Genomic DNA, 144,179 nt, shown 5'->3' with positions numbered 1-144,179 from the left:
AGTTACAACTTTATGTAGCAAATGGAACTCCTATTCAGACTTTTGATGAACGCCTAATATCTGTTGATTTAGGATTGCTCCGCAACTTCCAATGGCCATTCATTATTGCTACTGTCCTATTATTGGCGCTGACTTTTTACAAAAATTTTCTTTGCTTGTCGATTTTAAGAATCGCCGTTTGATAGATTCCACAACCAACTTAACTTATCCGGGAGTAATTTGCAATAGTCAAGATTTGAGCATTAAACTGATTTCGGGTAACTTCTCAGAGAACATCAACTTCTCAGAGAATTTCCTACAATCACGCGCTCAGTTATGGGTATTTCCGAACCCAAGCACGATGTACTACATTATATTGAAATTAACGGACCTCCAATTGCCGCTAAACCAAGACGCTTACCTCCGGACAAGCTTAAAGCTGCCAAAGAGGAATTTCAATACATGATGCAAGAGGGAATTTGCCGTCCTTCAAAAAGTTCATGGGCCAGTCCGCTCCATCTAGTTCGGAAAAGAAATGGTAAGTGGCAATTATTGCCGGTTAAATGCAGCTACAATTTCTGATCGTTACCCAGTCCCGCATATTCAAGACTGTATGCAAGTTTTAGAGGGAAAAGCTATTTTTACAACCCTTGATCTTGAGCGGACGTATCACCAAGTGCTCGTTAACCCAGCTGATATTCCCAGCTGTTAACCCAGCTGAAACTGGGGTTATTACGCCTTTTGGACTATTTAAGTTTCCGGTCATGACTTTCGGTTTATGCAATGCTGCTCAAACGTTACAATGCTTCATGAATCAGGTGTTAATCGGCCTCGACTTTCGTGTACCTTATTTTGATGAAGTCTTAATCGCCTCCTCTTCAGAGCAAGAACACCTATCACATTTGAGAACAGTTTTTGAACGTTTTCAAAGATACGGTGTCAGTCTTAATCCTTCCAAATGCGTTTTTGGCCAACCAAGAGTATCCTTTCTTGGTCATGAAATTTCCGCTGATGGCGTTCGACCGCTTCCAGAGTTACCGCTATCCGCAATATGCCCGAAACATCTACAGTGAAGGATTTAAAGATTTCTTGCTATGCTCAATTTTTATCGACGTTTCTGACCTCATGCAGCAAACTATACAAACACTTCTAAATTCTTTTTTGGTTGGAAGCAAGAAAAGCGATAAACGTGTTATAACCTGGACCACAGAATCTCGCGAAGCGTTCCAAAAATGTAAAAATGATTTAATTTCGGCAACAAATTTGCAGTATCCTTCCGCATCTAAACCATTATCACTCTACGTTTATAAGGTATTTCTCCCGCTTTCCTAGCGTGCCTTCGTGGTGTAGTGGTTCTGCACGCTGGGCCGGTACGCCAGAGGTACGCGATTCGATTCCCGGAGAAGGCGGTTGCTAATTTTTCAATCTCTCTTGCTTCCAAAAATCCTAATGTCTCTACAGTGGCGCCCGAACTAAAAGGGCTGTTGGATGAGGATTCTCCACACCCAGGATTTGGCGATTGGGTACCCTAAAAACCCCAGTCGCCCTTTAAAAAGGGGAGTGTATAAGATTTTTCTCCCGCTTTCGTAGCCTCTCTTCGTGGTGTAGTGGTTCTGAACGCTGGGCCGGTACTCCAGAGGTCTGCGGCTCGATTCCCGGCGAAGGCGTTGCATATTTTTCATCTCTTCTACTTCTAAAATATAACCTAATGTCTCTACACGTTGACGCATCAACAACAGGTATAGGAGCAGTTTTACAATAGAAAGATCAAGAATTATGGAGACTTATATTTTTTCTAAAAACCTCTCACCAGCACAAACCAGATGCAGCACTTACGATCGCGAATTATTAGGAATTTATGAAGCTCAGTACATGTTATCTTCGTAGGTCCGGCCTAATGCTATCATAGGTAAATCGCACAGGGCACCAAAACTCCCTCGTTTTTTTTTTTTTTTTTTTTTAATACAACAAATAGAAGTTTGATAACAACAATGAAGATAATAAGCAGTTACACAAACAGATATATAAATTATAATAATAATAAATACTATATATACATAGTTTAAACTAACTTATGTATCAAAAGTAGATATGTGCGTATATGCATCTAATTATTCTAATTGTTGTTTTCTTTTATTTTGTAACTTTGATTACAAATGGAAATTTGATTATAATAACGAAAATTACTAATCACTAATTCTTCCTAGGGTTGCCAACTTTACAAAGCAATTTACAAAAAGAAAAAATACAAAAAGAGAAAGAGAGGGAATAAAAACCGGTTTTGGTAATCTTTTTTCGGGGTTATTTCTTTATGTTACAAAATGTATAAAAAAGGCCCTACAATTTGTTTCGCCTTGGTGAGTCGGAACTCTAGATCTGGGCCTGGACAAAGTAAGTACAAAAAGTAGATGGTTACTAGATAACCACAGAATTATGTAAAATGTTCTTTGGCTGTCGACCATTAAAAACTGACGCCTCAAAACGCTGGCAGTTGGGACGCGTTGCCGCGGCAGTGTGAACGCAGCTTAGCCCATTTAGGCAACTCCTAGAATTTAGCCTAGGCCAACCTGAAGGTTCCTCCCCCGCGCTACAGAGAGCTCTGTTTTACTGTTCACTATTTGTTTGATTTTTATATCCATTCATTTGATTTTTATTATTTCAATTTATTGGCTTTTTGACTATTTTGTATCTATATTTCACTCAAATCGGTAGCAGGAAAAAAGTTATAATAATTTGTCCACCTTTCCAGGAGAAACATAACAAAATGTATTCGCCGAAACAATTTAATGGCAAACTCTTCTTGTCTAATGTTCAATGTCTAAATTATTCCTAAGAATTAATTCCTTTAAGTTCACTAGATGGCAGCAGTTGTTAGTCCGGCTTTTAATTTTGTCATGGTATCTAAATATGCCACAGATTTCGTGTTACTTAATTAATGACAGAGTCTGTACTTTTATACAGAGATACTATATAAGATACTGCATGTATGGAAACATGCAGTATATGTATGTATGGAACGATATTAACGGAGCTTAATTTCTAAAATTGAAACAATTACTTCATAGAACGAAAACTCTGTTCACTATTTAATCACATCATGCCCGCAGAAATAAATTTCTGTCTGGACGTCGCGAAAATTTAATCTTTACTTCACTATGATTTGTGTTATATGCCAAGGAGCCTATTAATCTGTAAAATCTTTCCTTTCTGCTTTTTGCTTTAGTGTCATATTTATGTGTTATAAAATTTAACAAATAGAATAACAATAAATGAGACAACAAATAAGATGTAATTAAATTTAAATAAATTGTAGAGATGAATAAAAATATTAAAAATAAGTTAAATTAATAATAAATAAATACTACAAATTAATTAAAATTTCATAAAAATAAATATAATGACAAAACAAATGAAAAGCAAATAAATTAAAAACGTATCATCAAAACAGAATGCAATAATAAAAACACTAAGTGAACAGAGGTGTCGTCTTAGATCGTGTAATGCATGCATAGTAAGCATATAAATAAAAACCTGTTCTAGAAATTTGAGTAACTCACTGAAATTGAAATAGAAGTGTTTAGAAAGGGCATAATTCAACAGATGTTTCGTCTTTTTCCGAAAAACGAAATTACTTAAAAAAAAAAAAAAAAAAAAAAAATGTTAAACGTTAAAGGGCATGCGGAATAAATATAAAGATATTTCCAGGCTGTGTAATACAAGAAAAATCAGCTAGTTTATAGTTTATGATGTAGAAAAGTTTTCTTTTGAGCTGATCAGTTTCTTGACATCGCAAGAACGAGTGCTTGACTTAAGGATGGACTCAGCAATTTCAATACCTTATTGGTATCTTTTTAAAGCATGATTTTTCCTTTCAGTCAGGGCTCAAATTAGAGCGGAGCCTAATTCCAACGTTTCTTTTCAACCTTTGAGTGAAACGAAACGTAAATCCAGCCAAAACTCATAATCTCTCCGAATAAGAAAAGCTCTGTTACTTTGAATCGCAATATGCTAACGCAACATTTTATTTAGCAGATAGTAAAATGGATATGCGTGCTAGTTATTGAATGATTATTTATTTGAATGTGGAAGAACTTTCAAGGGCTATCTACGTAAGAGAAGAAATGCTTTTGTGGAGAGCTTTCTAAGGGATATTAGCTCATATTCTTGTTACGAATAAACCATGAAAACCAACTATTTCAAATTGCAGACTGCAGACTGCAGTCTGCAGTTTGCCTGGGTGAGAGCCTGGAACGAATTCAAAGTGTTCAAAAATCGTTACCCCTTCACCTATTGGTGGGACTTTTGTGCTAAATGAATGCTTCATTTTCTCGGAGGAGAGTAAAATGGGAAAACAGGAACAGTTGAGAAACCCCAGCAAGATGAGAAATTTTTATGGGCTGTACCCTTCTGTCAAAATGGTTAAAAAATATTAGAAACTGAAATAGAGTGGAAATTTTACATGAATACGAAAAGTACCGATCAAAAACTACTACCTTTCTTTTATCTTCAGTATCATGTATTATTTCCGTTAACTTATCACCTTTCATTTGTTTTATAACTTCATTAATTTTTATGACATTTTAAATTTGTTATTAGTTTCACATTTTTATTTAATATTTATGATGCTTTAATTTACTAGTTACTTATTTATCATTTAACTTTATTCATTAATACTTTTATTACTTTAATTAATTGCAATTATTTATTATTTATTGTTTTATCTATTATTATTTTACTCATTTTGTTCACAGTTCCTGACAGCTAGAGCTCTAGCGCTTTTAATTTCAGAAATCAAGTTATTCCTATAGTATTGGAATAAGATTAGAGCTCTTCATACGTGAGCGATCGAGAAGAGATTTCTAAGTTAGAGAAGAAAATGGAAATAGCTGTAAAATGTTATAAAAATATGATGATAAAAGAAAAAAAAAATTGATTTATAAACTGTGCATATACATTTATTCAAAACACAGCAGCAGCTTTTAAAAGTCTTGATCAATCTGCATAAATATTATACAAAGTTATTTAAAATATAATTTGAAATAAGAGAGAAGAAAGGTAACCACAGTCTAGGGCGAATGTGAGTACCGAATGCAGTCCAAAAGTTCGTATGAACGCCATAAAAAGTAAAATAGCGCTTTCGTAATTTTTGTTAAAGAAGTCGAAAAGCACAGTCAACAAAAATACATTAAAAAAATTGGTATTTTTTAGACGAAATGTGATACGTATTAAAAAATATGAAATAAGTTAACTCTAATCTGAATCTTTAATATGTCCCTACAAATATACGAAAATCCTGATTCTTATAATAAATGCGAATTTACCAGCAGAAAAATATGAAAAAAAAGTGAATGTAGAAACATTTCCCCTTTATCTAGGTTTCTGGTTTCCCAAAATGTTGTTATATAAACTTAACACTAGCCTTGCGAGTTACTAGCGTTCGAGTTTTAAATTATTTTAATAGAAATAAACTCATAGGTGAATTTATACCTCGTATATGCACTAGCAGCATTTGTAAACATTAAAAGCGAAGTTAATTTTACCTATATCAACATCAACTTTACTACAGTCTACTTTTTAAGCACTAAGCAGAATCAGTAACCGATTGTCTGATTTTACATACTACTATCTGAGTAAACCAAGATAAACCTAATGATAATTCTCCGATATAAATAATTTGTAAACTTTAACTGAAAAGATTTCTAATTCAGGCTTTAAAACTAAAGAATTAAAAATTTTTATTATGTGTACTTTATTATTTTATATGCTATGTAGCATTTAATAATATTTAATATGCAAATAGTATAGGCAACTAACTTTCAAATATATATATATAATGCTAATAACATAACTGCAAAAAAATTTGCTGATAAAACGTAAACACTTCATGAAAATTCATGATACGTCTCTGAAGGCGAATAAATTAATTGTAACAAGAATTGGTACCGAGAACAAAAGGAAGGAAACTACTTTAAACAATATTCTTTGTGTTCAGATACAATAGTTTCCTTAATTTGGCTTAATCCATTTAAAGCCTTCTCGATGAGATGAGCAGAACACAAACTTTCTTGACCAGTTGGTTACAGCCTGAAAAAATTCCTCTGTGTGTGGGGATCACAGTTTGATATTTCGGTTTTCTTTCTCAGGCATTCAAGTTTTTGTGTGTATTTTGCTCAAATCAGAGAACGTTAGATATGCATTCAGTATCTAGTGTCAATACCAGTTTTATTAACTGCATTGCTAAATAAAATATTAGAATAATGACATGATTTTATATTAATATTGTGGTTCAGTTATACGATAAAGTACACCTGACTCATTTTATTTGAAACTCCAGTGCGCTCCAACTGATATTAAAATATAATATTCGAATTGCTAAAAAATTCAGAAGTAACGGAGCTCCGGTTGAATTTAAGACACGACGCGTTTACTCATATATAGACCATGAGCATAACCAGTGGGGTGCTGTAGGTGCATTTGCATCCTTTCTTAACAAACCTATTCTGTAAACACCAAAACGAGCAACAGTTCGCGAGACGTTTACTCTCCAGTCTTACTTTTAAGTCCAGCCATTACGGTATTCTGTCGTACAGTCTGTTAAAACACTTAGCGTTCAAAAGTTTAGGAAACGAATGCTGTAGAATATAATAATTTGTTGAATATTTCTAAAAACACTTGCGCGTGGAGTTCAAAGATTTTCGTAAATCTTATATGCGTCATGCAACTTATTGTTTCATTCATCAGCCATGGCTCTCCCAAGTTTATATTCAACTTTATCATATCAGCCTTCACTTTGTTCTTATTCTGAAAACCTGTTTTCAGGAACCCCAAAGGTTATTTTGAGGCTCCCCAGGCTTAATCAGTATATCAGGCCCTGTTTTTCGCTTTTTCATTGAGCAGTCAAAAAGTATACTCATTCTTAGACCTTTGTGATTTACAATAAATCAAAATGGAGAGTAAAAATAGAATATTTTCAGGATTTGATAATTTTTGACATAAATTTAGGTTTATTACGGAATCAAAACAATTCTGAGGAAGCTAGCCCCACCTGTAGCAGAATTCAAACCTCTGAATACTGGTGGTTCAGCATCCGCCACCGAGCTCGGTCGCGGATACTTAGCCGACCAGACACTTAGCGGATAGCAGTTAGCCAACAGGGACAGTTAACTGACAGGACATTTAGCCAACTGGATATTTAGTTAACAGTACGTTATTTTACTAAAATGTGCCCACATTTATCTGAAAGACTGTTTCCATGGTACACGATGAAAAGGTTTATGGACAAGTACCGCATTTTTTACTTCAAAAAAGATTATAAATTTTTAAATTAAGCAGAAAAGTAACCTTATTTTGGTGTAGATTTTGAAATAAATTTGAAGAACATTGAGACAAACAGCTCTGTTTCAGAAAGGGGAAAAATCAGCAGTCGAAAGAGGAAAACGATTTTATATGGAAAAAAATGAGCGGAGCAAAGCGAAAACAAATGTAACATGATCTGTCGAGGAAAATATTAATGAAACGTAAAAAATTAAGACATAAGAAATTTTAAAGCGTCGAAAAATTAATGACATTAACCAGAAAAGAACATTTTTGTTCATGTTAAAGAATTCAAAGACGTTTAATTTACTAACTGAAGAAGTTTTACGGATAATTTTTGGCAGTCCAAAATTATGAATAAGCATCCAGTTGTGGTTAGCCATCAAAATTTTATGTATTTTTCTTTTTTTAAGGTATGTTTTTTCTTCCCTCAAGAAGAATTTCAAAGCTCTTTCATTCAGTTTTAGGCCAACACACTAACATGATAAGCTAAAATTCCACACGAATGAAAATCAGAGATGGAATCTTTAAGTACTGAATAAAGAATTTTAGTGATGGTTGCAAAACTAATCTAAAGATTTAATTTGTGAAGAATCTGAGAAATTTTGTAACTGATAGAGAGATGAAATATTATGATGACAAGATTGTTAGGACTATTCTTAATCGCTGAAAGTCTTTTATGATGGCAGCAGAAACGTTTTTGAAATGCTTTATCACTATCCATGGCACAAAGTCCTCTTTCAACGGAAACTAATTTCAAATAATTAATTTCTTAGGCAGCAAGTATTCTGAAAAGTAAATTTTGGAAGCACGATATATGTGTAGAGACCTTATAGGTATTTTTTGAAAGCAGGTAAGATGAAAAATTAGCAACCGCCTTCACCGGGAATCGAAACACGGACCTCTGGAATACTGGCCTAGCGTGCAGAACCACTACACCACGAAGGCACGTTAGGAAGGCGGGAGAAATACCTTATAGCCTAAACAAGTTAATAGATTAAAATATTCTTTTCGAATAACAGTTTCTCTGCAGCGCGCGTTGACGTGTATCATTTAATTTATCCTTTCTAAAAGACTGCTCATGAAAAAAGTTTTAAAAAAAAACAACCTCAGTTAAAAACAAGTAATATAAAAAAATTTTTTTTAAAGTCAATTTCCTACATAGGTCAACAAAGAAAAATTTTACTTTAGTTACTTTTTATTAACATTATTAACATTTTTTCTTTTCTAATTTATAGATTAAATTAAACTAAAACAAAATGAAACTAAAATTAATGTTAATAAATTAAAATGAAACTAAAATTAATTTAATAATTAAATTTAGTTTTGTGATGTAGCCGTTCCTCAATAGACACTAATGCCGGCTAGCTTTAAAAGGATTTATTAACAGAGCACACAGGAACGGTTACAAACAAAAGAAATATACATAAAAATGAAACATATACCAAATGGAACATCAAACAGTTGAATAAGAGACATAGTAAACTAACATCATGGCGGCTGGAGTTCGACTGACGTTTTTTCATATCGCCACGAGATGGCATTTAAATAAAATAGTTCGGTTACAGTTCATGAGTTCATGGCGTGAATAAAATAGTTCAATTACACTTAAATAGGTCTGTTACATCCTCCCCCTCTGACTTCGTAGACGTCTCGGCAAGAAGTCAGGAACTGACCTTTGTCTACTTTGTGCAGCGGGCGCAGAATCAGATGAATGGGCTCCAGTTTGACAAGCAGGAAATTTAGCGTCACCAGCACCTTGTGCAACAGGTGCAGATTCGGGTGGTATTACACGATTCGGGCGTCCTCTTTTCTTTAAGGGAACCACTGGAGTTACACGAGCTGAGTTTTGAAACTTATTTCGATCTTGATATGGATTCAAGGCTGAAACATGATACTTGCCAAGAATTTTGTCTGGTTCATTAGGATCGGCAATATCATAAGTGGTTGGAGATCTTGTAGTCACTATCACATAAGGACCATCTCTCTTCGGCCTGAATTTAGCAGTTTTCTTCAGTGGATCTTTGCTGATTGGGTGGAGGGTGACCCAAACTTTATCTCCAGGAACGAATTTCGGTGTTTCTCTTCGTTTTCTGTCAGCATAACGTTTCTGTTTATCTTGATGCAATTCGACTCTTTCTCGTACCTGTTGTACATTTCTTGCAAAACGTTTCAAATATGGAGTAATTTCGGGAACAAAATTATCGTTCTCAATTACGGCTTTTATATCATGCTTTACATCATCTAAGGTTCGTAACTCTCGTGCAAATTGAAGAAAAGAAGCAGAATGTCCAGTTGAATCACATTTGGCTGTATTCAAAGCAAACCTTATTAATGGCAGTTTATCCTTCCATGACTGATGGTCGTTACCAACAAGTATTGCTAAACGTGGTTTCAGATCTCTATTCTTCCTTTCAACTGGGTTAGATTGTGGGTGATAGACAGGAGTAAGACTTTGATCAATGTTCAAGATATAGCATAGTTGTTGCATAACAGCACCAGTAAACTGGGTACCATTATCACTTATTATTTTCCTGGGTAACTCAAATCGAAGGGCAACTTCCTCCAAAAGAATAGTGGCACATTCTCTGGCCGTGGCTTCCTTTAAAGCAAATAGTTCTGTCCACTTCGTAGCACAGTCCTGCACAATAAAAATCCATTTTTCACCAGACGGTGTTTCAGGAAGGGGACCGAAAAGATCAATTGACAAGGTTTCAAAACGTTGAGCATAGACTGGAATTTGAAGTAAGCCAGATGGCTTTTGATTAGTGGTTTCTCCCCTTACTTTGAAGACAGTGTGATATTTGTTAAGCAATGCATCAGTTGCAAGCCGTTGGGCTGTAGTTAATTGCTGTCCTTCATTTTCTCGTAGTCGGCAGTTGTTTACAACAACTGGGGTTTCTTCCAGTACTTGGGATTGATGAGGTTTCACGAAGCTATATTTTCTTCGAGGTTCATCAGAAAAGTTCCACTTATTTTCAGCAAGATTTAAAACAATTTTAGCTTTTTGAAGAAAGTCAGTTCCTAACAGAGTCGAGTTATTTTTGGCATCAGGCAACACAAGGAGCGGAGTTTTGAACTCTCTGCCTTCGAGAAGAATGATTTGTTCGGTGCGAAGTACCTCTTTTTCAGATACCAAACCATCAGCGAAAGACACCTGTAGTGTTGTCTTTTCAAATACTGCATCTTGTTTTTGCAGAATATGATAGAGGTATTCACTTGCAATTGAGTGACTAGCACCAGTGTCGGCGAAAGCTGTACCGGAAACACCACCAATACTAATTGGAAATACAGCAGTCCGAGTGGAAGATAAACAGGATCGGATTTGGATAGTGCCAAAATTTGATGAATTTGAAGTCTTTGGGGGGTTACAGTCTGGACATTTAGACTTGATAAAACCAGTTTTTCCGCACCCATAGCATGTTAAAGGAGGTCGCTTTTCCTCTGTTTGTTGCTGAACACGATTTGAAAAGGTTTTATGAGTTCCTTGTATGTCACTTGTTCGATTTTCTACTTTGTGTTTGGATGGATTAGTCGGTTTGTAAGAATAGTTCCTCCTGCCAGGAAGTTCAGTTTTATAGTTCGTATTTTTAACACATACAGCTTCATAATCATCCAATTTCTGTACTAATTCAGATGAACTCTTTATTTTTCCCCAAGTATCAATAAAATGCTCCTTAACGTCACTACTGACTCTTTTTTTAAGCTGATCCGTCAGGACCAAGTCTTTGAGTGATTCAAAGTCTGTAACATCGAGACTATGAAGCCACTCTTCGAGATAATTGTTTAATTCGTAAGCAAAATCTTTCCATAAGGACCCAGGGTGTTTTTGGTGTGTAGTAAGTTTAATTCGAAATGATTCAGCATTTAATTTGAATCTTTGTAGCAGAATCTTCTTGATGTAAGAATAATCTTCTAATTTGTCTTTTAATTCTCTTAAAAGAATTTGCGAAATGTCTATAGGCAGAAGAGGTAGGAGATGAGTAATGTAATCTATTTGTTTTATATTAACTTTTTCACATTGTCTTTCAAAAATTTTCAGGTAGGTTGCAATGTCAGAAGTTCCTGTAAATTTAGGGATTAGGTGTTGAATATTTGTTCCAATAGCTGCATTTGAAGCAAAGGCGGCATAGTTAGGGTTTGAGCTAGCAGCTGCCAGGTTTAATTTTAAACGTTCCAATTCTAATAAAAATTCTTGTTCTTTTCTTTGACGTGTCTCCAGATCGTTGCTTTCACGTTGTTTTTATTGTCTAGTTCCGATTAAAGTTTCCAGAAGATTCCTGGTAAAAGCCTCATAATAAGTGTCAGAATTGACAATAAGATCTTTAAGATCTATTACTCGCATAATGTCGTTTACAGTGAAACCCAGTTCTGCAGCGAGAGTTTTTAAATCCTCTTTTTGTGCTTTGGCAAGGTAAGCCATAATTATATGAGAGGTCAGGGGGGAGGGAAAAGATGAAATTGAATTTGTTGTTATTTCGATTTTATTCACAATACAGTATTTTAGAATTAATAATTATACCTTTAAGTAAAATGTATATACCCCTATTAAACAGCATGTATGAATGTAAACAATGTTACTCGTACATTTATATACCACTATTAAACAGTATTTATAAATGTAAACAATAATACTCACAAAGTTTATTATTTCGAAGTCGTAAAAATATCATAAAATGCCCTCATAAATTCAACTTGTATCAAGAAAATAACATATAATAAATTGCTCAAAAATTGTTTACTACTTAGCAAAACATACAAAACATACATAAATGTCTTACCATAAGCTTTTATATTTAAGCTGAATTCTTCGAAATCTTAATCTTAACAAAATATTAAGCTGATTAAGCAACACACACTTAGTAACTCTTTTACTTTATTTAAATAGTCATTCGATTTTATTCATAATTATTTTCTTTCGCTTCAAGAAATATTTTTTAAGACATGCATTCATTAAATTGAAAACAATTATATTTACCTGAAGTAGTATATTATAATCATTTTCTCAAAATGTTCGTCGAAAGATAAATCAACAAGTACAATATTTTATTTTATGTAGAATAAAACATTTAATAAGGAACAACAGCACTCAAAGGAAATAAAAATAATAAAAGATTTGACGTAAACACATCATAAATCATCGCTAGTCTAAACATTTCCGCGGGGGGAAAACATCTGCTGCTGTATGTCAGAAGCGAAACTAATAAATTCTAATGAACAACGTCAATGAATATATTCAAACTTTACCATCAAAACATGTATTCAGTGAAACAATATTATCTACAAATTAATTTAATATGCGCATTAACATTTTAAAATAACGCGCATTAACATTTTAAAATAACAAATTACATTTCAAGAAATAACGTTTGGTTAACAGAAAGCCGTTTGCTTTCGTTTAATACTCTTATGTAGTATCAATAAATGAGATTTCAGTAAAGAATTTACATTTGCTTTAAGAAGCAGCTTATAATAAATAATCAGTTTAAAAGAACTTTAAACTCAGATTAAACGATAATGTAAACGAAACTTATCTTTTCCGTTGAAATTGTCCAGTTGATGATTCGATGTGCTAGCAGCACGGTATGACAATTTTAATTCCAGAATTGGTTTCCAGAATATTTGACCAGTAGTCCACACCTGAAAAGAAACTGAGCCGATATCCAGCAACTAAAAGTTAAATTCGGGAGTAAGAGCTTGTTAAAGCCAAACAGAAATTCTAAACATTTTGTTGCGCCATTTTGGATTCAAATTTAATTGGGCGCCAATGTGATGTAGCCGTTCCTCAATAGACACTAATGCCGGCTAGCTTTAAAAGGATTTATTAACAGAGCACACAAGAAAGGTTACAAACAAAAGAAATATACATAAAAATGAAACATATACCAAATGGAACATCAAACAGTTGAATAACAGAGACATAGTAAACTAACATCATGGCGGCTGGAGCTCGACTGACGTTTTTTCATATCGCCACGAGATGGCGTTTAAATAAAATAGTTCGGTTACAGTTGATGAGTTCATGGCGTGAATAAAATAGTTCAATTACACTTAAATAGGTCTGTTACAGTTTAATATTTTTTAGTTTAATTTAATTGTAATTTCTATGTGAAAAAAGCTGTATTAACATCAAGTGTCATCCACCACAAGTTTAAAAAAATGTATTTGAACTTGAGTGGATGATTAAAAAGTATTTTATTAACGACTGAAAATTTGAACAAGATATAGGGAGAGTGTGATCTAATAGTAGAAATTTGAATAAACATTCAGTTTTCTTTTCAATAATGATTTGTAATTTACTCAAATTACATTTTTTATGTAATGTTTTTATGTAATTGTAGACCAATAAATATGTTTCTGATTACTTTTTACATCTAATAAAATAAAATAACAATAATTATAAGTGGAAAGTTATAAAGGAAATCAGAAGAAAATATTTATTTTCTCTACCTGAAGAAAAAACGCTCACTTGCCCAGTACAAGAGTTACAAATTTTTATTTTCTTAGGACTTAACTTTTCTGAACAGAAAACAGTAGATATGAGATGTATTTGTTTATATTTATACGTAATCATGTTAATCACATATTCATTAATTTACTTCAAAAGTTTCTTTATATTCAAAATCTGTCTCATTATTTTTGAAATGATATTGTTACGAAATATACAGGTGCGGTAAGATAGCTTCACAAAGCAATTTTAGGGTTGCCACAAAATGGCGAAGGAAGGCAGGGTTGCCACATTTACCCAGAAATCGCCCATTTGGCGACAAAATTGGCGATATGCCTTAGACAGATGGAGAACCTTCTGGAACGAATTCTTACCGGTTTAGCCCAGAACGTTCTAGAACACAAGCCAAAAGCTATATAAACCCTGCTGGTACGAGTGCTAGTTGGTATGTGCCTCGCATAGAGTGTGCGTGTGGGCCTCGTCTAGCGAGCTGATAGTCAGTCATTGAGAAAGTGCCTCGTCTAGAGTGAGACTTAGTGTGTCTCATCTAGTTAGCCCGCGCGGAGACGATCGAGTTGACAGCCGGCCAGCGAGTGCCGAGTTGGTCGTCGAGTGCATCGAAGAGTCTCTTAGTGTATCGCGGTTAGTACGTCGTCGAGAGAGTGTTTTAAGCTCCGGGAACGACTGAATCGAAGAGTCGGGAGCTGTGCTCTGTGTGTCGTCGAGGGTATCGCGAGTTGTAGCTTGGAGAATCTCGAGAGTGCGTGGAGTTCCGAGAACGACCAAGCAGAGTGGGGAGCTGTACTCTGGTTGCTTTGCAGTGAAGCTATCTCCATCGTTATAGCCTGATAACCTGAAGGCTGTGTCGCTGAACGTGTCAGCGTGTTTATAAGAGTTCGAAGATTGAAAACGTGACTTTGGAGCTGACCTGACTAATATTGGCTAAATAAAGTATGTTTCGATACTTCATCAAGTGTCGCCGTTATTCACTCCAAATCCACACAAACCCCGTGCGAACGTGAAGGAAGAAAATAACGTAACAACTGGTGTCAGAAGAAAAAATAACGCAACAATATAAATTTGGACCTACGGCTCTCGAACGTTCATAAAATCTACCATGCGGCTCTCGTCGTCTTGAAGTTTAGACATCCCTGCTATATAAGACTGAAGAGGGCGCAAGTTTCTCAGTAGTTAATTGTTAATTCAAAATGGTTCGGAGTATTGAGATAGCTCCGTCTTAGCTTCGTTCTTCAAATGCGATTTGCATTGAGTTGTCTTTAACGTCCTTAGTAGTTTGAAGTGTAACTACTAATCATACTCTGTAATACTGTGCTGTGCGAATATTTTTGTGGAAAATTTCAGAACTGTAAAGTGTTTCTTTTGGTTAAATAAATTTTATTAGGCTATCATCGGATCTGTGTGATTCAATCTATTACGAAACTGTACGTACGTAACAATGTATTCAAATAAAGAAATTCTGCATGTTAATTCAATAGCTGACTCCTGCATGCTAATTCAATAGCTGCCCTTAATAGTCTGAAGTGTAAATACTGATCGTATTCTGTGATATTATGAAGAGCTGTACAAATATTTTTGTGGAAATTTCAGAACTGTGAAGAGTTTCTTTTGGTTAAAAAACTTTATCACGTTATCAACGGTTCTGCGGGCATTTAATATATTACGAACCTGTATAGTACGCAACAATATATTCAAATAAAGAAATTCTGCATGTTAATTCAATAACTGAACTATTTCTATTTCCAAGAGAAATCCAATTTCAGTGCTGAAATAACAGGTAAATATACCATAAGCATTTTGAAGCTTCAAAATATAAGCTAAAGATTTACTATAAAATCTTGTGCGTGAGAAGAAATAATTTGCTTTTATTCCCAGATATCAAAGGAAAAATTATCGCTGATGAAGATTGTGCAAAATATTCCTTCATTAAAATAAGCAAACATTGGTGTAAAAATAATGAAAATATTATTTTATTTGTTTACTCAGCTGTTAGATTTTCTGCATGTATATTAAATTTATTCCATATTTTTTCAACAATGAATTTTTGAAAGTTCATAGAACGTCACTACAGTTCTGAACTGAATTTGGTAGTTATATTGTTTAAAAATATAATTTTAGGTATAGATAAGGCTACCATGTTTAAATTATCAAATACAAGGTATATTCATAAAAGACCATAATTCTTTTTATTTCAGAATTTTTAAAATAGCATATGTCATAATTATGTTAACAATGAATGCGTATTGGTTACTAATCTGGAACAGAGTCCACAGGCTTGACTTCTCGGATAAAAAAATAGGAATTATAGTTAATCACAAACTTTAACTGAAGATATTGTGAGATTTATTTTCTATCGACACTCTTTCATTTGCTCTGCATTTACTGCTTAGCATTGGGAAAAATTTACAAATTTTTAGAAGTTCAGTGAATGCTTTAATGCTATTGTTGATTTGAAAAATGTACACCACTGCTCATTAAGAATTAAATTTTAATCAAGATCAGATTGAACCCTCTACTACTGACCAAAACCTTTTGCAATCGCGTTTTTCATGTCTCGAAAACGCGACTTAGGATATATATTAGATTTATATATAGTACTATTCTAACATAGGTATTTTGACACAAAATCGGACTTTTTCTGAAATAACATACCAATGTTTTTACATATCTTGATTCTACGACTCAAATTATGCCTAGATATTAAATTTTGTAAAATTTGGCGCGAAATTTACAGAGAAATTCAAAAACTTCATTTTGTCACTTTTTTTTTCAGTATGCACCAAGAACAGTTCATTTGGCGAACTTCTTAATATACGGCAACCTATTTTCCTTTTCCTTTTTACATTGTGCGTGAGGGGAAAAAAAGTTACAATGTTCTTTCTTTCAAATAATGTTCTTTATATTATATTTTTATGTTTTTATTTTAAATATTTTTTTTTTTTTTCTTTTTCGAATTTCATTTTAATTCTTTAAGTTGCATGGTTTCTTTCAAATAACTGTTTTAAAAATTTCTATTTACTCATTAAAAGGTGCATCGTTTAATTTTTTTTTTTCAGATAGTTTTCTTTATACTATATTTTTAGTCATAGTTATTATTTTAGGTAATTTTCGAATTTTTAGACTTTTATTTAAATTTTTTGCGTTGCATTGTCTCTTCAGATAATTATTTAAAAATTTTATATTCATTCATTCGAGCTGCGCATTTTAAATATATTTATTAATATAAATTTTAAAGAATTTGATTTTATTTATTTGAATTGCATTTCCTTCGGAAGAATACTTTGTGACCCAGACTACGATGCGTTTGAAAACTGCATATATTAAAAGAGAAAATAAAGTAAAGCACAGTTAACACTCCTTTTAGTGTTCCATTCAGAAAAGATACATAAATGAGAGAGATATACTATATCCGACATTTAATTTAGGATGACTTCCATACATTGTTTTAAACAGCTTTTTCATTATGCCCGTTGCTTTACACAATTTTATCATCTTATATTTAATTTCTTAAAATGTTATTCATATTTTAGTCAAATATTTTATTTTTGAAATCGCAGGAGTCAAATATCATAAAATTAAAAAAATTTAAATTAAAAAACAAATACTAAATTTTATGCAAAAATTTATTTTTTCTTCTTAATGCTTGCTTTTTTTTTTCGAGGCATTCTACAAGTATATTAAAAAGTGTCCAACTTTTCGAAACATCTGGCATTTCTGACATTAGTTTTAAGTAAATTTATAGCCTTCCATTTCAAAAGGGCACACAAACGGCCGAGCGGTAAAGTCGCTGAATACTGGTAGTTCGCTCAGGGGTTCGAATCCCGGCGAACGGGCTAGTTGCGGGGGCGTTTTTGTGGTTTTTCTCATGTGTAACGTGTATACGAGCTGGTTTCGCTTAGAAAGTTCTTCACAAAGGCATCACTCCTTTAAGGCAGATAGCCCGGAGCTTCTGCTTTTTTCATTAGCTTCATTTTTTTTTTTTTTTTTTTTACTTTTCATCTTTATTCTATATTTAGCAGATATTATGGTTTATTTTAAACGAAAGGTTATATATTTAATATTTGGCATTGAATTTTTAAATTTAAATTTCAGTGGGAAATTTTGATAACATGGAAACAAAGAAGAAATCATCTGATGCGTAGAATCGTAAACGCGAAACTGGGAAAGATGTTGCTCTTCAGAAGCAGGCTGACGCAATGTCTCATTTCATAGCAAGATGAAGACTTCGGACGTAAATGATGTTCACATTGAATCAGCATCAGAATCGATTACAAAAGATCAAACATCATCCTGCCAAAGAACATCAACGACATTGAATGAAGTTATTGAAAGGACTGATGAAACTCCAAAGGAAGGGAAGCGTATTTCCAAACCCTACCCCACTTTTCGAATTTTTGACGTCACGGAAATATCGACTAGTTTCACCTAGCAAAACGGCGTACCCCACTTTTGACTACTACGGCGCGCTTTCGAAAGAATTGTGGTGCTGAATAGTGTGTTTACGTGCTAATTGTGAGATTTTCGCAATTTAAATTATCATGAGTGGAAATTTAGGCAAAATCTTTAGTGAATGGTTATTGTTTATCGTCGTAGTGTATTTGAGAAAAGAGGAGAATAATTCACTGCTGATATATACATTAACAGTATGAAAAATCTGGAAGACTCGGCAATAAATATGCATTCATCGCAAAATTCAGTGACGCCAGTAAAACAAACGAGAGTGTTCGAAAAACTTATCCACATCTGAAGTCACTATACAAAAATTGTATGTGTGCCAACACAGATATTTTAATAAAAAAAAAAAAAAAAACTCTTGCAGAAAACTTCAGATCAAGGAATAAGGAAGAATTGCAGAACCTCTATGTGAACCGCATTCTGCAGACTTTCGTGCCAAAATCAAGGTTTTAATGTATATATTTCAAAATTATTAAAATAACTTGCACAGTTGTTTAATTACTTAAAACAGCAATAAAGTTCATCTATAAAGATATACAAGGAACTTCATAATTATCAAAATACTTCATTGCTTTGGTGAAAAACTGAAATTTACTAAATTATCTAACTTTATAACATTAAATATCTTATATATAATAATAATAATAATAAATATAAGAACCGATTTTTTTGCATGTAGTTTTTGCATGTGCGAAAACCGCGTTTTTGGAGACATTTTAGGCTAAAAGTTCAAAATGTAGACAAAAAATTTAGATAGTAATATGGCAGCGTGAAGTTTCTCGCCAAAAATATTTGGCGAGAAATTTGGCGACTTGAGGACGCATATCAGAGTAGTTCCTAATTTTATAAAGTACATTCTATAATTTCAATTTTATTTATTTTCATCTATTTTAATGTTTGCCATTATAAATTTCATACTACTTTTTTAAGATTTCATAGTTGCTAATTAAACTTCCTTTACAATTTATTTAGTTATTTTATACATACATTCATATTTTATGTAAGAAAGGGATTTGTGTGCAATAGATATACAACGAAAATCATTTAACACAAAACTGAGGGGACTGAAATATTTTTTCGTGTTAAAGAATATTGAAAAAAAAAAAAAAATATTCAACAAAATTAAGCTTACTAGAGTACATTTTATTTACATAGATATGTATATATGAATGTATTTAATAAAAATCAATGAAACAAAAACATTCACAAGAATTTAATACAAAAATTTTCAAGTTTTTTGAAAAACAAAACATTTATTGAGTTTTGGGAATATAATCTGATATTTTTCTTTGCATTGTCTTTTTTAGCATCAAATTGTTCAATGTCGAACATTTTGTTATTCATTTCACCATTGGAATGTTCGTCTAAATAACTGTCCATACTTTTTATGATGTTCCTCATTTCGGATGACCTGGGAACAGGAACTGCATTATTCATTTTACTTTCGTCATCAGAATCTGTATCAATGATATTTTTTTAGCTTTGAACAAACTCCAAAATAACTTTGTCCGCCATAATTAGGCTGTACACACATTATCATAAACTACTACAACGAATTCTTCCGATTGTACAGAAGAACAGTTCATTAATACAGAAACTTTCTCAACATTTTATTAAGTGTCAGCTCAGTTTCAATATCTTACTTCTCTATTTCTTTTGGCGTCAAAGAATCTGATACTTTTGAGAATCGTGTGTAATGAAAATAATTTTCATTCATCCTTGCAGTCACTGAATTCCATGCAGTGCAACATAGGAGCCAAACTCACACTGCCATGTATTCTTCACCGAATTCCAAAGCTAACTGATGAGAGATGAAATGTTTGTGTGGCATTTGTAGAGGTGGAAGGCGAAAGTAGCGTAGATAAACAAAACTGGCTCGTGTCACAGGCTATTCCAAGGGTATTTCAAAGCCAAATTAGCCTCTTTTCTATGAAACATTTGAAACCACCTCTCTTTCATTTTACAACCCGCTTAAATCTCGCCTGCGATGCCAGCATTTTTTGTATTTTGTTCATTTCCAGAAAGGATATCTTTTCATGTTAAGAGAAACAAAATGCATGAAAATACATAGTAGTTTATTGGGACCGCTGCATTATTTCGTGTTAACCGATATTTCGTCTTAAACGCTTTTGCGTTAACGTATTCCACTGCATACAGATGTGTTTGGACTATGTATATACAAATAATTTTTCAAAACAAAAATTTATAATCCATCCAAAAATTTTTGTGCATTATGCTGCTAAAAACTGATCAGTAAATATATAAAGAAAGAAATTTAGAACCAATTTTTCAGAAAGAATAAAAATTGAAATTAAAATGAACTTGATAAAATCCTGTAAATGTAGGATATCAAATATTCTTTTTTAGACTAGTAAAATCTTTTTAAATTGGAAGATATTTTTAATGATTTTACTTCCCCCCTTTTTCCTTTGCTACTGCTGTTTGATAAGAGGTTCTAGTAAAGTTTTGTGTCAAGATTATTTTAAACATTCAATGATTTTCCACTGCAGGATTTTAATTTTTTTTCTACATTTTTAAGGGCATGTTTTCATTTTTTTTAAAGATTCTTTTTCGATTAGAAAAACATTTTTAAATTGGAAGATTATTTTTAATGATTTTCCTTCACTTTGAGGAGGACTAAAATTTTTGGGTGAACGATTAAGGTAAAAAATATATTGAATTGGTTCATTAGCTGATTCTGGATACAGAAGAACAAGGATTTTGTTTTAGAAGGGGAAATGTAATTAAATTCGACATACCTCCTCTTGACGATCCTCTCTTGAAGTTGGTTGGATTCCCCGCCTTTCTTGTTCTTTTATACTATTTTTTGGTTTTTCTTGTGATGGTTTATTTTAACATGTTGACTGCCGTGGGGGGTCACCGGTGACCAACACTTGACTTGGCTACAGCGCCGTGGGTGCCACCGGCATTGCGACCAATAGTAAAATACATAATTAGAATAAATATCGATATTGATAAATTTTTAAATAGTACCATTGTTACTATAATGATTTGAAGAATAATAAATCGTAAAAATTTTAATTAAAAATCGCAAAAATGGTCTACAGATGTTTGTGGTTTGCCGGTGACCCCCAGCGTGAAAAATGCATTAAGCACGATTATATATAACATTATGTTCTGCAGATAATTTTTCAACATAATATATATCGCATAATAAAAATTTCGAGTTGGCGTCATGGGTCAAATCACGTAAAATGTGCACTGCAGTCAACGTGTTAATTTTTACATTTTAAAGTATTCTTATTCTACATTTATAGGATTTTATGAAGATCATTTGAACTTCAATTTTTTAGTCTGTGTGAAAAGTTGGTTCTAAATTTCTTTATATATGTATAAAAACTCCTACACTCATAGAAAAAACTAATTCATACATTTATTTATCTCACATCTTCATTTTGAAACATTTTAATACATGCTTTTCCTCAATATTTTAAAAGTTGATTTTTTGTTGAACAGAAATATGTAACATGGAAAAATTCAATCAAAAAATATAATTCAACTCAGAATTGAAACAGGAGATGAATAGAGATAATAATAATGTGAGGTATTTGATCCTCTTCCACTAATAGTCATTTGAAACATTTTAGCGTGTTTTTGCATTCAGCTGAAGCAGTAAAAATATAGAAAAATTCCCACAGAAACATAATTCGGCTGAGAAATAAAACAGGAAAAAAAAAAGGGTTAGCGTCAAGAAACTGGTGGTCTAAAACAGGGCTTCTTAAACTTTTTTTCAGTCGTGACCCTTTTTTATCATATATTTTTTTTCACGACTCCAAAATATTTACGAAAATTTTGTGGGACCCCATTAGCATTGCGAAAATCCGACACGCGTGTGAGTGAAACTGTCAATTTTTTCACTTGTACTGTACGATAATATTGCAGTTTTAGGTCATTATCTTTGATTTCTCATTTTAAGACACAAAACAATGTGAAAATTTTAAGTAACAGACGAAATGACAGCGTCACCTGCAAAGCAAGTAAAATGAACATTTATATTATAAAAAGAATGCATTGAAACATTTTTGTTTTTCTCTTTGTCTGTACTGTCTTATCTTTATCTATTTTCAGATTCATTGTGTAAAAATATTGGGTAGTTGTAAAATTATATTAAGTTTACGAAATACCAAAACTAAAATTTTTTGCGACCCGCTGCTATAGATGGGGGTTGCGATCCAGAGTTTAAGAAAGTCTGGTCTATAATAACGTTACAATATTTGACTTTGTTAAAACATTTGATAACTGAGGCCATAGCCAGTGTGGTTATGGCAGGTGTGGAAAATTTTGGAATTTACAGAAATATCAAGTAGCAAAATGTTTGGATTTTAGGAGTGGAAAAGCTTTAGAATTTAGGACCCACAGAGATTGTATAGCACAGCAAAGTGTACCTGCTAAAGCTATGACTCTAGTGCATGGTTATAGTCTTGTAAGGAGTATATGCCTGAATGCAGAGATGCATTATGAGTCATCATCACTAGGTCACCAGCCTACACAGCATTGTGTGTTACGTCATTCATGTAAATAAGGAATAAAATTGATTGCACTTTAGTTAAATAACCTAACTCATTTCTTGTAAGTATTATGCGAGAGTACTGTAATTGTTGAATAAGAATACAACACTTGCTTTCTGTTCATCTGAAATGGGATATATCTGAAAGCAGTTATTCCAGCAGAAGCTTAAAAAAACGGATCATTCTGTATTTATTTAGATAATCAAAATACACAAGCTAAGGACATAACATATTAAACCGTAATTCACTTTTCACATATGTTCTTGCCGAAGATAGCTCGAACTTATTTAATGATACTTAACTTCAGTAAGTGGACTGTAATATTAACAATAACAATTTTATTTTAACAAAAACAACATTATTGAATACTAGCACACGCATGTGCTTATAGTTACCTATGTAACTTAGCTAAAGAGCGAGCAACCATATGCTCTTACATCAAGTTAGAAATCATTCATACTAATACAGCAAAAACAAAATAACTTTAGGGTTACACTAAAGCCAAACTCTGCTTGGCGTAAAACAATGCTGCCAAGCAATACTCTTTCAGACACCGAACATCCCGCCCGGCGTTGAAATATTAATTTCAATACAATAAGTAAAATTCAAAAAAGTAATAAATGTTCATACAATACAAAATGATACAATGTAAATTAATGCACAAATTATAATACAAGTAATTACACTGTAAAAAGAACAAATATGATGGATTACAATTCAAACCTTCAAATAAACATAAAAATTCGTACATTATTTCTCAATTGGCAGTACAGCAATTTTAGTAACTGCTCGTTTATAAATATCATTTTTGGTTTTGACAGAGACAACTCGCACAAGGTTGTCCTTCCCATAAAACACATCTACAATTCTCCCTAACAACCATTTACAGGTAGGAAGATTTTCTTCCTTGATCACTACCATATCCCCTATTTTAATATTTAGTTTAGCAATCATCCATTTATTTCTTTGAATCAAAGTGCTCAAGTAATTATTAGTCCAGTTCTTGCATATATTTTGTACCATTTTTGTAGTTTTTTGCCATAAACTAAGTCTGTTATTATCTACTTCTGTTAAATTGGGTTCAATTATTGAATTGATCGGTCGACCTATAAGGAAATGACCAGGGGTCAAAACATTTAAATCATCAATATTAGAAGTTAACGGTGTAAGAGGGCGAGAATTTAAGATTCCCTCTACTTGAACTGTTACTGTCAAAAATTCTTCGTAGGTTAATACTGAATTTCCTACTGTTCGTTTAAAATGAAATTTAAAGGATTTTACTCCTGCTTCAGATAGACCATTAAAATTTGGTGCTCTTGGGGGTATAAACTTCCATTGTATACCTTCCTCGGCTAGAAAATTAGCTAAAGTTCCATTCTGCTTTAGAAAAATACTCATTAATTTTTTTATTTCTGTATTTGCACTAACAAAGCTTTTTGGATTGTCACTAAATATTTTTTTTGGTTTACCTCGTCGGGCAAAGAACCTCTTCAGACAAGCAATGAATGCTTCTGTGGTTAAGTCATTGACAATCTCTAGATGAATTGCTTTTGTCACCATACAAACAAAAATACAAACATATATCTTATGATAGTTACCCTTGCGTTGCCCTTTGTACTTTATCAAAAATGGGCCGCAGTAATCAATAGCACAACAATTAAATGTAAAGTTAATATTAATTCTCTCTTTAGGTAATTCTCCCATTAGTTGTTGAGAAATTATTGGTTTTGCCTTAAAGCAAATTATGCAGCTTTGGACTATCTTTCTAGCTATATTCCTGCCATTAATGGGCCAATAAATTTGTCTAATAGAATTTAATAGTGATTGTGGACCATTATGAAAATCCTTTTCATGAAAATAAATAAATATAAGTTCAGTTAACTTATTCTTGGCAGGCAAAATAATGGGATGTCTTTGACTATAACTTAAATTAGAATTCTTTATCCTACCACCTACCCTTAACAGACCTTTTTCATCTAAGAAGGGATCAAAATATTTTAACTTACTCTTTGATGTTATCTGTAGACCTTTCTGCAACAAAGAAATTTCTTCTGCAAAATACCTACCTTGGACATATTTAAGGAGTGTATTCCTTGACAGCTCCATTTCATCTATACTAATACTACCTGTTCGTTTCTCACTTGTGTTCCTACAGTTGTAGATAAATCTGAAAAGTAAACTAAGAATTCGTATTAGTTTCAAGAAATCATTAGTTATTTTTAGGAAGTCATCAAAGAATGAATCAGTTTGTAAAGTCAACAAGGAAGTCGTAACTGGTTTCAGTTCTGAAGAATAAAGCTCATCACTAAGTCCATTTTTATCTTGAAAATTGTCCTTGTTTAAAAAATCAGGACCTTTCCACCACAGCTTGTTAGATCCAAGAGTTGTAGCATCTGATCCTCTGGAAATGATGTCGGCTGGGTTCATTTCTGAAGACACATGTCCCCACTGATAGTTAGAAGAAAGTTGTTGAATTTGTGAGACTTTATTACTCACAAAGGTTTTCAAAAGATGCGGTGATGTATTGATCCAGGCTAAAGCAATGCTTGAATCTGACCAGAGCTTAACGTCATCAATTTTGAGTCTGTATAGTTCTATAGGCTTATCTTCATCTTCCTTCTAAATTATTTTCTGATATTTGGTCTGCGATGGCAATATTTCAATTTGTCGAAACATTTTCTCAATATCGGCAGTAAATGCATAAATATGCTTTCTAAACCGTATCATGATGGAAAAAAGTTCCTCTTGAATCATTCCACCTTTACATAATATGTCGTTCAATGAACAACCGTTAGTAGTTTTGGCACTCGCGTCGAACACAACGCGTAACTTTGTTGTTTTACTATCAGGTTTCAGCACGCCATGATGAGGAAGAAAATATCCTCCTTCAGTTTCAGAATAGTCTTCCATCCTCTCCATATGATTTAATGATTCATATTCCCTTAAAAATGAAACATAAAGTTCTTTCATTACAGAATCACTCGACAAACGTTTCCACAACTGATTCAGTCTTTTTTCAGCGATTTCGTTTGAATCCCCTAATTGTATGTTTTCACCAATATCTGGCTTAAACGGCATTTTAACCACATATCTTCCATCCGCATGCCGGTAAAATGAGTTTTTAAAAAGTTCGTTGCAATAATGTAATTCAGAATTAACTGTAGATTTAGTTTCATTTACTTCTTCAACTTCCCAGAATGACTTTACTAAGTTATTTAACGAATTAATCTCTGTTGACAAAAAACAATAATTTAAGTCATAATTTTTTACATTTGGAATTCTAATGCTTCCAGAAACTAAAAACCCGAAGCAGCTGTTTTGAAGAAGTAACTCATTATCTTCTAAACGTATTTTATCTGTTTTTAAAAATTCAAAAAATAATTCCGCACCTAATAATAAATCTACCTTTTTTGCCTTGAAAAATTCATCATCCTTTTATTCCTTTCGGAATATTTAATTTCGAAATATCAATAGATTTCGATGGTGTTATGTCAGTTATTTTGGGAACAACTAATAACTCTATTTCCCATTCATTTTCCTTTTCTAAGTTCGATAAACGCGTCTTTATTTGCGATTTAACATTCAAAGTAGTGTTGCCTATTCCACTAACTGGAATAAATGCTCCTTCTTTTTTTATTCTTAATGAGTTCATAACACCTACAGTACAAAAATTAGAAGTCGAAGCTGAATCAAGCACGGCTCTAAAAGGAATTCGTTCATCGTAAATATCGCGAAGATAAACAATCGCTGTATTTATTAACACAAATTTAGATTTATTTGCAGCTGCCATCAGAGTTGAGTGGGGGGGAGAGGAGCAGTCCTCTTTCCTATTCACTGACGAAAAGTTCAAGGTCAATTCATTTTCTTTCGATGATTCATTTTGTTTTTCGTCAATTTTATGTAACAGCGAATGATGTGCGTCTTTCTTACAGACATAACAATTGAGTTTAGCCTTACACTGCGATAATACGTGTGATGGAGAAAGGCATTTAATGCATAATTTATATTCTTTAACAAAATCATACCGCTCAGAAACAGAAATACTCTTAAATTTCGAACAATGATAAATTGGGTGTGGTTCTTTACACATAATACACTTTCGAAAAGGGTTTGTTTTAGTTACCAAGGATTTTGAATTTCTAGAGCGACTTAATTGATTTGATACTTTAGTAGCATAGCTCTGCTTAGGAAAACTAACTTTATTTATTTCTTCAAGAATGCGAATTCTTTCTTCGAGAAATTCTAAAAATTCATCAAGTTTTGGAATTTCATTTGATTTTACGTTTAGTTCAAATGCTTTTCTAGATTCTCTATCTAATTTATGCAATAAAATATTTAATATCAAAACATCAGATAAATTATTTCTATCAAATTCTAATACACTTAAAGATCTCAAACATCTTTTAACATTATCTACCAGTGATCTCAACTGAGAAGGTGAGTCATTTATTTTTTCAAATTTCAACAAATTATTGATAAAGGCATCAACTACTGCTCTTTTGTTTTCATATCTGCTTTCAAGTGCAGAAAATAGCGACTCAAATGTATCCTGACATGATTCTAACATTTTTGCTTCACCTTTAAGTGATGCTTTCAAATAACACAGTTTCTCAGTATCATTTAAATTATTATTATTACCAATCATAGACATAAATTGCACTTTAAAATTTTTAAAATCTTCATATTTACCATAAAATTGAGGAAGAGGTAAATCAGGCAGTTTAAAATTTGATTTAGAAACAGTTTTGGTTTCAAATTTATCTTTATTATTTGTTTCACAATTAGAAAGAAAAATTCTAAATCTTACTTCGAACTCTTCGATGCTTTCTTCCAATTCTTGTGTAATGCTTAGATTATCCTTCAAGTCAATTTCCTCTGGCAAATTGGTATATTCCACTATGAGTTGTTTAACCCGAGATTTTAATTCCAACAAAGAATCCAATTTAGTCTTCATAATAACATCATGGTTGAGTTTATTCTCCTCCATTTTATACTCATCAAGGAATTTTATCAAAGCTCCGAGTTTCGTTTTCACTACGCCGCGTTGGCGATTCAATGAAACAATATTAGTAGCCATTTTCTTCTCCGGCTAACGTGAGACCAAACTGTTCTTGCCGAAGATAGCTCGAACTTATTTAATGATACTTAACTTCAGTAAGTGGACTGTAATATTAACAATAACAATTTTATTTTAACAAAAACAACATTATTGAATACTAGCACACGCATGTGCTTATAGTTACCTATGTAACTTAGCTAAAGAGCGAGCAACCATATGCTCTTACATCAAGTTAGAAATCATTCATACTAATACAGCAAAAACAAAATAACTTTAGGGTTACACTAAAGCCAAACTCTGCTTGGCGTAAAACAATGCTGCCAAGCAATACTCTTTCAGACACCGAACAACATAAGACAGCCAATGTTTATCCATTTTCACATAAGTCGTACTTTCCCGTAATTTTGAAAACACTATAGCATGCTGTTCTGTTGAAGACAAGTCTGAAATCATTTTTTTTTTTTTTAAATGCAATTGATAATTTGTATTGATTTTTACAAAATTTAAACCTGGGAGTCATGAACAAATTTGTGGTGGGTCACCAAATTCAAAGAAATTTATTTGACAAATAAAAGATATATGGAATTTGAAGAGAATTTTGAATGTTTTTTAACATTTGCCAGGAACTTTAAATTAAACATTTCCATATTTTAATTTTTATTTTATTGCTTTCCACTTGATTTGTGTGTTATGCTTGATGATTTCCAAACAGCTCGAATCGAATTTCAAAACAATTGTATACGCACAGCTAAGATGTAGTTTTTTCCGGCTATCTTAGTAGTATCTTGCTTGCAATTTGTAATTGCAATACGCATCATTTATAAACTATGTTTCTTATTTCTAATCAAATTTGTTGTCAAATAAGCACATAACATTTCCTAAGTATTGGAAAATTCAGTAGTGTCTCGAAGGATAATAAAACAAATTTTGTTTTAGTTGCAATTTTGTTCATGATGGTTAAATGGCCCAAAATAGATACCCAATGTTCACAAGAGAAACGGGATGGATGGACCAACATCAAATAAAGAGAAAAACTATTTATGAAGAGTTTATTTTATATACTGTTTTACATGTTGCATTATCAATGGCAAATATATATCCATTGTGTGTTAAATGCAATGAAAATTTGGCATATGGAAAGTGTGAAAACTTGGCACATGGAAAGCATGAAACCTGTGAAATTAAAAACACATTTAGAAACAAACGGTACTTTTCTGTTTAGCCAGCACAAACGATAAAGTCGGCAAGAATGATACAACTGATGCCAAACGGAATATCTTCGCTGGTTACCTTTTACGCCTCATTTTCAAAACAAGTCACATCCATTTCTTATCAGATTGGTTGTTTCTTTCAATACTGGCATACAATTACATATAATTTTTACAAGATAGTTAAGAGCATTCGCAGTAATTAAGTCAATTAGAATGCAATCACACCGCTCACCCAAAGGTGAAAATATAGAAAAGGCAAAATCAAGGGTTAAATTCATCAATTCTAATGAGAATGCACTAGTGAAGTAAAGCACTGCGGTTTTACATAATTTCTGAGTAAGCTATTTGTACAAATTGAAATAATTCTTGCATTTAAACTTGTATTCCAAATTAAGATTTAAGTTGAAATTAATGTATATGTTACCGTGAAAGACCGAAATTGGAGAATGTCGACTTTCACTGGAGAATGTCAACATTCACCAAATACGTTGGTGAAAGATCGAATATTTCTTTACATTCGGACCCTCACCGGTGTATGTCGACAATCACAGATATGCTCTGGTGTAGGTCGAAAAGAGAGGAGTATATGTACACGCTGCCATTCCAAAAGAAAGTGTTCCACAAATAAATGCAGTTGTAAAAGCAAGGGCCTCTTGTGCAATTCAAATTGTCATAATAGTTTAAGTTTTGCAATAAATAAGATTTGAATCACATAATGGTAAGTTTATAACTTCTATTATTTTCCTTTCTCATTTTGAATGTACTGTGTGTTTTAAGTTCTTATATTCTTATTCTGAGTCTCAAGTGCGTTTTTTCGCGAATGAATTAAGGAGAAGGAAATATAATATTCTTATATGTTCTACATTCACCATTAGTACATGGGGAATGTCGACATTCACCGGTGTAAGTCAGAAATAAGAGTATTTGGAAAATATTTGAGACATACACCAAGCGACTATGTGAATGTTGACATTCACCGGTGAAAGTCGACATTCTCCAGATTTCGGTGTTTCACCGTAACATATATAATTGCTGAGAGAATTAGATTTTTGTAGTGTAGTTTACATGAGATGAGGTCAGGATGTTGAATCATGAAAGCATAGTAAATTCTCAATGTCTTTTTACAAATTTATTGGCTTTTTACAAAATTTTAAACCATATTAAAATGTTTATGCCTTCAAAATAAAAAATTCTTAGAACTAACGTTTGTTAACATTTTTCATATGTATATTGTAGCCAACAAAGTCTGCTTGGTGAGATTTGCACCGGCGAAACAGAAAAGTAGCTCAGAAACTAAACATAAAGATTTAGTAAATAAACCTGAAGAATTTTTTGTAAGGAATGAGCTGAGAGCATGAAAAATTAAAATGTATTTTTGAAAAAATATACAACAGTTCCTGAGAAGGAAGAGTGGAGGAGAAGGAAGAGAGACAAGTGGAGAATCGCTCCTTCTTCCTTCAGGAATTAAAATGACATCATTTATGCACGCGGAAAAATATAGTAATGATTTAAAAACAATAGCATTATCAAAAGATACCATTTCTCATCAAATTTCTATCATATCCAACGCTATAGAATACAAAATCCTGTCTTTACTATACAACTTAATGAAACTACCGACATTACTAAAATGTCTCAATTCATCGTTTATCTGAGATACGTTTTTGAATACGATGCAGTAGAATATTTTTTATGTTATAATATTTGGGAAGGAAAAGCAACTGGAGAGAAAATGTTTGAAATTATTAACAGATATTTTGAACTTGCCTAGACACACTGTGTCGCAGTTTGTGCTGATTATGCTGCAGCATTAACAGGTAATCATAAAAGACTAAGAGGGTTAATAATAAAAATTGCTCCTCATATAATATTACATCATTGGGAAGAATTGCACAAGATATTGCAGGGTTATTACTGCAATTAATTACATTAAAAGGCAAGATCCTAAACAGTTGTCTCTTTTTAATACGATGTAATGAGATAAGTTCTGTGTATGAGACATTATTACCAAAGTCAGTTGGCTTTCACAAAGAAAAATACTGAATCATATTTTCGATTTGAGAAATACAGTTTACATATTTTTGGAAGAAAAGAAACATACATCAGCAAGTTCATTCATTAATAATGATTAGTTAGGAAAACTTAGTTTCATAGCAGACATTTTCTAAAAAACTAAACATTTTAATACTGAGCACCAATATTGAAGCTTTTAAAACTAAGCCTAATACTTTGGCAAGAAGAATTGAACAAAAACAACAGAAACCTGTTTTCAGAATTTACTAGAGAAAATAATACAGATTTCTTGTTTAAAACAACAAGAAATCTGTATAATAAAATTGACAGAAAACTTTTTTGAAAAATTTCCAAATAAGGAATTAGATTGGATCCGTGACCCATTTTTCCTTTGGTATTTTCAATTCCAATGTATCTCTAAATGAAAAAGAACAATTAATTGATATTTTAAGTGACGGAATACTGTGTGTTCAAGTTAAGTCTCTAACATGCCAAAAATTTTAGTTACCTATTGAAAAAGAATATGCAAATTTAAAAGGAATGAAACTAAATTATTAAGTTTCTCTCGTAAAATTGTGTAGTAAACCTTTAGCTTATATTTAAAACTTCCAAAAGGCTTATGTTACATTTTTACATCAGGAATTGAAAGCGGATTTCTCACTGAAATAGAAATAATTTTGCTATTGAATTAACATAGAGAACTTTTTTATTGAAATATTTTTTCTCTGTGCCATTTAACTGCATCTACTACAAACTAAAGATTAAAGAATTGTTTTCAAAACATTTTGAATTTGTTGTCATATTGGTCTACGAAGCACTAGATTAGTGAGTTTTTATTACATTATTGACAAATATAGTTTAAACAAACAAATTTTCAGCGGAGATAAATATTTGTCATATATAAATGCGTTTTCAAAGCGGAAATAAATAATAAGTGTTAAAAAGAGAACCCGGTTGGAACATTCATACCTCTAATTACCCTAACAAAGTAATTTGCTTTGATTTAATCTTTATAATATAGTATATTTTACAATGATAAGGAAAAATCCAATGTGAAAGGTTATGTGAAGATTATAATAGTATCTACAGTATTCAGCATTTCGTATAATCCTATAACCAGATAATAATATTAAAATAAATTTTATCTGAATGAAGTTTTCTTATTACAGAAGCAGTCAAATTATGCAAGTACATAAACGAATGCACTTTGAAACTATATCCTTTAATACTGTTTACAAACGAAAGCCAAAGTTCTGTTTACATTACTTCTCGCCCTTCAGCGCATGCTCAAGAATTACCATCCAGGCGAAACTAATCGATTTTTCCATGACGTCAAAAATTCGAAAAGTGGGGTAGGGTTTGGAAATACGCGGAAGGGAATTATAATCCAAGCATAAAATTAAATGAATCGGAAGTTAATGGTTATACAGATAATTCGATGGAAGAGACTGACATAAATGAAAATGCCTTTCTTTATATTGATTTTGATGATCCAAGTCTTTGCGACAAAGTGAGAATGATTTTCTCTGAAATGGGGTCTATTCAAAAGAAAGGTTTAATGTAAGTTCATTATCTAAGCAAAGATAGTCAAAATGAAATACTGCAAATTATTGGCAGTAGTATAAGAGAGAAAATCTTACTATCTCTCCGAAATCCAAGTAAGATTGTACTCCAGATATTAGCCGAAAGGCGTCCAAGACATCAAAAGCTTTTTGGGATTAGTGAATTTTTATGCCAAATTTTGCCCTAATCTGGCAACTTTGGAACATCCCTTAAATAATTTAACATAAAAAGATGTTAAATGCAGTTGGTCAAAAAACTGCTAAACCGCTTTTGAAAAAATAAAAAAGGAAATTTGTTCAGACAGAGTTTTAATGCATTACGATCCCACATTACCGTTAATGCTAGCTACTGATGCATCTCCGGTAGGTCGCATGTTTTGTCTGATGGAACAGAAAGGACTATAGCATTCGCATCGAGGACACTGACTAACACAGAGAAGAAATACGCCCAAATCGATAAAGAAGCACTGTCAATTGTTTGGGCTGTCAAAATGTTTTATCTATATCTAAAGGGGATACGCTTTTCTCTGGTGACAGATCAGACACCTTTAGTGGCTATTTTCAAATCGAAAAGAGGACTTCCTATCCTCACAGCCACCCGACTCTTACATTATGCACTGATACTGCAAGCATATCAGTTTGATATTGTATATCGAAATACCAAGGAACACGGTAATGCTGACTGCCTGTCGCGCCTGCCTCTTAAGTACGAAGATTTAAGCATTAAGGACGATGTTGAAATATTCCAACTCTCCCAAATTGAAACTCTTCTGGTAACAGCTAGGGAGATAGCTCGGGAAACGCGAGCTGATGAATAATTAAATAGTCTTTATATGAAATTAAAATCTGGAGAAAGTTTGGAAGGTAGGGAAGCAGAGTACACCTTACAAGATGAGGGTAGTTGTTCCGAAAAAACTCCGAGTTAAAATTCTCGAAGAGTTACACCAAGAACATTTAAGAATCGTTAAAATGATGGCAATCGCCAGATCTTACGTCTTTTGGAAGGGAATTCATCATGATATTGAAGAAGTTTCTAGGAACTGTGTCGATTGTATTAAGTTCAGATCCACTAAGGGCAACGGTCCATCACTGAGAATATCCAAGAGCGCCTTGGGAATGCATTCACGTAGATTTTGCAGGCCCTATTTTTGAACGAATGTTCTTGACTATCATTGACGCACATTCTAAATGGCTAGAAGTGTATACCTTAAAGTCAACAAATTCCTTTCAGGACCAAAATCCAGGAAGTATTCAGGAAATATTAAGCAAAAACTTTCCATATTCCTCATGAATTATAGAAAGGCACCGAACATGACAACTTTGTTAAGTCCAGCAATGTTATTCTTAAAAAGAGAAATTAGAACTCGAATTGATTTAGTTGTTCCAAATCTTAAACGAAGAGTGGAAGAACGCATCCGAGAAATACTTATGATTTCAAAGCAGAAATTTTGAAATCGGAGAAAGGGTTGCCATTCGGGATTACAGATCGGCAAATTCCCGATAGAAAATTGGCAGAGTGACAAACAAGGATGGAGTGCTGCATTATACTATTGACGTTCAAGGAACTTTACTGCGCCGGCACCTCGATCAGATCAGATCGGTAGGGAGCGAGGTTCCGTCTGCACTAGTAATCTATGAACCTCATATGGCTGCTACTTCAGATGGAAACGTGAAGCCACAGGCTCCGGACAAGGTCATTGAACAAAGAAGTGAAGCTGTGCAAACTTCAGCCGGACTTGAAAATCGTCAGTTCCAGGGGAAACTGAGCCAGTCATTCCAGTGGATCCTGATAAAGAGTTGCAGCAACCTCAGCCAGGGCTTAGACGATCTTCGCGCATCCGCAAAGCTCCTCAGAGATTAAATCTCTAAATAAGTGGGGAGGGATGTAGCATCTGATTTCCAGAGTATCAGTAGTCTTATACCCGAGAACCTCTGTGAGCGAGAGTACAGTAGAATGTAATGTAACTGCGTAAATAGCGCATCGCTGCTGTCTTATGAGTTAGAAATAAATGTTTGTGCCGTGAACTAGTCTGTTTAGGTTGCGTCATGCACTTCACTGAACTCACACGTCTAGACACAACCAAACTGAACAGATGAGTGTTGTCATACGTTTCGTTCTCTGTAGTGATGGAGTGGCAGAAGTCAAGGAGTATGTTTTAGGCTTTATTAAAGTTGATGATTCTACAGGTAACGGCTTATGTGAGATAGTAATGGAAATGTTGAAAATATGGAACATTCCTCTTGATGACGTGAGACGCCAGGGATATGCCAACGGCGCAAATGTGAGTTTTCAGTGGCGGCTAGTTTGATAGAGCCAGAAACGCAGTTCACAGGATTGCATTGCCAGTAATAACCTGCCAGTCAGTCAGTCTGTAATTGGAGCTACTAAAGATACCCTTTATAGTAGCCTTACCTGTTACGAAATCGTTGGATATATTCCGATGACCTCATAGATCGCGTGACTTATGTATAACTTTTATAAACAAACAATGAAGATGACCTCAGATATCACGTGATTTATGTACAGCTAATGTAAGCAACCAAGGTCATTCTTCCTCTTCCTCTCCCACGAAATGTAATTCGTTGTCGCCATAGCAGTTAGAGTACCTCCATGGTTTTCACAATTGGCAGTTTTCAACCAGTGAAAATTGTAAATTTTAGCCACCTTGTGTAAAATGCATCTAACAGACTAATATAGAAGTTTGCCAACTTAAAATTCCAGAAATAACTAAGGAAGATAATCAGACTGGAAAATTTCCAAAATACCAAAAACTTCTTCAATAAATAGATTACACTTTTTTACGCTAGCTGGAGAAGTAAATTAACGTAAGGGCCAAGAATAATGATTTTTGAAATATTTGATGCAAAAAATACAATAATAAAAGAATATACAGGTTGGCGGAGAACAGTAGAAATATTAAATAGTAAGATGTTTCTCATATTGTCAACAATTCTTAAAATTTATTATCCAAAGCAGAAACGCAAATAATCTGCTATCTTCTGATATCTCTCAAAGGACAATTCTTAAAATTTATTATCCAAAGCAGAAACGCAAATAATCTGCTATCTTCTGATATCTCTCAAAGGACTATTGCTATTGTACTCAGTCGGACGAGGCGGTTATTAAGTTGAAGTAGATCTTTGAAAAATTTCATTTGTCAGACAAACTTCATTTAAACAAATTTTTTTTCGATGTAAAAATTTTATTTGCGGATTATTTAGTAAGAAGAGTGAATATTTATTCCCCAAGTTGAATTCACAGTATGTTGATTCAAGGTTTTGCATGTCGCTGTTTGGTAGTTTTCAATTCGCGTACTTTTTGTTTTGGATTTGACTTCCTATACACCAGCATGAGCTAATATCAATTAAATTAATTTTTAAAAGGCCAAAAGAGGTGTTTTTTTATTTTAATTGTGTATTTTTTTATTCTTAAACCTTACTGAAGAAGACTCGCTGATAACAATTTGGTAATTCAAAAGTGAGTTAAAATTTTCTTAGTATTTATTGTTGTTTACTCCGAATGGGATGTTTATTTCGCTATGACTAAGTTACGAAATTTAACTGTAATGACAATGCTATTAAACCATGAAAAGGAATGGGAAATCTTTGTAAACAATAACCTGAATAAAAATTAACGGCCTCCTTATTTTAATGTATGTGTAAATTTAAATCGGGGCTTTTGAAACTGTAGGATGTAAAATTAACGTGATAATTCTCTGGAAGCATGCATAAAATGTGAAAAATATTGATTTCCCCCCAAGTATTGAAAACATATTTATTATTTCTTCAATGACTTTGAATATTTGATATATTATTAGGCTTTTATATTATTATTAAATGTCTTGTGTTCATTCCATAGTATGCTGCTGATTATGAATGTTAAATTTCTGTCTTGAATGGTAAACAATTTATTATAACAATTTACAATTATAAATATATCTACTATTGAGTATAAAATAGTTTAATCATAGTTAAGTAGCTTTGGAAAACTATAATAATAAAAACTCCATTCAAATGTTTTGTCAGTTTTATGTTTAAAGGAAGTTGTGTGCCCAATTTTGTATACAAAGTGAGGATAGTTTTATTCATGGTCTTTTATTAATTTTTACCTTTAATAATCTTCACTTCTAGTATTATTAATAAAAAATATTCATTAATATTGAAAGGAAGTGAAGATAATGTTATACAAAGTGTACTGTGTATGCACAAAGTGAGCATGATTTTAATCTTGATCTTTTATTAATTTTGTCCTTAATTGTCTTGCCTTCTAATATTATTAATAAAATTATTTATCAATATTGCTGTTATTCAATTGTTTGAGTAAAATTAGCTACTGAATCATGACTTTTAATACCTTCTTATAATTTTCTTCTTTTGTAATGTATGACCAATAAAAATAATAATCTTTTAATGATGAAACTAATGTACAGAGGAAGTGTTATATTATTTTCAAATATTTATGTATTAGCTATCATCCACCGATACACTATGAATAATACCACTATACTGTGCTTTCCTGTGAAGGTTGTGGTGTACCCTAGAAATTGTTTTGAACTATTTTAAAAAGATGCAATTTTTTTCTTTTTCACCGTTCTTTTGGTGTGTCCATGTGTGCTATTCTCCCTTCCCCAGGAGATGGTGGAAACAGCTTGTTTTTTAAATTTGGCATAAACTTTAGGTCAGTTAGATTAAGCGCATATTTGCAGTCTTACTATTTTTATTTCAACTTTTGGTACTTTGTGATTATTTCACTCCTATGAAAAGATGCCATCACATTGCCAATGTTTACATTTTTACAACCCAAGGATACTGTGGTTAAATAAAAACCATATAAATCCAGATGTACTGAAATATGTATGTAGTATGTGCATGCATGGGCTGGCAAATAACAATTTGGGTAGTCAAAGTATAAATCCTTTTCTCATGGGATATCCTCAAGCAATAGCTATCAGAAGATGATATGGTGAATCGGTTGATCTTTACATTATGGTAACTTGGCGATTTTTTGGTGAAAATTTCGCGACCAACTCTCCTACAGCAACCCTCTATTTTTTTTTCCCGCCGCCGAAGTAAAGACATGTTTCTTTTCTTTTTATCTACTGAACACTTCTTCCAACAATCTACTAGCCGAATTACACATATGCTAGAAATTTTATCCATACTCCTTACGCGTTTTTCAAAATAACACATACACATAAACTATGTACACGTCGACTTATTTTTACTTAAAAAAACATCCCAGAATTACACGAAAATGGCATTGCGCACACTCTTCACTATATCCATGTACACTACTTTTTTCTCATAAATTAGAAAAATTTCACGAAAATACATGACAATTTACTGAATCTTTAAACCCAGTAAAAAGAACATATATGAAATTAACTGATCGCGAAAAAGTATATACCCTTTCCGAATATGAACATTTCCACATATAAAATAAATAAAATATCCAAAAACTTTTACCTCTAAACCATCTATTATATTCTAAACGTCACCAACGAATTCATACCGCAAGCAATACAAATACATAGTGTCAAATATTTAAATTATTTCCATGCACGTTTACTTCAACTAAAACGTATATCAAATTCCTACAAACAAAACAAACTTCTGATTCATTATTTCCATGCACGTTTACTTCAACTAAAACGTATATCAAATTCCTACAAACAAAACAAACTTCTGATTCACAAAATAACTATCATTTAATTAAAATATCACTAAACCATGTACACATCAACTTATTTTTACTTAAAAAAAATTCCCAGAAATGGCATTGCGCACACTCTTCACCATATCCATGTACACTCCTTTTTTCTCATAAATTAGAAAAATTTCACGAAAATGCATGACAATTTTCTGAATCTTTAAATCTGTTAAAAAGAACATATATGAAATTACCTAATAACGAAAAAGTATATACCCTTTCCGAATATGAACATTTCCACGTATAAAATAAATAGAATATCCAAAAACTTTTACCTCTAAATTATCTATTATATTATAAACGTCACCAACGAATTCATACCGCAAACATTACAAATACTTAGTGTCAAATATTTAAATTATTTCCATGCACATTTACTTCAACTAAAACGTATACCAAATTCCTACAAACATAAAATTCACAAAATAACTATCTTTTAATTAAAATATAATTAAATTCAAAAACACTACTTAAAATATAAATAAGCACATACATTAAATTAATAAAAATTAGCTTACTATCCTAATTACTTTAAACTAAATCATTGCTAATAACAATTTTCCCAATAATACCAAATTACTTTACTTCCACCTTACATTTAGAACAATGCATAAAAATAATATCCTCAAATAATTAAAAATACTAACTTACCTAATCTTCTTCAGAATCTTGATTACGTGTACGATAAACTTTTCTTATTTCCTCTCTGCTAAATAAAAAGCAAGCGTATGTGCGCCTGTTTCAGGATCTTTAAAATCATACTTATACTTCACAGCAAGGTACCAGTTAAAATAAATAACTTAATAAAACATCTTTACTTCTATCTCGCACAACCTTAAAGAAACACTTATTACTACCCCTTTCAATCCCACTAAATACCCATTTCGAATTCACTTTAGTTAGGGCCATGGAATCCAAAAATTAACGAACACTGTTTCACACAACACAGAATAAAGCCAAATACAAAATTAGCTGATCTTTACAATATGGTAACTGGTAGTTTGGCGACATTTTGGAGGCGATAAAGGTTACTACCTGGGACTTTGGTAATAATGTGAGCAGTACTCAGTTCCGATTACGCATTATTTTGTGTGAGGGAAATGAGAGATCATGGGATATGTCATGTGATATTAATGGACGAATTACGGTTCTTTAATCGGGAAAAAATCTGGAAATTTTGTATTTGGCTTTATTCTGTGTTGTGTGAAACAGTGTTCGTGAATTTTTGGATCCCATGGCCGTAATTAAAGTGAATTCGAAATGGGTATTTATGTATGTATTAATTTAATGTATGTGCTCATTTATATTTTAAGTAGTGTTTCTGAATTTAATTATATTTTAATTAAATGATAGTTATTTTGTGAATTTTATGTTTGTAGGAATTTGGTATACGTTTAAGTTTAAGTAAACGTGCATGGAAATAATTTAAATATTTGATACTAAGTATTTGTAATGCTTGCGGTATGAATTCGTTGGTGACGTGTATAATGTAATAGATGATTTAGAGGTAAAAGTTTTTGGATATTTTATTTATTTTATATGTGGAAATGTTCATATTTGGAAAGGGTAAATACTTTTTCGCGATCAGGTAATTTCATATATGTTCTTTTTACCGGGTTTAAAGATTGAGAAAATTGTTATGTATTTTCGTGAAATTTTTCTAATTTATGAGAAAAAAGCAGTGTACATGGATATAGTGAAGAGTGTGCACAATGCCATTTTTGTGCAATTCTGGGATTTTTTTTAAGTAAAAATAAGTCGGCGTGTACATGGTTTGTGTGTATGTGTTATTTTGAAAAACGCGTAAGGAGTATGGTATTGTGCACTTTTTCCCAATTTTGCAGTGAATATTTGTCATGATTAAGCAGTTTTGTTAGATAAAATTTCTAGCATAAGTGTAATTCGGCTAGTAGATTGTTGGAAGAAGAAGTGTTCAGTAGATAAAACGAAGAAAAACATGTCTTTACTTCGTGAAGACAAAATGGCGGTGGGAAAAAAAAATAGAGGGTTGCTGTAGGAGAGTTGGTCGCCAAATTTTCGCCAAAAAAACGCCAAGTTACCATAATGTAAAGATCAACCACAAAATTTCCAGATTTTTTCCCGATTTCCCCTTTTTCGGATTAAAGAACCGTAATTCGTCCATTAATATCACATGACATATCCCATGATCTCTCATTTCCCTCACACAATATAATGCGTAATCGGAACTGAGTACTGCTCACATTATTACCAAAGTCCCAGGTAGTAACCTTCATCGCCTCCAAAATGTCGCCAAACTACCAGTTACCATATTCTAAAGATCAACCTGGTAAATCTTCGGATTATGGTAACTTGGCAATTTTTTGGTGACCAACCCTGCTACAGCAAACTGCAAGTTTTTTTTGGGGGGGACGCCATTTTGTTTTCACGGAGTAAAGGCATATTTTTTTTTATTTTTTTTAATACTCAACATTTTTTCCAACAATCTCCTAGCCGAATTACGCCTTATGCTAGAATTTTTATGGAACTAAAGTGCTTAATCATGACGAAGATTAGGTGCGAAATTGTTTCTAAGTGCTTATTAGCTCAGAATTTTCACGATCGGAATTTTCTGGAAAGTCCATTTTCACCAGATTTCTTGCACCGCCATTCAAACTTATCTGTAATATCCTTCCTTTCACACAATCTCATTTCATTCCCACATGTTGGACATTCATATTTATCTGCAATCAATCCTACACTCATATGCCATTCAAGCAACTCTTTTGGATGATCACATAAATGTAATAAAAATTTGGAATTTACTTTAGAGAGGGCCATGGGATACAAATATTAAGCAACATTGTTTCACACAAGATACAAGATGGAATGTACTTCTCAGATTATTGCTAAGGTCTAGCTAGTAATCTTTATCGCCTTACCAAAATGTCGCCAAACTACCTGTTACCATATTCCAAAGATTAGCCGATGATATTATTTGATTATGATATTGAAGATAGAAGGAGCTCTGTACTTCAGGTCTTTTCTGAAGACTTCTAAGCAAAACAGAATCTTATTCATATTACACATATAAAGAACCAGCTAGGGTTTTGAGCGCCTGGGGGCAATTGAAATTTCGTGACCTCTCCTGTTTACCAAGCAAAGAAAACATTTCATTTTAAAAATTCACTACATCAGAATTGTGCTCCCTGGATGCCTGGAAACAGATGGACCCCCTTGCCTCTCTCTAGCTATGCTCCTGGCAGACTTCATTTAGAGCTGAAGACAAGCTGTGCAGAATAATAATCTATTTAAAGCAGTTTTGAGTGTAGTTGCCTGACTATACTTGTCAAATATCTAATTTAATCTGCTGATATCAAAAATGTGAGATACCAATGGATAGTTGGCAGTATGTCGGCATGTGCCAGTGAATATCCTAGTAACTTCTTGTGTGTGTTAACAAAATATTTTCCACTATGAAATCTTGGTTGATCTTTGGATTATGGTAACTTGGCGATTTTTTGGCGACCAACTCTGCTACAGCAACCCTCTATTTTTTTTTCGCCGCCATTTTGTCTTCACGAAGTAAAGACATGTTTCTTTTCTTTTTATTTACTGAACACTTTTTCCAACAATCTACTAGTCGAATTACACTTATGCTGGAAATTTTATGTAACAAAACTGCTTAATCATGACAAATATTAACTGCAAAATTGGGAAAAAGTGCACAAACGCAAACTCCTTGCGCGTTTTTCAGAATAGCACATACACATAAACCATTTACATGTCGACTTATTTTTACTTAAAAAAAATCCCAGAATTGCACAAAAATGGCATTGCACGCACTCTTAACTTTATCCATCTACACTGCTATTTTCTCATAAATTACAAAAATTTGCACGAAAATGCAAAAAAATTCTGTGAATCTTTAAACTCGGTAAAAAGCACATATATGAAATTACCTGATCGCGAAAAGGTATATACCCTTTCCAAGGATGAACATTTCCACGTATAAAATAAATAAAATATCCAAAAACTTTTACCTCTAAATTATCTATTATATTATAAACGTCACCAACGAATTCATACCGAAACATTAGAAATGGTTACAAATACTTAATGTCAAATATTTAAATTACTTCCATGCACGTTTACTTCAACTGAAATGTATACAGTCAAAAGTCGTTAATTCGGACACCCATAATCCGGACCTCAAAGCTACAAATTTTCTGCGCATGCGTCGTGGTGACGACGTTTTCTGCGCATGCTTAAGACCTTTACCGCTGCGAATTTGCGTGTGCGCGTGCGCAAAATACGTTTACGAATGCTCGTTTAATGTATACCGGATGGGATAAGCTAAGCTAAAATTATCTAATTATCTATTTCAGTTAATGTTGCAGATTGCGTTGTTCCTTAATCTTCGAATTGGATCCGGATTATTATTTTTTGCAGACTGTTAGAGCAATTTTATAAAAGTAAGCTTGAACTTTCGATTATGTCAAATAGAATTTCCGATATGTATTTACTAATATGTAAAGGATAAACAAAGCGAAAGTATCTTTCCGAGTCCATTAAACAAAAAGTGGTATTGCTGCAAAAAATGGATAAAGGCCATATCCTTTGTTTATCTAAACTTTAACGTTTGTTTATCTAAACTTTGTTTATCTTTAACGTGGCAGCGTGCATTGAATTGGAAGTTGATCTGTCAGCACTATCCTTATCTTAAGGGCAGATGTTTTTATTTTATTTGGCTTATAATTGCTTACTCAATGTAGTATTTCATCTGGTCTTTGATATGATTTAAATCAAATGCCTCCTCATTATAATTCGCTTCTGATAGTACGATTGACAAATTAGTCGGTATTCTCGACACAGCAATTATAGGACTTGAACAGCGGAACTTTGTAACTGAACAAGAAATTATGTCTGTTTATAGAATTAAAGAGAATGTATTATAACATAAAAAACGAAGCAACTTAAACAACTTACATTGAAAGAAATGTTTAATAAAGTAAACAAATAAATATTAAGCTTTTTTTTTTTTTTTTTTGTAAATTTTTATACTCTTTAGATCATAATTGTTCTTTATTTCGTAAATTATGGTTTCATATTTTTAATTTTATAATTTCTGCGTGCCATTTTACCAGATTTATACTGATGATCTATAATCCGGAAAAATCGATAATCCGGAATCGCCGAAGTCCCAACGAGTCCGGATTAACGACTTTTGACTGTACCAAATTCCTACAAACATAAAATTCACAAAATAACTATCATTTAATTAAAATATCACTAAACCATGTACACGTCGACTTATTTTTACTTAAAAAAACATCCCAGAATTGCACAAAAATGGCATTGTGCCCACTCTTCACTATATCCATGTACACAGCTTTTTTCTCATAAATTAGAAAAATTTCACGAAAATGCATGAAAATACTCAACGTACTCTACTCAAACGTATTCCAATATACTACAAACATATAACTCACAAAATCATGATCATTAAATTAAAATATAATTAAAAAAAACACTACTTAAAATATAAGTAAGCACATACATTAAATTAATAAAAATTAGATTACAATCCGAATTACTTTAAACTAAATCATTGCTAATAACAATTTTCCAATAATACCATATTAATTTATTTACTCCTTACATTTAGAACAATGCATAAAAATAATATCCTCAAATGATTAAAAATACTAACTTACCTAATCTTTAGAATCTTCATTACGTGGCACGCACACTTCTACTATTTCACACAACACACAATAGTACTACAGTTTTCCAAATTCCCCCCCTTTTTCGATTAAAGAACTGTAATTCGTCCATTAATGTCACATGACATACCTCATGATCTCTCATTTCCCTCGCACAAAATAATGCGTAATCGGAACTGAGTACTTCTCACGTTATTACCAAAGTCCTAGGTAGTGTGGTGATGGCGATAAGGAGCGTGCCTTGCGCCCTCCGATAAGTGTGGCAACCCTAGAGGAGAAGTTTCTTACGAGTAGCGAGCAGAGCGAAACAGGCAGGCTGTCGGGGAGTATGCACGATGTTCCTAAATAAAGTATAATTTTTATTGTGCACTATGTCTCGTTAATATTTATATTAATGCAGTAAGAACATAATCTGTGATATGGAATTTGAGGACTGGTGGTAAAAACATAACAGGAAATCACCATAATGGTGACCCGGACGTGATTAATCGTATGAACAGTTCTCAAGCACTTTCGGTTTTGACTACAAGCCATCACTCAAGATCTCCAAACCAGAAGTAATGGATTACATCGGTTTTCGTCCTCCGGATCACAGATGAGTAGTAATTATAGATCATTTTATAATTCTGTTTTCTACTTATCATTTAATTTCATTTTCTTTAGTAAAATTTTTGCTTTTATTTTGGCTTAAAAACCTTGCACAATGTCTGATGTTTATGCCGTCCAAATTCCGGTTTATAACCGATCAGACCCATCTTTATGGTTTATTATGTGTGAAAGTACTTTTGCTCTTGCCACCCCCAAACCTATCACAGAATCCATTACTAAATATAATTATGTAGTTTCTCATCTTCCTCCAGATATCACATCACTAGTACGGGATTTACTTATGAAACCAGACCCTATTGATCCATATGCAAAGCTTAAAACTGAGTTAATAAATCGTTCAGGAGAATCTTCTCAGCAAGAAATTCGCCAGTTATTATCTGGAGAAGAATTAGGCTCTCGAAAACCTTCCGATTTGCTTAGAAATATGAAGCGTCGAGCAGAATCTTTAAATGTTCCTGATAACTTAATGTTAGAATTATTCCTCCAACATTTGCCTTCGACTGTTCAGTCTATTTTGGCAGCGGTTTCCAATTTAACTGTAGATAAAGCTGCAGAAATTGCCGACAGAATTTTAGAAGTAAATCCAACCCCAGGGACTTGTGCCGTTTCTCGCACAGTCGATCAGTCTCTTGAGCATAAATTATTTAAACAAATAGAAAAATTAAACAAACGTATTGATCGCATTTCTCTTTCTCGTGGTCGCTCACCAAATCGCGGAGATAGCAATAAGGAAAGAAGCAATTCCAAAAGGAGAGATTATTCTGTTTGCTGGTATCATAGACGTTTTGGGAAAAAGTGTAGAGATGACAAATGTACAAAACCTTGTTCATGGCAGGGAAACGAAACCAGCAAAGAATAGAGGCGACTTATTCTTTGCCTCAAGTTTCACGTCGCCTGTTCGTTCGTGACCGTAGAACAAACCTTTCATTCTTGGTCGATACCGGCTCTGACGTGTCCTTACTTCCAGCAAATAATTCTCAAAAACGGAATTCGTCCCAACAAACACTTTTCGCTGCTAATTCTTCTACTATTCATGTTTATGGTCAAAAAACACTTTCTTTGGATTTCAAATTAAGACGACAGTTTACATGGACTTTTCTTGTAGCAAATGTTAGTACACCCATTCTTGGAGCAGATTTTCTCCATTTCTTTGAATTGGTGCCTGATCTCAGAAACAAATGTCTCAAAGATTTAAAAACGCATTTTAAAACCGTCGGTTGCGTGAAAAATGCAAGCATTTATTCAGTAAAAACTGTATTTAGTGATACACCATATCACAAAATTTTAAAAGAATTTCCTTCAGTTACTGGATTACCAGATCCTAACCAACCTGTTAAACATAACACCGTTCATTATATCATAACTAAAGGTCCACCTGTGGTTGCAAAACCTCGTCGGTTAGCTCCAGATCGCTTAAAAATAGCAAAACAAGAATTTCAAACTATGATGCAACAATTGGGGCATTTGAGACCTTCGAGCAGCAATTATGCATCCCCACTTCACATGGTTCCAAAAAAGGGAAGTCTGGAATGGAGACCTGTAGGAGATTATCGAGCATTGAACGCTCAAACAATAAAAGACAAATACCCTATTCCATGCTTAGCCGATTTTACTGCTGCATTGCACGGTACTAAAATTTTTAGTCATGTCGACCTGATTAAGGCATACCATCAAATACCAATTAACCCAGCCGACATCCACAAAACCGCCATATGCACACCATTCGGTTTATTCGAAAGTACCCGTATGCAATTCGGCTTATGCAATGCATCCGCGACTTTTCAACGTTTTGTAGATGAAGTCACGCGGGATTTAGAAGGTGTTTACGCTTTCGTCGATGACTTGCTCATAGCCTCTAAAGATTCTGAGGAACATTGCAGGCATTTGAAAGCTTTATTTTCCAAACTTCAGAAATATGGACTTTGCATAAATGTTTCAAACTGCACCTTTGGTCAAACATCTATTGATTTCTTAGGTTTTCACCTTAGTGAAAACGGAATTGAACCTCTTCCTGACAAAGTCAAATGTATTTTAGATTTTCCTCAACCTACCACTCTCACTCAGCTTCGCCGATTTTTAGGCATGTTTAACTTTTATAGATGTTTCATACCTAAAGCAGCACATATTCTTTCTCCTTTAATAAAATTGTTAGAAGGCTATATTAATAAAAAGAAATCTCGTTCTCGTGTTCAGGATTCATCCCCACAATTAAATTGGAACGAGAATGCTGAACAAGCCTTTATTGCTGCCAAAAATGCCATTGCTCAGGCTACCCTTTTGAGACACCCTATTCCCGGAGCCCAGCTAAGCATCTGGGTAGATGCATCAGACGTCGCAATAGGCGGCACACTTATGCAGTTGTCTCAACAAACATGGGAACCTATAGCATTTTTCTCTATGAAACTCAATAAAAGTCAACAGAAATGGTCCGCGTACGATAGGGAATTATTTTCTATTTATTCTGCAATTAAGAAATTCCGACACATGTTAGAGGGCAGAAATTTTATAATTTATACGGATCAAAAACCGTTAATATACGCTTTTAAACAGAACCCTCATAAATGTTCACCTCGACAATTACGACATTTAGATTTTATTTCTCAGTACTCTACTGATATTAGGCATGTGCAAGGTCCAAAAAACGTCGTTGCTGACGCTCTTTCAAGAATCGAAATTGATTCCATAACAAAATCTCCATTTTTGGATTTTAAAAAATTTTCGGAAGCTCAACGGCATGATCCGGAGGTACAAGACCTTCTCAAAAACAACACATCATCTTTGAAACTGGAATTTAAACCGTGCCAATATTCTGATGGTAATATTCTTTGTGACATATCGACAGACATTCCTCGTCCATTTGTTCCGAATTCCTTTCTTCATCTTTAATCATCTGCATAATCTGTCACATCCAGGAATTGCAGCTACTACGAAGCTTATTTGTTCTCGTTATGTATGGCCTGATATGAAACGTCATATCAAAAATTGGGTGAAATCCTGTGAATCTTGCCAAAAATCGAAAATTACTAGGCATACTAAAGCACCACTGGGCACATTCTCTCTTCCTGATGCACGTTTTTCAGAAATCCATATGGATATCGTCGGACCGTTACTTCCATCAGAAGGCAATGTGTACCTTTTGACTCTAATAGATAGATTCTCCAGATGGCCTGAAGCCATTCCCATCCCGGATATGAAAACGGAAACCATTTGCAGAGCCATTTTCAACTGTTGGATATCTCGTTTTGGCTGCCCATCGATCATAACAACAGACCAAGGTTCTCAAATGAGATCCGCACTTTTTGCAGAATTCACGCGCATTTTGGGTACGAACAGAATCACAACAACAGCCTATCATCCAATGTCAAACGGCATTGTTGAACGATTTCATCGACATTTAAAATCTTCTCTCAAGGCTCACGAGACCAATAACTGGACTGAAACACTACCAGTTGTTATGCTTGGTATTCGTACAGCCGTAAAGGAAGATCTACAGTCATCTTGTGCTGAACTGGTGTACGGCACAACTCTCAAGCTGCCTAGTGATATGATAACGTCATCTAAGATATCTCCGTATGACACACAATTTATCACGAATCTTAGGCATAGAATGCAACAATTGAATCCAATAGCAACATCTGCACATTGCCAAGAAAAATGTTACGTAAGTGCTACCTTAAAGTCGTGTACGCATGTATACTTACGTGTCGATCGAGTAAAGCCACCTCTGTGCCAAACATACACAGGTCCGCATAAAGTCCTTTCTAGAACGGACAAAACTTTCACAATTGATGTTAACGGTCTGAAATCTACTGTGTCTATAGACCGTGTGAAACCAGCCTATTTGCTTTCGGACTCTAATTTGCCTGAACTGAAAACAAATAAAGACTTAAAGACAGTTCAGCAGAATAAATCTGCAAACGAACTCTCTAAGACACAAACTGTCACCAGATCGGGAAGACATGTTCACTTCCCTAAGAAACTTGCTTCTTACATAACAATTTAAAACATTTTTTTTTAAATTCATATCTTAACATATTTCTTGTTATTTCATGTTTATTATATGTGTCAATACCTTGTTATATATTGAATTTCATTTTGATCTTTTCTAATTTTATATTCTAATTTTGTAATCATGTAAAAATACCCGACAGTTCGGATACTCTGAGATAATTTCATAACCTATGTCGTTCCTTTGAATAGCCATTAAAGGAACTGGGGGGAAACTCTGTGGTGATGGTGATAAGGAGCGCGCCTTGCGCCCTCCGATAAGTGTGGCAACCCTAGAGGAGAAGTTTCTTACGAGTAGCGAGCAGAGCGAAACAGGCAGGCTGTCGGGGAGTATGCGCGATGTTCCTAAATAAAGTATAATTTTTATTGTGCACTATGTCTCGTTAATATTTATATTAATGCAGTAAGAACATAATCTGTGATATGGAATTTGAGGACTGGTGGTAAAAACATAACAGGAAATCACCATAGTAGTAACCTTTATCGCCTCCAAAATGTCGCCAAACTACCAGTTACCATATTCCAAAGATCAGCCGAAATCTTTTTTAGGCTTTAAAAATGTACTTTATTTTTATATTTATATTTTGTAACATGATTTTTCAATTAGTCTACATTTGAAATAGCAAAAGCAGTCTGAAGTTGGGGCAGAAAGTAGCATGGTGTTGTGTGCATATGTATTTTATATGGATCATTTTTGTAAAATAACAGTACACACCAAACAGTTTTCAATACGTGTCACTTATTCGTGGCAGCAGAAACATCTCCAGTGGAATTTTGGTAATCTTTATCTACTACTACATCTGGTATTCTTTCCACTAGTTCATAAATATTGATTGAGTTGGTCACATTGTCTATAATTAACTCCATACTAGATTAATTCTGTTTTCAGCTATTTTAAATAAATACTTGTACCATGACTAGTACTACTTAAATCCACTGTTCTATTTTATAAACTATGTGCAGTTGCAAAAATGTAAATTTTCTGAGGGTTTTTTTTGCATATATTTCTTTATGAAATTTGTGAATTTCTGATTTTTTCCTATCATTAAAAAAAATTCTGTTATAAATTAAAAATTATTTATATATGCTGTTTTCCATTTTATGTTACTTCTCATTAGAATTTCTGAAAAAATGCATTATAATGTAATCCTATTTCAAAACTAGAATTTTCAATTACATATCTACATTTTTGTTGAATTTCTGCATAGCTGCAAGTGTAGAGGAACTACATACACAAGATATCGATTTTCAGATGGGAGAAGCTAATATGTTCATGCAGGGAGCAAGTAAATAACACACATTTTGCTTTTAATTATTAATCTATTTAATTTATATGGGGTGCCAACTGTGCTGATCATGTAGGATTTCAAAAATACTGGCATCCAGCCTAGACTTCCAGCATATGAAAAAAAGTTGGGTATTCTTATGTTACCGGAAATGTGTGTATGTATAGATGTATGTATATATGTATGTACATATGTATGTGTGTGTATACATACACATATATGCACCAAAAGCTGTTTCACTGAATTACATGAAGCTCCATTGCCCATCAGTGCCAGCAAATAATTTTGATGCCGAATGACCCTTTTTTAAAAATATGCTTAATAATGAAGAAATAATAATGCTAATTAATGAAGAAAATCTCTATGTACAATAAATGCTTGAAGTCACCATCCAAGTAAATAGTAACTTTGATCTAATGCAATTCTACTGAATATATTTCCAGAATTTGATTGGCTTATGCTTTACAATTTCTGTTCAAAATGTATGAAGTAATATGTAGTTATGTATTAGTAGTTTGTGTTATTGCTTCATTTTAGTATGCATCAATCACCTGAAATCTTAATATAAATCCTTGACTGAAAAATTTTGGAAATTTTCTCTATTTAACTTGGAATTGCTCTATGAGTTTTGCCTTTCCCCCTTTCTGAAATGAAATTATCACTCTGAAAGTTACCAATAAAATGTTTTTAAAACATATTACTATTTAAATTCTTTATTTATTGAAATAACTAACTAAAGAAAGTTGAAGATTTGTATATGAACCTATTGAATAATGAACTCCCGGATATAATGAACAAAACTTTTGATCCCAATCCAGTTCCTTATATACTTAATGTTATTTTATACTGTTATAGCAAACCTCCGCATGTATGAAAAATGGGTGTAATGAATTGTATGGATAGCTTCAATTGAAACTTTTTTGTATTTTTTATATTTTTTATAGAATTTCTGCAAGTTTTAATAAAAACGTTTATAAAGGTTAAAAATCATCCACATTTAGGAGATTAGGATTCATACTGCATCCATAAAGGAAATCATGTTACTTTCATTTTTTACCCCTTGTGTCTCTGTGTTTTAAAAAATGGCTATGCCTGATAGATAGGTACCCAATCCTAGGAGAACAAGGATATAATAATCATACTTTAGGACAACATATGATTTCCATGATCATTGTGTAGAGTCATTAAGAATTTTTTGAAAGCAGTAGTCATGAAAAATGAGCAACGCCCTCGCTGGGAATCAAACCATGGACCTCTGGAATATGCACCCAGCGTGCAGACCACTACACTACAAAGGCATGCTAAAAAGGTGGGAGAAATACATTATATACTCCCCCTTTTAAAGGGAGACTGGGTTTAGGGGACCCAATCGCCTGGGTGTGGAGAATCATCATCCACCACTCTTTTTAGTTTGGGTGCCAGTGTAGAGTCATTAGGTATTTTTTAGAAGCAGGAGTGATGAAAAATGTGCAACGTTCTCGCCAGGGATCGAACCACGGACCTCTGGAATATGTGCCTAGCATGCAGACCTCTACACTATGAAGGCATGTTAAGAAGGCGGGAGAAATGCCTAATTGAACCAAAAAACATGAATAGCTTCTCCGATTCCATCCAGGTTCTTTAACTGAGCTGCAAAAGGGAACTTTATTCAAGGCTAATGCTGTGATGGAAATTCTGAAATTTTTGCAATTCAGGGAAAGAGAAAATAATGAATCTTATGTTCTTGTACCTTTACTGTTAATGCTCATTTTAGGGAATTAAAATTTTTTATCATTATCATTTTGTTTCATTTGATATTCTCTGAATAGGTGTTCTTTTGAATAGAATCCTCTATTCTCTAAATAGGTGTTCTCCATTCTTTAGGTCTTTTGCAAAACACAGAATATCCTTTATAAAGATTATTGAAGGTTATTAAGGTAGGCTTTGCTTTACAACCATATATATCATGGAGAACTGATTGTGTTCTCATTGAACATTGGATAAGACTTGTAGGTTATGAAGTTAATTTTCTTTTTCTTTAATAATGAAAAACTTTCACATCCTTTGATTAGTCCATCCGTACTCCGTTTCTTTAACAAAGTTTAATCCACATAGTGAACTGTAAATGCAAAGCTTCTGTATTAAAGATAAGGTGAACATTATTAAAAAAATACAGAGTGGATGCAGCCATATTAATATCTCCTAGAAATGGTTTATCCCAAATTAGAGCTGGTTCAGTATAAAAAACTGAAACTGTGTAATTTCTGCTCATGGAGAAATTTGGGTACGAGAAAAAAATTGAGAAAGCCAGAGCATAGTTATGTTGAAGAAGCATTGCTGAAATGATACCCCATTCATAAAACCCATAATTTGATATATATCTGCAAAAATGCTTCTGACAAAGGCCAGTGAATTTGCCATACAAAGAGACTGGAAAAAAAATTAACAATATATTTAATAACTGCACATAATATTAATTGTAATGAAATTTTGATGTGATTTTTTTAAATTAGATTTATCATTTACCTCTTGGTAGAATGTGACAATGTAAAAACGTTTTCTAAATGAAACTTTCAGTCCCGTGAAATTCGTTAGAAGGGTTTGCCTGTATTTTTGTAGAACAGATTTGCTATCTTGTTACTGTATAAGAGAAATGCTTCATTTATTTTTTTTCATATTTAATTTTTAATATCATTTTAAGATTATATTAGATTAAAATATACCTGTTAAAAACCGTGACAAAATATGACTAAAAATTATCATCAATAGTGAGCCTAAATATTGATTAATTTATTTTAAAGAGTCTTTTTTATGAGTATTTTAATTTATTTCTTTTTCTTATATATATATATTGTTATGCTTTTAGGTGCGAAATACAGGCATGATGAATTCAAAAATGCTAGTTCGATTAGTTTTTCATGTATTTGTTACTGTCATGTATTTCTGTGCTTTGGTTCGATATGAATACCTTCCACCCATGCCTCATAGGAGAAGTCATGAACATTTTGCAGGACGCTGGAAATACCTAACTTATTGGAATTTGGTAACTATTCTGCTTACAAAAATTAATTTCTTTCTTATTATAGTTAACGTTTACATTCATTGCTGTGAGAAACTTAAAATCACACATAACTTTATTTTTACTCACATAATAACAAGGTGAAATATTTGTTGAAAATTCAGATAAAAATATTAATGAAAAAGAAAATTTTCAAAAAATTATTTAAATAAATATTTATTTTAATTCATTCAGTTCTTGTGTACTGTGTTGCCAAAACAGTGATGTGTAGAACCCAGTTAACCATGTGTGCAGTTTTCTAAATTTGTTGGTTATTTTTCTGATTTTATGATTGCATAAAATAAATTTTTTGGTGCTTATATATCATCATAATCACCTTACTAAAAGTTCCCAACTCTTCAGAAAGTGCTTAACATTATTAAGCATGCACATAACATTTTTCAGGCTACCATGCTCATAATAATTTTTCAAGCAAGCAGTGTTGCCATTTTCATATACAGTCAAAAGTATTAATCCGAACTCTTCGGGACTTCAGCGATTCCGGATTATAGATCATCAGTTTAAATCTGGTAGAATGGCATGCAGAAATTATAACATTAAAAATATGAAACCGTAATTTACGAAATAAAGAACAATTATGATCTAAAGTGTATCAAAATTTACAAAAAAAAAAAAAGCTTAATATTTATTTGTTTACTTTATTAAACATTTCTTTCAATGTAAGTTGTTTTAAGTTGCTTCGTTTTTTATGTGATAATACATTCTCTTTAATTCTATAAACAGACATAATTTCTTGTTCAGTTCCGCTGTTCAGGTCCTATAATTGCTGTGTCGAGAATACCGACTAATTTGTCAATCGAAATTTTTTCGTTTTAAATAACCTCTGTCAGTTTCTTTGCTATCGGAAGCGAATTATAATGACGAGGCATTTGATTTAAATCATATCAAAGACTGAGTACATCAAAATGAAATACTACATTTAGTAAGCAATTATAAGCCAAATAAAATAAAAACATCTGCTCTGAAGATAAGGATAGTGTTGACAGATCAACTTCCAATTCATTGCGCGCCGCCGCCGCATTAAAGATAAACAAACGTTTATCTTTAAGTTTAGATAAACAAAGGATATGCCTTTATACAATTTTTGCAGCAATTCCACTTTTTGTTTAATGGACTCCGAAACATACTTTTGCTTTGTAGATCCATTACATATTAGTAAATATAAATCGGAAATTCTATTTGACATAATCGAAAGTTCAAGCTTACTTTTATAAAATTGCTCTAACAGTCTGCAAAAAATAATAAGCCGGATCCAATTCGAAGATTAAGGAACAACGCAATCTGCAACATTAACTGAAATAGATAGATAATTTTAGCTTAGCTTAGCTTATACCGTCCGTTATACATTAAACGTGCATTCGTAAACGTATTTTGTGCACGCGCAAATTCACAGTGGTAAATTTCTTATGCGCGTGCGTCAACGCGACGCACGCGCAGAAAGTTTGTAGCTTTGAGGTCCGGATTATAGATCATTCCGGATTATGGGCGTCCGAATTAACAACTTTGGACTGTACATTGTTTTTGTTGTATTCCCCAAGTTTCAACTGTTTTTTAAAAACAAATCATGATATTTTTTGCCGTGAACTCGGTTCTCGTGGAGTTTCCCAACAGTGGAAGAAACTATATTAAAATATCTGCAGGAATACAGTATTTTGTCAAAGAATTGCTAAAGAGAATAATAATGAAATGCTTTTGGTAAGCAACCTGTATGCAATGCTGAGTTGGTACAATTCTCTGATAGTTTTTAAAGTGAAAACAGATCACTGTGTACATGGGCAGAAGAACAATGCTAAAACAGTAGAGAAACATTCTAAAAAAAAAAATTCAAATATATTTCATTACCCTTATTCGATATCTTAAGATTGTGTTTAAAAATTTTAAAGTGTGTTTTCTTTTAATATGTTGTCAATATTTGTTAACTATGATAAAAATTAAAATTAAGGAATGTTTAAAAAAAACAAACAAAAACTGGTAATTGAAGGCCCATACTGCTCAATCCATAAACATCCTTCAACTTCTGATTTCTGGAATGTCAAAACAGCTTCTAAATCTTTACATATACTCCCAACACAGTTTAAAAAATCACTTATTCCACTTAATGCTCATTATTCTAGGTTTTATGCTTTCCCCAAAGTCCACAAAATTGGTATTCTTTTTCAACCTATAGGCTGTGTTCAGACGTGGGCATAAAGGGCATAAGTGGTTAAAGCCTAGCTGCGTTGCCAAGGCAACCAGTCTGCTACATCACATAATCTGGTTTAAGGCTCGTGGCACAAGTTTCGAAGTTTTCAACTTTACACCGAGTTTGGGATAATTGTTGACCAATCAGAGCGAAGCTAAAACGAAGTGGCTTTCTTTAGACAATTTCGCTGTCACATCGAAGGCGACATTTTTTTTAATATGGAGCACATTGTATCCGAATGAAATAATGAGTTGATCTCGCAAGAAATCTACGATGATGACATGCATTTTTTAATGAGTTTTCACAATAAATTATAAAAATATGGATGAAACTCGTAAAGCAAAAGTTAAGCTCAGGATCATGCACGCTGTGTATGATCCTGTAGATGATTGATCCCATCCATTATTTTTCATTTTATTATGAAAATTCTTTAAAAAATGCATGCTCGCAAAAATTTTATTTTTTCTGTGTAAATTATTATTATTAATTTCTTTCTGTTTATTATTTTTGTATAAATTATTATTATCATTTTCTTCCTGTTTAATTATTTTTGTATTTAAAAATAAGTTTATGGAGAAAGCTGGAAATATTATATTGCTCTTTGCTTCAAATGCCGATTTTCTTTCCAAACAAGCTTCATGAATTAATTTTGCTAAAACATGAAATCAATATCAAGAATCTGCTGTTTTTTTTAACAGTAAAGATATTACTGTTAAAAAAAAGAAAAAAAAGTTTCACTTATTTAAGAATAGTCAGAATAGTCAATTCAATGGTGTAAACTTTGTATAAGTAATAAAAGATTAATCTTTTGAGAAAATGCTCTTATGAATTCCAGGAAGGAAAAAATGAAGTGAAATATCCTTAAAACAAGTCAACAGTCTAGACAGTTTTGTCTCCTGTTAATGTCCTGTTCTGTTTTTTTTTAGTTACGTTCTCCATGAAAGGATTTTACTTTTAATGAAACTGAATAGCACACATAATTCATAACATGGTCTATAATTTAGTGAATAGTATTTGCTATTATTATCCACTCTTTATTACTATCATTTGAATGGAATTTTGATTATTAAATTCATGCTATTTCTCTGGTAGAAATTGCTGGATAAGGTATGAATGTTTATAATTTTGATGTATTTGAAGACGTGGGTACCTAAAATTTGTCAATTTGAGATATTGGTCGTAAATAGAAATGGTAGCATATGTTGAAATTAAACTCTTTTTGGTGCTTTATTATGCATGTCTGCCAGTGAGTGAAGAATTGTCATAATCTGTCAGCAAATGAAAAATCATTAAAAGTAATTACTTCTGACAACAGACGTGGATGAAACATACATCTATGACATCTCACAGCATAGCAGAGTTTAATTTGAATTACTCATATGATATAAACATAACAGTTTCCAGAATTATCCACAAAAATTCCTGAAAGTTAGTGTTTACTATATACTGTGTCTCTCGAGTGTAAGCCCCTCTTTTTTTTTTTTTTTTTCAGAAAAAGCATATGAAATTCAGGGGTGCAGCTTATAAATGCAAATTCTAAAAAATAGATGTATACAAACAGCTGGCAACACAGCAAAATGTATTTAATGATTGAGCATAAAATGCATTGTTGGTTGAATGTTTCATAGTATTGTACGAGTTGTGGTTGCTGGTCATGGTGATCAGTTGTGGGATACTAGTACTAGTGATAATGAATACTGGTAGTGCAGCCAACTACTGTAGTGATCAACAGTGACAGTGAATAAGGAGTGCTAAGCACAGAAACATGTTCCTTTTGATTAAAAATTAAAAAAAATATTAATGTATGGTAAGTACTGTTTTCCGCTTAACTGCTTTCACACTTGCAAAATGGAAAAATATCATATAAAGGCTATCTGTTACTTATCCTCAAGATTTTTTTTTTTTTAATTAGGCATTTTTAGAATATCGTATTTCTCCAAAGAGAAATTATATATAAAAATTAAAGAAGGTTTTATATATATAGATATGCATGTGCATGTTTATAGTATAGAGAGTACTACAGTACAATGCAGAAATATTCCATACTGCTTCGTGCAGAAATAGGTGCCAACCAAGTATTGGTCTTTCCAAAAAAAAGTATCTCTAGACCATTTCGTTCTTTTCCGTTTTTTACCTTCTTCCGTTGCCTCTTGGCTTATAAGAAGGGCAGATAAAAGAGCATTCTGTTGAACCAGTTAAAATTTGTGGTGAGCTTAAAAAGCTATGACACCAAATAACGAAAACTAGCAGAACGAGTGCGGGAAATCAATCGAGCAGGAAAACAGCACGCGAAAGGTGTAGACACATTGGCGCATGCGCAAATTTAGCTTTTTTCATTGGCCACAGCTTATATCCCTGTCTCGCAGGTGTGAACGGAACTCTCGTATTTTATGCCCTTATGACTATGCCTCTATGTTCTTTATGGCGCCGTCTGAACGCAGCTATAGTTTCCAACTTAGGAACGGCTTCATATCTTTAGGCCAAATATTTAGTCTCCAGATATTTTGCTTTACTTTCTCATAATATTCACACTGTAAAAAATTCTTTTGAAGTCGTCGATAAACTTAAAGATATTCCTCCTCTGCATTCCATGAATGTAGTTTCTTTTAATATAAAATCATTGTTTACTAACGTTCCACTCGAAGGAGCACTAAAATGTCTCGAAGCTAAGCTTCAAGAATTCCATTTCACACATGCTGAAATTGACGAGTTTTTTTTCTTTTACTAAAATACTATTACTCTTTGAGTCGGCACCATTTCATTTTCGAAAAGGAATATTTTAGTCGAATTAAAGAATTAGGTATGGATAATTATCTCAGTCCTGTACTTGCTGATATTTACATGCACTACTTTGAGATTAAATTATTTGAGAAACTATCTTTTCATATCTGGACAGCAGGAAATGTTTAACTAACGCTTAATATTTTAGTATATCACTTAAAACAAACCTAAAATGCATTTTGTTAATGAAAACAGAAAAGTGCTTTGTACTTATGAGAGGCATCAAGGATACACAGAAAAATTAATACATATATACTGTTTTAATACTGTAATGTATTATGTAATTACAAAAGCATAACTGTAAAACTACACCATTTTGAAGAAATCAGTCATTTGTGTTTTCTTCTTGCTTTCTCTTGATCCGAGATTGCATTTTTCGTAGCTCGGCCAACTCTGCCAAAGTTTCTCGGCCAACTCTGCGTCGACTTGTTCTTCCAAATAGCTCAGCAGTCCGTCGACTTGTTGCAAAGCCGCTTCGTAAGTCTTCTGCATCTGCACAATTAGCTCTTCTTCGCCTTCACTTCGCTGGCCTTCATTCTTGGTCTCTTCCCTTTCTTTCTTCACAATTTCATCATCTGTCAAGCGTTCGAAGCCAGGTTCGTTGATGTCACACTCCAACCACTCGTTAATGTTTTCAGCATCGACGTTCTCACCACCCGGAACTGTTTCACCGTATCGTCAGGAGTTGCCGTGGGCGTGTCTACATCTTCATTCTCTTCTTCACAACTCAAAGGGGTTAGGTTGTTATTGGCTTCAACATTAGGCATGAACAACATTAGGAAATTAATTCTAGTTTTTGCGCAATCGTCAACACAACCTTCTTTCGTTTTCCTGACATTTTAAATCAGTAACAAAAAACACAGAACCAAAAAGCACAAGCACTGAATACAATAAAAAATAAGAAATTAACTCTGTCTGCTTCGCAAACACTATGAGGCTAAACTAACAATGACGAGTGGGAGGAAGGGACGTGTCAGTAAGATTAAGACAAGAGAGGGCGGTGGAGCGGGCACTTCAAGGGTTAGTAAGAAACCACTTACTCATCAGAGGGGAAGGTTCCGAGAAGGCCTGGGATATTTTTGCCATAAATAAGCACGATGTTAGGAAATTTAACATTTTGTTCAGTTTTGTGAACATTTTTATTTTCTTTGCTTTACGCTTGTAAAAAAAAAAAAAAAAAAAAAAAAAAAAAAATTGTGCGGCAGGCGCGGATAATCGGGAGTCTACTGTACATACATTCTTGAATCCGGTCCCAATAACAGAAGAATACCAATGTAGACATAAAAATTCTGTTTTTCCACTTTCTAAGGCCAGATTTTATTATGGAATAGATTAAAATAACTCATATTGTTATTAAAACAGACTCCTTCTTAACTGGCCTAAATGGGACTGGGGTTAAGCCGGTTAAGCGAAATTCCAGTTAAAGCAGAGGATGAAAAAAATGATTTAATTGTTGGAAATACACATTTTATAGTTAATGCAAGTTTTACTGACACATTTATTAAATGTATCAGTTTATTGTATAAGTTTTACATACCATCAGGAATGTTTAAATAATTCACTCATTTTTTCCGCTGAAGGCTGGAAATTTGGCAAATTGCCATATAATTTCGTAATTTTTTTTAAAGCAGCACATCAATCAAGGAAACTGATGCGTGTTGTTGAACATAGCATTAAGCCATTTTGGAACAACTCTTATATATGCCCTCAGTGGGTGACAAATTTCTTGCCAAACATTTTGGCGAGAAACTCCATGGCACCATATTACTAAGTTTTACATACCATCAGGAATGTTTAAATAATTCACTCATTTTTTCCGCTGAAGGCTGGAAATTTGGCAAATTGCCATATAATTTCGTAATTTTTTTTAAAGCAGCACATCGATCAAGGAAGCTGATGCGTGTTGTTGAACATAGCATTAAGCCATTTTGGAACAACTCTTATATATGCCCTCAGTGGGTGACAAATTTCTTGCCAAACATTTTGGCGAGTAACTCCATGGCACCATATTACTATCTAAATTTTTTGTCTACATTTCAAACTTTAAGCCTAAGTCTGCAAAAACACGGTTTTCACACGTGCAAAAACCACATTTTTAACACACAACTTACATCCAAAATCCAAAACAAAAAATTTAGATAGCAAAAACATTAAGTTTTTAACCAAAAATATTTGACAAGAATCCATGTACACAACAATCTGTTTTGACTTAAAAAACATCAGAGAATTGCACAATCTATGCAGCATAGGAATCCAGGAATTACGCACACCTTACTAAAATAAACCAACATTAACAACAATAAATTTCAAACAATACCATGTACACAGCGTTCTGTTTTAACTTACAAAAAATCAACGAATTACACAATATAGGCATTGTGCACAAATCGACAAAATAAACTAAAATAACTTAAAATAAATTTATTACAAATAATTCAAAAAACAACAATAACAACAGAAATTCACAGGAAAAAAAAAAAGAGCATAACATTCTACAAAATAAGAACAACAGTAAAATAAAATGCACTTATCATTGTGAATGCTTCTTCAAGCAGCAAAAATATCAAACATTAGCAAAACTCATCAATTTCCACACTTTGTCCTTCCCACCTATCTTCTGCAACACAGAGCATGCAAAGTCCAGCATACATTTGTGAATAAAATTTCACCTGTACCTTTTAATACTAAATTTAACTTGCACGCAATCCAAAATACACGACTGAAATTTTGCCACTACGTCTTTCATTGCAAAATAAGCCATTTCAAAATGCCCACCAAACCAACCAACTAGAAAATAAAATTACTCCTGCAAAATCAAGTTTCGATGTCAAAAGGGTTGCCATACAAACAACATCGTGCCAAAAACCATCGCAGAACACGTAATTGTGCCCAAAACCAGCGCAGAACACACATCGCCACATTTGGCAGTGCCATACATCTGAGGGCATGTACAAAGGTAGTATGGCCATTTCCAATGCTTTGGCTCCATCTGTATGTGATACGACGGAGGTCACATTGTCATCGATATCGCAGTCATCGTAAACCACAACACTGACAGTTCGAATGATGTCATCATCTGACAAAGTTTCTTACTGAAGAACGCTGTCAATGATCAAACACCTCTTCATGTCTTCAACTTGAACTTCTTGGCATACACTAAGATATTTGAATGATGACACAAAGTTGCTTGTAGAAAAGTTTCTCTTCACCTGCTGTGACTGCATTTCCTTCTATGGTTCTTTGAGACATTGGTCAAAGTTTTTGTCAAGATTTATCATTGTAGATTCAGCAACCCCTGACCATGACTCAGCTATCATATAAATAGCTCTTTATACAGGGTGTTTATACATTTTTAAGTCTCTATACATTTTTGAGACATGCGTTCTAATTCCAATGTTTTTGGAGGCGATCTGAAAGAATGCTGTTAACAGAGGAAAGAATAGCAATTGTTTGTTTCCGTACACGTGGATTAACGTATCAACAGGTACAGGAGGACTTCGCCTGTAAATTCAGAAAACAAGCCCCTATCAGAGCAGCTATTAAAACCTTGGTGAACAAATTCAAGTAAACTGGTAGTGTTAAAGATGAAGATTGTTCTGGGAGAACTTTGATAACGCCACAAGTTGAGCAAAACGTACAAGAAGTGATTAAGTGTAGCCCCCAGTCATGTACATGAAGACTCACCCGGGAACTCAGTATTTTGTATACTACTGTTTTGAAAACTCTACTCTGTCATCAAGGCTGTGTACCACATTCAAAGTGTACATAAGCATGAAATTTTGATAGCTGAGGACTATGCAGCTCGGCAAGCCATGTGTTATGATTTGTTGGAAGCTATGTAAAATGAGAATTTAATAGACAATGTTCTCTTTAGTGACGAAATCACATTCCATATCAGCGGCTATGTTAATAGGCATAATTGCCGAATTACAGCTGATGAACAACCAAGCTTGTTATACGAATTTTAGGGAGACACACCTAAAGTTAATGTATGGATTGTAATATCTAAGTCTAAACTGTGGACCTATCATGTTTGCAGAAAGAACCATCACTGGAGAAATTTATCTTGATATGTTGTAATAATATCTTGAGCCACAGCTAATATTAGATGGCTTTATTGACACTGTTGTCTTCCAATGAAATTGGGTACCTCCCCAATTTGCCATTAATGTGTGTAATTATCTTAATGAAACTTTTTCTGATAGGTAGATTAGTTGTGGCTCTTAATGGCTTTGGCCTCTACAGTCACCAAACTTAATTCCCTTAGACTTTTTCTTATAAGGTTTTGTCAAGTCCAAGGTGAGTAAAGACTGGCAGCAGTGAACAATAAAAACAGTGAATTATGCCTGCAGCAGCTGAAATTACACCAATAATTTTACATTAGGTATTCCGGAATGTGGTGGAATAGTGGAAATAATGCCTAGACACTCAAGGGCGCCACATTGAACTGTACTAACTTAGTATTCTATTTATTATGTTGCATTTTCATGTAAATAATTTATATTTCATAATAAGGCCTGTTTAAGCAAAAACGTATAGGGACTTTATAAACATCCTGTATTAATCGCTTTCAATAAATTGATGATGCTTAAATCAGAGTTAGCTTCCTCACAGAGCTGTTAAAAGCTTTTTGTGATATAATTTTCTATCACCTTGTGGTCCATGGGCTCTAACAGAAACATTATGTTAGCTGGCAAGAAGACTGACTACCTCAATAGCACCTGCTTTTAATTCATCTTCACTAGGATGAGAAGGAGCATTATCCAGGAAAAACCAAATACAGTCAAAAGTCTTTAATCCGGGCTCGTCGGGACTTCGGCGATTCCGGATTATCGATTTTTCCGGATTATAGATCATCAGTTTAAATCTGGTAAGATGGCATGCAGAAATTATAAAATTAAAAATATGAAACCGTAATTTACGAAATAAAGAACAATTATGATCTAAAGTGTATCAAAATTTACAAAAAAAAAAAAAGCTTAATATTTATTTGTTTACTTTATTAAACATTTCTTTCAGCGCGCGCATGCGTAAAGCATATATTACGCATAGTCGAAATTAGAAAATTGCAACCAGAAAACTATTTGATGTGTATTCGTGATATTTATAATGGCGAGGAATTTGATTTAAATCATATTAAAGACGGAGTGCATCGAGATGAAATACTACATCTACTAAGGAATTATAAGCCGAATAATATAAAAGCATGTGCCCTGAAGATAAGGATAGTGCTGACAGATCAACTTCCAGTTCATTGCGTGCCGTGTCGCCCCCCCTTCCCGCAGAGTAGCGTGAAATTGATAAACATATTTCGGAATGGTTAGAGAATCAAAGGATATGCTTTTATCCATTTTTTGCAGCAATTCCACATTTTGTTTGATGGACATCGAAACATGCTTTCGCTTTGTAGGATAGGAAATTCTTTTTGACATAATCAAAAGTTCAAGCTTACTTTTATAAAATTGCTCTAACAGTCTGCAAAAAATAATAAGCCGGATCCAATTCGAAGATTAAGGAACAACACAATCTGCGACATTAACTGAAATAGATAATTTTAGTTTAGCTTATACCCTCTGTTATACATTAAATGCGCATGCGTAAACATATTATATTATGCGTAAACGTCTGAATTAAATACTTTTGACTGTATAAGCCATTTCAAATATTTTTTAATTAATAGGAGTGTGCTTAATGTACAAAGTGCTTATGTTTTTAAAGTTTACTTTCTTTTTATTTCATATTTAAAATACATAATTATGGAATTTTTCAATTTTTTATAATTTTTTGCTTTTTTTAAAAATCTTTATAAAATTCATTATGGCCAGTTAAAATGGAGATCCGGTTAAACAGAAGCTAGTTAAGAAAGATTAATTTAGAAGTCAAAGAACAAAAGTTTAGTTAAGATAGAGTCTATAGTGTATTTTTCATGAAAAATTTTTAGGTGTAACAGTGGTCCCATAATCGGATTGTCAAGTTCAGTGTTGACATTTTAAATGTTGGATCGTAACATAATTATTTATTTTTGTCTCTAACTTGATTGGGATAATAATCTGTTTTTGCATCTAATTTGATAGAAATATATTTTATTTCCTTGAAAACTCATCTAAGATTAATAAATGTAAGTGGTTTATACTAGCTTGAATAACTTGATTTAGCATTGATTTTAACTAAAATATCTTAACATATGTTATAAAGGGGGGATTCTTTTATTTAAAAGTTACTAGGTTTAATTTGCTCTTAGAGAGATTTCAAAATGCAGTAACTTGAAATTAAAAAGTATGTAATTTTAAATAAAACAGGTACAGTCAAAAGTCGTTAATCCAGACTCGTCGGGACTTCGGCGATTCCGGATTATCGATTTTTCCGGATTATAGATCATCAGCTTAAATCTGGTAAGATGGCATGCAGAAATTACAAAATTAAAAATATGAAACCGTAATTTATGAAATAAAGAACAATTTTAATCTAAAGGGTATCAAAATTTACAAAAAGAAAAAGCTTAATATTTATTTGTTTACTTTATCAAACATTTCCTTCAATGTAAGTTGCTTCGTTTCGTGTGATAATACTTTCTCTTTAATTCTATTAAACAGACATAATTTCTTGTTTAGTTACAAAGTTCCGCTGTTCAAGTCCTATAATTGCTGTGTTGAGAATACCGACTAATTTGTCAATCGAAATGTTTTCGTTTTCAATAACCTCTGGGTCACTTTCTTCACTATCGGAAGCGAATTATAATGACGAGGAACTTGATTTAAATCATATCAAAGACGGAGTATATCGAGATGAAATACTACACTTACTACGGAATTATAAACCAAATAAAATAAAAACATCTGAAGATAAGGATAGTGCTGACAGATCAACTTCCAATCCGCAGCGTGAAATTGATAAACAGATTTCGGATTTCAAAACATACTTTCGCTTTGTAGATACAAATTACATATTAGTAAATATATATCGGAAATTCTATTTGACATAATCTTTCTAATATATCATAATCTAATAATGACGTTTCTGCCCCCCCCCTCTGCCGCAGAGCAGCGTGAAATTGATAAACAGATTTCGGATTTCAAAACATACTTTCGCTTTGTAGTAAATATATATCGGAAATTCTATTTGACATAATCGAAAGTTCAAGCTTACTTTTATAAAATTGCTCTAACAGTCTGCAAAAAATAATAAGCCGGATCCATTTCGAAGATTAAGGAACAACGCAATCTGCAACATTAACTGAATTAGATAACTTTAGCTTAGCGTATAACTCCATTACACATTAAACGCGCATGCGCACAAACATATTCGCAGCTGTAAGGGTCTTATGCGCTCTCGTAAACGCCTGTGCGCATGCGTGAAAGTGACGCATGCGCAGAAAGTTTGTAGCTTTGAGGTCCGGATTATAGATCATTCCGGATTATGGGTGTCCGAATTAACGACTTTTGACTGTATTCTGAAATAAAATTCAAACCTGCAAAATTTAGGTTAACATTTTTCATTAGTTTTAGTTTTGTGGTCATAAAGGATAAATGAAATCGGTAATTTTTTCAATTTCCATATTTTAAAGTTCTGATTGGAGCATTTTAAATCATTGTGAAGTGTCCTGTTGGAATTCATTCAATATTTAATTTGAAAAACAATTGTTCCACTTGTAAACTGCATTAAAATATTGTCTTTAATTGGTCATTGTTATAAATTGTTTGATTTTTTACAGATTGCTCAGTTTCTGTTTTTTGCCTTATCTTGTATCCTTGATTTAATAAAAGTATCCCCAAGCACTTATCATAAAATGATGAGGGTCAGAGATAAAATGTATGCTGGTATTGTACTGCCATATGGTGTGGTAAGTATGAATTTAATTAGAAATAAAATATTTTGTTATTAAATGGCTTTGTTTTTCATAAAATGCGAGGAACAGAATCTGCATAAAATATAGAATGAATGGAATCTGAGATTTAGGTTTACTTGTTAAACTCTGCATTAAATTAGAGGATAATATTGATTACTTTTTTGTAAGGATCCTGTTACTTCCTTTTTTCATTCACTATGGTTTTATGGATAATTTTGCTCTCATTAAAATTGCAAAAGGATCCAAATTAGCATAAATGCAATTAAATGAACATGAATTGCTACAGTAGTATTCACTCATTGCACAGACCAATGACATATATTTTTTTTATACTGCAGTATATATATGTTGAGAGTTTTCCATTAACAAGTACGGACATGGCAGTAGTTACAAATTTTTTGTGATCTAGTTTGCTGTTTCGTTCTATACTGATGATGTTGAAACATCCCTTGTCAACAAATTTGACCTGATATTGCCAATCAATCAAAATTTTTATATAAAATTATAATTTATATGCCTTATTTAAATAAAAAAACATAATTAAGAACTAATAGCTCTTAATAAGTGATTCAGAAAGAGCATATATATCTGTGCACTATTTTCTAAAAGTTTAGCTCATTAACTATGTGTAGAGATATTTGTAATCGCATTCTCATTGGTTAAAAGAAGTATAGCTTTCTGTCATATCCAATGCATTAGCTTTCGGTCAGGTCCGAATTATTCCGAAACTTAATCCCATTCTTTATTACTTTTGATTTTAAACCATGATCTGTTGTAAAGTTATATATATTACCTCTGTAACTTTTCACTCTCTGCTTGTATTTATCTGCATGTATTTCTCTGCATGTAACTCTGCATGTATCTCTGCATATTACTCTGTAATAAATATTTGTTTTTTGAACCATGGCATTTTCAGTGTTCAACACTATGTCATAATGGGAAAACTTTTTACAGTTGTAACATTTCAGGATTTGGGGGTGAAAACTACTTAGACAAAGAATATTTTCCTCTGCTGCATGTGCTTTTGAAGAAGGAGGAGGGGAGAGATTTTTATATTAAATGAAGACAAGAAAATTATGTTCTTTGACCATTTATCATATTTTTCTGTTTAGTTTATGAGGTGTTTCCAGATGAGGTTGAGCTGTACAACTAGATCAAATAAACAGCTTCTATGAACAGTCTCAACTGGAATGGACAAATAACTTATTGATATTTCATCAGATCTTGTCTAGTTTGTGTTGTCTTCTCCACTACAGTTTTGAGCCCTAATGAAGAGGAATACTCCAGTACAAAGAGCTTTAAGAGCTTCAATTCCTTTTGTAGCATCACACAGATGACAGCAGTTTTAATAGAATCATTTATCAGAATCATTTATAGGTACAGAGAGTATATGTGGAAGGAGATGAGTGCTGTTTCTGAACTTTTTCCTGTGATTGAAGACAAAATGAAGAGCAAATTAATCTTTTGATTTGTACAAAATATTATAGAAATGTGTGCTAATACTTTTTTCTCCTTTAAATAAAGAAATTTGATTTTAATTATGAATTTTACTAAAATATTTTTTAAATTTTAAATTCATTTCATGTATTTGTGCATATAAAATATTAGAATGTCTTGAAAACCTTTATGTTTAAAAAGATTTAATAGATCTGATTTTTGAGCTATTTTGAGAAGGGAAGTCATATAAGATGCATAAAGAAAATTTTTTCCAAACATTTCAGTTTTGTAACATGTTGAATGAAAATGAAGAGAAAGAAGAACAGTAGAAAAACAATTTATTAATAATATGTAATTATTAGCAAATAGTTAGTAATTCTAAATAAAGATATTTATTAATTAAGTACTTAATTAATTATATAAGTAATTGACAGGTATTTATACAGTCCAAAGTCTTTAATTCGGACGCCTATAATCCGGAATGATCTATAATCCGGACCTCAAAGCTACAAACTTTCTGCGCGTAAACTTTGTTTATCTTTAACGCCGCGGCGGCGCGCAATGAATTGGAAGTTGATCTGTCAACACTATCCTTATCTTCAGGGCAGATGTTTTTATTTTATTTGGCTTATAATTGCTTACTAAATGTAGTATTTCATTTCGATGTACTCCGTCTTTGATATGATTTAAATCAAATGCCTCGTCATTATAATTCGCTTCCGATAGCGAAGAAACTAACAGAGGTTATTGAAAACGAAAAAAATTCGATTGACAAATTAGTCGGTATTCTCGACACAGCACAAGAAATTATGTCTGTTTATAGAATTAAAGAGAATGTATTATCACATAAAAAACGAAGCAACTTAAACAACTTACATTGAAAGAAATGTTTAATAAAGTAAACAAATAAATATTAAGCTTTTTTTTTTGTAAATTTTGATACACTTTAGATCATAATTGTTCTTTATTTTGTAAATTACGGTTTCATATTTTTAATTTTATAATTTCTGCATGCCATTCTACCAGATTTAAACTGATGATCTATAATCCGGAATCGCCGAAGTCCCGACGAGTCGGGAATTAACGACTTTTGACTGTAGTAATAATTATACTGCATTTATTATTATTTATTGTAGTGATAGAATAAAATAAATAAAACTTTAAATCCACCCAAAATTACCATATTAAATGTTACTGCTGGATCATTAAGAATTGGAGATGGGCAAATCACTCTTTTATGGAATCAGATCAGAACTGTTTGCTTACTGAATTGAATCAGTTCCTTTTTATGACTTACTACTAACTAGCAATAACCTTGATGGAAAACATTTGGAAAGAGAAGTGAATCAAGAATGGTTAGCAGGGATGAAGGGAAGAGCAAAAACAAAGCAGTGGGATCGGGAATCGTTGGACAGATTAAAGTGAAGAGGAAAATTAATTGAACAACTGATGAGATCAGAAGAATTTAGTTAATCAAATACTGCATCCCCGAGTTGATTTAAGTGTAGTTTTGAAATTCCCTAAAACCTACTTCCTATATAGAACCAATGGTAAAATTTTAAAATAAAAATAATTTTCTAAAAGTTGGGAAATGATGAAATTTAATGCCACTTTTAACATTTGAGAATAAACATCCTTTTCTCTCCTAAATTGGAATTGAACTTTTCTGGATCATTTCTAACTAGAGCTTCACTCCTTTTGGTGAGCCGAATATTCACTCGCTCAGTTAAGTGAACCAGCTTGTGAATGAATGTGACATCTTTATTCCTGGCATGATTCCAAAAAGAGCTGTCTGTCAACTGTAAAAGAAACTACCACTCCATTCTCTGAAATAACTGTCCATTTGCTCAGTAATGTGAATAATTTTTTTGAATCAATTCCAGAGTTGGTTGTCCAACTCTTTTGCAAATCACTGATATAGGCTAATGATCAGAAAGGTTTGAAAGACTGTTATAAATGATTTTATGCTAGAGGGATGCACTTTAATGTATCTCTTAATTTGCAGCAATTATTATAATTGAAGATAATAATTATAAATTGGTAATTTTGAAGTGTATTTTAATTTTGAATGTAATTGAATATAATAATTTTGAATATAATTTTTCCCTTCTGTTGCAGTTTGTAGTAGCTGTGTTCTGGATATTGTATACAATAGATAGAGAACTTATCTTTCCAAGAGTTCTGGATGCTGTATTCCCAGCATGGTTAAATCATGTGTCTGTAAGTATTATTTAAATTGTTTTTTAATTATTATTTAATGTTTCATATATTAAGCTTTTTTTTTGGAATTAAAAGTTATTTAAGTACTCTTTCATTAGCCAAGCACAGAACTTGATAAATGACAGTTTATGCTCTCATTATGACAGTAGTGATATTTCTTGCAATTTGAATGTAAGAAACAGTTAATCATAAAGACAACATCATATATCTAGAAATTGGCACATGCACTCAAAAGATAAAAACTGTGGGAAAACACCAAATGATAAAATAAAAGGCATTGTTGAACAAAATGCAGTAGTATGGAATTTTGCCCTGCATGACAGTAAATATACTTAACTTTTTAAAGTGTTTTAAAGAACATTTAGGACTTTTGGAATCCTTCTGTAAAATAATTATTACTAAGCAATAAGTATAATTTATGTTCCTATTTGCAGTGGCGTAAATAAGGGTATGCAAGGAATGCCATCGCATAGGGGCCCGAAGGCTCAGGGGACCCTTAAATGTCCTGCTGAACTACATTTATATGTATGAAGTCAGGACTCCTGACATTCACTAGAAATCACAGAAATTTCAATTTCAGAAAGTGATTTTATACTGCAGTCACATGTCAAATTTTGTCATATAAGAAAACGGTCATTTGACCGAAGTAAAAATGACTGCATCTTCTGGGCATTGTAGACGTCATACTAGTTCTTGTTTTAAAACTTAGTTATGCAAATAATTTATTTACATATATCTCATGATAATGGTTCATTCAAAAAAAAAAAAAAAAAAAAAAAAAAGATATCAAAGCTTCCTTATTTAATTATTTTTTAAACTTAAAATGAAATCTTATTCGATATGATTCATAAGCTATTGATGTGTGAATATTTGAACTTTTTGCATTACACAGAAGAAAAGATATGTTATAAAGAATGGTAGTTATTGCAAAATTTACCTAAACTAGACTGTCATCAATTATATGTCTTTCGTACTGGTCATTGTAATAGAGCGGCCATTATAACAAGCGATGACTGTGTTAACATTTTAAGCATATTTTTAAAAAAAATCTAACTACTTAGGTATTCACTTTCTCTAAATCAGCAAAAAGGGGACAGACAACAATCAGCTATTGTACATAAAAAAATGAATGTTTTCTTGAAAGATGAAGAAACCCAATGGAAGCTTTTCATGTAATAATATAGGCCAAATAAGAATATTACCCGTATTAAACCTATACAGTCAAAAGTCGTTAATCCAGTCTCGTTGGGACTTTGGCGATTCCGGATTATCGATTTTTCCGGATTATAGATCATCAGTTTAAATCTGGTAAGATGGCATGCAGAAATTATAAAATTAAAAATATAAAACCGTAATTTATGAAATAAAGAGCAATTATTATCTAAAAGATATCAAAATTTACAAAAAAAAAAAAAGCTTAATATTTATTTGTTTACTTTATTAACCATTTCTTTTAATGCAAGTTGTTAGAGTTGCTTCGTTTTATGTGCTAATACTTTCTCTTTAATTCTATAAATAGACATAATTTGTTGTTCAGTAACAAAATTCCGCTGTTCAAGTCTGTAATTGCTGTGCCGAGAATACCGACTAACTTGTCAATCGAAATTTTTTCGTTTTGAATAAACTCTTTACTATTGGAAGCGAATTATAATGACGAGGAATTTGACTTAAATTATCAAAGGAGTACATTGAGATGAAATACTATATTTAGTAAGGAATTATAAGCCGTATAAAATAAAAACATCTGCCCTGAAGATAAGGATAGTGCTGACAGATCAACTTCCAGTTCATTGCATGCTGCGATGTTTCCCCTTCCACGCAGAGCAGCGTGAAATTGATAACCAGATTTCGGAATGGTTATAAAAACAAAGGATATGCCTTTATCCATTTTTTGCAGCAATTCCACTTTTTGTTTGATGGACATCGAAACATACTTTCGCTTTGTAAATCCTTTACATATTAGTAAATATATATCGGAAATTCTATTTGACACAATCGAATGTTCAAACTTACTTTTATAAAATTGCTCTAACAGTCTGCAAAAAATAATAAGCCGGATCCAATTCGAAGATTAAGGAACAACGCAATCTGCAACATTAACTAAATTAGATTATTTTAGCTTAGCTTATACCGTCCGTTATACATTAAATGCACATGCGTAAACGTATTATGCGCATATGCATATTCGCAGCCGTAAAGGTCTTACGCGCATGCATCAATGCGATGCATGCGCAGAACGTTTGTAGCTTTGAGGTCCGGATTATAGATCATTCCGCATTATGGGTGTCTGAATTAAGGACTTTTGACTGTACTAGTTTCTTATAAAGCTTTTCTCTGATTAAGACACAAAAACACGCCAAACAATTACTAATTCAAAAGTCAAACAACAAAAATCAGCGTTATATTTTCAAATTTTCACAAGACTAGTTTCGATGGTTTTACCGAACCACCATCCTCAGCTGCAAAAGTGCAAATGAATGAGATAGGATATAATAATTAGATAAGATAAGAAAGCCTGGACAGAAAATAAGCTAGTGGCACCATCTGTTGATGAAACCACAATTAAAACATATTTATTTGCACTTTTGAAGCTGAGGATGATGATTCGGTAAAACCATCGAAACTAGTCCTGTGAAAATTTGAAAATATAGCGCTGATTTTTGTTGTTTGACTTCTGAACTTTTCTCTGATATTTTTTATAAATGTTTATCTTAAAAATACCTTTTTTTTTTTACCTATTTCTATTAGTTATGTTTTACATATGCAAACGTCTAATTAGAGAGGAACCTAGGTTTCCCTGAATAGCTTCCCATCAGAAACGAGAAGAACCAAGTTAAATCACAACAAATTAATGATCTTTGAGGATGGTGGCCTAAATGAATACCAATCAGATGCAGTCAAGTCACAAATTACAAATGTCCCTAAATACGGATGAAGCTGAAAAAGGGGAGACTGAGCTCTTGGGAGTTGTGGGAAAATGTGGAGATTGTTTACTCTTTCTGCATTCCAGAAAGGAAAATAAGAAAATAAACTGAATTCTTTGAATGAATGCAATTTTTTCACGATGAAAGTGGATTATTGAACGATAAATTGTAAAGCAAATAACATCTGTTTTAAAAAAGCATAGTAGCAAAAAGATACGTATTTGTTACATTAATGGATTTGTAGTATTTGTAGTGTAGTAGCGAGTTTTGCATTTCGAATGCTATGTTATATGTATACAAAATATCTGAGTATTTGAGAAAGTAGTCGTAACTGAAATGTCTTTCAACCTTTTCACGTCAAAGGACCGTTTGCCAAATTACAAATGCATTGCGGGTCACTATTTTTTTGTTAATTTTCTAACACAGCGTAAACATTTAATTGTTTTTGATTCGTGATTTAAAAAATAACACAAACTAGACTGCAGAAAATTCTTCAGAATAAGAAAATATATTATTGATGTCATTTTTGGTTATATTCGTATTAGTTAATATGGAATCCTTAAATTCTATATATCTATATGTATATAGGCATATATGAATAGAACAAAATATGTAGCAAGGTTACAAGAATTAAATTAAAAAATGCCTGAAAATAGGTATAATAATTTTTTTTATTATGCTGGCATTTTATATTTATGTAATTATTTTGTGTATTATTTTGTTTCTATATATTTTGATATTATGATTGAATAATCAATAGATATATTTTTGAAGTATAAATCAAGAAGTAACTAGGCATGATTTTGGTACTTAATTTGGAATGAACTTTGCAAATTAAAAGAGAAATCGTGCTATATCATTTGCAGTTCTCAATTTTCAAAACATATCATCATTTGGAGTGTTTAATTTTGTTCATATATTTAACCTGTTACTGGCATTTCCATTAACAAACTCCAAAAATCAGTCCTAGTATTAAACTTAAAAATGAAATTTATCAATATGAGTGATTTACAGTTTAATATAATATGCATTACTTTGGTTCACTATAAACAGCATATCCCTTATCAAACTGTTACCGTCAAATATTATCGCTCTGTATTATTTTTAAGGAAATTAAATAATAAAGATTCTGCGTGTATGAATGTATGTTTCTTGTAAAATGATGGTACCTAGAGCCATTAAAATTTGAATAACCTAGTCCTTCACCCAAAATTGCGCACCTGGAAGCCTGAATTTTAATTTCCAATTTGTTTTATTATTTATTTAATATTTTGTAAAACTGTAATGAATTTGAAAGCGAGCAATGGCAATACTGTTTGAAACAGAACATTTTATCTCGGTGCATGAGAGTGCTGCCAGTCAAAAAAAAATGTAAGCTATTTATTTATCTTTCAATTTAAATTAACAAAGTCGTCTCTATGAAAGCAATGTGCTGCCGCTGCTAGAAGTAAAATTCTTTTATTTTTTTTGTGTCACTGCGTGGCTATTCAGTAAAGCCTTAGATACTTTCAGATTTAATCTGAAAGATTACTGAATAATAAACTAAGCATTTTAAAAGTAACAAAAGCTGTTCTTGAGAATATTTTTTTTACTACTTTCTAATATGATTGATTCAAGTAAACACGTTAAAATCATGACATGTTTAAATAGAAGTAGTCAATATTTTTATGAAATAATATTAGCTGACTCGTTAAAATCATTACGTACTTTTTCTTTTTATGAAAACTATATTATGCAGCTTGCTGTACAAGGGGCTAGTTTTAAAAAAATAATATAGCGAATATAAATATGCTGTTTTAGGTATATTGTGATTTTGCTGTTGCACTGAGTTTTATATAGCATAAGTTAGATGAACGTAATACTTAATAAACTTAACACATAAAAACTTAATTATGAAAAAAAAATTGTTAGCCATCATACTAAGAAAACTGGATACTGATATAAAGAACTGGTAAAAAACAAAAAAAAATATAAAAACATATGATAACACTTACCATTGCATCTAGAATTGTAGACATATGCTGCTATTCAGCTTTTAAAAATTTTGTAATTTTGGTGTTGAATTGTATGTGGTGTAAGTACGAAGAAAACGATGCTTAATAATAAAGCTAAAAAGACAAAAGGAAAAAAATGAAAAGATTAGCAGAAATAAGTACAACAGCAGACTGGTAGATTGTGTGCTCAGCGAAAGCAAAGCATAAACAACCTTAACAAACCCTTTTGGTTGACTGTTAAAACCTAAAACCATTCAGTTTCCCCCTCCCTTTTTTTTTTTTTTTTTTTTAATACTGTAAATTTTTTTGGGTTCCCTCAAGAAAATTTTTTGCATAGGGGCCCAAGAGTTTTAGTTACGCCACTGCCTATTTGTGTAGTTCCAGAATAAGAACTAGCTGAAATTTGGATGTTTCAATCATAAATACAATTTCATAAATCCAGAAATCAGCCACTAACTAAGTATGACATACTTGTTTCCTGTTAAGTACAGTACAAAGTCTGAAATCAAGACATCCAGTATCTGGAATGATCTAAAATCCAGACCTCAGGATCGCCAGCAACTTTTTTCTTTTTTAGAAATTTTTTTGGTATGCTTTATGTATGCACATTTTATATCTTTCCATAAAACATGTAAAGAGTCCCAATTCTTAAGTTCATTTTGGCACTAAATAAAACATTTCTATATTGAAGAAATGATCATTTATTAGCATGAACCTGTATGATCAAGTATTTGGCTCGGTAGCTTTTTGCTTGGCATGCATCTGACTGAAATATTTTACATCAAAACATCATTGATTTTAACATCATATGTTAGTTTTTGAATTTCAAGCCGTGAATAATTTATATCCTGATTCCAGTCTGGAGAATCATTATTTACTATTTTTGTTTTTCTCTTCACATGGCAGCTTGAAAAATGAATCATGCAGTGATGTCTAAACATTAAAAAAAAAAAAAAAATATATTAGTAACTGAATATCAAGACCATGGTAATCTTTTATGTTGATATTACACTTGGCAATGATTAAAGACTTCAGCTAACTACAGTGTGAAGTATTTAGTGTGTTCATGAGGTGACAAGGAGAAATTTAACAGAAATTTCTTTTTATATGAAAAAAGTAGATTTTATAATTGAGCCAGTAGATAAGCTATAATAAATTAGATTACGTTTAATGCTGTTTGAATTGAGAATAATTAATCTGTTATTCAGGTAAGTGCAAGATTGCTGCCATAGCTGGTGGTGATGCACCAGGCAGAATTTAAGGAAAGGCAAATTTTTAAAATTTAGAGAAGCACCAAACAATAAAATTAACAGATGGCAAAATCTTTAGATGTTGAGAAAGCGTTGGGATGCAAAATATAGTGGCGGCAAAAATTTTAGAATTTGGGATGGCACTTGGCAGCAGAATTTAGGACCTGCACAAACTGCATCGGGCCACAAAATGTTTAGTGCTGGCCCTAGATGCATGAGAATGTATTTATTTGGGAGTTAGATAAGCCTTAAGCATATGTTAGAAACAGGCATAAGTATAATAAATAACTATATAATTCAGGCTTAACTTTGTCAGGGTGCTAGAAAAGTAAGACAATATTTAACAGAACATGTTTTTATTCTCTAATCTCATGATTCAGCACCAATAATTACAGATGCTAGCTAAACTTTATGATGATAGCTGTGAATTTAAAATTTTTCAGATACAGCAAACAAAAAAACAAGATTTCTAGTTAATGAACTTTGTGAAGAAATGTGTAGAAGTGGTAGGAAATGGAGATGATATAAGTTTTTCCTTGCAATGATTGTATCCCAAACATCAGTCAACTGACAGAGAACAAAATCTGTAGTATGGTTCTAAATCCAGAAAATATCGCTACCAGTAGTGAAAAAAGTGAGGTTGTTAAGAATGACAAAATTTCAATTGACAATTTAGTGGGAATTCTTGACAGGGCAAATACCGATTTGAAAAATGGAGCTTTGTAACTGAGCAAGAAGTTATGTCTATTTATTAAATTAAAAGGAGAGTATTAGCACAAAAACTGAAGCAGTTTAAACTACTTAAATTGAAAGAAATGTTTAAGAAAAAAAATATATATAAATGTAGGTTAACCTTTTCATGATTCAGAGTGGCAACATGCCATCATGACAACATGCCGTGATGTCACATGACTTCTTCCAAGATGAGAGATGAAAGCAGAAGCAGCAGTAGAATTCGAATGTGAAGGGCTATGATTTCTTCATATGAAAAATGCCATTAATGTTTCATCCGTTGGGACGTAGTGCAGTCACACCATACAGTCTCGCATTAAGTACTGAGGTTTTTTTTTTTTTGTAAATTTTGATTCCCTTAAGGTCGTAAATGCTTCATTATTTCATAAAACACTATTTCATATTTTTTATTTTATAATTTCTGTATGTTATCTTACTGGATGTAAACAGATGATCTAATATCCAGAAAAATCCCATATTTGGAATCGCCAAATTCCCAATGAGTTCGATCTTAGACTATGTATAACATGGCTAACATGTTTGATGATGATTTAACACATTCAGTGTTCTTAGATGATAGGAAAGACGTGCTCTGCCTACCTAATAAACCAGTATCATTATTTTCCTTTAGATTTCATGGAAAAAGATAAGACTGAGAATAATACATGCTCTGTTAACATAATGTGAAGAAGTAGATAATGCTTATACAGTCAAAAGTCTTTAATCCGGACTCGTCGGGACTTCGGCGATTCCGGATTATCGATTTTTCCGGATTATAGATCATCAGTTTAAATCTGGTAAGATGGCATGCAGAAATTATAAAATTAAAAATATGAAACCGTAATTTATAAAATAATGAGCAATTATGATCTAAAGGGTATCAAAATTTACAAAAAAAAAAAAAAAAAAAAAAAAAAAGAAGCTTAATATTTATTTGTTTACTTTATTAAACATTTCTTTCAACGCGCGCATGCGTAAAGCATACCTTACGCATAGCCGAAATTAGAAAATTGCAACCAGAAAACTATTTGATTTGTATTCGTGATATTTATAATGACGAGGAATTTGATTTAAATCATATCAAAGACGGAGTACATCGAGATTAAATACTACATTTAGTAAGGAATTGTAAGCCGAATAAAATAAAAACATCTGCCCTGAAGATAACGATAGTGCTGACAGATCAACTTTCAGTTCATTGCGCGCCGCGACGTCCCCCCCTCCCCCGCGCAGAGCAGCGTGAAATTGATAAACAGATTTCGTAACGGTTAGATAAACAAAGGATATGGCTTTATCCATTTTTTGTAGCAATTCGTTTTTTGTTTGATGGACATCGAAACATACTTTCGTTTTCTAGATCCTTTGGGAGCTCCAGCATCAGAAATTCTATTTGACATAATCGAAAGTTCAAGCTTACTTTTATAAAATTGCTCTTACAGTCTGCAAAAAATAATAAGCCGGATACAATTCGAAGATTAAGGAACAACGCAATCATCAACATTAACTGAAATAGATAATTAGAGCTTATACCGTCCGTTATACATTAAACGCGCACGCGAAAACTTATTCTGCGCTTCCGCAAACGCATATGCGCAGTCGTAAATTGTTGGCTTTAGTTTTCCACATGCAAATTTTGATCAGAGGACAATCGGCGGTAAGCTAACGTGGTTGCCGCCGATTGGCCGATGACGTCAAAATCGGCGGGTTGGCCGAGTATAATATATATGTACGCCGGTATCGGCGAAGGTTCTTGTTTTTGCTCTCTTGTGTGATTATCAGTTAGCATTATGCTAGTTTGCTTTCAATCAAATGATTTTAAATGTAAAGGCTACAGTGTTAGCTCTTTTATTTTATTTACGGAATAAAGCATGAATTTTTATTTAGTTTAGTCTTAGTTTTATTTAAAGGAAGCAAAACATGCTTTGCCTTTATCACCACTTCCAACAGGGTTATGGGCCCAGCGCCAACAGCTATTCAGTCATCCAGTTCAACTCAGCATTGAAAGAATGTAGGTGAAGAGGGCCGTTATCCACGAAAAGAAGCTGACCTGTCTGAGAAGTTTGTTCAAGTCGTTGTGCTCACACTTAATTGAAGATGTCATTACTACCTGAAGGTTATGAGTTGTTAAACCATGACAACTGGGATCGATGGAAAGTCGACATGAAAATGCTGTTACTGGATAGAAATTGTTGGAGCTTCATAGAAGACAAAGAAGAAGAATTAGATAAAAGTGCAACAAGGCGTGAAAAGCAGTAGTTCACACTGAGAGAGAACAGAACCTTCACTACATTATATTACGGAATTAAAGCTGAGTTCAGGCCGCTGATACAAGAATGTTCAAGTGGTAAAGAAGCGTTCTACAGAAGCAATTCGAACTCAAAACAAGAGCAAGGATAATTCAGTTACTATATGAATTTTTTAGTATTAGATATACGCCAAATGAAGAAATAGGATTATTTATCGCGAGGATAAGAATGACTGCAAAGAAGTTGGTTCGGCCGTTTTCTATTGGCGATCTAGAAAAATCAATGGCAGACTTGTTATCACAAAATAGTTTACACTCTCTTAAATTAAACTTTAAAATTTCATCTTGTAAGACATTTTTCGTCTATTAATTGTCTACTAATAATTCAGTTACTGGATGAATTTTTTAGTATTAGATATACGCCAAATGAAGAAATTGGATTATTTATCGCGAGGATAAGAATGACTGCAAAGAAGTGGGCTGAAGCTGCTCACAACTTGGCAGATCTTTTTAAAGGATTCCAGGCAATAAGGAGATTACCCCAGGAATACGCCGGCATTGTACAGTTGATATATAGGTGGAAGGATGAAGATTTTACGCTGGAAAGTATTGCTGAAGAATTGGTAAGGGAAGAAAGCCGACTTCGTCAGGTAATGCCGATTTAGAAGACAGCAAGGTAAGCGTGTTTAATACTATTAGTTTAAACGCAGGGAAAGATAAAGTTGAAAATAAAATTAAATCTAAGAAAAAATGGGGAATATGAGAATAGGACCTTGTTTCAGATGTCATAAATTTGGGCACTTAATTGCTTAATGTAAAGAAAATGTAAGTAAAAATCAGAAGTTTAAAATAGACGATAAAAATGGACAGTTTAAAGATAAAGAATTAATGCTAGTATAGAAAATTATGTAACAACTACAGATAAAGGAGGTAACGGAGATAAATTTAATTGGGTCGTAGATACTGCAGCTACAACTCATTTCTGTAATAATAGAAATTTAATGACAAATTTCGAAGAAATAAACGATATACGTATGTCTTTAGCTGTAGGAAATTGTGAAAGTAAAGTACTAGGAAAGGGTACTGTCAAATTTGCAGTAAAAGTAGGCAATCGAATACATTGGATTGAGTTATATAATCTAAATCTAAGAAAAAATTTATTATCGGGAGCAAGGTTAGAAAAGGCTGGTGCTCATTTTGTGATTTCAAAAGGGAAGATGTGGATATACTTTAATAATTGGGATAGATTATGCTACGCTAAACGATATGACGGACTTTATCACGTAAAACCATTTAGATATGCAACAGGTAAAAGGTTACGGTACAGAAATTGGAAAGTTAAATAAAGTAGACGATGCAATGCTATGGCATCGGAGATTTAGCCACGTAAATTTTGATTATGTTAAGAAAACTAGTAAGAATCAAAGCTTGAAAGGGTTACCAGAAATTGAAAAACCAATAGAGAGGTGTAAATCGTGTATTATTGCTAAATCTAGTAGAATAACTTTTAAATCTGTTCCGAAGAGATCGGATAAACCATTGCAGTTGGTTTATTTACACGTTTGTGGCCCACTACCAGTTCCATCTAAGGGTGGGAGTAAATATTTTCTTGCTATTGTAGATGACTATAGTAGATTAGTAACAGTGTATTGTATGAAAAATAAAAACGAATCGTTCTACAACTTTAAGAATTATCATAGGCAAATGGAAAGACTGACGAATAGAAAATTAATAAGTATACGCACCGATAATGGTGGGGAATTCTGTAACAGGCAATTCGAAGGGTACTTAGCCGAAAATGGAATTAGTGTTGAACGCATGAACGCGTACACCCCAGAAGAGAACGGTGTGTGTGAACGTTTTAACCGAACGGCATTAGACGCAGTTAAAGCTATGCTTAATGATGGTAAAATGGGAAAAGAATGGTGAGCAGAAGCTCTTGGCCGTTTCGTACGTACGTGGAACAGAGTATGTCATAAAAGCAACCGAACCCCTTATGAAATGTTCCTAAATAGAAAACCCAGTGTTGTTTATTTTAAAGTATTTGGTTGTAAAGCCTATGTTGGCGTGCCAAAACAGATTAGGAATAAATTAGAAATGAGGTGCAAAGAAGGAATCATGGTTGGATATGCGAAGGAAACTAGGGTTTATAGGATATGGCTGCCAGAAGAACGCAAATTAATAGAAACCTGTAATATGAAGTTCGATGAAAAACTGTATGCAGCAAATGGCATCCTGGAACAGAAATCAAAACCTAAATTTAAAAGACTAGAGGAATCTGAGCTATTAGCAGAATCAGATGAAGAACAGGAAATTTCTAGAGAAGAAATAAAGTTGTCAGATGACAAATCTACTCCGAAAGAAGTATCAGACTTAAACTGGCAAAGAAAAGCAGTTAAAAAGGCCAGATGGAACACGTACAGACATATATTATTATGTAGAGGGAACAGACACCCGTTTTAGATCCTATAATGATATTGACAAGTATTGTGAGGCAAGAAATATTAAATATGGAAAAGATAATTTCGATTTTAGTGGAAAAAACGAATACTTGGGGAAAGTTCATTTCGTAGAACAGGAGACTAGCTCTGTGTCTGAAGAGGCAAATTCCGTAGAAATAGTTATCCCACAAAATTTTAAAGAAGCACGAAAATCAGTAAATGCCGAAGAATGGGATAAGGCAATGAAAGAAGAAATCGACACAATAAAGAAAAGAAAGGTTTGGGAATTAGTCGAAAAGCCAGAAAATAAAACTATAATAGGAAACAAATGGGTCTATACGCTAAAAAGAAATGAAAAGAATCAAGTGGTTAGATACAAAGTACGCTTAGTAGCACAGGGATTCAGGCAGAAAAGAGGTGAAGATTTTGATGACGTTTACAGTCCTGTAGTAAATTTTTCAATCATAAGAATATTTTTCACTATACTGGTATGTTTATATGGATGGACTAATTGTCAGTTAGATGTAAAGAACGCATATTTATATGCAAACCTAAATGAGAAAATATATATGACCCAACCAGAGGGATTTATCGAAGAGAAAAATAAAGTGTGTTTATTACACAAGGCCATTTACGGTCTACATCAAAGCGGCCGTGAATGGTTTTGTGAATTTGAAAGTACTTTAGAAAATCTACATTTTAAGAAAATACAATGGTGTAATTGTGTTTATAAGGGTTCAAATGTAATTCTCTTGTTATATGTAGATGATATTGTGATTTTTAGTAAAGATCAATATAGTATAAAGTAATTTCACAGCTGAGTAAGTTTTTTGATCTTAAAGTATTAGGCAAAACTAAAATACTACTTGGAATTGAATTCTTAGAGAATGAGAATGGAGTTTTTATACATCAGCAAAAATATATCGAAGAAATTTTTGAAAAATTTAAACATTTCCCGATACCAATAACTTCACTTCCCATAGCTAAGGGCACTATTCTTACAAAATTAGATTGTCCATCTACAAGTGCAGAAATTGCGGAAACGCATACATAGAAATCTTTTAGGATGTTTAGTTTTTGTAGCTAACAGGACAAGGCCTGATATTACATATGCAGTGAATATCTTATCACAATTTCAGGAGAATCCTGGAATTAGGCATTGGGAAGCATTGTTGAAATTGCTTGGTTATCTCAATAGTACTAAATTATATAAGTTAAACGTATCGAGGATTAAACATCTAAATTTATATTGTTATTCAGATGCTGATTATGCAAGTAATAGAGATGACCGCGTGTTCATGGGAGGATTTATATTATATTTAGATGAAGTACCGGTAATCTGGAAAACTGTTAAAACAAAAATGTGTAAGTTTATCAACCATGGAAGCGGAGTATATCGCCTTATCTGAAGCAGCGAAGGAATTAATGTGGACGAAAAATGTCTTACAAGATGAAATTTTAAAGTTTAATTTAAGAGAGTGTAAACTATTTTGTGATAACAAGTCTGCCATTGATTTTTCTAGATCCCCAATAGAAATTCGCCGAACTAAGCACGTAGACGTAAAATATCACTTTGTTAGAAGACTAGTTAGTAAATGATGGAGTGTTTAACCTTGAATTTATCACCAGTAAATTAAATACTGCCGACTTATTTACAAAGGCAGCGACTGCTGTTAATTTAAGAAAGTTTTGTTTAGATGTTTTCAGTGTTTAAAGACAATAAGTGTTTTCGTATAATGGAATTGAACTATGAACTTCTGTGCAAGTTTTGTTTTTATCTTTGCATGAGGAAAAGAGGGCCGTTTGTTGGCTTTAGTTTTTCACATGCAAATTTTGATCGGAGGACAATCGGCGGTAAGCTAACGTGGTTGCCGCCGATTGGCCGATGACGTCAAGATCGGCGGGTTGGCCGAGTATAATATATATGTACGCCGGTATCGGCGAAGGTTCTTGTTTTTGTTCTCTTGTGTGATTATCAGTTAGCATTTTGCTAGTTTGCTTTCAATCAAATGATTTTAAATGTAAAGGCTACAGTGGTAGCTCTTTTATTTTATTTACGGAATAAAGCATGAATTTTATTTAGTTTAGTCTTAGCTTTATTTAAGGGAAGCAAAACATGCTTTGCCTTTATCACCACTTCCAACAACTTAAATATTAATTAAAAATATGCATTTTTATGTGCTTATAAAATTATTCTTATCACAGAATATATTTCTATTCTCAGAAACACTTCTATGCATATGCGTATAGTTTTAAATGTACATTTTACTTATTGATATAATTATATATTGCGTATATGCTTCATTTCTGTTAATATGGTTGTATGATCTTTAAAATATTGTTTTATTTTTGTTTTTAAGTTTAATAATGACATATTTATTTATATATATTTAAATCTTTGAAAAGATTTTATTACAATACCCTGAGACATTCAGTCCCTACCCCCCCACCCACAATTAAAAGAATGTGAAACTAGGAAATATTTATTAACATCTGTTAAGGACATAAGAATTTTATTATTAAAATTAGGTATTAAAGCAAGGAATTTTTTTTTTTTTTTTTTTTTTTTTTTCCCCCAGAATAGGGTATTTTTTTGAGCAGAGTCAAAATTTTTCACAAGCTAATGTACCAAAGGAACAGCCATTCTTAAAATGGTGATGCAGTATGAATTCTACAAAAGAGCAGTCAAGCAATAAAATTTAAAAAGCAAGAAAAACTGAATAAGAATGACAGATTAAATTAAAACTTCTACTTAGTTATTTTCTTGAGCAGTGGTCCGTGGTTTGTATGTAATTTTGATGCATTTTTCAGTTGAATCTTATTTATATCAATAAAGTAAAAATGTGAGAAAAAAGGCCTTCCAGGTGATCTTTATATTTCTAATACCACATAAATTCAGCAAAATAAGAATTGAAACAATAAAAAAAAAAGGTCAAATTTGGCTTCATTCTTTAGAATTGTTTTTTCCAGTAATAAAATAATGTGAATTTATGGCTATATCTTTCTGCAAATGTCATAGATAGATAGGCAGTAAAGTTTCTCAAAATTACTTCTATGCAATAAACCATCTCCAATCCATTACAGTTTCTTCTCCCATTCTATTACATAATATCTGTTCAATGCCAATTCCCCCCTATAAAACATTTAGTTTTTTACAATTAATTTGATTTTTATGTTTTTACCAAGCTCTTTAATTTGTCTTAGCTAATGCCTATTAGTAAGCTCTAGCACGTGATTTAAATATTTTTCCTCAGTATACCATTAATGATTATGATTTTTCTTAAGATTCCTAGAAGATTATTTTAATTTTCTTTATATATGCATACACACACTCACGCATATGAATGCACTTTTTTTTTCCAGCATACAGTCATTCTTCCTGTTTTGCTGTTAGAAACCTATATATTGAAACATCGTCATCCTCGTAGAAAGGATGGAGTGGTAATCACAGCACTATTTGGAATCGTTTATGCTTCATGGTAAGTGCCTAGAAGAAAATGCAATAAATTGTAATAGTAATTTATCATGTTTTCTGAATTATGTATGGATATTAATATATTAGAAATGGAATATATTAAAATTATATAAATATTAACATTTACTTTTCCAATTTTAATAGTCTTTTATACATTATATATATATATCTACCTTGCTTGATATATATATAATATATATATAATTAAAAATTAAGTTGTAAGAACAAATGAGAAAAGGCCAATTTTGGTCAAAATTTTGCGCATTGTGCTGCAAAATTAAGGAAATTGGAAGATAAATTTTAGTACGCACAACAAAAAGTTACCAAAAACTGTGGCTCCGTGAAAATTTCAACACAAGCATATTTAGTTGCTATGAAATGAGTGAAAGAGGAGAAAAATACAATATTTGAATATTTACAAGTAAAATTAATAAAACGTAAGCTATATGCTAAACGAATTAAGTAATTTTTAACACAGTAAAAAAACAAATCAATTGAATGAGGTAAAATAAAAATAGTAAGCTATATGCTAAACAAATAAAGTAGATTTTAAAACTCAGTAAAATACTAATCAATTGATCAAGGTAAAATATAAAAATGTTAAAATTAAGAAGCGGTAAATGGTTAATTAGCCCAATTCAAAGTTCATTTTGGCGTCAAGGGAAATTTTAAAAATGAGTTTTGAACCAAGCTAACTCCATTATGCGTTTTCCCGAAACAGACAATTGAAACTTTGCATGACAAATCTTTTAATGAATTAAATAAACTATGTCAAAAACCTTAGTCTCAATTCTCTGTTCCAATTTCTCATGCGTCCATATATATATGTTATTACATGCTGCAGATTTGTAGAGATCTTTTTGACATATTTATTGCTATGATAGATATGCAAATTTCACCAGAAGTTACTTTATTTTTTATAATAAAATGTAATTTGGATTAAATTCTGTTGGCACATGATTGGCTTTATGATGATAACACCAGCATCATATGCCTGCATATGATTGGTAGCATAAGTTTTAATTAGCCATGCTAAACGAATAGGAATGTTGAATCTTTTTTGAGACAAATGAAATACAATGAGATAAACAGCTATAAATAGATTAATAAAAGAAAAGAAAAGAAATTCTGGGTAACACGTAAGGAATATTGCAGATGTCCAAATTTGCACATCAAGCAATGTCTAAAGCAATAATATCAAATGAGATGATCTCTGACAAAATAGTTGCATGCTGTGATCTTTCTGACCAACTGAAGCGGAAGAATTTCTGCTAGGGCTTCAAAAATATGTTTAATTAAATAAATAAATGCATAATGATATGAAAGTATTTATATAATTTACAACAATATGAATCAGAAGAAACATATGTAATACACAAGGAATCAGAAAGAACAAATTGCACCTTAGTTGTGCTAATAGCTACTGCCAAATTTAAAGAAAAATGATGGGTTAAGAAAATGAAGTTATTATTTTGAAACAGTGAACCTTCACTGTTTCAAAAGGAAATGAAAAAGCATTTTACTTAAAATAAAATATCGTAAATCTTTTAAACGGTGAGTAGTTAAAAAAATAGGGGAAAGAAAGAAAGAAAGAAGAGATTATAATCTAAAGGAATATTATGCAATCAGATTAAGGATTCTAAATTAAATGCTTTTTAACTTTTACCTTTAGATAAAATAGCCCAAAAAAGTAAAATAAAGGTTTAAATTAAGAAATGTGTTCATTGTTTTAAATTACTTAGTTTGTGAGCCGAAAAAGATTGATTTGTGTAGTTTTAGAGTGATTTTGGGGCCATTTAATTAATTTTTAAAATATAAAATAGTATTCTTTTAAATGTTTGGTCTGATAACTTTTTTTTTCTGAACTGTAAATCTGCATTGTGATTTCTATAATAGAAGGAATTTTCATAAAATTTTCAGGGTTTTGATTTCTATTCCTCTTCCGCTACTTTCCTGATTTGATCAATCATCTGTGTTTGCACTTAGAAAGAGCTCTTTTAAAGAGATCAAAAGCATAATAATCCATAGATGATATGTCAGGAGACTTTGCAGGATATGTAATGCCTGTATCACTCTTCATTTTTTTCAAGGAATGCAGTGACACTTTTAAAAATATGACTTGTAACTTTGCGTTGATGAAGTTTCACTCTTTGAAAGTCATTGAAATTATGAAATGGAATTTCTTTGGTAAATGCTGGAGGTCAAACTTTCTCTTGATAGTATGCTGAGCTAATTTTAATATTTTTTCCCATTATTCTTATTTTTAAATTCTTATTGTAAGAAAACTGTGACAGTCATAATGCCCTTACTGAAACTTTCTTTGCTTTCATGGAACCAAGTTTGTACATTTTTTTCTCTCTTTTCAATAACAAAAAGATCTTTTTTTTTTTTTTTTTTCCTGGCAGTCATTTATATAAACCCATGCTTCATCGAGGGTCACAATATATTTCCATTTATCTCCTGCTGAATAGTTTTCATACACGATCCTACAAATTTCATACACAGTTTTACAAATTGTTCTGCCTGAACAAAGGTGGTGAACTTTGTTTTTAGCCTTTAAGTTATAAGTCTTAATTTATTATTGTATTTATTGTTTCTTGTTACTATTGATGTATCTTAAAGACTTTGCAACTGATTTCTGCATCGACGAATTTTTTTCTTGTTACCAACGATATAGCTTTAGAAACATCAGAAACAGTGCATACACTTTTTGGGTATTTGTTTGAGACCTCCTTTCCATGTAGAAATAATGACTGACAGTTTATCTCATTCTAAATAATAATGTTGCTTATTTTGTTCTTAGGACTTTTACTGTACATTTCACAACATTTTTTCATCACGGGAATAGGAATATTTCTCTATGGGATATTCAAAAACATAGCCTTCAATCCTCAGTTTGTTTATATGTGACATTTTGAAACAAGAATAAATTTAAATTTGTAGACAATATTTCTCATTTCAAAATGTAAGCTGTTTCTAGGTCTTTTAAACTCTTATTCCTATTTTGTGAAAATAGTCAAATTTGTTTTCACATTTTTTTAAAAAGTTTCATTAATTTTTCTTTTTATATTATGTATGTATCAAAAAATATTTTAATGAATAATTATAAAATGATACATTTTTTAGGGTGTTATATCTGGCTCTTGTTATGGATATCTGGCCATATCCAATTCTGCAAATAATAAATTGGACACAGAGATTTGTTTTCTTTGCAATCTGTATCGTATTTCTATTATTCATGTACTTAGTTGGTGAAAGGATCAATTGCACCTTTTGGGGTATGTTTTTTTGTAATTGCAGAAAATATATTTTAATGCATAGCAACTTGCAGTTTTTTGCATCATTGCATTCTTAGTCTTTTATTGGATAAAGTGATTAAAATGATTTTTTTAAAATTTAATTAATTAGCATGATGTGAATTTTTGAAAAGTAAAGATATTTTAATAATTGAATAGGAAATCATTTCCTATATCATTAAATATGCATTATAAAGTTTTGAGTATTTTAAACTTGTATTCTGAAAAGCTATTAATGTTGAATTTTTTTATTATGCATGCATTGATTGTTTTTGCAGAATTCAGTTTAATATCTGCATGTAATAAGGGTTTTTAATAATTATTTGGTATTCATCTGTTATCCTTCAAAGATGCTGTTTCGAGTGCAATTCATTAGAACCTTTTTTAGAATCCAGTTTGCTAGAATTTATAGTAAAAGCCCAAACATCCAACATTAATTAAGCTGGAAACCTCAAATAATCAGAATTTCTTGAAATTTTGGAAGGTGTGCTGGAACGTAACCATCGAGACTCAAGGCCTCCGCACTACTTTATGACGTCACAGTCGTCGATCCTCTAAAAGCGAACATCACCCGATAAGAACTGTGCTCTCTCCCGTATTTCCCTAAACTTTGTTTTTATATATACGTTTCATTCCAATGCTAGTCAAAGAATAAATTAGCAGTGATATTTCAATTGCAATAAATATTGTTATATTTTATGATTTCCAAATAAATTTTTGTTGCACTTGATGATTATTTCATAAACAAGAAAATTGAAAAATAACATGAGAATTACCTTAAGCAAACATAGAGGGAAAAGTAAAGGTTTAAACAGAAACAATTAAACAAATTTCATTCAAAAAAGACTTTATTCAAAATTCCCTTTTTATTTTAAATAGATTAAATACAAATCATATACACAGATAAATAATCATAAATAAAATTTACTCATGTTGTTTAGGTTATGCATATTATTTATAAAAATGAACAAAAAAATTACTTGAATAAATATTTGAGGAAAAAAGTAACAAAGGTGAAAAGGTACAGAATTTTTCCTAGGTTTAAGAATTTCCTTACTATTAAATTCTCAAAATGAAATAGCAATATTCATATGCATTATAATAGAATCAATATTCAGTTTGTAGAATCAAAATACTCAATATTGTCTTACATTTAAAATAATGTATGTGGATAAATTACATTATGGACAATTTGTAAAAAATAAAAAAATCCACTGCAATTTTTACATTCAAAATAAATATTAATAATATTGTACTTTAACAAAATTAAATTGTTTTGTTTTTTTTTGGTCCACTGAATAAAAAATAAAGAATTATATTTCATCTTATTCTATTTTGTAAAGTTAATTGATTTAGAAAATGAATGGCTCAAATCTAAGTATAACATAAAGGAGATGAATGAGTTGTAAAGGGAAAAAAAAAAAAAAAAAGTGAAAAAAAAGAAAGAAATACACTAGTGCATTTTATTTTTCATAATCTGAAATATGCATCATGTTGATGTGGATAATTTTCTTCTTTTACTGCAATTTCTTTTATCATTTAAATTTTGCAAATGTGTGTCATTTTTCACTTTACAGTAATTATTTAACAATATATTTGTTGAAGACCAAAGGATCATATTTATTATTTTGTTGTTAGAGTGTCCCAATTCACAGTTTGTTTCTTCAAATAGTTCTTCATTTAATATGATATTGCTTGTAATTGAAATAGCAACATTACGCTGATTTGATGAATTTAAGAAAAGGCATTCATATTCACCACACAGTTTTTTAATAACAATATAATTAAGACAATATTTAAAACACTGTCATTGGGACAAAGTCTACCCCTATCTAGATTTTTGAAGTAATCAAAGTATGCATGTTCAATTGTTTTGTCTCTTAACAATTTTTTTTCTCAAAAATTACATTTTAAATGCTTTAACACAGCAAAAGCACTATATCCTGCAACATAAATTAGTACTGGAACAGATTTCTTACATGATTCAATATCAGAAAGGCTTACAGAGACATTGAAAGTTGAATCTGTAATAGAATTAAGATCTAAACTGTTAAAATCTGTCAAACTATTTAACGCAATGTCATCTGTTATTTTTGGAAATTTTAAGAGACTGGATTCTTAATTTTGATTCAGCTTCGAACAGCTGTCTAATGCTTAATTATACTGACTTCCTGATAATTGCCTATACAAACCAAATCGAGACTCCAAATTATCAGTCTGAAATTTGCCAGGCAATATATAATTAAAATTTAGTTCAGAAGTACAATATGATGTTACTTCAAGCAATGAATAGGTACTTAATTTTAATGCAGAATGAGTTTCTTTACTGAAGATGCCCGTATCACAATTGAATTTTTCCCAACGCTCTAACCAATCTAAAAAATAATGTAAAAATATTTTTCTCATCATTTTCCAAATTTGTTAGCGGGTTTTGATATACATTGTTTAAACACATGCCTTTGTTAGGCGATTTAACGTTAACTATATTCCACCATATTACAAATATTTTAATAAAATCAGATGTCTTGGAAATGTGCAATATTATTTTGTTTACCTATTTCTAAAAGGCCATTCTTTACATAATCACTGAAAACTTGTAACACAAGTTTAACATTTTGTTTCTCAAGATTGGAGGGATTTAATGCTTTATATGATAAATTAAAACCATATTTTACCAAGGAGTTAAATTCAAGTTTATGCATTTTTTTAAGTGCATTCGATGATGCTGTTTTCAAAGAGGTTTGATTAATATCATTAAATGATGGAAAATACATACATTTTTCACCTTTTTGATTGACCCAGTTGTTACGAACACATTTCAATAAGTGAACAGTATCAACTAAATAAAAAAGAGGTCTAGAATTGCCACAGGGGTGAGGATATACGATTCGTATTTGGGGAGGTGAAACAAATAATGACATACATTTTCTTTTAATAGAATTATTATCCGTTACGACACATATTACAAAAAAACCAATTTCTTCTAAACCAATAATAATTTTTTTTTACAATTTCATGTATTATTTCAGCATTTATTTTATTGGTTGGCAATATATGAATGACATCTTTGTATTTTGATAGCAAACTGCTAATCATAAATACATGGGCACTGTTTGCCAAATTTTTATTGTCATAAGACAAACCACAAATGTTACCGCCCTTATAATCTAAATGCTGTTTTAGATGTATCTCGTCAATCATCAAAATTACTTTTTTATCATTATCTTCCAAAAGATTAAATTTATGTCTTACATACATTAAAAAATTAGAATTCAATGTTTCGGCATCTGTTTTCACATCATACGACAAGCAAATGTGACAAATTGTAGAGGGATGTGGTAATAAAATATTTTTACTATTACGAACAAAATTATACGCATGTGGAGCCATGTTAAAAAAAGAGAGCAGAAAATATCATCATGTCAGAAGAATACCTGAGACCATTCTTATTTAAAAAACACAATGATAATTGCTCCTCAATAAATTTTAGTTGCAGTTTTAACATTTCATTACCATCACATTTCATCATTTTTTTTTAGTGAATAGATAACAGTTTTCATAATATCTGTTGCATCGCTTTTCTTTACACATACACTTTTAATTAAAGCTTCAAAAATGTTGTTAAGGGTGTCTATGTGGCTTATATTTAAAGGAAAAGAGTACGTACCTAATTTATGTACTTGAGTCTCATATATGTATGCACTTGTAGAAAGTTTATCATCTATTACAAGTGAACATTCTATCACTGGAGCTGTATCTGTTATAATTTTTGCAAAAATTATCTGGTCAGTTTTTCTGAAAACAGTCCACACTGAAGTGTCAATATATTCTATTTATGCATGTAAATCACCCAGCAAGGAAAACATTCTTTTAGAGTCATAGTTCTTTTGTTCTGCAGCACTCTTCTGTAAAGCCAATTTCAAATAATCCACCTCATGGCGTTTCCTTCTGTCATCTGGACCTTCCCTTGGTGTCTTTGAATTTGATGATAAATATCCTGGCAAATTGGGAAATTTAGATGGCACTCTCCCTTTTATTAGCCTTGGATTTTTATAGGGAACTGTTATTCGACAACCTGTTCGCTGATCGAAGACGCTATTGTTGTATTCAAAATCACAGTCATTAAAATGTTGTTCACAAACCTATGGGAAAATACAGAAATTATTTATTAATTTAATATTAAAAAACATGTTTAATGTGATATTTTGTTAAATGTAAAATAACATAGATATGCCTGAAGAATTTTCATTATTCGCAGATTGGAAGTTTTATTCACATAGTAGCAAAATATAATTAATTGAATTTGTTTTAATAAGACTAAAACATATTGTTAAGTAGGAACAGCTTCCGTATAGGTAATTTTTTCTTTGGTAACCAAATATGGTCGCTCACACTACACACAGCGAGAAACATACAAATTATTTTTAGTAGTATATACATATTTGTTAAGAATTTAAATTTGTTTGAATTTAAATGTAAATTATATAGTCATTTTTAATTCCATTTAAAGTTAAATTAGCAATTATTACACCAGATGTAAAATTACATCTGGTGTAATTAATTTTACACATCATATAAAAATTCATATAAAATGAAAATATACATGAAACCTGATAATATTTAGATTTAGATAAATAATGGAATGTTATAAATAATTAACATACCTTACTATGAGGAGTAACCACAAAATTATCTCTTCGTATGGCGCGTAGCCATTTAGCTGAATCTTGCTTATTTTTCGGAAATCGAAATACTCGAACTTTTGGGCCACTTTTATAATTTCCTTTACACCCGGGAACGCAACAAGGATGAGGCATTCTTCACAACTGTTTGGAAGCTTAGCTTATATACTATTTTTAATTAATTACCAGTTCTGGAACAAAATAACAACCGAACCAAAGTGCCCGAACACAAATGAAGCAAGTTAACGCCGCGCGAAAACAGGTTTGAAGTCTCGGCGGTTAGATCGAGCTGTGTGACGTCACGAGCTTTCGGGGGAGGGAGTGGAGAGGCCTTCAGTCTCGATGGTTACAGCTGGAACCCCCTGAAAAGTAAGCATATTTGTTTTTCCCTAGTATTTGAAAAAAAAAATATTAAAATCTGGGATCTCTTTTTTATGGAACAGTATGCAATGGTGTATTTCCAAAGTTACGGATCCTGGCACCAAGGAATTTGCTTTAATGGGCATAATATGCGATTTTATTCAAAAACATAAAACAGTGTTGATGCAAAGTGAAACATTATGCTGTATAATTATAATGCTGTATCATAACTTGTATTTGTTTATCATCTAATCAAATAAAGAATGATCATGTTCTTTAAACTTCTGCCAGAATGATTGGTGCAAGTTTGGCAGCACTTTCACTAACTTGTTCAATGGGATTTTACAAATAAAAACATGTCTGAACTTTCATATGTTTAAAGACTTCAAAATAGTCACCTATTATCTGTGAAATATATTAGTTTTATTTTTTAAATCTCTAATTTTATAGATAGGTTTTCAATTTTCAAATTTATAGTAAATGAGATATGTGTTTTTATAATTTTAGACTGGAAATTTCGTTCTCCAGCCATTTGGCTTTTCTACAAAGAATTGTTAGCCCAGAAGGGCTATTAATTTTCTTTTGATATTTTGCATTGATTTACTATAAACGGTGAATAGCTTTTTAAATTGTTGCCACCAAATATTAGAGCCCTGTATTATACTTAAAGAAATTAAATAATGAAGAACTGGCACAAATGCATGTATGTTTCTTGTATTGTGATAAAACAACAATACCTAGAGCCATCAAATTTTGAATAACATACATTATTAACTGCAGTATAAAATTATAATTAACATCCAGTTATGATATAGTGAATATGTTGTTTTTCTTAAGGTTTAGGGAAACTGGTAAAATTTAACTATTAAAAATTTAATTGCTTTAAAGAAAATAGAAATGCAAATTCTTGTCATTAGAAAAAATGAATTAATGTTAGAATAATATTTAGAATAGAGTTGTTAATTAATACTGATAATCAGCAAAACTGCACAAGGTTTTCAATATATTTTTTGAAAACTATGCAGTTGTCAAAAGTGTGTAACTATATATAGTATATAATGGGTTATTTGGTAAGTATGGTTAAAAAAATGGGCTAAATATATTTTTTTCTTTGAAAGAAAATTATTTAAACATTATTTTTAGATAGGGTTGTATACTTTGTGTAGTGAGATTGCAGTTTTTTCATGCCATCTGAAAAGTAGCTTTCGCCAGAAACTGCTAAAATATACAATGGGAGTGATAATGGTATTCTTATTTGAGAAGAATTTTCTCCCATTGAAAGAAGAAATTACTTGGGGGACTAGTCTTGAAAAAAAGAGGGGTGAAGAATTAATTCAAAGTTTAATTTACGCATTTATTGCATTGTGACCAACATCATGTCTTGATAAAAGAGAACATTTTTGTGCCTTGATTTTGGCCATTGTTATACCTGTTCTTATTTCAAATCATCTAATAATGTTTCATAGTTGGTTTTCGTTACTCTTTCCCCCTTCTTCTAGTAATCAATAATGATGCTGCTTTGTGAAATCTCTGAAATGGACAGCCATCACCTTCGGAACCAACAAAACAATCTTTGCCATCGTTGGTGCACTCTCTGTTTTTGCCATTTGACATTTACTCAGATGTATATTGTTGTGTTAATGCTTTATTACTTGTGGCAAATCGGAGTAAATTTTTTTTTCCTGATTGCTGTTAAAAATAATTAAACATTGCTTTAAAAAATAATGGGAAAAAAATAAAAAATAAACAATTCAAATAATAATATATAAAAAAATAATTAAACAATTCCATTTCATGCATGATTTTAGGTGGTAGTTAACAATTGCAACACTAATTGCACATGCAATTTCTTCATCTGTAATTTTTCTGCAAGATATTTGATATTTAAAGCCAATTCACACCAACATGATCACATGTTTTGGCAGAAAGTGGTAACCAATGAGAAGCGAGTTCAGAGGCAGAGGACTGGAGATCACACAAGTTGACTCAACTTCCAACTTTTTGCCGCTTGCCATGTCAATTTCAGATATCTCATTTCAAATGTCCAGTTTATGCCTCAGTTTTTTTTAAATGAATATACTTTCAAAAATTCTTCTTGAGAAAAATATAAAATCAAATGGACTAATCTTAATAAGAATTTCAAATTGTAATTTAAAGTGCATAAGTTAATAGAGCTTCTTAATAAATAATTTAAAGGAAAATTCTCAAGTTCATTAAAGAGTAATAGACTTTAATTATCAATCATAAAATGAGCTATGGTTGATAATTTTTATACAATTATCTAGTATTGCCAAGTATTGGATAGTTGTGAGAAAACAATGATGGATTGTGAAATACCAGATTTTGAATTTTACTTAAAATCTGCATCAATTTAAGGTTGCTCCTGTTGCCTAAAGGCATTGGCTACCAAATTCAAAGATTGTGGATTCAAGTGTCGCCAGGGGCAGTGTTGTAATAGAGTTAGCATTTTATAAAAATATTTACAGAATTATTTATCATAAATTGCAGAATAGTACAGATACATATTCAGTGTTCTGAACATGAAGTCTGAAAATCAGCTTTCCATGCAAGAAATTCTAGTGCGCAGGTAACACACCAAGAAGAAATTTCAAGTGATACTAGGTACTGGTATTGAAGGTTCAGTCCTTGTTTTTCTCTCCTTAGATGATGGTGCGAATAATCCAAATTTTTATTGACTTGTGCGCAAGAAGTTTTGCATTTATTTTTCATTGACTATAAATATAAATTTTGCCTTCCAGGCAGCATTGTCTGCATTATCATCCTTATAACAACAAACCTTTGACACAATTTATTAGATGATCTGATTCTGTTTCAGCTGATGCCAGATTAGCAAAAGCGATAGTGTTAGTATAAAGTTGCCATTTTACCTCATTTTAAAATTTAGTGAGTTTTTAGTTTTAAATGACTGATGACAAGTAAACCATTTGTCTAAAAATACCCAAGAAAACTACTATTTATACAGAAACGAAGCTTGCCACTATGTGGCATTTAAATTAAGACAAAATTCAACCTTAGATAGAAGCTGATTTTATGGAATACTTCTAAGCATTTTAATGGCTTCATGTTTGTTTTCCTAAACATGCATAACCACTTTTCAGGTAATTTATGTATAAGAATTCAGCCAAAGATTTAATCTCAATGAGAATTTTTTATTAATTTAAAGAACACTTGCATGAACATAAGCAAAATTAGTAATTGTGGAATTTAATTTTTAAAGGGGGAAAATGTAATACATTAAAAGCAGATACTTCAATGAGTTTTAGACAAAAGTGATTTTATAGAATATAACTTTAGATAGTGGCACTTCATTAATATATAAATTAAAGTATTAACAGTTACATTTAAGCTACAAAATATGTATTAAGGCAGAAAATATGTTTTAAAATGCTTTTCTAAATGTGTATTGTTTGTTAATGTTTTTTAAAGTAACTGCTTCCTTTTTCCAATTGTGATATTTAATTTAGTAATCATATAAATTCCGCATTCATTTAAACAAAATAAAATTTTTATTACATTAATTAAACCAATTCTATTAAGAAAAGTTGATACATCCAAAAAATACTATGGTATTCTACTCCATGAAAAATTCACTGTCTAAAATTGAAATATGGAATTAAGAATTTTTAATTATTGTTCAAGAAAATTCATAAACAAAATAAATTAGATACATACAATGATTGTTTTCTGGGATATACTATTCCTGTCTTCCAAGCGATTCTTTTCTGCCATATTCTGGGGGGGGGGAAACATTAGTGTTTTGCTTTTGGATAAATTGTTTTACAAGGGCTAGAAATTCACCAAATCGATGATGCATCATGCGAAAGTAATTAAAAGCAATTTCAATATCGTTCAAGGGCATTTCTTTAATTCAACTATTTGCATCTCCTTGCTGCTGTTATCTCTCACATAAACCACTGCTTTCTGCTCTTATGTAAAGCAAGAAGTAAAGTAAGTTTTAATCTAGCAGGAAATGAGTCCATTTTAATTAAAAAATATTACTGTATAAAGCCAAAATACCAAACGAAAATTGACATTTTCGCCCAAGTTTCTGATATGAAGATATATATCTAGTGTAAGGTGACCAGATTTTCTGAAGGGCAAAGCGGGACGCAGGGATTCAAATTTGGGTGGTAATTGGGTGGGGAGAGGGAGAAAGCCCCCTCTAAAGGTGAAAATACCGAGTGCAAAATTTTTAGTGAAGTCATATTGTCCTTTAATGAATTACCCATCATTTGCGAATTAGCATGTTTGTTAAACAGACTATTATTTAAAGAAAAAATAGAATTTATTCATATCTCAGAATGAATTAATTATTAAATCAACAATCACGGACTTTGGGATCTGGACTGAAACATCTCATGTGTTTCAGTAAGAGCGAACAAAGAATAAAAAAACAGCAGTCGGAAAATAAAAGTTTGTAACTTCCTATCTACATTACTGCTTGAATGTGTCCATCCAGCACATGACGCCACAAATGTATTAATTCGACGCGGACGATGGGCCTTCCTGATCAGCTGCTGACCTAGATGGATCATCCTATGTAGGTACTCCATAGACGTATTTTATTGACGAATGAATGCTTCTAAGAAGTTTTGGCTCTTGTAGCTTTCATAGACTTCATCACAGGAACTGTTAAACTCAAAATTGCATTTCACCATTAACATTGCTTGTAGTGTTTCCAGGTTTAACTGTGTCCTTTCAGTATCCATATGATATTCATAGACGAGAAAACTCTTTCACTGGCGGTGTTTGTCCCTGGAAGACACAACAAAAATTCTACAATTATCTGGATTTGCACACATAGTACGTTTTTATTCTTGAAATGACAAAAAAAAATTCAGCCCATCGACAGTCAAGACAAGTTTTCTGACAATTCTAAGCTGCAATCTTTTGTGGTGAAGTAAATCGCCTAATGAAGATTCATCAAATAACTCGTTATCATCGATGTCAACCTTTGGAATCTTCCACCTAAAAAGTTGCACGCTCTCTTGTGCTTTTTATCATGACGGTAGCTCCTTTAATGCAACCCAACTAAATGCATTTAGGTCTTCCAATCGCTCAACCCTCTCTTTCAGATATTCAGCACAGTTGTCGTAAAAATTTACAATGGTTCTTATAATGTCATTTTTTCTCGCCAATCCTTCCTCTTCTAATTGGGTAATCAGCATATGTACTTCATTTGGCAAAAAGTTTTTTTGCATCTCTTTCAGTGCATTTATGTATTAAATCATCCAGTTCAGAAGATACTTCCAATGCTGTTACAATCTGTGCTTCTATGTGCAGAATTGCCAATTGAAACACTGCAGCGATATTATGTATGAAACAGAGCCACAATTCAGTGCAGGGATTCTCAAAAAGTTACGGATACTTCCCTTCCGACAAGAAATAGGATTTCAGTGCAGGAAACAATTTTAAAACTCTCTGTACTGCAGGCATCAGTGATAACCATCTAGTTTTCCCATATCCTAAAATGCGCTGGTATTTTACACAGGCAAAGTCACAAAATTCTTTGAATGACTCAACACGAACAGTGTAGATACAGAAATAATAATAAATTTTCATAATAACTGCTTCCACATCAATTTGCAAGCAATCGCCTGCTGTTTGGATTGCGTTGTGGAGGATATGAGCAGCACAACCAATACCTAGCAGTTTCCTCTCGAAAGCATCTTGTAATATTGCAAAAACGTTGTTTCTACCTATTCATTTTAATCCTCTGAAATGCAGTTTTGCATGAATTATGAAAATTTGCTCTGAATGCAAATTTTCATAACTCCTTCCACATCAATTTGCAAGCAATCTCCTGCTGTTTGGATTGCGTTGTGGAGGATATGAGCAGCACAACCAATACCTAGCAGTTTCCTCTCGAAAGCATCTTGTAATGTTGCAAAAACGTTGTTTCTACCTATTCTTTTTAATCCTCTGAAATGTGTGTTAGCGTTGTTTGCACAGAAGCCAGCAACCTTTTTTGTCAGACCATGCTGTTGTAATGCATTTACAAGAAAATTGCAAATCATCTGTGCTGTTTCTCCAGAAAGAGATTGCAAGTCCAGGACTTTAACTTTCACACCTGACAGTGGCACAAAATATCTCGCTATCACAGGAAATAGCTTGACATCCTTATGGTTCGATGCGTCTGTAGACATTGTCACAAAATTCGCGACATTTAATTCTGCCTTGACTTAGTTCATTACATATGGACAAAGTACATTTATGACGAAGTCTTCAAATTTTGGATTAAAACACTTTTGCATTAATTTGGAAGTACAGTCCATCGACCTAAAGCTGTGATTGTGATAAATCATGGGTACGTAAAGGTACCTTCTGTAGCAGCCAACCGAGCTTCCTTTTCACCTAATCTTGAAAAATAGTTTGTAATTGTACCTAATGATGCTGACAATTTCAGGGTGTTTTTGTGATGATCCATATTCAAATGCTTCATGATATTTCCACGCCCGCTGTGAACGATACAGAAATGTGATCCATATTTGTTGCACCTCACGTCACTATCGATGTTGCTTCTAACCTTCTTTATGAATGAAAACTCGCCTTGTAAATCCTTGTTGAATTTCGACTTTCGTTTTGGCACGACTGATGCTCCATGGAGACTCGGTATTGTCACTCACATAAGAAAAAAATAAATAACCATCAAAACATGACAATCGCGCACAAACCACCTTAGCCAAAGAACATCTATATAAAGAAGGAGAGTTCCATAGAACATAATGTAAACCAATTATTCCTATTATGTTGCTGGAAAGCGAAGGGAAAATTCGCCAATGGATTTGACGACGGAACCTGGTGGCAAGAATTTCCCCCTCTGCAATGTGTACAGGAAATTGAGGAACACGGCATTAAGAAGAAATGTTCTTTGACAAAACGTTTCTTTGACTTTTCCTGATAATTTAAACTCTGATTTTTGCACTTTTTTTGCTCAAAATAACCAATCCACTAATTAATTTACTTGTGCGAAAAAATATTTTCTTTTCCTTTAAAGTTTAAAGAAATTTAAAATGATATTCGTTTTATGGACTCTTGATAAATGTGACCTTCGAATTTCGATGGCAGCTTGGAGCTTTGGCGACAGATATTTGGGGCATGCTGTCTTTTTGTCTTAGCCACCAATGCGGGCGGCGACCGCGTATCTGAGTGATGACATCATAGCTTTATCAGAAGTAAGCATCAGCAAGGTGTCACCAATGCGCCGTGGCACCCAATTGGAGTTAATTGACGTTAAGAGTCTCTTTTGCAGAAAAGCGGGACAAACAGGTGTCCTGCCCTGACAAGCGAGGGACATCGGGACATGAAGTCTGAAATCTGGGCTGCCCCCCTAAATCAGGACGTCTGGTCACCTTAATCTAGTGTGTGCATATAACAACTTTTAAAATGAAAGTTCCTGCCTTTGTGTGAATTGACATAAGTGGGAAAAATTTTTTCCTGTGTTTCCGCTTTTCACACCAACAGACAAGTTTTGAATGCACCGCTATTCATTTGAGAATGCTGTATCTGAAGCTGTCCTGTGATCTTTCATTTGTTGATCTTCATTATTATGATATCATCATAAATGTTTTGAATGTTATCATAGTGATTTCAGCTGGGTGCCAAGGCCATGCTTCGTGTTCAGTAAATTATTTATTTATGTTTAAATTCATTTATTCATAAATCAACAATCTCTTAATTCTAATAAAGTCCCCATGAATATCACCCAACTGTACTTTGATCTGAATGGTCAATTATTTCTTTAAATAAAATATTTTACTCCCAACTACAGAACTCGATTAGTACACAACTCGGAACTTGGTTAGTTACTACAGATCTCCCTCCCCAACCTGGTTTCAAGTACTGTAATGTTGCTTCAGTCACTTTTAGAATGATAGCAATGAGTCACATTAAGCAGAAATTTGACCCGAATTAATGTGAAGCGTGGCATTTGCCAGGGACATTATCAAATAAATTATGATGTCATCTCATAGAAATTTACCAGACTTTTCAGATATACTGAATACGTAAGTAATAATAATAATGCAAAAGTTATATTGTAAATTTCATGCTAGTTTTTTCAATTATGTTTTTGGGGAAGGGGAGAGTTTTTTCATGCATTGTGAAAGAAATTATGAGGCAGATTAGGTAATGCATTTATAAAGTTGTTCGCTGTTGATGAGCTATAACTTTTAATACCAATATTTATCTGCAACAATTGGCAACAGTGTGTTTTTTTCCTCTGGTAAGGTAGCAGTGTGTGAAACCGTAACTAGTAATGAAGCTACATTTTCTGTTAATAAATTTGTGTTTTATGTTACTTTTATGAAGAGTAATTTTTTTTGCTATATATCACAGGGTATAACTCAATCGAGATTGTTTTAACAAAAGTAAATGATCGTGGTCTTACCATAACGGAAGTATTTGTCATAAAAATTAAACATATTAAAAAAGTTATATCTATAGAACATTTTTGCAGCATTCTTGTAACAATATTAATGGAAAATTAGTTGGGAATTATAAAGAAAATGGTACCATTATAATTACCATTTACTAATGTTTTATTGTTATAATTTTATTCAGTTTCAGATAAAAGTACAGTGTGGAGTAGTTTTAAGTGTTCTTAATAGTAATATAAAAAAATATTTTAAATTTTTTTAACAGTAAACTCACTTCAAAGAACAGCTTACCAGAGAAAAGTTAAAAAATATGAAAAACGTACAAATACATTGGGTACCGTTAATAAAATCACTGCTTTATAAAATCAATCAGTTATTAAAATCAAAACCAACCTTGTATCCTTAACAAAAACAAAATTTCTGCTTGCAGCCTATCACTGCATATAAAACTTATCTGCTTTATACAGTCAAATAAGGTCAGAGCAGAGGTGACCTTATTAAGCAGTACCCAATATATTTCACTTTTCTTCATAAATGAAAAATAATATCTACTGCTACCAACTCATGAAATCAAATCTTAACTATTGAATAAAATTAAAACCTAACTCCATAAGAATTTCAATTTTAGAAAAGATATTTATTTCTGCTTCTTTTTTAAATGTAAAAAAGAAGGGGGGGGGGGAAGAGAAAAAATTAAATATATGAACAAAATTAAGAATAGCATTAGATTTTATTTTGGATGCAGACAGTAGCATACACAAGTAATAAAGTTAAAAATTTTGTGTCTAATTACTGGGTGTTCAAAATTCTATTTCATTTATGAGTGATATGCATTTTGGGTTATATGAGAGGTGTTTAAAAATTTGGTATAAACTTAAACTTTTATAATTATAATTTTATGTAATTTTAGGTGAAAGCATAGTTCAGAAAGTGAAGTGAGTGAATTTCAAATGTGAGGTTGTGTTACAACATTTACTTATATCTACTTACTACTGGATTCCTCAGGCAATACATAGCCGGTAAATGCAAGTGTGTATGTTCCCAAATGTAGTACAAAATGTTTTTAGATAATTTTAGCTACATTCCAAAAATTTTTTATAATAGTAAATTAGTTTATTTGTATTATTTTACATGATCCAAATCTTACAAAATAAGTATTAATTGAAAAGAAGTTATATTTAGAATTTGTAAAAAAAAAAAAAAAAAAAAAAAAAAAAAAAAAATTACATATGTATATGTATAAAGTTTTATTATCTTAAGAATATGTTCTGTGCCTTTTGCTGTAATTTTTGTACTAAGGATGTACTGTAGAATATTAATTTCATTACAAAAATCATGTATGTTTTTAATAATAAAAGTTTTTCTTTTGACATTGTGAAAGATTATGATAAGAGTATTTGGGTCTCTGAATTTACAAATCATCTTCTGTGTACCCTTCACAGACATTGGACCACAGCTGTGTCCATTCTTGTAAAAAAACTTCACAAAGCATATCCCAATAATTATAATCACCATGTATTTAATGTGTTAACTTCTGCTTATGACCTTGCTAACTCAAAGTGTGTCATCATGATACCTTTTTTGGAAGTTAGACATTTGCATAACTACACTTAGCAAATAATGAAGTATATAAAATGAGCATTATATGGATTATCTTCTTCCTAAAAAAGGGCAGTTAAAAGTTAAATATTTATTTATATTGGATAACTAATGTATTTGATTTTTTTAGAGCAGCAATGTAAACTATACATTTCCCATATTCCACAAGCAGTTCTTCATCTATATGCATTTCTTGATTCTAAGATGCACTCATTAATTTCGGTTAGACAAAAGAAAGAGAAAAGAGAGTGAAAAGGAAAAGACAATGTAATTACCATTTTTTAATAATCCACTTTGATTATAGTTTTCCTATTTCAGTAATATGGGAAGATCTGTTGTTTCAGAAACATTAGAAAATGGGAGAAAAGTCTGTAATTTAAAGAATGCACTTTATTTTTATTAATGCTTTTAATGTAGGTCTTTAATGGGGAAGTTGTGTCTTAGAATTGAATAAATATGGTTTGATGTCTCGTTGTAGGTACTGGCTCAAAAAAATTAAATTACATCACATTGACATAAACTATAATCATTTTATTTCTGCTAGAATACTCCAAATTACATGGGTCTCTTCTCCTCAACTTTACATTCCTCATAACAGCTACTTATCACTGTGGGATATGCATTTTACCCAATGTTACAAATGCAGTATTCTTCATAGCCTGTCATTCACTCTCTGCCCTTCATTGCAAGCTTTTGCCTGCTGCACCCCCCTCAGTGCTTCTTTGTAACCATATATAAGAGAAAAATCTCCTGACATCGTGTGATGCAAGGTTACAGCCGAAAGCATCGCGGAGAAAACAATGCAAGGCGAAAACGTCATGGCACAAAATATCATCTTTGAAAATAAAGTGGTTAAAAAACCTCGCAGTTTAAAAACATAGTCATCGAAAATATCGTAGTAAAAAATAAAGTACCTACAAATCATCGCATGATGATAATATCGCAGACATGCGATTTTTAGGCCTTAATATTTGTAAATGGATATTCTCATAATGATTTGTGAGTGCAAGATGGAAAGAAGGATAATTTTTACTTTCATATTTTATTAACTAATAAAAAACAAAAGAAATTTAAACAAAAAGAAATAATTTTTACTACAAGAGTATCAGATTAACAAAAGTGAAGAAAATAATCTCATAATTAGTAATTTTTTTATAGGTAAGGACACACAGTTACTTATCTTCCTAATCTTTTTTAGATTATACTCTTCATGAAAAATTACCAGTAAAACGTTATAAAAAATAATTTATTAATGACTTTGTTAGTTAACTATGTCAGTTTAAAATTATATTCAGTTGCATTAATTTTCTATGCTTAAGTTTCCATTTTACATTTTCAGCAAATATTTATTAGTTAATAGAAACATATGAAAGTAAAAATTTTCTCCTTTCCATCTTGTGCTCACAAATCATTATGCGAGTATTCTTTCACAATTATTAAAGCCTAAAAGATGGAAGTCTTATGTTATTGTCATGCGATGGTTTGTAGGTACTTTGTTTTTTACCATGATATTTTCGACGGCTATGTTTTTAAACTACGAAGTTTTTTAACCGCTTTATTTTCGAAGACGATATTTTGTACCATGATGTTTTGGAATAGCGATGTTTTCTCCTTGCTTTATTTTCTCCCAGAATGTTTTGGCCTTGTGTTATTTTCTTAACGACGTTTTGATCTGCAATGTTTTTGGCAGACACCATGATGCAACATACTGTTCCCTTGAATATATTAGGTTCAATACAAGAAAAAGAACATCAATTAGTCACAATGACTTACACACAATTTATAATTCCAAATAAGCATAACAGTTATAGCTGAGATGTTCCAACATTATTCTCAAATGGCAAAATGCAAATCTTTGAAATATCTGTTTTAAATGTGACATGTTTTGTCTTCATATTTACTATCTGTACTTTTTGTGACCTCCTGGAAAAACATCTACCACTCTTCCCAGTAACCAGCTCAGACTGGCATATGATCTTCCTTAATGATAACTTCAGTTCCAATTTTCATATTATTCTTTGCAAACATCCACTTACTCCTCTGTTGCAAATTGTTTAAGTACATCACCACTATTTCCAAATGAAAAGACAAATTAAAATTTTAGTAAAACAACTTGATTCTGATATTTGTATCTGTTAAAGAAAGGACCACTAAAGTCAATAACCTGTATGGTTGAATAAATAATTCTGATTCATTCAATCTCGAGGTAAGTTACCTAAAAGTTGATTTGTACCAATTGGTTTGGCTTTAAAATGCAAAATACATTCATGTGCAACTTTTCTACACAGTGATTTACCATTTGATGGCCAAAAGATATGTTGAACATGATATACAATGATTGCACTTCAACATGCAAATATTTCCTATGGAAATACTGTTCAATGTGTTTTGTTAGAATATGCTTTTCAAGCAAAATAGCTAGATGCTTCTGGTAAAATTTGAAGTTGGTATTTTGTAATCTACCACCAACTCTCAAAACTCTGTCAATATCTAGAAAAGGGTACAAATTAAGAATGTGAGAATTTGTAGGTAATGATTTCCCTGCATTAATACTTTTAAGCTCAGAAGAAAAACTTACAGCTTTAACTTCCAACACAACATGATATGCTGCATTCCAACGCCGTCATAGTTATAAATTGTAGATTTTTTCGTGTCAATGGCAGTTGGGCATTGTTGATAAACCTCAAACTTTGTGTTATCAGTCTTGTCACTTAATTTGCAATTTTACAGAAAATGAGATTTTTGAAATTACTAACTCTTCTATATCTACTCCAACAGCACATGAAGAGTGTTTCCATTCTTCTTTCAATGATTCCTCACAGTTTGGAATTTCTTGAGAAAATGCTATTTCTATTGAATCTGGGCCATTCCACAAAGTTTATGATTTACAAAATCATCCTGATAAAGTCCTCGTAAAACACAATCAGCTGTATTTTCCATTCCTTGAATGCAATTCCAATTTTCAGCTGGAACAGTAGTCTGAATCTCTGAACAGTATGTGCTACAAATATTTGCCATCGGTTGGATTCAGACATTAGCCAAGATAATACATGAATCACTTCATGCATGTATAGGATAAATTTCCACTTGCATTGTACTTCTATCTGCTTATATTAAGCATGTTAACAAAACAGCAGCACAGAGTTCCAATTGTGGAATTAAAATCGGTTTAATGGGAGCAATTCCAGATTTTGTTATCAACAATTTTACACAAACAGTTGAGTGATTAGATGACCTAACATAAATAACTACACCATAACCTTTCTCTGATGCATCATGGGAACCATGCAATTGAATCATCAAAGGTTCAGGTAACAGAACTTTGCGAATTAAATTTAAATGTTGAATTTCTTTACGCATAGTTTTTCACTTTTTCCTAATCTCTTCTGGAACTGCATTATCCCAATCAAGTTTAAATTTTCAAAATTCTTGAAAAATTTTTGATGATAGAGCAAAAGGTACAATCCAGTCCAAAGGAGCGAATTTTGCTATTTAGGATAGTATAATTTGTTTTGTTTGAATGTCTTGACAGTTCAACATCAGTACATTACAGAAACATTCATATTTATTAGGGTCTGACTGCAGGCCAAGAACTTTTACAGCTTTATTTTTCACAATCATGTGGAGGTTGACGGCAACGGATACATTGATGGCAGCAACGTTCCATGCTATTAATTAAGCTGTAGGTCACTGAAATGGGAAGCAACGACCAGACACGCAGTAATCCTTGTTCAAGCTCATCTAACGATCTTGGAGGAGGACTTAGCAACAACCTGTCTCCCAAGGTAGTCCCAAAGATGCTGTATCGGATTCAGGTCTGGGAATTGAGCTGGCCATTCCATCCGCACCATATCGTGACCCTCAAGATATTCTTCAGCAACCCGAGCTCGGTGCGTTTGCGCATTGTCGTCCATCAGAAGAAATCCAGGACCAATAGCAGCGGCATATGGGCTGACATATTGTTCAAGGATCTCGTCTGGTTTCTCACACCGGTCAAAGTTCTTTGGAACACATGCAGGTCAGTGTGACTACCGAGAGAGATTCCAGTCCAAACCCAGGAGACTTCTCTTGCCCAACACAAACGGGCACCAGTGTGTCTTCGGGTCAAGGAAACACAAACAACTAGTCGTCTTGTGTACAGACTTGTATTGTGCTGGCGCATGCACTCTGTAGTAGCTGAGATTCTTGTTCCTGTTGCCACTTATGATCGGCCATAAGCTGAGGCACAGTAGTGTTACCGCTCCTTCGGGCCAAAAGAGACAAATAACTGTCTCCCGCAGGTGTTGTAACTCTAGGTCTGCCTGGAACATGTCTTCTAGACACAGAATCCTCGGATTCAAGCTGATTCCATAGTAGGGGGACCACACTACGAGAGAGCTTGGGGACATCTAGCAGCATCAGCTTCTGACATCCCCATTTCCACCAATCCGATCGCCCGCCGCCTCAACGAATCGGGCAAACGATTTCTCCTGGACACTGATAGACTCTCCTGGATATTGTCAACGAAATTGCTGATAACAATTGAAGATCAACACTCGTGAACAAAACTTTTTACGGTGAATTACGGTAGTCTGAAGTATTCGGCCTATCGGCCTTTACTCGAAAAATTAGTATCCCTACTGGGCAGTCTTAGTGAAAATCTTACAGTACAATTTGTACGTCTTCCTTGGCGAAGCAATAGATGACGGCGAGACTTAGCGAGATTAATTACAACACCTAGTGCATTCTGTTTGATTGAACATGCAGAGTAGTCTAGTGAAGAATAATGACTTCCAATATCATTAAAAATTGTCCGAGTAATAAAGTTTTTGCATTTTTCGTAAGATAACTATTCAAAGTTCATGGAAAATACCAAAATTAAAAAAAAAAGATGAATTAATGAAAAAAAATTGTGGGCGGGACTTGAAAAAAAAAATTGTGGGCTTGAAACTTTGATCAATGCTATGATGTCCAATAGTCATCTGACGAAAACACATTCTGAATAACTTGAGCAAAGATTATTTACAATACGATACGATTTCATTTCCATAAAACTTGAACTGGGATAAATATTAGCAAATGGAGCTAAAAAGATTTAGTAAAGATTATTTACAACACGTTACGAGTTCTAATTAAACTTGATCTTCTGGGATAGATAACAGGATAAATAACGAAATTTTTTGAGTAAATATATACAAATGCGTCCATAGATGTTTGACTATGTACAGTGTCCTATGATGTTTGACTATGACACAGTGTCCTAGGACGTTTGAAGGGCTGGTTAATGCGGTGATCATAATTTCCTAGATGTCTAATGACGTGCTGATGATTATCACATTTGGAGTGAAAATGTTTAGATAATTTGAGAATTTCTTCGTTGATGGTGTTAATCTTGAAACTTTTTCTTATGACGGTGTTCCTGACGAACCATTGAGAGTCTGACATAATTCGTAAGTGAATATTTTGTTGGCTTTGTAATTTGGATCTGTGGGTATTGGCGGTAGCAGCCCAAGCTGGAACTGGATATAGAACTATTGGACGAATGGATTGCAAATAAATGATTCTTTTGGTAGCATATTGGAGTTACGATTTTCTCCCTAATAGAGGATAAAGCGCCATAAATGCTTTTTGAGCTTTCTCTTTCACGTAGTCTGTATGTTGAAGGAAGGTTAATTTCTTATCAAGGAAAACTCCTAGATATTTAACATGAGGTTCTCTTCTAATGATGTCGTTATTGATTTTGATAGCCTCGAAATTTCCTCTGAGAGTTTTTTTGCTGAAAAGAATGACTGTTGATTTTTCAGTATTGATTTTTATTTTCCCTTTTGTAAACCAGCTTATTAATTTGTCGGTGGATTCTTGCAATTTAATTAAGGCCATGTGGGGATTCATAGATTTGCATAGAACGGCTGTGTCGTCTGCATAACATGCAGTGAGTGCACAGTCCATATTTGGTAGATCGTTGATAAAGTAATTAAAAAGCGAAGGTGAAAGAATTGCTCCCTGCGGTGTGCCAGCACTGATTTTTCTGATGGTAGAAAGATGATCATTAATTTTCGTTTGAAAGGTTCTATTGTTGAGGAAGTCAGCTATTATTAGTAAAATCTCAGGAGGAATTTTGTGATCGATAAGCTTGATAAGGAGGGCATCATGCCACACCTTATCGAAAGCTTTCTCAATGTCGAGAAAGAGGCCTGCCACAGTTTCTTTTTTATTGAAGCATTCTCCAATATATTCTATTAGTCTGACAATTTGATGTGTAGTGGAGAAACCGGCTCTGAATCCAAACTGATGCGGTTTGATGATATTGTTGCTATTAGTGAATGAAGAGAGACGATGCAGGATGATTTTTTCAAGTATTTTTGCGGTATCTGGTAATAGATTAATGGGTCGATAGCTGTTTATATCTTGTTCAGGTTTTCCAGGCTTTTTTATGACTATTATAATTGCGTGTTTCCACTTCTCAGGGAAAATACAAAGGCGCAGGCAAGCATTAATGATGTTTGTTAAAAGCACTATGCCTTTTTTGGGTAGATTTTTTAGTGATTTATTAGTAACTTCATCATATCCGACTGATTTTCTTGGGTTAAGATTTTGGATAATATTTGAGATTTCTCTAGGGGAGGTAGGACTATTTGCAGCAGATTGATGAGCTTGAAAAAAATTCTTTACTTGCCGAGGAATGGATTCTTCTGCTTGATGTACCGAATGAAGAGAAGGATTTTCTTTAAATTGACTTTCATAATTATCAGCGAAAACTTCTGTGATGTCTTCATTTTTGAGTTATGAGGGTGTTAGCTTTCTTTATTGGGCCTATGTTTCTAGTATTGTATTGCAGGGCTTTTGCCAATTTCCATGCAGAATGATCTGTGTGTGTGAGGCTCAGGACAAATTTTTGCCAGTTCTCATCACGAAAATCCTTAATGGCACTTTTCAGGTCTCTATGGGCTGCATTATATGCAGATTTATCATTTGGGCTCTGTGTACGTTGATAAATTTTTCGTAGTCTATTTTTATGGTTAATTTTCCGACGTATGTAGGCAGGAAGAGTGAATTTTTCGTCATTAATTGCAGATTTGGAGTTATCTATGGCAGAGTGGATGTGCACATTAAAGTTGTGGATGGCAATATTAATTTCTTCTCTACTTCTTAAGGGGGGGGGGCTTGCAGAGGCGTTTTCTTCAATTAGTTTTCTAAAATTTTCCCAGTTTATTCTTGCATTGAGGGAAGGTAGTCCATGTTTAAGGCCATACATGGTGAAATGCACAGGCAAGTGATCAGAGGACAAGTCATTATTGACGTATAAATAAAGTGTTTGTTGTATATTCATGGTAATGAGTATGTCTAAGACATCAGGAGATCCGTATGTGGTGGTAGGTATTCTGATAGGCTCATTGGGTGCATGGACAGCTATATTGTGGGGGAGAATGTAGGTATTTAGTTGATTTCCATCATTATTGTTGCTGAGCGAGTGCCAGTTGCGGTGTTTACAGTTGAGGTCTCCTGCTATTATTGTAGGATAGTTTAGTCTACGTATTGTTTCTAGATCTTGGACATCAAGAGGAGTGGAGGGAGGTTTGTACACCGAAATGAGAAGGAAGTCGACATTTTTACTTGTGAAGATACAGGCATAGGCCTCAATACTGTTGAAACTGGGTAAAGGATATTCTATGCATTTAAGGTATCTCTTCGTCAGGATAGCTGTGCCGCCTCCTCTATTTGTAGTGCTATTGAAAAGAAAACAGTCAAAATTAGCCATTTTAAATGAGTCAATGGTTCTAAGATGAGTCTCATTGAGCAGTACTATATCGATGCTGTGATTGTTGATGTAATCCTTAATTTCTGTAGATTGTCTTTTGAGCCCATTGCAGTTGTAAAACATAAACTTGGCATAGTTGATATGTTTCAAATTGTAATCATTTCTAGTACTGGGTGTACTATACATTGTTGTATTGGGAAAATATCTTTAGAGCTTCTAGAACCATACTTAGTCGATCCTCCATTGCTTCCGTTTGGTTATATCGTTGATCAATCCTAAATAGGTCGGTTATGAATAGCTGGAATTCTTCTATAGATCTGGGTTTAACATTATTATTGACAGTAGGGACTTGGTAAAATTCTTGCTGATAGTGGCCGAAGCATATGATTGATTGTTGGCTTGAGTGTTACTTTTTCCTGATTGAATGTTAGTAATGGAAGTTTCTGAGTGACTATTATTTGAGTTAGAAGTCGGAGTTATAGCAGGGAAGTCATTTTCTGAGGTTTTAAAATTCATTTTTAGGGTGGATTCGGATAATTATTAGTTTTCTCAGGTCGTTGAGGTCAATCTTCACTGTTGGCTGCGTGCGGGCCAAGGCACAAAATACATTTAGGCTAGGGCATTGAGTAGATTTGTGAGTGCCAGTACACCGAACACAGCGTGCCGGGTTACGGCAGGCACTTTGTGTATGACCATAGCGCTGACAGTTGAAGCACTGTGTAGGCCCTGGTCTCGATTTGTAGGGTACAAGCCTGAAACTCATGTCCATACTTGTGCGTAGTTGGTATATCTTTTTTCCTTCTGGTGTTTTAAGTACTTCAATGTAATATACAGGTAGTGTTTGGATAGCTCCATCGCGGATGCGTTGAAGTTGTCTTTATTTTTTCATTGGAACTTGCTGGGCTACAATTTCTTCTTTAACCTCATCAGCGCTAAGCTCTGTGGTTAGTCCTTTGATAATAAGACGAATACTTTTGTCGGAGTTAATTAAGAAAGTATGGAAAGGAATTTCCGCTTTTTCAAGCTTGCTCTGAACCTTACGATAGTCGTCTGATGTAAAGGTTTTTATTACAAGGTTTTCACCTTCAATTTTGTCGATTTTTTTTTATGTCCTTATGCAGCTCTTTCCGGCTGATGTTTGGTTGAGTGATCACAAGTGGTGGGATCTTGTTTGCAGTGTTATTGGGCTTTGTGAATTTATTATACTCTTTGGGTTTATTTTGGTCATTAGTATTAATATCATAATTAGTACTATCATCATTGTTGGCTTCCTCTTGGTGCTGAATTTCGTCTGGCTGATTATTTTGGGTATTAGCTACTGTCGAGCTAGTGGCGCTATCTATTGAGTTGTCAGGAAGGATTATTGAATTTATTGGTAGTTTCAATGTTAGTAGTTTGTACTTTATCTGGAGAATTTTGATTTCCGTGCTTTTTTGATTTAGGTACATCTCTCCATTCATTTTCTTTCGGTTTGGATGGGGTGCATTTCGGAGATTTTTCATTATTACAATAAGGAAACTTGTCTTTGTTTATTAACGCCTGTAAATCATCAGGATTAAATTGGTGGTTTAGGATCGTGTCCAATTCATCAAGATCATTTGAGCATATTTGATAAATTCTTTCATCCTCCTCGTTATAATCGAGAGTTTCTTTTTTAGCTTCTAGGTGAGTGATTGCCTGTTTTAATTCCTGACATCTATCGAGTAAATTTAAGATTGAGCCTTTCGGTATATTTTTGAAGTTTACTGGAGAGTTAGTGATTCGAATAACATTATCTGCTATTGGTAAATTTAGCGCAGTATTATGAAGTGCAATTTCATCATGTAATGCGAGAAGTTCTCGCCGTTATTCAGTGGTTAAGCCCTCATTTGAGCCAATTTTTTCATATTTTTGTCTTTCCGTGCGCAAATCTCTGACTCTATTTAATCTCCATAATGGAGAGCATGGGACAGTTTCATTATGCGCTTTCTTAGCGCTCTGTCTAGTAAGCATGGTAGCTAGGTTATGCCGCGGAGCGTCACCATAATAAGTCAAAGATACTTACACAAAGTAAATATGAAAATACTAGGAGACGATCTTGTTCGAAGAAAAACACTGTAAATTCACGTAATCCAGGGAACCACGAGGCGAAATGGCGACCAGCAGCAGTTAAATACCGGAAAAAAAAATTTTTTTTCCCCTCCAACTCTTATATAAGTATTTCTTTCTATAAAATAAAAGTGGTAGCTATTGTCTTTGCATATATTTCCTTAAACTTCGTTACTATCATGCATATAAACTGTGAATTTAAATGTTACTGACATTTTCATAATGGCGAGCTTTCAAAAACATGTTGTTCTTTAATTTTTGGAGGGCAGTGTATAAGGACTCAGAAGCACTTGTAAGGACCATTACGCATCCTGTGAGTATCTTCCGTGTTCATCACTGTGTGTGTGAATATTGAAAATGAGCCTCACATACCCTTTCTTCTATTCAAAGAGGCTGTGAATTTTTGATACTTTCAAATTTCCAAAATGAATTGACTAATTCTTCAGTATTTACCCTTACGTGGTTTACTGATGCTGGATTGCTCTGTTTAGGGCTCTCAGCGATCCTTCATTTCTACCCACGCTATGATATAGTTGCTATCTATTATGGCTACTGTCTGCACAATACAATATGCATCCCCTTTTAATGAAGATTTTCACTACTGTAACTTTTGAGCATTTGACAGCTTGGAATTGCTATGTATTAAAGAGATCATTAAAAGTTATCCACTAAGCAGATTTCCACTAAATGTAGCCAGGTTTATCATTGGGAGTTTTAACACTTTCTGAAAAAATTAATTCAGCTTTTATCTCCGACTTTAAAACCATTTTATGTGCCTTATATTTTCTATTTAGTTTTAAGATTAATTCATCTGGATTTTCTTGAATGCTAAACTGGTCCGCAATTCAATATCATTTTCCTCACAACTGGTTGAATATTTCTTTCAGTTTGCTACTAAATACATTATAGATTTTTAAAAATAATTCACATGTACTTAAGTACATATTTTCTCTGCCCGCTTTATCTCAACATTTTGTGATTTTAATACTTTCTTTTTAACAAATCTTCATGTTTAAGAAGATAGCTGAAAACACAACTTACCACCGTAGATTCACTACTTTACAGAAACTACTCACTTGCACAAAAGTCTCTGGATTGATGGACCAACAACATGATGTCTTGTTATAAATGTTTGATCAAAAAAATTAAATTACACCACGTTGACATAAACTATAATCCTTTTACTTCTGCTAGAATATTCCAAGTTACATGGGATATCTTCTTCAGCTTTACATTCCTCTTAACAACTACTTACCACAGTGGGATATGCATTTCGCTTCTACGTTCCAAACAGATGGTATTCTTGGCAACCTCTTGTTTACTGCAAACTTTTGCCCACTACACCTCCAGTGCTTTTTTATAAACATATAACAGAAAATCTCCTGACATCATTGCATGTGATGCAGCATAGACTGATATTTCAGAAATATTCATGACATTCTTTTTAAGCATTTAATACCTTTATATGTCTGCTGATGTTTATTTTGATAATTAACAAACAATACATCTTAGAGAATGAAAGCACATTTAATACACGTGAACCTGTTCTTGATATAAAGTTTATTTTAGTAAACTCCATTTTAACATACTAATTTGTATCCATTTACATACTAATGTATCCATATTGTAATCCATTTACATACTAATTTGTAAAATGAAGTTTGAGCTAATTTGTAAAATGGAGTTCCTATGTGATCTTGAAAGTTGTTTCCTCTGTGAAGATGAAACAAATATTTTATGAGAAATGAGGGGATGTGAGTTAATTTCAACCGGCAAATTCAGATTTGCTTAATAATTTATCTTTAAAGGTAAATTTCAGCTGAGTTCGGCATTTTCATTAAGTCATCTATCATCATATACTATGCTAAATATAAATTGATTTTCTTGAGAGTACTTGTTAATAGGAATAAAATATGGTGACAACTTCTCACAGAAAGACTCTTCCTACAAATGACAAGTATTTCGTAAAAAATAAATATCAAACTAACATCAATTCTCCTAAAGAACCACAGGATGTAGTCTTAGGTTTCATTGTATTTTTTATACTATCGGAGGTACAAAGAAGTTTCCTCTGATTTTTTTATAAAAAAATGGGCATTTACTGTAAAAGCCCGTTTATTTTGTACGTTATATTTTGTCCAAAATATTGTCCATTGTAATACTACTTTTCCTCATCTTTATGGAAGCATACGGATACCACATCAAAAGAATACTTTACCTTTCGAGACTTTCCACAAATCAACCCAATTTTCGGTATTATTGGCATTTTACGTTCTTAGGTTGCGTGTATCTTTCTCACTGTAAAGTCAGCACTCAACTAATCCAGGTTTAATTATTATTTTATTACAGGTCCATCTTATTTTGGCAAATACATGATAAGATAAAACACATCGGCATCAATCCTCAAGTTGCTATCATTTCAACAACAAGAACAGGAGGCATTACTTCACACAGCTTGTTCACAGTTTATACTGCGTACATATAATTAAATATGAAATATGTTTAAAATTATAAAAATTATAAATTAAATCTTAAAAATTATTGATTGTTACTGTTATTTAAATGTTAATTTTACTCCCGAACCTTCTTCTACATTATTTATGTCTTATTTTTAAACTTAGCATGTGCTATTGTCAAGCCTAATTTAGAGAATAAAAATGCTTTTGGCTGGTGCCGCCATCTGTCGAGGAATTTTAATCTGTTTGTTGTTCCAACATTACTCCCTTACCAGTAACATTAGTTACGATACAATGAAGTATGACTTTCTTAATACAATCAATAGTTATGATCTTGGACACCGAAGTTAATTTTTATATTAATATAGAGCAGATATTTATCAGGTCGTATAGTTATTTAAGGAATTTTAAAACAGTGGATTCAACTAATCAAAATTATATTAAATAAACTGACCTTTGCTCTAAATCTTAAAAGAAATAAAAATATAATTGATCACTGAAATTTACGTACAAGGTAACATAATTGCATGGGGATGATTAAGTACTCTAAAATATATACAAACATTAATCTTGAAATCTGACAAGTTTTTTTGATTTCCCTACCATGTCGTATAGTAGGTTTGGTATTAGGGGAAGTATCAGAAGATTTGCCACTAGAAATCTCAATTAGTTGTTTATACTCAGTCACTGTTTCTGGTATTTTTTCCAAAACTAACAGATAAGCTGGTTTCAATCTATCAACTGAGATGTTGACTTGTCTACCTTTAATTAAAACTGAGAAGTACTTATCACATTTCTGCACAACAAAAAAGGGTCCTTCATATGGTGGCTCAAGTGCCTTTTTCACACGATAAATTCTCACAAACACATGAGAACACGATTTTAAATCTTTATGCATAAATATTTCTTGTTTGTTAGCAACTGGTGATTTAGCTGGTTTAAGCTGGTTCATAAAATTTTGTAACTTTGTAACAGATGATTCTGGTTTAATTCTTGTGGCAGGCTGATTGAAAAACTCAACCTTATGTGCATACCATATGCCATTCGGGCTAGTGAGTGATTAGTATCAGGATATATTGCAGCTCTTAATCCTAGACGGATAGTGGGTAAGATTTCTGTCCATCTAATGTTGCTATGAGCCTTTATTGCAGATTTTAAAGTTCTGCGAAATCGCACTACTTTACCATTGCATTGTGGGTAGTATGGAGTCTTATGCAAAACTTTAGCACCACATATTTTTGCAAGGTTTCTGAACAGCTGATTCAAATTGTCTTCCTTGATCTGAGATTATGAAACCAAGCACACCAAATCTATTAATCCAATGTTTGCAAAAGGCTTTGGTTACCATTTCTGCTATGGTGTCTGATAACGGAACTACTTCTGTCCAACAGGAAAAACGGTCAATGCATGTCAGACAATATATCTTCCCTTCGGATGGTGGTGTTCGGTGTCTCAAAGAGTATTGCTTGGCAGCATTGTTTTACGCCAAGCAGAGTTTGGCTTTGGTGTAACCCTAAAGTTATTTCGTTTTTGCTTTATTAGTATGAATGATTTCTGACTTGATGTAAGAGCATATGGTTGCTCGCTCTTAGCTAAGTTACATAGGTAACTATAAGCACATGCGTGTGCTAGTATTCAATAATGTTGTTTTTGTTAAAATAAAATTCTTATTGTTAATATTACAGTTCACTTACTGAAGTATCATTAAATAAGTTCGAGCTATCTTCGGCAAGAACAGTTTGGTCTCACGTTAGCCGGAGAAGAATATGGCTACTAATATTGTTTCATTGAATCGCCAACGCGGCGTAGTGAAAACGAAACTCGGAGCTTTGATAAAATTCCTTGATGAGTATAAAATGGAGGAGAATAAACTCAACCATGATGTTATTATGAAGACTAAATTGGATTCTTTGTTGGAATTAAAATCTCAGGTTAAACAACTCATAGTTGAATGCACCAATTTGCCAGAGGAAATTGACTTGAAGGATAATCTAAGCATTACACAAGAATTGGAAGAAAGCATCGAAGAGTACGAAGTAAGATTTAGAATTTTTCTTTCTAATTGTGAAACAAATACAGATAAATTTGAAACCAAAACTGTTTCTAAATCAAATTTTAAACTGCCTGATTTACCTCTTCCTCAATTTTATGGTAAATATGAAGATTTTAAAAATTTTAAAGTGCAATTTATGTCTATGATTGGTAATAATAATAATTTAAATGATACTGAGAAACTGTTTTATTTGAAAGCATCACTTAAAGGTGAAGCAAAAATGTTAGAATCATGTCAGGATACATTTGAGTCGCTATTTTCTGCACTTGAAAGCAGATATGAAAACAAAAGAGCAGTAGTTGATGCCTTTATCAATAATTTGTTGAAATTTGAAAAAATAAATGACTCACCTTCTCAGTTGAGATCACTGGTAGATAATGTTAAAAGATGTTTGAGATCTTTAAGTGTATTAGAATTTGATAGAAATAATTTATCTGATGTTTTGATATTAAATATTTTATTGCATAAATTAGATAGAGAATCTAGAAAAGCATTTGAACTAAACGTAAAATCAAATGAAATTCCAAAACTTGATGAATTTTTAGAATTTCTCGAAGAAAGAATTCGCATTCTTGAAGAAATAAATAAAGTTAGTTTTCCTAAGCAGAGCTATGCTACTAAAGTATCAAATCAATTAAGTCGCTCTAGAAATTCAAAATCCTTGGTAACTAAAACAAACCCTTTTCGAAAGTGTATTATGTGTAAAGAACCACACCCAATTTATCATTGTTCGAAATTTAAGAGTATTTCTGTTTCTGAGCGGTATGATTTTGTTAAAGAATATAAATTATGCATTAAATGCCTTTCTCCATCACACGTATTATCGCAGTGTAAGGCTAAATTTAGCTGTTTTTTCTGTAAGAAAGACACACATCATTCGCTGTTACATAAAATTGACGAAAAACAAAAGGAATCATCGAAAGAAAATGAATTGACCTTGAACCTTTCGTCAGTGAATGGGAAAGAGGACTGCCCCTTTCCCCCCACACAACTTTGATGGCAGCTGCAAATAAATCTAAATTTGTGTTAATAAATACAGCGATTGTTTATCTTCGCGATGTTTACGATGAACGAATTCCTTTTAGAGCCGTGCTTGATTCAGCTTCGACTTCTAATTTTTGTACTGTAGGTGTTATAAACTCATTAGGAATAAAAAAAGAACGAGCATTTATTCCAGTTAGTGGAATAGGCAACACTTCTTTGAATGTTAAATCGCAAATAAAGACGCGTTTATCGAACTTAGAAAAGGAAAATAAATGGGAAATAGAGTTATTAGTTGTTCCCAAAATAACTGACATGACACCATCGAAATCTATTGATATTTCGAAATTAAATATTCCGAAAGGAATAAAGTTAGCTGATGATGAATTTTTCGAGGCAAAAAAGGTATATTTATTATTAGGTGCGGAATTATTTTTTGAATTTTTAAAAACAGATAAAATACGAAGATAATGAGTTACTTCTTCAAAACAGCTGCTTCGGCTTTTTAGTTTCTGGAAGCGTTAGAATTCCACATGTAAAAAATTATGACTTAAATTACTGTTTTTTGTCAACAGAGATTAATTCGTTAAATAACTTAGTAAAGTCATTCTGGGAAGTTGAAGAAGTAAATGAAACTAAATCTACAGTTAATTCTGAATTAAATTATTGCAACGAACTTTTTAAAAACTCATTTTACCGGCATGCGGATGGAAGATATGTGGTTAAAATGCCGTTCAAGCCAGATATTGGTGAAAACATACAATTAGAGGATTCAAAAAAAAAAAAAAATCGCTGAAAAAAAGACTGAATCAATTGTGGAAACGTTTGTCGAGTGATTCTGTAATGAAAGAACTTTATGTTTCATTTTTAAGTGAATATGAATCATTAAATCATATGGAGAGGATGGAAGACTATTCTGAAACTGAAGGAGGATATTTTCTTCCTCATCATGGCGTGCTGAAACCTGATAGTAAAACAACAAAGTTACGCGTTGTGTTCGACGCGAGTGCCAAAACTACTAACGGTTGTTCATTGAAATTTAACTAACGGTTGTTCATTTAAAGGTGGAATGATTCAAGAGGAACTTTTTTTCATCATGATACGGTTTAGAAAGCATATTTATGCATTTACTGCCGATATTGAGATGATGTTTCGACAAATTGAAATATTGCCATCGCAGACCAAATATCAGAAAATACTTTGGAAGGAAGACGAAGATAAGCCTATAAAAATATACAGACTCAAAACGGTAACTTATAGCACAGCATGCGCTCCATATTTGGCACAAAGGACTCTTCAACAGTTAGCGAAGGATGAAGAAAAGGATTTTCCTGTAGCATCGAAAGTGGTCTTGGAAGATTTCTATGTAGACGACTGTCTTACTGGATCTTCGAATTTGAAGGAATGCATTCAGCTCCAGAAAGATTTGACAGAAATGCTCCAAAGAGGAGGAATAAAGCTACACAAGTGGTGTACTAGTTTTGATTCTCAGAACTCTGATTTACAGAATTTTTCATTTGATCGTAATAGTAATACAATTGTGAAGACGTTAGGTATGTTGTGGAATAATAAGAAGGATACATTGCAATATAAAGTTACTGTTAATGAAAAGCCTGATGTTACGAAAAGAGATGTTTTATCTCAAATAGCGAGATTATATGATCCTTTAGGCCTACTCGGTCCTATTATTAGCAAGGCAAAGATATTCATGCAAGCACTTTGGTTGCTTAAGCTAGACTGGGCGGAACAGTTACCACCACCTCTTGCCAATGAATGGAATGTGCTTATTAAAACTCTTCAGAGTATAGAAAATATACAAGTACCTCGTTGCATTTTAAAAGAGACCTTTTCAATGCTCATTTTACAGGGATTTGCGGATGCCTCCGAGAAGGCATTTGGGGCAGTGATATATCTTCAAAGCATTACAAGCCCTGGTGAATATTGTAGTAAACTTCTTTGTAGCAAATCTCGTGTAGCACCAATCAAGACTATGACTATTCCTAGATTAGAACTATCAGCATGTCTACTCCTGTCCAAACTTATGCAAAAGGTTTTAGAAGCTTTGAAACTCAAAATTGATGACGTTAAGCTCTGGTCAGATTCAAGCATTGCTTTAGCCTGGATCAATACATCACCGCATCTTTTGAAAACCTTTGTGAGTAATAGAGTCTCACAAATTCAACAACTTACTTCTAACTATCAGTGGGGACATGTGTCTTCAGAAATGAACCCAGCCGACATCATTTCCAGAGGATCAGATGCTACAACTCTTGGATCTAACAAGCTGTGGTGGAAAGGTCCTGATTTTTTAAACAAGGACAATTTTCAAGATAAAAATGGACTTAGTGACGAGCTTTATTCTTCAGAACTGAAACCAGTTACGACTTCCTTGTTGACTTTAAAAACTGATTCATTCTTTGATGACTTCCTAAAAATAACTAATGATTTCTTGAAACTAATACGAATTCTTAGTTTACTTTTCAGATTTATCTACAACTGTAGGAACACAAGTGAGAAACGAACAGGTAGTATTAGTATAGATGAAATGGAGCTGTCAAGGAATACACTCCTTAAATATATCCAAGGTAGGTATTTTGCAGAAGAAATTTCTTTGTTGCAGAAAGATCTACAGATAACATCAAGGAGTAAGTTAAAATATTTTGATCCCTTCTTAGATGAAAAAGGTCTGTTAAGGGTAGGTGGTAGGATAAAGAATTCTAATATAAGTTATAGTCAAAGACATCCCATTATTTTGCCTGCCAAGAATTAACTGAACTTATATTTATTTATTTTCATGAAAAGGATTTTCATAATGGTCCACAATCACTATTAAATTCTATTAGACAAATTTATTGGCCCATTAATGGCAGGAATATAGCTAGAAAGATAGTCCAAAGCTGCATAATTTGCTTTAAGGCAAAACCAATAATTTCTCAACAACTAATGGGAGAATTACCTACAGAGAGAATTAATATTAACTTTACATTTAATTGTTGTGCTATTGATTACTGCGGCCCATTTTTGATAAAGTACAAAGGGCAACGCAAGGGTAACTATCATAAGATATATGTTTGTATTTTTGTTTGTATGGTGACAAAAGCAATTCATCTAGAGATTGTCAATGACTTAACCGCAGAAGCATTCATCGCTTGTCTGAAGAGGTTCTTTGCCCGACGAGGTAAACCAAAAAAAAAAAATATTTAGTGACAATGCAAAAAACTTTGTTAGTGCAAATACAGAAATAAAAAAAAAATTAATGAGTATTTTTCTAAAGCAGAATGGAACTTTAGCTAATTTTCTAGCCGAGAAAGGTATACAATGGAAGTTTATACCCCCAAGAGCACCAAATTTTAATGGTCTATCTGAAGCAGGAGTAAAATCCTTTAAATTTCATTTTAAACGAACAGTAGGAAATTCAATATTAACCTACGAAGAATTTTTGACAGTAACAGTTCAAGTAGAGGGAATCTTAAATTCTCGCCCTCTTACACCATTAACTTCTAATATTGATGATTTAAATGTTTTGACCCCTGGTCATTTCCTTATAGGTCGACCGATCAATTCAATAATTGAACCCAATTTAACAGAAGTAGATAATAACAGACTTAGTTTATGGCAAAAAACTACAAAAATGGTACAAAATATATGGAAGAACTGGACTAATAATTACTTGAGCACTTTGATTCAAAGAAATAAATGAAAGGAATGAAAAGAAATAAATAAAAGAAATAAATGATTGCTAAACAAAATATTAAAATAGGGGATATGGTAGTGATTAAGGAAGAAAATCTTCCTGCCTGCAAATGGTTGTTAGGGAGAATTGTAGATGTGTTTTATGGGAAGGACAACCTTGTGCGAGTTGTCTCTGTCAAAACCAAAAATGGTATTTATAAACGAGCAGTTACTAAAATTGCTGTACTGCCAATTGAGAAATAATATACGAATTTTTATGTTTATTTGAAGGTTTGAATTGTAATCCATCATATTTGTCCTTTTCACATTGTAATTACATGTATTATAATTTGTGCATTAATTTACATTGTATCATTTTGTATTGTATGAACATTTATTACTTTTTTGAATTTTACTTATTGTATTGAAATTAATATTTCAACGCCGGGCGGGATGTTCGGTGTCTCAAAGAGTATTGCTTGGCAGCATTGTTTTATGCCAAGCAGAGTTTGGCTTTAGTGTAACCCTAAAGTTATTTCGTTTTTGCTTTATTAGTATGAATGATTTCTGACTTGATGTAAGAGCATATGGTTGCTCGCTCTTAGCTAAGTTACATAGGTAACTATAAGCACATGCGTGTGCTAGTATTCAATAATGTTGTTTTTGTTAAAATAAAATTGTTATTGTTAATATTACAGTCCACTTACTGAAGTTAAGTAAGTTCGAGCTATCTTCGGCAAGAACAGGTGGTAATGAACCAATCAGGTCAACATGCACAACACTGAATCTAGCATTCTTACACTGAATCAACCAGGTACTTGAAACTCAGTGAATTTTGATTTTGTATGTCTGTAGACATTGCTCTTTTGACAATTAATGCAAGTCTTGGTCCACTCACGAATTTCTTTCTTCATATTGGGCCAGATAAACTTGTCAGTCATCTGTTTTACAGTTGTTCGGATACCTGGGTGAGCGAAATTATGAATTTGATGAAACATTTGTTGTCTGAATTGTTTTGGAATAAAAGGTCTGATGTTGGTTGTTGAGCTGTCACACCATAATGTTTTCCCAGATGGCAATGTACATGATTTAAATTTCAAAGATGTACTACCTGTTCTTAATTGTTCTAATTCTTCATTGTTTTCATGGGTATTCGCTATTGCATTATAATCAATAACTGAGACTGCTTCAATTCCTGACAATGCATCTGCAACTAAATTTTCTTTGTCATCAATATGTCGAATATCAGTTGAAAATTCAGATATATATTAAAGTTGGAGTTTTTGCCTTGGTGATGCTTTCTGATTCTTTTGTTTGTATGCATATACCAAGGGCTTGTGATCAGTCCTTCCAAAAGATGTTTAAAATGCTTGACAGAAAGATATATCGCTAGCAATTCTCTGTCATAGGTACTATAAGCTTTCTGTGCAGCATTGAGTTTCTTGGAGTAGAACGCAATTGGTTTCCAATCTTGATCTTCCAACTTTTGCAAAACTGAGCCTGTAGCAAAGTCTGATGCGTCTGTACACAACGATAAGGGCAATCCAGGTTTTCGAAAACACAGAAGAGCAGTATTGGCTAAATCAGATTTGCACTTCTCGAGTTGATGAATTCCTTCGTCTGTCCATGGAGCTCTACGACGATCTTTCTTTTCGGAGCCCTTCAACATTTCATGGACTGCTTGAGTTTCTGCGGCATTCTTCAAGTAGCGGTGATAAAAGTTGATCATACCCATGAATGTACGAAGCTCATGTATTGTTACGGTAATTTATAATTGCGAATTACTTCAACTTTTCTGGCAGTGGATGAGAACCTTCTGCGGTTATGAGGTAACCTTGATATTCTACTTGAGCAACTCCCATTTCTGATTTTGTTGTATTAAGACAAAGTCTTTACTGCTGCAATCGGTCAAAAACTAATTTTAAGTACAACTTATGCTCTTCCTCTGATGCAGAGGCGATTAAGATATCATCCAGGTACGGGAATACAAAACCAAGCCACGTAATACCTCTGTAATGAAACGTTGGAAAGTAGATGAAGCATTATGGAGTCCAAAACTCATCGCATTAAACTCATACAGACTGAAAAGTGTTGTTATAGCAGTCTTGGGTTTGCCCTCTTCGGCAATGGGAACTTGGTAATATGCCATTATTAGGTCAATTTTAGAAAAGATGGTTTTATCTTTTAAAATATAATTAAAATCTTCAATTCTGGGAATGGGGTACCTATCTGGTATAGTTTGTGCGTTTGTAGAGTCATTAGGTTAATTGGAAGCAGAAAAAATGATTAATATGCAACCGCCTTCGCCGGGAATCGAACTACGGACCTCTGGAATACCGGCACAGCGTGCTACCGTTACACCACGAAGGCACGCTAGGGAAGTGGGAGAAATACCTTATATGCTCCTCTTTTTAAAGGACGACTAGGGTTTTAGGGGACCTAGTCGCCAAATCCTGGGCGCGGAGAATCATCATCCACTGCCCTTTTAGTTCGGGCGCCAATTGTAGAGTAATTAGGTTAATTGGAAGCAGAAAAGATGAAAAATATGCAACCGCCTTCGCCGGGAATCGAACCATGGACCTCTGAAATACCGGCCCAGCGTGCTACCGTTACATCACAAATGCACGCTAGGGAAGTGGGAGAAATACCTTATACGTTGAGACGTCTATAGTCTCCGCATGGCTTCAGTGTACCATCTTTCTAACTAACCAAATGGAGGGGACTAGCCCACTAAGAATTCGATGGCCGAATGATGTTATGATCCAGCATGAATTGAAATTCTTGCTTTGCTTACTTCAACTTTTCATGATCCAGCTATCTAGCTTTTGAATACACAGGTTGACCTGTAGTAGTTATATAATGCTTAACAGTATGTTTTATGGCTTTGTAAACAAAGTTGGTTTTTGTTAAATCGGGATATTTGTGCAACAATTCAAAATATTTTGATGACTTACTAACGGCACTTAAATTATCATTTTGAATGATTGCCCATTGATAGAAATGTTGGTTACACCATCAATTAATTTTTTGTTACATATATATCAATCAACAATTGAAATTTATCTAAAAAATCGGCTCCAATTATCCCTTTGAAAACTTTGAAAACTAGCCACAACAAATAGCCACTAAAAGGGTCGGCGGAGACCTAAATCTAATGAAAGCATTTTTATTTTATACCACATGTGGGTATCTCAGTACCGTTTGCTGCATACAGTTTGTAGTCACAAACTTTAAAGTCAGTTTTAGAATGGGGTACAATTGATACATCAGCACCACTATCGACGATGAATTGGCGACCCATTTTTTTGTGTTTTACAAATAGACGGAATTTGCTGTAATTGAATTTTCCTGCAGCAGAATTTACCGCCACATATACTGCTGCGCTCGGTTTTCCGACTCGTTCCAACTCAAGAGGGGGGGGAATACATTTCTCAGGAAAACACTTTTTACCAAAACGAAAATGATAAAAACACAACTTGCCTTTGGGATCATATCTCATAGGAGATTTATTGCGGCTTCTTTTCCTGAAGTGACGGTAACTATGATTAGGACTACGGGACTGTCTTTGCTCAGACTGCATACTTACTATTTGTAATTCAAGTCAAATTTTCACAATTAACTCATCCATGCCAGCTGGCTTAGCGTGGATAGTGGACAATTCTGGGGATCGTGGAGTCATTTACATAATTTTATCTGCCATTTCTGCCAATTTCTCCAGAGATTCTTCACTTAGAATAATGAAGTTTTTAACAGCGTCTGGCATCTTATCCAGCCACAAGGTGCGCAACACTTTGTCCGATATGTCGTTTAACCCAAGTGAACGTATCACGTCCCGGTCACCAATTATTCGTATTTTACGTTCTTAGTTTGCGTTTATCTTTCTTATTGTAAAGTCAGCACTCAACTAATCTAGGTTTAATTATTATTTTATTACAGGTCCATCTTATTTTGGCAAGTACATAATAAGATAAAACACACCAGCATCAATCCTCAAGTTCCATGTGCTACCATTTCAACAAGAAGAACAGGAGGCATTACTTCACACAGCTTGTTCACAGATAAAATTTACACTGAATACATATAATTAAATATAAAATGTGTTTAAAATTATAAAAATTATGAATTAAATCTTAAAAATTATATGCTATTATTTAAATGTTAATTTACTCCCGAACCTTTTTTCTAAATTATTTATGTCTTATTTTTAAACATAGCTTGTGTCAAGCATAATTTAGGGAATAAAAATGCTGTTTTCTGGTGCCGCCATCTGTTGAGGAATTTAAAACTATTTGTTGTTCTAGCAGTATCTTTATATGAAATCAAGCGCTGCTGAGACAGACCATGAGTCATCAATCAAAAGAAGTACAGTGGAACCTCGAGATACGAGCACATCTATATACGAGAAATTTAAGATACGAGGTATGAGCTAAAAATTCGTCTCTAAATCCGAGCATTTACTCGAGTAACGAGCAACGAGCCAGGCTGTTGATATGCATGGCGCGTTTCCTGATCCGACTCGACTCGGAGCATACTCTCGTCAGATCACTCAGTGTTCTTTGATGCACGTGATTGTGTGCTTGTGAGTTAATTGTTTTTTTCATTTAATGTGAAAATAATTATTTCACGATGCCTCCCAAGAAGATTGTTGCTTCAGATAGTGCTGCAAAGAACAAGAAGGAGGTGTTGCCCTTTCAAATTAAGAAAGAAATCATAGATAAACATAAGCGTGGTGTAAGAGTGATGGAATTGGCAAAGACTTACAGCCGTTCGACATCGATGATCTGCACTATTCTGAAAAAGAAGGAAGAAATTAAGAAACTTGAAGTGGCCAAAGGAGTTACCGTTATTTCCAAGAAGGTCCAAAACTCCTGTAACTATGATTAGTAGAAAAGAAGATGTTGAGAAGCTGTTGGTGTGAATTAACGAGAAGTAGTTAAAGGCGATTTGGTGTCGGAAGCTATCATTTGCGCTAAGGCTAAGAATCTGTACTTGGTCCTTTTGGGAAAAACACCAGGTACGTCGACTGAGGAAGAGATGGCAATGATATTTTGGGGGTGCGGAACGGATTAACTGGATTTCTATTGTTTTCAATGGGGCAGTTTGTTTCTAGATACAAGAAATTCGCTAGACGAGCTTTGAGCTATTATAGCGAGCGAGCAAGCGAGCTCGAATAGCTGAAAAAAATTAAACTCGTATCTCGAAGTTCCGCTGTAATACTCAGAAACAATGTTTGATGAGTACAGCGAGAGGGGGAGAACTTTCATGTGAGTGTTTCTGAGTAAGTTTTGATCGGCGCCGCAACATGTGGATGAGCGTTATCATGCATAAGCATAATTTTATCATATCTGGAGTAGGAGTGGGTGCATTTTTCTTTAATTGCTCGGCTCAGTCTCATCTACTGTATTCGGTAGAGCACCAGTGACGATTTCTTTTCATTTGAGCAACTCATAGTACATGACACCAAGTAGATCCCACCATAGACACAACATGATTTCTTTTCATGTCTTGGCTCTCGATGTTGAAGCATGGCCAGATGATTCCCATGATTTCTTCTTTTCTCGGTTATCGTAGTTGATCCATTTTTCATCGGCAGTGACTGTACGATACAAAACCTTTTCGTCTATGCCTGGTAAACAGTATTTTACGTGTAAAAAAATCGACGTCCAACGTTTCTCAACTTCAGTTCATTTGGAAACCACTTTCTTTGCTTTTGAATCCTTCCCAATGATTTTAAACGATGTGAAATTGCCTGTTGAGTCACTCCTAATGTAAGTGCAAGCTGTACTTGCATTGGCACATGTCTTCGTTCAATAATGATTCCAATTCCGCCGTGTTCGTACATTTTCATTCTTCCGCTACTTCTTTGTCTTCGACGTCAGATTCACTGCTCTTAAACTCACGAAACCGCTCACAACTTCTCTTACTTAAGGCAGCCTCACCATATGCTTCTACAAGCAGTCGCTGCATCTCAGTTGCTGATTTCTTTAAATTAAAGAAGTAAATCAAATGTTGCCGCAAATGACGCTCGTTCGGCTGAAAAATCGACATTTTCGCACGGGAAAATATACATGATGCTGTTATAATGTTTCAAAGTTATATTGTTAGCGGATGTCTAACCTGACGATGTGATGTTTTACATCAGACAATTCTAACCATAACTTACTGGTGGCGCCTACTTGTCAAACGACGGAGACTTATTTGTACTCTCAGTAATTATTATCAGAAAAACCAGCAGGTTGATATTAGAGTGTGAATTTATGGTAACAAATTTCAGAATATCAAGAATCCATTTTAACATACGAAGGTGAAAAAAGCATCTCTTCCTCTTTACTATCAGAGATACTTCCTCTTTAGAGAAGTTTGACTAAGTATCATAATCCTTTGATCATTGGAAAAATGTATTCTGTTATGACAGACTTATAGTTATGTGATATTTCTTAGTATTGCAAATATTATTAAAGACTTTCAGAAAAAAACGAAGTTTAGGTAACAAACAGAAATTCCACAGTTTGTTAAAAAATTGTACAACATGAATTTAATTGAAATTTACATAGAAATAAATTTTGTCATGAAGGGTCAATATATTATGCAAAATAAATTAAAAAAGAGTTAAATTTCTGTGCCCAACAAATGGTGATTGGTTAATACTGGTAGTTCGACTTGGGTCCCAGCTTAGATGAAAGGGCTGCCTACATGGTTGTTTTTCATGGTTTATCCTATGTGTAACATGAATAAATGAATGAAATGAACAAAAGTCGTCCATGGAGGCATCCTTTCATGTACGCAGATAGCCTTCATGTGTTTTGACATTTTTAAATAACATAACTTAATTTATTAAATTTTTATAATTTGGAAATGTGGGAAAAATATGTCACCAGTAAAGCGCGATGTAACAGATCTTCTAAAAAGAGAAAAATAACAGGGAGTTTGTGCATCCTAGACAGCAACAAAAAGCATTCATGTTGTATTGAAATAAAAGAAAATCTTTCTATAATATAAAAATGCTTGTGTGATCAGTAATCCACCAATGAGAAGATCTGAATTCATGTGGTATTGTCCGATCCAGGGATAAATAGATCACTTCTAAGTCCTGGTCCGATCTCTCTCTGCAAAGGAAAATTTTCTCTTGAAAACAAAAAAGCTAAGCTGTGTTCTTAAAGTATTTTTTAAGTCATTCTTGCAAAGTGCATGACAACAAAATCACGGTACATAAAAGAAAATGGTACATAAAAGAATGGTACATAAAATTATGGTACATAAAAGAAAATTAATATTCTCTTGAAACAAAAATATATCTAGAATACAATACCTTCGCTTATATAAAATCACTTTCACATGACGCTGCAAAAAATATTTGGCCGCCCAACCGGTTAAAATCTGGGCGCAGCCCCCAGTTCTCCTGGCCGATAAAAATCGGCCTTATGGCCAAAAAGGGGTAGGCCCGTCTAACACAAAAACGGGGCAGCCAGCGAGCCAGCCCTGATTATGATTCAAAATTTTAGTTAACTAAAGAAAAATACAAAAGACATAATTACAATTAAGCTTTCGAAAAGCCAGGCCCGAGCCCCGAGTAACAAAAAAGGTTATAAAAATGAAACATAACAAACCAAAGAATACAAGTACAAATGGTTGCAAGCTGTTAATAACTCTTTTCACATCCACTCTAAATAACTAAGTAAAATAATCAATTTAAAGGGTTATTAACAAATTAAGAATAAAGACATCACATAAGCCACACATACAACACATAAAACACCACACATACAACACATAAAACACCACACATACTGTTTGGGTCTCGTCCCAAATAACACACACTAAATAAATTCGCTGGTTCGATTCTTTATTAATTCTCATAATTAATTACAATTAACTCATAGCTGTGACTAGCTCTCTTACACCGTCGATGGCGAATCTCAAACTCGTCTTTTCACATTACAGATGCGCATGCGTGGATTACATTACAGATGCGCAGGCGCGAACATGCCGCCCCGCGTTGCAATGCTTAGCATTCAACTATTGTAATTAAGATATAGCATAAAAATTAAACAAGTATATCATAAACAATTTTGAATAAGTACTATTACATAAAAATCATTTTTATAATTAGACATTTACCATATACATTAGCGTACAACTCAAAGCAATACAATAAAACATTTCAGTTACATAATGACATTTTATGTGAAACACATTCAATACTGTACAATAACTATAAGGACAATACTCATTTTTGTATTGGTAAGACACATAATTTGGTAATTGGTCGTTTGAAAGTTCCAGTTTGAGTTTTTACATTACACACGCGAACCTTTCCATCTTTACCATAAAATACTTCTATTATACGACCAACCGCCCAATTACAACAAGGCAAATTATCTTTAATTAAGACCATGTCTCCAACTTGTATATTGTATTTAGAACTTTGCCATTTAGATCGATTTTGTAAATGACTTAAATAATTGGAGTTCCATTTTTTCCAGATAATTTGTACTAGTTTTGTGATCTGTTGCCACAATTTTAACCTGTTAATGTTAACTTCCGTGATATCTGGCTCAGGAATCGAATTAATTGCTCTACCAATTAAAAAATGCCCAGGTGTTAGAACCTCTAAATCATCAATGTCCGAAGACAAGGGTGTCAATGGTCGGGAATTTAAAATTCCTTCAATCTGAATCATAATTGTTAAAAATTGTTCAAATGTCAATTTTGCATTACCTACGACACGTTTGAAGTGGTACTTAAAAGATTTAACTCCAGCCTCCCAAAGGCCTCCAAAATTAGGTGCTCTGGGAGGGAGAAATTTCCATTCGATATTCTCAGAACTCAAATAACCAGCTAAAAGCTCATCTTGTTCGTTCACTAGTTTGTTTAACCTCTTTAATTCTGCATTTGCACCTACAAAATTCGTAGCGTTATCACTAAATAGTGTTAAACTTTTACCTCTTCGTGCAAAGAAACGTTTCAAGGTGGCTATTAATGCTTCAGATGTTAGATCTGTTATCAGCTCTAAATGAATGGCCTTAGTAACCATACAAATGAATATACACACATAAACTTTTTGATATATACCTTTTCTCTGGTTTTTGTACTTAATTAAGAATGGGCCACAGAGGTCAACTCCAGTACAATTGAATGTAAGATTAGCTGTGATTCTTTCCTTGGGTAAATCACCCATGATTTGCTGAGCTACAATGGGATTGGCTTTAAAACATATTATACAATTTTTTACAATTTTTCTACAAACATTTCTACCACTTACAATCCAAAATTTTTGTCTTATATGATATAACAAAGATTGAGGACCCACATGCAAATATTTTAAATGATAGTAATTAACTATTAACTCTGTTAATTTATGTTTAGAAGGCAGAATAATAGGAAATTTTTTCTCATAAGTTAAATTGCTATTTTTTAATCTACCTCCAACTCTCAACAGTCCATTACTGTCAATGAAAGGGTTAAGACTTTTTATAGAACTATTTCTTGGAACAATATCTGATTTTTTAAGATCATTTATCTCATTTATAAAATACTCACCCTGTACTAATTTTATTAAAGTTTCTTCAGCTGCTCTCAATTCTCCCACTTGTAAATTACCTACCTGCTTTTGTTCTTGCTTACAATTCTTGTAAAACCTAAAACAAAAACTTATAATACGAATTAATTTTAAATACTTATTACTGCAATTCAATAAATCATTAACAAAATTATTCACATTCAGATTTAAACATGTAGATAGTTCAGAATCAGCAAAGTTTTTAAGTTCATTACTGTCTTTTTCAGTAATTGCTTCAGGTATAACTCTTATAGGATACTCATCCTTCATTAAGAAGTCAGGCCCGTTCCACCACAGTTGACTTAGTTGCAGTTTTTTGGCAGACACACCTCTAGATATGAGATCTGATGGGTTTTCTTCAGAAGCGATATGATGCCACTGTGTTATTTCAGTCAGATCCTGTATCTTTGAAATCCGGTTTGCAACAAATGTCTTGAGAAGGTGTGGCTCTTTGTTGATCCATGACAGCACAATCATAGAATCGGTCCAAAGGTGAATAGCAGTAAGCTCCAATTTTAATGATGATTTCACTCGATGCATCAGTTTAGCTAATAGCACTGCTGCGCAAAGCTCAAGTCTTGGGATTGTAGTCTTCTTTAGGGGTGAGACACGCGATTTACTGCACACCAACCTCATTGATGTATGGTTTGTTGCTGATGTTGCTTTACAGTAGATAACTGCTCCATAGGCGGCCTCTGAGGCATCACAGAAACCATGTAATTCAATCTTGATTCTATCCGGTAATAAAATACATCTAGGGACTTCAATGTTGTTAATTAGCTGCAAGGTAGTGGAGAATTCTTTCCATTTTTTAGCCTCCTTTTCTGGCAAAACATCATTCCAGTTCAATTTCAACAGCCATAATTTCTGCATAAATACTTTTGCTACAATTATAACTGGAGAAATTATACCCAATGGGTCAAAGATCCGAGATATGACGGATAACACTTGCCGTTTCGTAACCTTTACGTTGTCTTCGATTTTAACGTTGAAGCTCAAACAATCTTCTTTTGACTTCCATAAAATACCTAATGCTTTAGATTCTTCTGATTTACCAAAGGGATATGTTTTGTCGTTTGTTTGACACAGTTCCGTAGCATTACTACACCACTTATGGAGTAACATGCCTCCACTCTTCAAAATGCCTATTAACTGATTTTGAAGTTCTAACGCAGAACTTAACGACTCAGCTCCAGATAGAATATCGTCCATGTACATGTCTTCTCTCAGTACAGGCGCTGCTAAAGGAAATTTATCTCCTTCATCCTTTGACAGCTGAACAAGTGTTCTCATTGCTAAAAATGGTGCACTCACAGTTCCATAGGTAACGGTGGTTAGCTCAAAGTTTTTAACTGGCTTATCAATGCCTTCTTTCCATAAAATCCTTTGCAACTTCCACTGATCTGGATGGATAGAAATAGCTCGATACATCTTTTGTATATCAGCAGTGAAAGCAAAAATATATTTTCTGAATCTCAGCATAATTGAGAATAAATCATCTTGTATCACACCTCCATTATACTGTATAGAATTTAGAGAGTTTCCTTTGGTTGTCAAAGAAGAAGCGTTAAATACTACCCTCAAGGGAGTCGACTTACTTTTCTCTTCTCCCCTATATACTCCAATATGAGGAATGTAATATGAACCTCGTTCCTCCTCGCTTTCACTCACCTCAACCATATGTCCTAACTGTTGATATTCTTTTAAAAAATCTGAATATAATTTTAAATATTCGGGATTCTTTACTAAGCGTTTCCATAAGGAATTTAATTTACTCGTTGCAATTTGTTTAGAACTTCCTAAAGTGTCCGGATCCTCCTTTAATGGCATTTTAACAACGTACCTACCGGTTTTATCTCGTGTATAATTTTCTACGAAATGTTTCTCGCAAATTAAAAATTCTTTGTTTTTGGGTTTATCAGTTTCAATATTTTCTAATTCCCAAAATTTTCTAAGAGTTTTATCTAAGTTGTCTTCTTCCTTTATCAACCCACAATGAACCCTGTTTTCAGTCTCTGTTGGAATACTTCCAGACACGATAAAACCCAAAACTGTATCTTGAAAAATAAGATCAGGATTATTCATTCGAATTTGACTCGGTTTCAAAATTTCATAAAAAACTCCCGCTCCCAACAACATATCTACCCTTTCTGGAACATTAAATCCTTCATCTGCTAATTTTAAATTAGGAAGATCTTGCACTGAAATTTTAATTTTGCGCGAAGGTGTTAAATCAGCAGTTATTTTTGGAATTACTAAAAAGTCCAAATTCTTTATAAAAGTTCCTTCTTTATTGCATATCGAAGCATTAATTTTATGCTTTATTGTTAAAGTAGCATCATTTATTCCCGAAACGGAAATGTTTGTTTTTTCTTTCTCTAACTGCAAATGCTCAATAAAATTCCGTGTCAAAAAGTTCGACATACTGCCCCCGTCCAGCAGACACTTCACTCTGTGTTTTTTCCCCTCGTTATCAATTAGAAAACATACGACTGTTGAAAGCAGAACTGTACTCTGTTTATTCGAATAATTGCTAATAAATGCCTTTTGAACGAACTCCTGCGCATTAACATTCAAGGTCGATGAGTCATCTCGTTTAGGAATGTTGCAGTCAGATACATTTGTTTTGTTTTTATTTTGTTGCGATTCCTTTACGATATTATTTGCTTTCGGAAAGTGAATAGTTTTGTGGTGCCGTTTTTGACAAAAACAAGAATATTTCGATGGGCAATTTGATACTGAATGCATATGTAGACAGTTAAAACATAATTTATTAGATTTCACAACCTGTACTCTTTCTTGTACTGGTAAATTTAAATACGATGGGCATTTTGCCAATCTGTGATTCTCCTGGCATAAAATACAGTTCTCAGTTTTAACATCTGATAAAAACACTTTAGCTACACTTTTTGAGCTATTATACTTACGATTAACATGCGAATTCTCAGTAAGAGGTTTTCCTCGTGACGTGAAATATAAATCTATTTCTTTACCTAACTCACTAGGTGAAAACCATGAATTACCTTGCCTCACAGCAATGTGAGAAGCTGTTCCCGTATCTAAAGATTGGTATAACCTATCTGAAACTATTAGTTGTTTGAGGGTCTCGAAGTCAGTTACCTTCCTTAATTTTAAATAATAATCCCAAGTAGTTACTAAGCGAGAAGCAAACTGCACATGAGTTTCATGTGGTTGTTTAACAGTTTTTCTAAAGTTTTCTAAACACGAATATGGTGTTGGCTGAAACTCCTTCAGAACTACTTCTTTTACTTTTTCATAATTCGCGATATCCTTATCATGTAAATAGGTTATTATATTCGAAGCTTTGTCTCCTAACAGATTTAACAGAATTTCTGCTTTATAGTCCTCCGAAACATTTTTTGTAATAAACGCTCGTTCTAATGACGAAAAGAAAAATCCCCAACTCTCAGGCCGTATAGGAATTTTTACAGTTAAGGTTCTGATACTTTTTATTAATTGATCTAGTGACTCTGATTTTGTTTCGGTTTCGCTTACACCATCAAGTTTAGTTTCTGCTCTAAGCTTAGCCAACTCTAACTCATTCTTTGATCTCTCAAGTTTTATTTTTTCTAACTCGACAAGTTTTTGCTCTTCCTGTTTTCTATTTTCGATAATAGAGTTTGCTATCTCTTTTACTAAATCTTGTTTAGTTTTAAAAATTTCACTATTCTCAATAATATCAGTCAAATCTGCTATAGTCATTTTTTCGTCAACATTTAGATTTATTTCTAAGGCAATAAGCCTTAAATCTTCTTTTTTAGCACCCTTAAATAACATTGTTATTTATAACAGAACAAGCACAGAAAGTACAGAATTAACAAGAGAGGAATCACTTACCTCTGCAGTGATTCACTTTTGATGAATATCCGTATCCAAAATCAGCGATATTCGTTGAAAAGAACAAGCTGCGAATACTGGCAAACACAAACACTCCTGTGTTCTCAAAAAACGAAACGCTATTTATTCCCGCTCCGGTCGACTACGACCAGATATGTTTGGGTCTCGTCCCAAATAACACACACTAAATAAATTCGCTGGTTCGATTCTTTATTAATTCTCATAATTAATTACAATTAACTCATAGCTGTGACTAGCTCTCTTACACCGTCGATGGCGAATCTCAAACTCGTCTTTTCACATTACAGATGCGCATGCGTGGATTACATTACAGATGCGCAGGCGCGAACACATACAACACACAAACTAAAATTGAACAAGCGTCTCTTCCATTTTCTTCTAATTTTCGATACCTATACCTTCTTTGTTCCTATTTATCATTATCTCCTTTGAGAATTTCTGTAATTTTTCATATTTGATCTTCATAGTTTTAGTTTCTGTCAAACCATATCTCGCCCTCACTCCCCGGGTAAGGATACACGACTCGACGAAGTGTTCTGCGTCTCCAATTCGATCACATTTGAGGCATTTATCACTGCCTGGAGGTGAAATCTGTTTAAATATTGCGGAACTCTCCCATGATTTATTATTAAGTGATTAATATCAATGTCAAAAGTTTTCATTTTATCATTTATTTGTATATTCCTTAAATATGATTTCCTCCTAGTTGAGACTTCCCATAATTGCCTCCATTGCATAATATAAAAGTTCTTCATCTTTGTAATCAATTTTCGTCTTGCAGGATTTATTATATTATATTCATATTCATCCCTCAGAGCAGCCTCTTTTGCCAGTGCATCCGCCCTTTCATTACCACAGTGGCCAATATTTGCTTTGATCCAATGTAACTTTACCAAATGTTTCTCACTGACTCTACGATATAGCATCTTTATCTCTTCTATTATTTCATTCTTTGGCTCCGGGCGGGAGAGCGCCATTAATACAGAGAGTGCATCAGAATGTATATGAATTTAGTGAGTTAAATTTTCCATAATCCATAATATTGCTTCTTTTATTGCAACAACTTCGGCTTGATATACTGAATTAGTTTCTTTCATTTAAAATTTTTTGTATTCTATCTCAAGACCATAAAAATAAACCCTAAAAGCAGCTCCGATGCCCCCCTCAAAACCCAGAGCCATCTGTGTATATCTCAATTTCCCTCAAAGTCAATTTGTCACGATCAAAGTTAATACTAAAAAAAATTCTTGGATTTAAACTATTAAAATTTGAATATCTAATATAATTAGCACATATTTTATTATAAATATTAAAATCTGTTTAGCCATTACTTAGTAAACATTTGTCATAATAAAAGCCGCCCAACCGGTATAGTGGTTAGCGTCGCTAACTGCCGTGACGAAGGGCCCGGGCTCGAATCTCGTAGAAGGCATGGATGTTTGTAAATGTATAGTGTCGGTGTGGCATGGCGGCACTCCAAATATGCGGCGAGCCGAAAGTTCTCTCGTGTGGTTTGGTGGAAGGGGAGAGGGGTGGTAGACCCTCAGACTTGACCCCTCGGGGTGCTCTCCATCAAAATTAGAGTCGGAACTGAGCCAAATCACACAGTCATCTGTTAGGTGCTCAAGACTGTTACCAACTCCAGGCGTAATCTAGAGTGCTCCTTGCCACGAGAATTTCGTTGGTCAGGCAAGCTAGCATAAGCAACCAACAACAATAACAAAAAGTATTTTATTGCCAGGATCCTAATCCCTCATCTCAGAGTTTTGTATTTTGTATTATTTACCACATGATCTTATTAAAACTTAGCAAATTAAATAGGTTTCGAAGTATTACATTTATTATTATTTCAACCAGGATTTCAAAAGCTAGTTAGGACAACATATAACTATCTGAAAGGTACAATATCAGATGAGGACAAGAAACTATAACAGATATTACTATACATTCTGAAATGTAAATGCAGTTTGTAGGAAAATAGCGTTAAGAAAGTAAACAGTTTTACTGTCAAAATTTTCAACGGATCAGCGATACATGTTGTCAGTGTAGATATATAGTGGTCTATTTACCCTTATATAATAAAATAGAATATGCAGTTCTGTAATACACTGGTGTGCAAAAATTAAGGACGAGACGGTTTTTTCAATATAACTTTGTACAAAAGCTTTCCAAATCAACACATTTAATACCGTAAGATCCCCAATACGTAAGGACATGAGTAATGTAAGCAACACTTACTAAAAGAGAAATCAGAGGGATAAAAAGAAGCTTTATTGAAAAAGTAGCATGGAGCTCAATGCGACTGAAGGCCGAAACATCCCTGTGATGGGTGTCCAGCAAGAAACATCCGGTCTTTAACAAGGAATATGATCTCCCCTGACTGCTAAGCAGGTTTCACAGCGTCTGCCCATGCTGAGAATGAGGGTGTCAATGAGTTGTTGAGGCATTGCTGCCCATTCGTCTTGCAGCGCCAATCGAAGCTCCGGAATCGTTACTGGTGGTAAGGTACGAGCTGCCAAGCGTCTGCCTAGAAAATCCCATACATGCTCGATGGGATTGAGATCCGGAGATCGTGCCGGCCAATCCATACGTTCAATATCCTCACTCTCTAAGAGCTGTTCGGCAGCTACTGTGCGATGACATGGTGCATTGTTGTCCATGAGAAGGAACTGCGGACCCATAGCGCCTCTAAAAAGACGCGCATATGGAAGAAGAATCTCGTTACAATAACGGGTCCCGTTGACTGAACCTGCGTCGAAGATGTGAAGGTCTGTACGACTACCAAGCATGATGCCTCCCCAAACGAGAACACCGCCACCTCCATACCTGTCCCTTTCAATGATGTTCGAAGGATGATTGCGGCTTCCCCGCTCTCTCCAGATGAGTATGCGATGAGAATCGCTACTCAGACTGAATCTGCTCTCATCTGTAAAGAGTACTCGTCCCCATTCATTGTCTCTCCAATTCCGGTGTTCCCGGCACCACAGAGAACGTCTTCTCCGATGGGCAGGCGTTAGAGGTACACACCGTACAGGGCGTCGTGCAAACAGACCACCACCGTGCAGTCTTCTGGCCACGGTAAAACGCGATATCGGTCGTCCAGTCGCCTGTGTCGTGTGTCTAGCGATTTCTCCCGCTGTCTGCCGCCTGTTTCTTCTGGCCTGTAAGGAAATATACCGGTCATCTGCGGGTGTGGTTCCTCGTGGACGACCACTACTAAACCCCCGGATAGCTGTTCCTGTAGTTTGAAATTGTCTCCAAAGTCGTGAAACGATGCTGTGAGCAATTCTGAACTCTGCAGCCACACTTGTCACACTGCGGCCTTCCTCCAACTTCCCAATGATTCGACCTCGGGTAAAAGTATCCAGATGTCGTCTAACAGATTGATTATTCACCATTTCTCGGTGAGGCAGCAACTCGGTGTGATTTTAACTGCTATACGGCGTGCATTCTCTTTGCCAGAAATACTGATCTTACACCGACAACATGCTTTATACTACTCAGACACTCCCCCATTACGTCTACCTGCATATCTGCGCATGTGCTACCGTACATCACCTTACTTAATCTCCTGATTGGTCTTTCTGTCCGCTCTGCCTCTTCGTTCAGCTGATATGCTAATTTTTCGACTTCGTCCTTAATTTGTGCACACCAGTGTATAATAAAAGTGTAATGCAGTGAATTTTCGGCAGGAGACTTATCTCCTGTAAACAACTTCTGAAAGTGACCAGTAGTTTTGAGAATGTAATCAAACATTATTTCATTGATAATTAAAATAATATTTTTCGAGATGACCACTCACTGACCCAACTATGATATCTAATACACCGTAACGAGACTGAAATATTTGATTTGGCTATGAAATAAAGTATTTTATGTGCTATGCAACACCAAGGTTTGTAGTTTTAGTTTTTACTAGAACATCGAAAGATATTTTTTAAACAGTTGTAGGCCTTTATTTCAGGTGGTATAAATGCGCAGGATTGATTCAGATTATGACAGACTCTCATGATTATTTTATTTGCTAAAATGTTTATATCTAATTTTTTCATTCCCTGTCTATACACCTTATACCTTGTAACAAATCGATGCTCATGCGGCCCCAAGGCAATTCTTTTTTATTCATTGAACATTATTGAGATTAGTCGCTTGTGATGACAGTTCCGTGTATTTCTTAAATTGTAAGTGATTACTTTTGATTAAGATATGTGTAAAGTAAGGCATAAAATAATTAAATTTAGAAACAAAGTCAAACATTGTAGACTTGAAATTGCTGCAAAGAAGATTGGCAGACTTTATAGAATTAATATTTTAATAAGCAGTTGCAAATATTTTTGAAATGGAACGAAATAAAGAAAAAAAATTAAATAAATTACTTGTAAAATTTTTATATATAATAAGTACATGTTCTCTCATTAATGTTTATTTAACTATATTCTGTTGACTTGCTGTCATACACCTTCAGTAGAATTTAAAGAAATCAGATTCGTAATTTTGATTCAACGTCGTTTATTTCTTTCTTATAGATATTATCATATTATTGAAGAATTATTGAAAGGCTGAAGAACGGCGAGTCGCCAAACACGGCGAAACCTCGAATTTTACCTCAAAGGAACATCTAGGTCAGCGATTCTCAACTGGTGGTACGCGAGAGAAAAATAAGGTGATACGCAAAGAAACAAAAGTACTTTTAACTATTAAACTCAAAAATTAAATACTGCAACAGCCTAGTTAAGTTTTTTTCTCTAACACTCGTAAATTTATGCGATCTGAGCTTTGTTCAAAGTCAATTGCCGCTCATAGATTTTAGCAAAATAATCCGTTTTTATTTTTTCAAATATTCTTTTAGCCACAGATATAACAAAATTTGCCATAAATTATGTTTTTAAAAGGAGTAATAGTTAAAAGGAAATAAAAAGAAGTTCCTATAAAAAGATAATAGTATCTCATTAATTATTTTAGAGTTGACCGATTTATTAGCGTGTCTACACTTTCGCCGCCACCATTTCCGGGCTCATATTGCTCTATTTTTAATTCGACTCATTTTTTTACGTCGATTTGCTGTCTCTAACAACAGAGGTTTTGTCTTCTTTTTGCTTATTTTTCTACTTAATTTGAGAATATCGTACCTTCTTTTTGAAGAACTCGTATTACATTGCGCATTTAAATATTTGTGAAAAAATAATGAAGCAAACCTAGATTTCCAAAATGGAAAAATGTTTAGGATTGACTAGCGCAGAAGCGATGATTCACAGGTGATGGATATAGGCCAATCTACCAGCACTAAGACTATTGAAAATAAGAGAAAAATAATTTAAAGGCATTTTAATTAAAGCTATTAAACTTTTATTGCCTTTTAGCCCAACCTATTTGTGTGAACAAGGATTTTTTTCCCATGAATATATATTTTATTTGAAAAATAAGAATTTCTTATTTAAATTTTCTTAAAATTTATTCCATGAATATATCTAATATTATATTTGAAAAATAAATACAGAACAAAAATAAATATGTATCCTAATTTACGGTTAAAACTTAAGTTAAATAAGACCAGACATATAAAAAAATTGACCTCTCTTAAACAGGTCCAAATTTCACACTAAATTTTATAATTAAAGTATTACAACTTAAATTCTGATAATTAAAACGGTAACTAATTTTTAATCTAATATTTCTTTATGTGTGCACATTTAATGCAAATAGCCAATAGTTGTGCATATGGTAAAATATTGTTTTTTAATATTTCTATTGAGAAAATGCAAAATAATCATTGTAAAATGTAGAGCTGGTACTAAAGTTTTTCAATTCTTGTTTAGACGGTAGGCTTTAGTCAAAAGGTTCAGAACCGCTGATCTACGCCATTGGAGCTCCAATAACTAGCAACTGAAGCTTCAACCGTACGCTTAAAACCTCTAATTCGCGATTGCGAAGCTCCTCAGCTCAGTGAATAAAAATACAATTTGCGTAACATCAAACATAGTGTTTTCCTGTTTTGAAACATTTGTTGCGTGCGTACCGGTTTGTAATAGATTGCACAATTCCGATAAAAAGCAAATAAAATTATTATTATCACAAGAAATATAAAAAAAAAAAAACGCTGGATTTTTTCTTAAATAAATTTGTATAATATCGCAATATAATCAGTAGCTATATTTTAAACTGCTAAAACATTAAATAGAACACAATCAAAAGCACAGAGAAAGCTAATCCGATCTCACCGCGAATTCTCTACAATCAACAAACAACAGTTATCTAAACAACTACTGCTGAGATGTTCTCTCTCTCTCTCTGGCTTTTATAGCTTTTTTTTTTTTAAATCGGCGTCACGAGAGAGTTCTAGCAATTTCTGGAAAGCAAAGAGAGTAGAATTACGGTTACAGTTTACACAGTAGTTAATTATTCAAATTAAATATCAATTCCGGTGATAAACTTTAAAACGTTAAACCATTAACCCACCGGGCGGCTCGCATTCAAATCTACGTCTCGAAAACTGCAGTAAAAATTAACCATGTTTACAATTTTTTTTTTCACTTAGAGTGAACCAAAATTGTCCTGAAAACGGCCTTTGTTAGATTTTCTTCCCCCCTCCTTGTAGGGCGATCAACAAGTCGTTTCACTTAAGTGATGGCTTCCTACTGTCCTTTGATTACCGCCTAGAGGCGATTAAGCAGATGGGCTGCTTTTGCCCTTACGGAGGAAGGAACACGTTTTGTGTCCATGCTTTGGTTAGACGAAAAAAGATATTTTTTTCTGGAAATCCAAAACAGAAAATGAAGTTTTGTATTGCATTGTTACTAATTTTGTGCATATTTCTAATCTTAATTGCTTATCAGAGCCGTGCCAAGATATTTTTTCACCTGAGGCAGAAAGGTCAATGCGCGTCCATATAAATATAAAAATAGCTACACTTGTATTAAGCAAAAGTAATTGTATTAAATCAAAATGTCATAACTCTTATAGCATAATTATACCATAATTCTTAAAGTATTTTTTAATCGTAGTTTTATAAATTCAGAGAAATAATGTAGCCAATTATTTATAATTTTCAAATGAAAACGTTAAAAAATTCGTTTTTGATAAATAAGAAATAACACTGAAATGCATATTGCATTAATTTCCAGGTTTCCTTGCAATTATTTTGGTTTGTTTTATTGATTTAAGTTTGACGAAGCTTATTTCCCCTAATAATTAAAGTAATTTTCGAATTCGCACAGCCAATTTTGCGCCTCTTCTAGTGATTCACATGAGCCCGACTTTGTTGCTTTTTAAGTATAAATGTTATTGATTTTTATTGCGTTTCGGTATTTTAATGTACGTTTATAGAATGTTAATTTGTTTTTATATGCATATTTCAGTAATATAATCTTACGACTAGTGAGACAGTGTAGTTTAACTAATTTTCTGTTTTTGATTCATGTTATCGAGCTTTAACGCTAAGAAAAAATTTATAAGAGGCTTAAAATACCTAATTCCTATTGAAAGCTACATGTAATTGATAATTAAATTACTATTAAAATAACAAACACATGCTCAGTGTCAGTCATTTCGACATAATGTTTGTAATTCATTTTACCACAAATTTATTTCGTTTATCTTGTTTCATATTTATAAAAGGGGAGTTTACCTTCATCGCATTTATTGGTTGATTGAATATTTTGAAACAAATTTCAGTCATAATAACCTTATTAAGAATTTTCTACATATAGACAAGATGTCACAGATACCTCTCAGTTTCCGAACTAAATTACATGGTACTGAAATTCGGTGCATTTTCATATGATTATTTTTGACAGAAAGAGTTACCTTACGTAAATCACAAAAGAACATTGTTTTAATTCTTAATTAAATATAGCACTTGTATTAAATTGCTAAAATTCATTGTTAGGAAAATCTCGCTCTAAAAAATTAGACACTTTTACCTTTCAAAGTGGAATTTTTGTGGTTTTCTCTGTGCATAATGTGGGCGCGAGTAAGTTTTTCTTAGAATGTCCTCCACGGAGGCATTCCTCCCTTTAGGCAGATAGCTCTCCTTTGCTTTGAAGGAAAAATAAAGCAAACCAAAACAAAAGCTTCAAAATTGGTGCTTAAAATTTTTTTTGTTTTCAAATACGCAAATTACTTAGAGATCTCAATTCACATTATCAAATGTTATTAGTTAAATAAATAAAAGCAAGCTGAGGATTTCCATTTAAATTGTTTGTTTTAAAATAAAAAATAAGAACAGTTAGTTTTGAATAAATCTTGTCAACATCAAGCAGGGACAGGAACATGCCAATGTAAAATTTAATATTAGGACAAAAAGAAACGCTTTGACGTAGATTTTGGATAAAACTTAATCAAATTCGCAGGTAGTCAGAGACAGGCCTTTCTTCAGTAGAGAGAAAAAAATGTTTCTGAGGTATTTGTGTATTTATTACATAAATGTTTTAATGCTTCCATAGCACTGCTAATCGATAAAATTTATTTGATGAAAAGTAGGAAGTTTGCTTTTAAAATTCCGATTTTTCAACCTTTTTCAGTGACATATGTGACATCGAAAAACACGTCTGGCCAGGAGGCAGATTAATGGCTGAAAAATTCTTAGAATTTAAAGAGGCATCGAACAAGAAAATTTAGGGATGGCGAAATTCTAAGAATTTGGCACTTGACAACGGTAAAAGTTTTAGAATGTAGAGAGCTACAGAATTTAGGCAGGGCAAAATATTTTAAATTTATAGAACATCGGTCAGTAGAATTAAGATCCCACAGCGATTGCACTGAGAAACAAATCGACCTGCTTCTCGATTATGCGGATGGACGCAGATTAACTTCCGAAAGCTCAGTGAAGCAAGAGCTATACATAATGCAGCTATTTACGATTTCTGCTGTAATAAACTGAAATTTAATATAATAATTTAACACTATATATCAGTTTACGAAAACATGATGATACTTTTGAGAAATTTTC

The 144,179-nt window shown here is 32.9% G+C and overlaps 1 protein-coding gene across 5 annotated transcripts; it reads left to right on the top strand.

Annotated features, from left to right (window-relative positions):
* The first annotated feature begins 35,634 nt into the window (after positions 1–35,634).
* On the top strand, positions 35,635–102,577 carry LOC118198157 (androgen-induced gene 1 protein-like). 5 transcript variants are annotated; one of them, XM_035369780.2, is made up of 8 exons: positions 35,643–36,066; positions 49,808–49,885; positions 52,731–52,907; positions 65,618–65,746; positions 69,308–69,409; positions 84,359–84,474; positions 87,597–87,748; positions 102,118–102,577. In XM_035369780.2, the coding sequence occupies exons 3-8, from the start codon at positions 52,746–52,748 to the stop codon at positions 102,144–102,146; spliced, it is 690 nt and encodes a 229-aa protein (XP_035225671.1). In that variant the 5' UTR covers positions 35,643–36,066; positions 49,808–49,885; positions 52,731–52,745; the 3' UTR covers positions 102,147–102,577. The 5 variants fall into 5 exon arrangements, with proteins under 5 accessions (XP_085679578.1, XP_035225671.1, XP_085679577.1 ...); XM_085823451.1 differs by lacking the exon at positions 49,808–49,885 and having other exon boundaries at positions 35,643–35,849; XM_035369773.2 differs by lacking the exon at positions 49,808–49,885 and having other exon boundaries at positions 35,649–36,066.
* Positions 102,578–144,179: the final 41,602 nt, after the last annotated feature.

Source organism: Stegodyphus dumicola, chromosome 9, assembly GCF_044657685.1.
Source record: "Stegodyphus dumicola isolate Sdum_Otavi_A_Nest chromosome 9, ASM4465768v1".
Lineage (NCBI taxonomy): Eukaryota > Metazoa > Arthropoda > Arachnida > Araneae > Eresidae > Stegodyphus > Stegodyphus dumicola.
The sequence above is the reverse complement of the archived record's forward strand: the minus strand, read 5'-3'. Positions and strand labels throughout refer to the sequence as shown.

Coding starts and splice junctions, on each gene's coding strand:
- LOC118198157 (XM_085823451.1), top strand. CDS start 52,746: ATGATGAATTCAAAAATGCTAGTTCGATTAGTTTTTCATGTATTTGTT. Junction 52,908..65,617: donor ACCTAACTTATTGGAATTTG/GTAACTATTCTG, acceptor GATTTTTTACAG/ATTGCTCAGTTTCTGTTTTT. Junction 65,747..69,307: donor TTGTACTGCCATATGGTGTG/GTAAGTATGAAT, acceptor CTTCTGTTGCAG/TTTGTAGTAGCTGTGTTCTG.